The 143,484-nt window shown below is 50.8% G+C and overlaps 1 long non-coding RNA gene across 1 annotated transcript; it reads right to left on the reverse strand.

Moving 5' to 3' along the window:
* Window positions 1–20,353: 20,353 nt before the first annotated feature.
* LOC148107599 (uncharacterized) lies at window positions 20,354–79,102 on the reverse strand. Its single transcript, XR_015722052.1, has 3 exons — window positions 78,899–79,102; window positions 64,637–64,751; window positions 20,354–21,084 (listed from the first exon to the last, which is right to left on the reverse strand). It is a non-coding gene; the product is annotated as an uncharacterized LOC148107599 (long non-coding RNA).
* Between the last annotated feature and the right edge of the window lie 64,382 nt (window positions 79,103–143,484).

A 143,484-nucleotide genomic window follows, 5' to 3' on the forward strand; every position in this document is an offset into this window, starting at 1 on the left:
TCCGTGTGGCACGAGGCGTGGCAGCTCCACAGAGTGTTGGGGACCATGTGGGGTGAGGAGGGCACCCCACTGGCAGCAGCCAGGTGGAGCCGGCGGGGGGCGGGGGAGGGAACCAATCCCCGGGAGGAAGGTGGCTGCAGGACAGATGCACGGACAGATGATTGATAGATAGATAGATAGATAGATAGATAGATAGATAGATAGATATGAACATGCATATATTGATATAAACATGTAAACGTGTGTATAAATATGTACATCTTCTCTAGCTCTAACCACTGAGAGCACCTGGGAGCAGCGACGTCCCAAGAGCATCAAGCACACCTAGTACCCAGATCTTGGCTTCTAAATATCAGTGTCCATTTGGGGAACCAGCACTCCCCGGAGCGGTGGCTGATTCCAGAACCAGGGCAGAGAAAGTACAAGATAAGCGCAAAACATCTTGTGGTGCCAGAAAGCAAAGAAGGGCTCTAAGAATGACGGGGATGTGCCCCAAGGACACAGGTGCCACCCCGAAGGAGCCGCACGAGCAAATCTGGGACAATCTGAGCACCCAATTCTGTAATGTTGCCAACAGATCATAACCCAGAGAATCAAATAAGAAGCCGTGAGTCCGTACTCATGTAAGTAAATGAACAAATAAATGGAACAAGATAGTTACATGATGTCAAAGTACCTTCCACAAAATATTTATCAGTTCCAGAGGACAAAAGAATAACGTTGCAGTGGAGAAGTCTGGCGGATAGCACCCAAGTCAAGGGATCAAGGTGAACATCCTCAGGAATGAGACAAACTGAAATCACGCCCCAGCTGGTAGGAGCAACGAGAAGACTCATCAGCATCAGAGAACAGCGCTGTGGAATTCCCGCTAGCGACGCAGGACCCGAGTCCAATCATGAACTATGTCAGAAAACTCCAAGTGGAGGGACATCTTCCAGCAGCGTGGGCTCATAAAAGTCAAAGAAATACCAAGGAACTGTTCTGGACTGAAGGAGGCTAAAGGGTCTTGACAGCGAAGTGCACGAATGTTTCCGATCTGGACACTTTTGCTACAAAGAACATTATGGGGAAAACTGGCAAAACATGAACAGGGGCTATGGATTGGGTGGCAGTGATGTTTCCACGTTACTGTGCTGTCCTGTGGTTAGAGTACGTCCTCGAGAGTAAGTTGCTGCCGTGAGACCCCGTGTCCACCAAATTCTTTAGGGTGTATTTCCTACAAACAAGGACGTACTTTTTTTTTTTTTAATATTTTATTTATTTGAGAGAGACAGAGCGAGCACAAGCAGGGGGAAGGACCGAGGGAGAGGGAGAAGCAGGCTCCCAGCAGAAGCAGAGTCCCACATGGGACTCGATCCCAGGACCCTGAGATCATGACCTGAGCCGAAGGCAGCCGCGTAATCGACTGAGCCGCCCAGGTGCCCCAAGGATGTACTCTTGTAGGAAGTACGCCCTGAAGAATTTGGTAGACATGGAGTATCATTGTAGCAACTTATTCTTAATGGTTCAGGGCAAAAGTTACCGTATTGCACATGCAACTTTCATTTATGTATGATACTGTTTCAAAATTTAAAAAAAAATTAAAAAGACAATCAAACAAGTAATAAAAAATGGAAAAGGCCTTTCTCGGCTCTGTGGCTCTGGGAAAACTTTTTTAGGCAACTGTCTTTTTTGGTGCAAGGGCGCCCTCTTGTGGTGCTCATGGCACAATGCAGCACTCGGCAACGAGGTGGGGTCTGGGAGTTCCTTTCTCTTCCCAGTGGTTAGGGTCCCCGGAGGTCATCTCATCCAGCTCCCGGCCTCAGGACAGGGTTTCTCCTCACCCACACCATAAAGATCCCTGTGACATCTGCCTTCAGAGTTCCTGATGTGTCCCTTTCTGGCCCAGAAGCTAGGATGCTGGGAACTACCTTGAGGACTGGACCCCTTGGAGGTTCTCTGGACAGACAGGGGAGCCCTGAACCAGCCTGATGAGGGGAGGGGCCAGAGACAAGCGCTGTGGAAGACAGACCCCATCTGGAAAACCAGAGGCTGGCCTAACTGTCCCCCTGGCCTTGGGCACATCACCTCCCAACTCTCAACATTACTTCCTTTTTTCTACACGCATGCAGTTTAGAGACCATGAAACTTGCCCAGACTTCACAGAAGCTAACAAGATAAAATAATAGATCCTAGGTCTCAATAAATGGGTAACCACAAATCCAAGCCTGCCTGGGAAAGGCCTGATCTACACTCGCTTCCCAGCACAATTACTAATGACCCCTCTTTTTCTCTGATAGATCACTTGGTCACTACTAAGGATAAATAACCTCCCTAGTGGGTGATAAATAATATGGCCGCTTGCCACCTGGAGGCTTACATATTAATAGATTTTTGAAAGCCCTCAAGATTCTAAGCCTTCATGCTTTCTTCCCACCCCTTCCACTTTGGATGTGACACTTGGGAGGAGCAATGGATATGAACTCATTTTAGCATCGCCCTTAGCAAATCACAGAGAGCAAATCCCATTCTGAGTTGGGAGCTAAGCCCATCTTAGGTGGATGAGCACTTGGTGGCTGGCTGCAGGGAACTGGCTCCTTCTCCAGAAATCCAGGAGTCTTGGCAGGTAGGTGAGCCCCAGGGGCCTGAGCAGTGAGGTTACAGGTGATTTGTTGGGAAAATATTTAATATCATATTTTTGTGGAGGAAGACAATGAAAGATCTCTCTCCCTCTCCCTGGGAAGGGGAGCCCAAGCCTTTGGGTTCCAGGGTTGGGCAGAGGTGGGCAGTGACTTTTGTATGTTTCAGAGGCTGTCACCAGGTTTGGTCCATTCTGGGAGTGGATCTGGTGTTTCCCCAGGGACAGGGGGTGGTAGGGGAGAGCCTTGAGGGTGGGACAGTTGGTATGTGATACCTGGAAGGTGATGGGAGCCTCTCCATGCTCTGTTGGGGGTAGAGGTGATGGGGGTTTTAAGTTCCAAAGTAGTGTCCTATGCCTGCTCCCCTATATAGGGAGGGCCTTGAGGGGCTGGTAGTGGGGGTTGGGGACTGGACAGCGTCTTTGGTGGCTCTGGGCACAGCCAGAAGAGTGGAGCATCTCACAGCCAGCCCCATGCAGCAGGGGACACAGGAAAAAGACAGGGCCCCATGCAATCGTCTGCAGAGCAAGGGCCAGTGGCATTGTCAACAGCCACAGCCAGGCCTCGGGCCAGGCCCTGCCCTATGTTCCGGGATGCCATGTGATCAGACTTCCTGTAAGATCTGAGAAGGGAGTGGGGAAAAAATACGATGTGGCAGAAATACACAAAGTGGCCCTTATAACCACAGTACAGGGGGCATGTGGATTCAGGCCGAGCTTCATCTAGGAACGTCGAGAACTGTGACATGTCTTAGACCCAAGTATAGACGAGACCCCAGACCAGTCACAGAAACTGGGGGAGTTCCTCAAAGAGGGACCAGGGCTCATAGGAAGCTGTGCTGGGGTGCAGCACATACTTGGTGTTTAATTTTTCTTTACTGGTATTTTTTTTAAGTACATTTTTTTTAAGTACATTCATTGTGAAAAGAGCATATGTTCTGGAAAACAAGTAATATGAATGTTGATATAATACAAGGTAATTGTACCATGGACCCTTTAAGGGGAACCTTCCACGGCTAGGGGCTTATGACATGATCTCAAACTCTCATGACCACCCTACAGAGAGCTACTATTATCCAAATTTTCTGGATGGGGAATCTGAACCTCCATGGGGTGGGGCCAGGAAGGAGGCAGTGACACTGAGCTCTTTTAGGTGGTGGGCACTGGGGCTGGGATTTGTCTGCCTGTGTTCTGGCCCCTACGCCCCACAGCCTCTCTGGGAGGAGCTGTGTTTCCGCTATGCCACTCGTTCCCTGGGCATCTACGGGATTCAGGCCTGGTGTGGTAGGCAGGCCCCAGCCTGTGGGGAAATTGGAGAAGGGGGCCATGGAGAGAGGTCTGGGCGGTGGCTGCTCTATGGAGGTGTGCGGTGGTGGCCTCAGGACCGCTGATAGTTGGCAAGGCCTGCAGTCAGGAAGACAAGCTGGACATGGGACAGGAGGGGACTGAGGACAAGCTGGGCCCACTGGGCACCTCTGTGTGCTTGGCCTGACCCCAAACTCTGAACTCCATTTTGCAAATCTTGCCAACTTAAACTCCACAAGGAAGGGGATTCTGGGAAAGGCAGTTCTGAGCTTTACGGGGGAGCAGAGGTGCAAGTTGACACCCCAACCCAGCACAGCAATCCTAGGGCCTCACCTTGTCTCTAGGGGCACTGAAGTTGGAAAGGTAGCTGGCAGCTACGTGTCTTTGGCTGGCCCTCTCTCAGGGCCACCGCCTGCCCTTCATATGGTGAACACAGACACAGGGCAGCCTGGGGGTCCCTCGAGGGGGCCTGGAGCCAAAGTCGATGCCCTGGGGGTGGGGGATGACAGTGAGAAATGTGGCTCCCCACAGAGGCTTCTTGGGGGAGTGCTTGGATCCAACAGTCAGAAGGGAAAGGGGGCAGGGAGGCCAGGAACCAGTAGACTTGCTGTAAGACACTGGGCAAGCATGTCCCCCTCACTGCCCTGAACTGGTTTCCTGCATTCTCTCTCATCCACCTTCCACCTGGCGCGGAAGGGGCCCTCCATGCTACAGAGCCTCCGCCCTGGCGTGAGCGAGTGGGGCCTGGAGGGACAGAGCAGGGGGACCCCACTTAGAGCTGGCCCTGCCTTGGGGTGTCTGCTTTCTCAAAGCTGGGTCTGCTCCTGCAGCCTCTGCTTTCTCTTCCTGGGGAGAAGCCCAAGACCACTGCCCCTCTCTGATACCCATCCCTCCCGGCCTCCAAACACCCTCTGAACTTCCCATGGAATTAGCCAGTTGGAGGAAGGACCTTTGCCCTGTGGTCCGTGGTGAGAGGCCCTGAGTGGGGTGGAGAGTGCTAGGAGCAAGAGGGAAAGACCCAAGTGGCCACAAGCCTTTGGGTGCATTTCTTTCTAAGGGTAGGACGTGCATTTGTGCCCGGGCTAAGCAAGATGGTGCCTGCCACCAGCCCCAGGCTGTGGCAGGACCAGAGCAGCACGGACTGGGTGCACAGTGGCCACACAGCCCAGTTCCAAGGGGCAGCAGGTGGGGCTGCTCAGGCAGGGGAAAGACTCAGAGGGAGCCCAGGGCTATCTGGCGGGTCTGGGAGCATTCCAGAGAGTTGTTGGGGAAGCAGCTAGCCGCAGCTGGCATGCAATAAGTGTTCCATGCAAAGTGAAGATCCGGGCTCTGAGCGGGGAGCGTACCTGAGGACATGAAAGGCCTCGAAAGAGAAGCCGGGTAGACAAAAGATGGACAGTAGTGACCAGAGAATGTCGGGTTGTCACTTGCAGTTTTTCTCACCCCATCTTCCTCACATCCCTGGGAAGCAAGTCTTATCATGTCCTCATCCCCACTTTCAAGACCACCCACGGCAAATCCCTCCTCTTACAGAGGAGGAAACGGAGGCAAGGAAGGGAGGTGATCCCCGAAGGCCCCCCATGGCAGCACCAGGACTCCACCGCTCACTGAGCCTGGTGATGTGGGGGGTGGGGGTGCCCCGGGAAAGGCAGGGAGCTGCACTAGCTCTGCAGGCTTGGGCAGCAAGGCGAAAGAGTGGGCTGGAGCAGAGGGGCTGCCCTGGGGGTTCTCCAGAGGGGCCCAGTGGCCATCCCTGAGGAAGACGGGACATGCGCTGGGGGGCAAGGCGGGCAGTTGACAAAACAAAAATTCAAAGGCAATCCAGCCCGAGCTCCTGAGCTAAATGCTGGGTGTGTAGCCTTCCAGGGGTGGAGGAGGTAGGGCGGGCCCTCTAGGGACTGGTGGCAGGACTGGGGGGCAGGCCTGGGCTCAGACAACAACTCTGACATTGGGTGAGCGCTGTCTCTGGGCCAGACCTCTTCACAGGCCGCCTCTCGCCCACGTGGACATTATCGGCTCAGTGCTACGGTTCAGAACACACAGGCTCTGAGAAGTGAGTCCCTTCCCTGGGGTCACAGGAGGGAGTGGTGGAGCCATTACTCCAGCCACAGTCTTTTGCGTCCAATGCCATATTCTTTCTGAACGTGACCCGTGGTGAATGAGAATGGTGAAAGACTAGGAGCCAGGTACAGTGCCAGGAGCTTTACCTGGGTTATCTTCCGTCTGTACGACCCTCCCTTGATGGAGCAGGAATCTCAGGACCAGAGAGATTTCAATGTCATGCCCAAAGCCACACAGCATTCAACCCAAATCTTCTGAACTCCAAAGCCCTGCACTGTTTCCTCTATAGCTTGTTTCCCAAAGTGTGTTCCGTGGCATGCCCATGGGTGTCCTGGAAGGGAGTGGGGCAGCTGCTGGTGGACAAACATCTTGGGAAATATTGAGTTAAGCAGTTATCTTTACATTCAGATTTCTCGGGGCTTGAATAATCTCATCTATTTTGTGAATCTCTGATGGTGAAAACTGGCATGCCCCAACATAATTTGTCCACAGTCCCCGTTTGTCACAAAACACTGCACTAGTTAGGAATGCGTTGAGCTACAAGAGAACTATCTCTCCCCATTAGTGGCCGGGACCCAGTATGGAGACAGGCAGCCCGGGCCATGTGGAGGCTCGGACATGGCACTGGGGGCCCGGGCCCCTTTTATCTTCCGTCCTGCCACCCTTCACATGCAGCTGCCATCCCCACGGCTGCAAAATGGCGCAGCCCTTTCCGGCACCACAGCCGCACTCCAGGCAGGAAGAAGGAGAAAGGCAAAGAGCAAAGGTGGGTCTGAACCTTTATACCCTGGAAGCTCTCCCCAGGAGACTTCCGTTTACATCTCATGAGTCAGACGTGTGTCACATGACCACCCTGACTGCAAGGGAGCCAGGAAGAGTGAGTAACTTTGAGGGGCACATTTTCACCTGCATGGGTGACACCTCCAAGGTCTACGGCTAAGGAAAAGTGGGTGCCATAAAACCCCGCCTGGGACTGGCGTTCTGTGAAACTGCTTTGGAGAATGCTGCTTATCCTCACGCCACTTCCCCTTATTGTTCAGTGAAAAGTCAACTCATTCCCCAAGATCCTTCCCAGGCGGGGGTCCCACTCCCTCGGATTCCCCCACTCCCACTCCCCACCCGTTATCAGCACACGGCAGGTTGTGCTGGAGTGAGGAACAGGGATGTTGACCTCCACTACAGATGTGCTCCCTCGCAGCTGCTGGAGGCCCAGGACGTACCCGCCAGCGCCTCCATCTAGCCCCAGGCAAGCCGTGGCGCACGTGGCCAATAGCTGCACGAACGGCGTGCAGAGGCGGAAAGCGGCTCGGGGTGCCTGACTTGATGAGCTGAGGCAGGTACCAACTTGAGCAAACATAAACAGAAAAGCAGACTTCTTAATTAGGACCTGGGGGCTTTGGGGCCCACAGGGCTGGGATTCAGTCAGGGCTTAGCAAGGGATGGGGCGGAGTCTGGAAGGGCACGGGGATCCCAGGCAGGCTCTCTCCCCAGGGACTGCTCCATCTGCATGCTCTGCAACCTGGCCTTTTCTGCTCCTCTATCCAGGGGGCAAGAGGCAGACGCCACACTCAGCTCCCAGTCAGATCGGCCTTCCAATTCCCAAGCCGGGGAAAGACTCTGAGTGGCCCGGCATGCACGGGTTAGGCATCAGCCTGGTCCAATCAGCTGTGCCCCTCAGCGGCTGGGAGGGGGGCAAGTAGGGCTCATGTCACACAATGGGTGGGGGGACAGTTACAGCAGATACCCCAAGATGCTACTACTCAGTTTAGGGTGTTGGAATATATCGGGGGTCAACACATTCCCGTCTGACGGCTAAATCCAGCCTGCCAGCATTTCCATAAATAAGGTGTTATTGGAACACAGCTATGCTCATTCGCGTACCTATAGTCCATGGCTGCTTTTGTGCCACAACTACAGACTTGAGTGGTTGTGATGGAGACTGTGCGGCCTGCAGAGCCCCCTGTTTATTATCTGGCCCTTTAAAGATGTATTTACTTATCTGAGAAAGAGAGAGAGAGCAAGTGAGGGGGGCAGAGGGAGAGAGAGAGAGAGTTTTAAACAGACTCCATGCTGAGTGCAGAGCCCAATGTGGGGCTTGATCTCAAGACCCTGACATCACAACCTGAGCAGAAACCAAGGGCTGGATGCTCAACCGACTGCACCACCCCGGCGCCCCTTATCTGGCCCTTTAGAGACAAGTCTGCCAACCCCTATTGCAAGGAGGAAGTGTGTCGGTTAGGACCTTGTGGGCAACTTGAGGGCAAGAATGTGTCACTCAGGTCTGCGTCCCCAAAGGCTGGAGCACAGGTAGCTGGGTGAGGGAAGGAAAGAAGGAGGGAGGAAAGGAAGGAAGGCAGGAAGCAAGCAAAGAGGGAGAGAGAGCAGGAGGGAGAGAAGGAAGGAGGGAGGGAAGGGGGAGAGAAGAGGGAAGGAAGGAAGAAGAGAGGGCAGGGAAGAGAGAAGGAGGTAAGGGAGGAAGGAAGGAGGCAGGCAGGAGGGAGGCAGAGAGGGAAGGAGAGAGGGAGGGGGAAGAGAGGCAGGGCGGAAGGGCAAAGGCAAAAGCCGGTACCCTTGCTATTCTCAGACCACTTCTCTGGAGCTGGAGCAGAGCAGAGGGACGTTGGGAAGCGGGTTTCTTGCTCCTCCCGCGCTCAGCCCTGCATCTGCTCTTAATTGAGGCGTAGTGGTACAAGCCTGATTGGGAATAGCAGGTGCTGGGACGTGGTGAACATTAGGGAATAGTCACTTGGCGGGCTCCGGAGCTGCCAAAAACGAAAGTGTGCCGATGGGCCAGATGTTCGCTCATTACCATCCGCTCCTCCTCAGAAACGTTTAAAGGGAACATTTGTTTGTTGAGGAAACACAGCTGTTCCTAGGGAAATGGGTTTCCCTCCTTTGGGCAGAGAAGTGGGGGAGGGGACTGTTGGGGGAGGGACACAGGAGACGCCTTGGGTGGGTGGCAGTTAAGAGTCACCATCCGGTCAAGGGCAGGGGTCTTTGAGAACAGGACCTCAGAGACTGGAAAGACCTAGTAAACCCATAGTGACTTTCTCGACACTCGTGTGAAAGATCATTCGCTCCATTTCTCAGAGACAGAACCAGAGGTTGAGAGAGGCCATGTGACTCAGCCAAGGCCACAGAGCCAATCAGTGGCCAATCCCAGCCTCGAAACTGGCCTCTGTTTTCCAAGACCCCGGCTCTTGCACACTCCCATCTCTGGCCCTCTTCGGCTGTCTGAGACCCGTCTCTTAGCAGCTCAGTCTTACAAGCTTCATTTCCAGGCCTGTGTTTCTGTCCCTGCGTCTTGTTTTAAATTTCCTGTCTCTGCATCTCCCACTCCCTGTCCCTGGGCCTCTGTGATTTCCATCGGCTGTCACCTGTCTCCTTTTCTGCCTTCTCAGGGTGTCTCGTCAGCGTCTATGGGTGAGCGGCTCTGTGTTTTGTTCTTCCCATCCATCTCTTTCCCTGCTTCTCCCTCTCCATCTGTCTTTGTGCCCGAGCCACCTTGGTGATGTCTGTAATATCCCAGGGTCGGAGGCAGGGTCCACTGGATCTTGCCTCCTTTAGTTATCTCTCTGCCTCTTTGGCATCTCTTTCTGTATATTTAAGATAGTGTTTGTCAGGTTGTGTGTCATTACCATAGGGAGTTCATAATATCAGTTTACTAGATTGTGACTAGCAATGAAACAAACAACAAAAAAAAAAAATAGAAAATTTCAGGTGTGCCTGGGTGGCTCAGTCGGTTAATCGGTGGACTCTTGATTTCAGCTCATCATGATCTCAGGGTCACAAGATCGAGCCCACATTGGGCTCCACGCTGGGGGTGAAGCCTGCTTAAAATCCTCTCTTTCTCCCTCTGCCCCTCCCTCCTCTCTAAAAAAATTTTTTTTTAAAATTTCAGACTATCTTGTGAATTATTTCGGTTCTTTACATGACTGTACTGGGTTCAAATGTAAAATGCCTCACTATGAGATTTGATAAACAAAAAATCTTCAAAAACCACTGAAGGTGGTTTTAGACTACTCAGAAGCCCCACTGAGTAGGGGCTCCTGGGTGGCTCACTGGGTGAAGCATCTGACTTCAGCTCATGATCCCACGGTCCTGTTGAGTCTGGCTCCTTGCTCAGTGGGGAGTCTGCTTCTCCCTCTCCCTCTGCCCCTCCCCCTGTTTATGTTCTCGCTCTCAAATACATAAATAAAATCTTAAAAAAAAAACAAAAAACCACTGAGTGGAGATTCTTTGGCTGTAAGTGCAGAAATCTGACCCAAGAAGTTCAAGAAGTCTGCAGGCAGAGGAGCAAGAAGTCCTACAAGAAGTCCGGAGGCTGCCAGGCAATATGCTCAGGAGTCAGGCACTTTGCCCTCTCCTTTTGCTCTCGGCCATCGTCAGCGAGCAAGCTCACTGTCCTCACGGTCACAGGCGGCTACTGCCGATCCATCCCCCCGCTGACAGCTCCGGCGGAGGATGAGCGGCCTCTCCGGTCCCTTATATCCCTTTTCCGAAGCCAGGAACCTTTCCTTTCACGTCCCATTGGCCAGCACAGGGTCACATGCCCAACCCTTACCCAATCACTGGCAAAGGAGACAAGGCTCACTGTGATTGGCTTAGACTACTCAGGAGGCGGTGTCTTTCCTCAGCTTCTGACTGCGCCGCGGAGGGTGGTGGTCAGAGGCCCTGAGCCTTGTCCAACCAGAAAGAAGAGGGAGAAGTCTGCGCGCTGGACAGAATGCCCCCCACGTCTGCCGTAGTCTCTCACTGTCCCCTCCGCCTGGGTTTCCCTCCTAGTCCCTCTTTAGATCCATCCCGAGGGGAGCCCACGGGGCACAGTTTAGGGGTCTGTATTAGCTTCTTGTGGTTGCTATGACAAATTACCACCAACTCGGTGGCATAACACAGACATTTCTTCTCTCCCGGTTCTGGAGGCCAGAAGCCCAAAGTCAAGGCGCCAGCCACCGTAGGCCGTACTCCCTCTGAGAGCTCTAGGGGAGACTCCATCTTTGCTCTTCCCCCTTCCCGGGGCCCCAGGAATTTCTTGGCTCGTGGCTGCCACCTCCTATGTCTGTCTCCATCTGCACGTGCCCGTCCCCTCTTCTCCCTGTCTCTCCTCTGTGTGTCTTTTGTAAGGACACGTGTGACTGGGCTTCAGGCCCACCTGGATAACTAACACAGGATGACCTCACCTTGAGATCCTTAACCTGATTACAGCTGCAAAGACCCTTTTCCTCAGAGTAGGTCACTTCACAGGTGCCTGGACACGGACACGTCTTCTGGGGGTCACAGTTCAGCTCACTACAGAGACTCTGTCCACCCCAGGCCAGGCCAGGCCAGGCTTTTGGACGGCCAGGGCCTGGAGTCATAGCCTCTCTCCCACCTGCTACCGTGAGACCTTAACCTCTAAGCTGCAGTGTCCTCATCTGCTAAATACAGACCTGAATACTGGTGCTGAAAGACCAGACAAGTATCAGGAGCCAACGTGTTTTCCTATTGTTTCTTGTCCTGTGACAGAAAAAGCAGGTTGACGTCTCCCACCTGTTCTCTGGGAAACTAGGTCTTTGGAAACTGGGCTGAGGTAGTGGGGTCTGGCGAGGTGTTAGAAAAAGACCTCCAGATCTCCCATGAGAGTCATAGGACCTGGCCAGCCTCCCTCTCCCAGTCGCTCCCTTGAGTCAAAGCAGGAAGTCTCTAGAAAGCTCCTCAGAGAAGGCTGCACCTATTACCTAGGAGGGGCTAACCTGGCCACAACCACACCTATGGTGAGAGAGAATTACTGCCCCTCCGCTCTGCCTGGCACCTAACAGTTCCCCATGGGCCCCCACACATCAGACTCTGACAGCAATCCTCATGGTGCAGGTACAGTGACTGAAGTATATTCATTCATTCAACAAATATTTGATTGAGCACCTGTTATATGCCTGTCAGGCACTGTGCCAAGCCCTGGGGGCTCACCAGGGAACAAAATTCACATCCCTGCCCTTACGGAGCTGACATGTAGCAGAGAGGTTAAGTGACTCGCCGAAGGCCACACAGAGCTAAATGACCAGACCAGGCCCAGCTCTGGATCCCCATCCTGTTCGTCAGTGGATGGCTCACTGGTCTTCTAGGAAATCCCGTGGGAGTGTCGGGTTAAGGGCAACCAAGTTGGGAGGGTGTGTAATAAAGAATTTGGCTGGCCTGCGTCCCCTGTCCCTGGCGGGTCATTTCTAATCCCTTGGTATTTCCCACGGTATTTCTTCATTACTCATGATAGGCTCCCCAAGACTTTGCCTGATTGTTTATGCTAATGAGGTGATTCGTGGTGGGCTTCTCCATAGTTTATGCTAATGACTCAGATTAGGGGCTGGCCATATCAGAGACCAACCACATGAGGAGAGGGTTGGAGCTCTGAGTCATGTGATATTAGCCTGACCTGGAGGGGGCACTTGAGACTGAGTTGAATCATGTGACCAGTGATTCAATCAATCATGTCTGCATACGTCTGCATAATGAAGCCTCCAGAAAAACTCTGGACACCGAGCTTGGGTGACCCGCTCCAGCTGGCAACAATGCTGAGGGTAATACATCCCTGAGGGTAACAGCAGCTTTGCATTTGGGACCCTCGCAGACCTCGCCTTTGTGTCTCTCCTTTGGGCCAATTCAGATTTGTAAATTTTCGCTAAAATGAAACTGTAATCATCAAAAAGACAAATACTGTACAATTCCACTTATATGAGGTACCTAAGAATAGTCAAATTCATAGAGACAGAAACTAAAGGGTGGTTCCCAGGAGCTCGGCAAAGAGAACAGTGGGGAGTTGTTTCATGGATATATTGAGTTTAGGTTTGCAGCATGAGAAGATTTCTGGAGACTGGTTGCAGAACAATGTGAACATACATAACACTACTGAACTTAAAAATGGTTAAGATGGTAAATTTCATGTTAATGCATATTTTACCACCTTTTCTTAAAAAACCATAATCATAAATATAGTGCTTTCCTGAGTTCTGTGAGTCATCCAAACAAATGATCAACCTGAGGCTGGTCATGGGAACTCTGGGAAGTCCTGAATCTGTAGCTGGCTGGTCAGAGTGAGGGTGGCCCAAGGGACCCTTGAACTTGCAGCAGGTACCTGGAAAGCCTTGTCAAGGGGCATGCCCTTAACCTATGAAGTCTGGCCCAATTCCTCAAGGGGAAGCTGAAAGTGGGAGCTGGCTGGTGGGCCAAATGGCTTTTGGAATCCCACCCAGGCTTGAGTTTCTACGATTCCTCCATGAAGACCCCAGCCCTCAAAGCAACCACTTTCCTTTGTCTGTTCCACTTGCTCATGGCCTGGCTCTCTCCCTTTGGTTTCCTTTTCAGGTGTGTGTGTGTGTGTGTGTGTGTGTGTGTGTGTGTGTGTGTGTGTGCGCGCACATGCTCCTCTAGGCCTGGAACTACACTTTCTACTACTGCATTGCTTCTACCACCAAAGAATTTCTTTGAACAGCCTTTCATCCTTCCCAGGTGAAGGCTGGCCTCTTTGAGGGGCCCATGGTCAGCGCTCACTACTGTCGCTCCAGATTCAAAGTGTGCTTTCTTGAATTTGTCCTGGAATGTTCTCTGGAGGTAGCTCTAGCTGTAGACCACAGGCAGGAAGTAAGCTGTTCAGCTGGAAGACAGCACAATGACTAATGAAACCAAACACTGCCGCGGCTGCACCCTTACCCCGGGTCCCAAGGCCACCAGAAGGGATCAGACCCTCCTTCTCAAGGATGACCTCACTGCCCTGGGGATGTGGACTGTTAATTAGAACACCTTCAATCGGAAACGCTCATCCATTTATGGCAAAAACAGCGACAGGCTTTTAAGGACATGCCATAAGTTTTACAGTTATTGGATTTTTCAACTTGTTTACAAAAGCAATATTGTTAAATGGCCAACGGCCAGGCCCAGTTGTTTTTCCTCCTGTGCCTTCTGACAACAGGAAAGCATATTATCTCCCCCAGCCAGCTCCCAGGAGGTGTGTGGAGCTGCATTCCATTTTGCTATCTGTTTAATTATCCATTCAGCCAGGCTTACGCTGAAGCTTTTTCTCGTTTGTTCACAGCCAGATCTGTTCTGGAATGCAGCAAAGAGCTCCTTCCCCATTCCTCTACCCCCCGCAGCAGTTCCTGCAAGCAGTTTCACTCCAAGAAAATGCCAACCCCTTAAGAACGGGTCCTTTTGGAACAATGGATCCGAAGGATCCAATGCAGGACAGCCTTAGTGACCTTGACACTGGCTTAACCCCTCCGTCAGGGGCTCCCCCTTGTTCAGAGAAAGAAGATTACTTTAGAAGAGTGGTTTCCAAAATAGGCTGCTGGGCACCAAGACCCCCTGGGGGGATTTTAAAAATAAAGCTTGCCATGGCCTTGCCCTTTCAGACTCTGAGTTAGAGGGTCTGGGTCCTCGAATCCCGAGTTTTAAAAGCTCCCCAGGTGATCCTGATAACCTAGCAGCAGGGCCTTCTGGACTTGATGTTCTCTGCCTGCCTTTGACCCTGAGGTTCTGGATGTGCTCGCCCAGGGGAGGGGGGAGGGAGGGGACCAAGCCTTCTGCTTTGCATATCAGCACCAAGCAGGAACTCCACACCTGCTCACACCTGCTGCAAAGTCATCTTGGAGAAACATCCAGGTTGGACAGAGCTCCAGAATCATCGAGTAGGTATAAATAAATGGGGAAGTGCGTACGAGCTGCTGCAAGCGTTTTGTGAATGGTGTGATAGTGGAGCACCTGTGCTGGCCCAGCAGTGCGTCTGAAGGGCCTGGGAAAACGCTTGCCTCCCCAGCTTTCATTGCGAAAGTGCCTCCAGATGAAGGTAGACTTGACATCTGCCGCTGGCTTGGCTGAGGGACGTAGAGAGGAAGGCAGGGGGCAGAGAGCCCTAGGCAGGAAGTCCTCCTCCTGGCACCGCAGGTTGGCCCCCAGAGGAGGAGGCTGGGAGAAGGGCCAGGAGCTCCTGCATTCCAACTTCACGCCCCCCATGCCCTCTACAGCAGTCAGAGGGAGGACAGTCACAACCCACTGGGGCTTAACCTCTCCATGGCACCTAACAGTCAAATACACTCACACATCCCTTATCCCCCTCCCGCCTCACAGCATCTCTGTGTGGGAGGCAGGGCAAGCCCATTCAACAGCTGCAGGGATTGAGGAAACAAGACAGGAAGACAGGATGGAGTGATTTGAAAAAGGTTACAGGGCTGCCAAGTGGCAGAACTCCCCCTCGGGTCCAATCCCAAGTCCACAGCCCCACGGGCCGCCTTTATCATAATACACTTACTTACACATGGGCCTTCATCATTCCCAAAGCGCGTCCATAGACACAACTCGATGTGACTAACGGAGGTAAGTGGGAGAGGTGTGACATCCTCAACCCATAATCGAGGAGACTGAAGCTCCAAGAGGCTACTGCAGCCACAGAGCTGTACCCTTTGTAAGCCAGGAGCTATAAGAAGGAAGAGTGTCAAGTTGGGGGGGGGAGATTGCGTATCGGAAAGAATCTAATGTTTGAAATTGGACTGTCGCTCTTATAAGCTGTGACCCTGGGCAAGGTATTTAAACTTTAAGTTTTGTCCTATTAGAAAACAAGATTCAACAGAGTAAATTTTGAAGATCTCATTGTCTTTCTTCAGTGATTCATGAATCAAGCAGCATCCAACCTACCAGACAGAAAGGAGCTCCGAGGAGCTGTACAGAACAAAGGACTTTTACGGGCAGAAGGGAGGGCGAACAAGGAAGTTGTAGGAGCAAGAAGGGGCTTGGTTGTGGCAAGCTCACTTTCCTTTAGGAGACGGCAGGGGTTAGGGGCGCCTGGGTGGCACAGCGGTTAAGCGTCTGCCTTCGGCTCAGGGCGTGATCCCGGCGTTATGGGATCGAGCCCCACATCAGGCTCCTCCGCTATGAGCCTGCTTCTTCCTCTCCCACTCCCCCTGCTTGTGTTCCCTCTCTCGCTGGCTGTCTCTATCTCTGTCGAATAAATAAATAAAATCTTTAAAAAAAAAAAAAAGGAGACGGCAGGGGTCTCGCTATCAGGCAAATAAGTTACGTGTACTGATGAGGTAATTCCCGATTGGCTGATTGAAGATTCCATTTCTGGGAAAGACGAAACTTTAATTAAGTCTCGGTTTGGTAATGAGGGGCTTAGCATAAGTGACTCTGTTTTGGGCCTGTTGTCTTGTTTTTAACAATTCTATGTTAAAGAACAGTTTTCTAAATGTAAAATAACCACTTTATTACAAGTATAAGGATGCACAAATATCAAAAAGATTTTATTTAACTCACTAATTAATGAGGGAACCAGCAAGGTGTTAAAAACTGGTTCTAAGGAGAATCCAAAGAGCACGCATATAGACAATCTGAAATGGATTTACAAACAGTGCACAACTGGTCAATATCCTCAGGGCATCAGTCATTTGCATTCCAACAGACACAATTTATTTGCTCGGACAAGAATCATTTGCATTATTATCAGTTTTCTACAGCTTAGTTGCAAAATAGCTCAGACAATATAAAATGTACAGATTGCCCAAAAAGGCATGCTATTCAAGACATCCAGTAACCTTTTTTTTTTTTGCTCATGCCAGACACTTCCACAGTTTTTCCTAACTTGGAAAATGGGATGACCCAAAGGGCAGTTGCAAGCATTAAATGAGATGGCAAAAGTTTACTACCCGGTGTGAAATAGATGCCCCATAAAGTTCCTTCCTTTCCTTACCCAGGTAAGGCTCTTCCCTTCTAGAATGGCTTCCCAATCACCCCAAGCCCATGGGTTTTCACTCTCCTGAGTCTGGCACAGAGGACAGGAATGGGGTCTTGATGTCACCCAGACCCGGGGTCTGGTCCTAGCTCTGCCACATCCCCGGACGAGTCGTTTCTTCGTTCCTTAGGCCTCACTTTACCGCCAGTAAAAACGAGTAGCTGGACCAAGTGACTTCCAAATGGTCTTTAACCTCTAAATCTTGGCTTCACATTGGTTGTTATAGCACAACCAGAACTGTGGGTTTTCTGAGCGGATTCATGGCACGGTGAACAGATACGGACTTTGGAGTCAGCAGATGGATGTTTGACTCCCAGCTTAGCATCTCACTATCTGTGTGCTATGATTAAGTGGCTTAACATCTCTGATCCTACATGGCTTATCTGTAGATGAGGTCACAACAGAGGCCCAAAGGGTTAGGGACATGGCTAAGGACAGGGGAGAGAGACCTTGGTCCTCAAAGAGGGGCCAGCAACGGGCAGGGAGCAGTCACAGGAGATAGCGCTCACTCTGGCAGCTGGGCCAAGATGGGCTTCTAGAAGGAGGTGACCCTTGAATGAGCACGGCAAGATTTAGACTCAGGACAGTGCTTCACAGGCACAGGGGCTACTTAGACAAAGCCGTGGAGTATGGTAGGCAAGGCAAGAAATTGCTCATTGTTTAGTCTGACAAGGGCCGAGGGTACCTGGAGGGGAATTCTGAAGACAGGTTTGGAAAGCGATGTGTGATTTTGATTGCCAAGGGCTTTTAGTGATGGGCAAAGGAGTTTGGACTTCACCATTCAGATGGTAGGGTGCCAGGGGAGGGGGCTGTGGGATTCTTGTCTTCTGGCCAGCAGGTAATACCCTGGGAAGGTGCACCTGCCCGCTTTGTATCCTCTCTATCGTCTAGCATGGAAAGGGGCACCCAGTAACACACATGAATCCTTGGGGATCTTATGAACGTGCCAATTCTGATTTAATAGGTCCAGCACTAGGGCCACAATTCTGCGTTTCTAACCAGCTCCCAGATGATGCTAATACCTCCGGCTTGTGGGTCACACTTGGAATAACAGTTACATCACGCGTGCCCTCAAAGCCCGTGGGTAACTTCAGGATCAGCAAATGACAACACTGTTGGGAAGATGGGGCTTAGGCTAGCTACTGTTTTCTCCTCTTTCCTCCTAGTTAGTCTCCAGGCCCCAGATCCCCAAAGCCAGATTTCCTGTGCCCAGCTGCCTAGGACTCAGCCCCCAATGCAGTGCCCTACCTGGGCTGCCCCTTCCAGGCCCTAGAAAGGCTGAAGGTCTCACTTTTCATCACTCTCACTTAACTTATAAGTTTCATTCCCTGTAGGCTCTGGGAGGTGAGATGGATAGGACCGCTTTTCGCTAATCTACCCAGGGAAGTTCATGGAGCAGGTGGCCATTCAGCTAAGCCTGGAAGGATGCCAGTGGCAGGGATCATCCCGCAGAACTAGCCCAGACCAAGAAGTTCATGGCTGACAAAAACCTGCTGTCCATGCCTCCCAGAACACATTCTTGACTTCTGCCTGGGGCTCTGACTGCCTCAGACCAAAAGAGCTAATCCAAGGTTGGGCATCATGGAAGGCTTTAGGATGAGAGCACATGATGCAGGCCCCTCTCCCCAGTTCCCAGAGCACCCCATGCTCTTCCACTATCCCCCCCCCCACGGCCTGCCTCCCCTGCTGCACTTGGGAACTCCATGGAGAGAGGCAACTTGGCATTTCCAGCACCAGTACCTACTTCACGACGTTTGAGAAACGAACGAGCGGCTACACCCAGAGCCCACACCTACGTACAGAGCGGTGGTTCCCAATGTGGCAATTCTGCCCCCAGGGACATTTGGTGCAATGTCTGGAGACAATTTTGGTTGGCACATCTGCAGTGCTGGGTGGGGGGGTGGGGTAAGAGAGGATGGCTGGTGTCTGGAGTCCAAGGATGCTTGCTGTAAGCAGCCTCCAGTTCAGAGTACACACAAAGGATTCTCCAGCCCCAAATGCCGATAGTGTTAAGGTGGAGAAATCCTGGTGTGAAGGGGACAGTGAGTACCTAGGGAAATGATACCTCTGGGGGATGGTCACAGGGGCACTGATAGAGTCCGCTATAGAAACCGCGACCCAAAGGGGGTGAAGTGACTTTCCCTGGGTCATACCACAAGGTAGCAACAGCCCAAAAAGAGAAACCTGCCCCTGGAGCCATTCTGCTATCACACCTGTCACCCCTTTTCTTCACCCATGTTGCCACATCTCAAAGTCATCCCTGTCCTGCCTCCCTGACACGGTTTACTAAGAACACTTCAGTAGCGGAGGTGACGGTGTCTTGGAAGACACCAGATGCTTTAAATCTCTGAGACTCTGAGCCTTCATGGACAGAAAGACTCTGAGTCCTCTTCCCTAGACCTGCATTTATGGAAACATCCCCACTCAAGAAATTTAAGAAAAATGTAAATGGTAACAAGTAGAGGCAGGCAACAGTGAGCTAGTAATAAGACACCTTGGGATGTTCATTATGCTGGATTTCCGGACAGTTAAGTTGGCTAATGCATTTCCCTTTGGCTGGTGGATCAGTCTCGGTGACTGTTGGCAATGCAGCAGCCACCTTGTTGCACGTCACAGCTTAAATGCCTCGGTGACACCAGTGAAGTCCTCTCCAGGTAAGACCTTGATTCATGAATGGCAGAGTGGTGGAGAGAGATGACTCTGTGCCCACCATTCGGGCTGCTGGGGGCCTCACTCTCACTCCCCCGCACCCTTATATGCACGCAGCCCCCTCCCCAAACAAGCAGTTACAGACATGCAAGTGAAAGTAATTTACTCAATTATTTCCTGCTGTTAATTAATTAATTCCTGTAATTATTTCCTATAAGGCTTGGGCATGGGGAAAATCATAGTGTCCTCTCTGCATGGAGAGTTTCTTTTAAGGAGCTACAACCAGCCAGCATGGCCCAGGGAGGGAGTGGCAGAGCGGGGCAGGGGGTGGTTCGGGGCGCTGAGTGTCATGAAAACCCAGCCAGGGCTGCAATTCCATGGAATGAGCCTGCCTTTCGGTTTCCTTGTCTGTCACAGAGGGGCTAACAGCTGTCCTTCCATCCACCCTCTCTTTCTTCCTTTAACAAACACCCATTAACGGGCACCTGGGTGGTTCAGTTGGTTAAGCAGCCAACTCTTGATTTTTGCTCGGTCATGATCTCAGAGTCCTGGGATGGAGCCCTGTGTTGGGCTCCACACTCAGTGGGGAGTCTGCTTGAGGATTCTCTCTCCTCTCCCTCTACCCCTCCCCCCCCCCACTCTCTCTTGCTCTCTCAAATAAATAAATCTTAGAAAAAAAAAACAATACTCATTAAGTCCTGGCATGCACAGACTCTGGGCTAGGCACTGGAAATATAACTGGAAGAGAAAGAGAGAAAGAGGAGGGATGGGAGGGGCCAAGGATGGCGAGACGCGTGGAGAGGGTACAAGCTGGGTGAGCATAAGGTGGGAATATTATTCAGTTGGGACAAGCCCCAGCTGTGAATTCATGGCCTTCCCCACTGGCCCACAACACCCATGACCTGTCCCCACCCCCGTCCCCCAGCCCCCAGTCTCCCTCTCCCAGGCAGCAATCAAAGCCAACTCCCCCTTCCCCGAAGGTCCCTGCCTCCTGGGATGTCACCTTCTCCTGGATCTGAGGCATCCTTCACACCTCACACACCCCTCTTTTCCACTATTTACATAGTCCCTCCTTCTTCCTCATGGTTGTTGAGCTTTCTACCGTGTTCTTATTCTGCTGGTTAATTTTCACATGGGTTTGCCTTGGCTCAAAAGCTGACCCGTACCACCTCACCCCATCAGGAGGGCTATTATCAAAAAGCCAGAAAACAAATGGGAGGTGGAGAGGTTGGAACCCTCATGCACGCTGGCAGGACTGTAAAATGGCACGGCCACTGTGGAAAACAGTATGGCAGTTCTTCAAAAAATTAACCATAGGGGGCACCTGGGGGTCTCAGTCAGTCAAGCGTCCAACTCTTGCTTTCTGCTTAGGTCATGATCTCAGGGTCGTGGGATCGAGCCCCTCATCAGGCTCTGTGCTCAGCCGGGAGTCTGCTTGAGATTCTCTCTCTCCTCTCCCTCTGCCCCTTCCCCCCCCTAAAATAAGTAAATAAATAAAACCTTTACATAAAAAAAAATTAAACATAGAATTAACATTTGGGGGCGCCTGGGTGGCACAGCGGTTAAGCGTCTACCTTCGGCTCAGGGCGTGATCCCGGCGTTATGGGATCAAGTCCCACATCAGGCTCCTCCGCTATGAGCCTGCTTCTTCCTCTCCCACTCCTCCTGCTTGTGTTCCCTCTCTCGCTGGCTGTCTCCATCTCTGTCGAATAAATAAATAACATCTTTAAAAAAGAAAAAAAAAGGAATTGACATTTGATCCAACACCCCCAGCTCTGGTATGTACACAGAAGAAGTGAGAGCGGGGTCTCGAATAGATACGGGCACAGCCATGTTCCTAGCGGCACTCACAATAGCTTTAAGGTGAAAACAGCCCAATCATCCATCCATGGATGATGGCTAACAGAACAGGGTCTAGACACACAACGGAACATCGTTCAGCCTCAGAAAGGAATGAAATTCTGACCCATGCTACAACACGGATGGACCTTGAAGGCATCATGCTAAAGCCGAATCAGCTGGACACAAAAGGACAAATATTAAGATTCCACTTATATGAAGTACCTAGAATAATCAAATACATTGATTTGATTTGACACATATACAGAAAGCATAATGTTGGTTAGCAGGAGCTGGGAGAAGGGGAGAACCGGGAACCAGAGTTGAATAGGGACAGAGTTTCAGGTTGGGAAGATGAGAAAGTTCTGGAGGTGGATGGTGGTGATGGTTGCACAACGTGCCTATGCCACTGAATTATACACTTGGGTGGTTGAAATGATCTATTTTATGTGTATTTTACCACAATAAAAAAATATCACATATATTTCAATTTTAAAAAGAGAAAGAATGAAATCTAAGCTGTGAGCTCCTTGGGGCTGGGCCTGTATTGTTTTTACTTCTTTGGTTTCTGTTCAGTGATATTAACAAAAGCAATGGCTGTGTGAAGAGAAGAGGAAGGAGGGAGGGTGTGCATCCCCAGGTCAGTGGTCCACTAGGACCAGAGATGGGAGCTGCAGTTCTTTGTCCCCATGGCAGGCATCTCCTACAGGCCCTTCTTCTGGAAGCAGGCACTGTAATCACAAACCCCAGGCCTCCACATACCCCACAGAGCCTTCCCTGCTCCAGTCCTGCAGACCTGAAAGGCCCTGCCACTCGCCGCTCCCCCACGTTCCCTGTACTCAAATCACACTGGACACCCTCGTTCCCAGTGCATATTCTCACTACCTCTCTGCGCCTTTGCTCAGGCCATCTTTTGACTGGAAAGTCCAGCCTCATCCTCTGGGCTCAGTTCACACCCACCGGCTTCCCCTGAGCATCTCCAGAGCTCCTGCTCCCCACTCGGGGCCCCCACAGTGCCCTGCTGTAACTTCTGAGTCAGCGTCAAACACCCGGATCTGTAACTGTAATTGTGGGCATCTCCAGCTGGAGGGCCGCCTGGACGGTGGGGCACTCACCCCTGACTGGACCTTTCCCCTTCTTCCCACCTTGCTTGCAGAGCCCCCCTTTTGTTCAGCTGATCCCCTTCTGCCTGGTCCTGGGAGTGAGGGCAGCCTCGGCCCCAGGGTCTGAGCCTGTTTAGTGTACACTCATCACTGTACCCCAGTCCCCTCACCAGGGCTGTTGCTGAGGAACGATCATGTGATCTAATTCTGGCCAAAGAAATGGGAGGGAAAATGGGAGCGGGGGTGAAGCCCTGCTTCTCACTCAATAGGCCATTGCAGGCCAGTTTCCGGCTCTCCCAGCCCCCATCTTCTCATCTATGAAATGGGGATGTTAAGCACAATAAGAACAGTGTTCTCATGGGATCCTGGTGAAGGTGATGAGAGGCTAAGGGACAGTGCTGATGTCTGCCTGCCTCACACACATAAACACTGGGAGCTGTCCTGGCTGGTCAGCAGCTCCTATGCTGCTGCTCTGACGCATGGGCTTAGGACTGGCTCCCCCAACACCCAGTGCCACCCTGTGCCGCATCTGTACAGCCAGCCTCTGTGCCCCACCTCCCTGGGCTCAGGGCACTGGCTCGGTGACCTGCCTCGTGCCCAGGACTCCTCCCTGTGTCTCTGGGTCAGTCCCCCCTGACGCCTTCCTGTGAGTGTCCCGCAGCCTGGACTCCCCTTTCTTCTGCTCCTGCTTCCACATTCCACTCCCTTCCAGGCAGCGTGGACCATTCCCCCATCCCGTCCTGAGACAGGTCAGGGACGCTCATTTCCACGGTGTGGTCCTCTGGCACTGGATGGGTACTCCAGGGCTCTTGTAACAAATAACCACACGCGTGCTGGCTTACAACAGCAGCAATTTATTCTAGAGGCCAGAAGTCCGAAATCAAGGTATCAGCATGGCCATACCCCCTCTTCCTTGTCTCTTCCAGCTCTGTTCACCCTGGTCATTCCTCAGCATGGGACAGCCGGCATCCCTCCAATCCTCTGACTTGTCCTGGCCTTCTCCTCTCTGTGTCTCTGTGTGTCTTTTCTGTCTCCATGAGGACACTTTCATTCGATGTAGGGCCCGCCCTAGCCCAGTACGATCTCATTTCAATCCTTAACCTTCATCACATCTACAAAGACCCTATTTCCAATGAATCTGGGGGACATGCTCTTCAACCCACTGCAAGTGGCAAGCTCCAGACCCAGAGGGGAAAGCAGAAGACAGAGCAGTAGCTGTCCCCACCCAGACACAGGGGTTTCTTCTTTGGGGGCCAGCTGTCACACATGAGCCTACATTTCTGCCCCTGTAACCACTCAGGCCCTGGCGGTCAGGGGTCACTGCTAGAATCTGCCGATAGGTGACATCACACCCCCTCTTCCGTCTCACCTACAGGCTGCTGGTACGTTCTGCCTGTCACAGCACACACTGTAAATAAAGCCAGCTCCATCTGGGGACCGGCAGTACAGCAAAGGGAAAAAGGGAAAGAATTAAACAAAAAAGGCAAAATCTTCATCACCCACCAAACACTACACAGAAACCAGGGCATTCCTCCGGACCGTCGATAAATAATCCAGACCACAAAAATAATCTATTAGACAGCTTGTATAATGGTAGCATGTGAAAGACTGTGGAACTTTCTAAAATTAATTTTCTTCATTTTGGTTTATTAAAATTGCACTCATCCATCTCCCCTGTTAAATATTTTATGTTTTCATATTAGTGGCTGCAACTTCAGCTTGTGCCTGTTTCTGTCATTAACACTGTACAAACGTAATATCATTAGTAGTGTTTCCCTTAATTATGTGACTAGAGAAGAAAAACATCAAAGTTTCCGTGAAATTGGAATAGTATATCTAAATTGCCTCATGTTTATTTTAACATTAACAGTAAATGAAGCTAATGGGCTTTTATATTATTAAAAGCACTCATTTGTGTCCTGCCTGTTCTAATATATAACAAAGCTTTAAAAGATGTTAAATAATTAGTTATTTAATAGGGATGGGTGGAATAGATCAAATGGAAGGAAAAGTTGAGGGTAGCCAACGCACACGGTTGAGGGGTCTGTCCCTTTTCGGGCTTTCAAACGGGATTCCCCCTTCCCAGGATCCCCACCCCACTGTAAAGTGAGAGCTCTAATTTATAACTACCCTGGAGAGTTAGAGCAACAAAATCTATTGCCACAGCCCTGCAGAGGACACACACGTGTGGGGGGCAATAATGTGTGCAATTATTTCTGGGCAATCTCCATTCATAATTCAATACCTGCACAGGGCCCGTGTGAGGCTGGGGTTCGGAGGTCCTCTGCGGGAGGGAGGCCGCGGGGCTGCCGCTGGCCTGCCTTCTCCCTTACAGCCTCCTCACCTCGTAGCAGGATCTCCTTGGCTTCAGGGGCTGCTGATGCATGTAGGCATTCAGCTGCGTTAGGAGCCCAGCGAGACCTAGAGAAGGACTCTGGCCTATGGGTCTAAAAGAGGTGCCAGACTGTTGTCACTGTCCTGCTCAAAAACCTGCAATGGCCCCCTTGGCCTGCTCCACCAAGGCCAACGTCCTTCTTGGCACTCGAGGCCCTACCTCTCTGACACGAGCTCCCACCCTTCCCAACATCTGTACTCTGTTCCAGCAGCTGGCTTCCTCACTGGGCCCAGCACAGGCCCAGGTGTCCCATCTTCTCCCCTCTGCTCATGCTGTTGCCCGTACCTGAAGCCACCTTCCCCCTTTCTTTTGCCTCTTCGTATTCGAGTCATTCCTTACGGTTCAAATTCCAGATCCTCCATCAGGCCTCTCCTGGTCCCTCTGGCTCCTGATTCCTGGAGCAGGGGTTCTCAAACCTGAGCATGCTCAGAATCCTGGACAGGGCTTGTTACCACACAGGTCACTGGGCACCACCCCCTCGCAGGCCTGAGTCCCTAGTTGGTTCCAGAGGTCTCAATGTCTAACAAATTCCCAGAGGATGCTGACTGATGCTGCTGGTCTGGGGACCACGCTGTGGAAACTACTGGAGCATATACAGTCCCTCCAGACCATTAGGCACTATTCTTGCTCAAAAGGTTCTCTGATAGCAGCGTGTGGCCACTGTCTCCTCAAATAGACAGCAAGTCCCTTGAGGGCAGGGGCACTGGGCTACTTCTCTATATCCCTCAAAACACCACCAGCTCAAGGCTGGGCTCGTGGTGTGTGGGACAATGACTCCCGATGAACCGAAAGATTAGTTGCCATGGAGTTTCATTCAATCCTTAGGGAAATCTCCATCGTATAGGTGAGGAAGCTGAGGCTTTTAGAAATGAAGAAATGACGTAAGTTGCTGATGGTCACACAGACCTTAAGTGACAAATTGGAACCCAAGTTCACCTCCAAAGGTCTGGCCAGTACTTCTTAGTTGAGTGATTTCAGACATGGTGACTTGGAGGGCAAGGCACGTGTGTTAGGAGACCAGATGTTTCTGTCACTGCTGTGTAAGGAGCCTGGGCTTCCAAAACAATTATATCTAGTGGGGGAGGGATTGAGCTAATTTCTCCTCCATGGATTTAGTGATCCTCTAGTCCGGGGAAGATACACATGGTAAATAGCTGCGCTCCAGCCAATGGCTGCACTGTCACCTTGATGTTAGCTGCAGTCTCAGAATCCTTAAACGATTGGCGTTTCTAATGCAAGATGATATATATTTGCCATTTACAATGTAGTCCAACTTCTCTGCTACACGGTTGAGAAGACAGAGATTCCAGAGAGGAAATGCAGCGTGGCCAAGAGCAAATTAGAGATGTGTATTAGTTATCTCTTGTGCATAACAAATTAGCCCCAAACTCAGCAGCTCAAAACCACAAACATTTATTGGCTTATAGTTTCTGTGTGATGTGAGTTTGGGGGCAGCTGTTCTGGGTGGTTCTGGCTCAGGGTCTCTTGTGAGGTTGCAGTCAGGATGTTGGCAGGCACTGCCTGTCGTCTAAGTGTCTTGACCAGAGCTGGAGGGTCTGCTTACAAGGAAGCTCTTTCATTGAGCTGTTGGCTAAAGGTCAAAGTTCCTCATTCTAGGCTGATTGAGTGTCCTCACAACATGGCGTCCTCCAGAGCGAGCAGTCCAAGAGAAAACAATGAGGGATTTATAGGGCCTTTTATGGCCTGGTCTCTGAAATCACACGTCATCATTTCCACTCTATTCTGTTTGCAGGAAACAAGCCACTAAGTCCAGTCCACATTCAAGGACAGGAGAATTAGTTTCTATCTCCTGGAGGGAGGACTATCAGAGAATTTGTGGGCACCGCGTGCTGGAAGAGGGTCTAGAATTCAGTGTCCAATTTTTTCAGTTGTGAAATAAATTGTGCAAACATACATCAATTCTACATATACAGCATAAAGCATAATTATAAAATGAGCTCGTAAGCAGTCACCACCCAGCTTACTAGACCTAGAACTTCATCAGCATCCCAGAACTCCTGTGTGCCCCTTGTGATTTCAACTGCTTTCCTCCCAATATGTAACCACTCTTCTGACTTCTGTGATTTCTATTTTCTCACCTTTCTTTATAATTTTACTAACAATTGTGAGTCACTAAACAATGTAGTTGTTTTTCCTGTTTTTTTGAACTTCATGTCAATTGAATCATAATGATTCTTTGGTGTCTTGCTTCTTTCACTCATCATTATGTGTGAGTGTCACCCATGTTTTCACATGTAACTGTATTTTATTTATTTTTTGTTGTTGTATAGAAGACTTCTTACCTTTAATAGTTCTTTCTGCCTTAGAGACTATCCTGTTCGACATGAATATAGCTATACCTGCTTTTGTTTTGATATTTGCATGATATGTTTTCTTCCACCCATTTGGATTGATCCTTGCACTTTAGTTGTTTTCCTAGCGGTTTTAAATGCAGTCTGATAATCTTCAGTTTTTTAACCAGAACACTTGCTCTGCTTACATTTGATGTAATTTCTGACATATTGGATTTATTTCCGCTACATTATTTTGTGCTTTCTATTTGCTCCACCTTACTGTTTCTTTTACTTTCCTCTCTTGTATTTTTTGTATTAATGGAATGTTCTTTGGTTTTTGTTTTTTACCATTCGGAATTGCTCCTTCAATTAGTTCAAAAGGTATGTTTTCTGTTTTTATTCTTTTAATAGTTAACCTGGAAATTACAACAACCTGTATTCAAAAATTATCAATAGCTAACATTAATCAATACATCCTCCTGGACTATACAAAAATGTTAGAATACGTTAAATCCATTTGACCCCTGACTTATACGTTGGGGTTTTCATATTTTAATTCTATTTTTAAAAAAAATTCCAAATAACACTATTATTATAGCTTCTATACTCTTCATCTGTTTATACATTTTATTCCTCATTCCAGAATAACTTTCTTTCTCCCTTTAGTACAACCTTGCCATTCACTGCCTTTGATGAGGCTCTCCTAATGGCAAATATTTTTCTTCTTATTTTTTATCTGAAAAGACTTAATTTTATTTTATTCTTGAAAGACATTTTTACTGACTAAAGAATTCTAAGTTGATGGTTGTTTTTTATTGACAATGTGCTAAAATATTCTACTATCTTCTGGTTCCCACAGTTGCGGTTGAAAGTCAGATGCTAATCTACATTTTTCTTTTGAATAGATTGTAACCTGTTTTCCTCCTTCTCTGGCAGCTTTAAAAATCTTTTCTTTGTCCTTGGTGTTCCCCAGTTTCACTTGGAGGAATCTACATGTGCATTTTATTTATTTAAACTGCATTTATTTAACCTTTCATTAAGTGTCTCAAAATGATGGATTAGTATCTTTCTTTAGGTCTGGCCATTCTTAGCCGTTATTTCCTAAATTATTGCCTCTGCCCCATTCTCTTAAGCTTCTCCTTCTGGAACTCTGATTTGATGTAGATTAGATCTTATCATTTTACCTACTATATGTCTTAACTTCTCTTTCATAGTCCCCATCTCCTTTTTTCCTCTTTGCTGCATTCATCCAGTTCTCTGATTCTCTCTTCAGCTGTGTCTAATCTGCTATTATACAGATTCACTGACTGTTCAATTAAGTTTCTCATTTCTAAATGTAATATTGCCTTCTTTTTATAATCTGTTAAATCTCTCCCTTTTTAAAAAACATTTTCCTCTTCCCTGCAGATATGATCCTTGTCTTTTTACTCCTTTTAAATAGTAAGCACCACTGTTTTATATTCTGTATCTGATAAGCCCAGTATCTGAAATCTTGCAGATACGTTTCTGCTGTTTCTTCAGGTTCTCACTCCCAGTGCCTTGCTTCCTTGTGTACTTGGTTATTTTTTTTTTTTGTCTGAGTTGTTCATTTTCTTTGGAAAACTATTTTTGGTAATTCTTTGAAAACTGGGATGAAAAGATCTGTGTTTACTTCTGCCAGGTACCTTAAAGGTATTACCAGTCTAAGACTACTTTACATTCAGTGCATGGCTACAGTTATTCTGACTTTTCAGGTGCTGTGGATTTCTACAAATACACTTTTCACAAGTAGCTCTTCCCCACCCCCCCTCCCCCACCCTCCTCAGAACCAACTTTTCTCACAGTCCCTGGGTGTGGGAGGGATCAGGCAGTTTTTCTTCTAGTTCACACATACACTGAGGGTTTCCCTTTGGAGTTCCACCTTTATGAGGGAGGACATCCTATTAGATTCCTCATCATTGCTGAGCCCTGGGTTTTACATTCTCTCCCCCAAATCCTCGGCAATGTCAAAACTGGAGCTCAAGGTTGCTGCTTGGGCAAATGCTCACAAGGCACACGTAGCTGCAGCATTCTCAGAGCCCCTACTTTCAACTAGCTTTTGACCTTATGGCTTCTTACTAGCTTGTCAGCTCTTTAATGTCTTTAAGAAGATAGTTTTCACTTTATTCAGCATTTCTAGTTGTTTCTACCCTGAGAGCTAATCTAAAGGACCCAAACTGCCATATTGCTGGCAATAGAGTTTGCTCTACACTTTCTCCACAATCCTGGATTAGCATGTTCTCTTAATTGGAGAAACCAAAACAGAAAGTAGGATGGTCCAACCCAGTGGGTGGTGTGGGTCATGAGTGGTGGCTGTTGGGCAAAAAAGTCCTGCTGAGAATGGTGGGGGTTCCTAGCTCACTAAATGTGAGCTCTGACCATGCACTTGAGTAATTGGTCCATGTTCTCCAGGGAGGATGGTCCTGATTCTCCCAACCTCCCACTGTTTTGTCAAGGTCCTTGGAGGCTTTTAAGCAGGAGAATGACACAGTCAGATGTTACTCCAAGAAAAATGGCTGTGGCTGCTATGTGGAGTTGGAGACCGTGCAAATTTAGATGGAGTAGTCCAGAGGCTGTGGCAGTGGTTCGGGTGAGAGATGATGGCAGCTTGGACGATGCTCAGGGAAGGGGAAGAAGTGGAAGATTGATTGATATCAGGGGGTGCCATCAACAAGCATCATGATGTTGGCATGGTTGCTCCAATTTCTTGGACTTGATACAATACAGATTGTAGCTTTTAAGTGATACAGCTCTTCTTTCTTTCTCTCTTTCTTTCTTTCTTTCTTTCTTTCTTTCTTTCTTTCTTTCTTTCTTTCTTTCTTTGAAAGTGAGAGATTGAGTACCAGTGGGAGGGGCAGAGGGAGATGGAAAGAGAATCTCAAGCAGACTCCATGCTGAGTGTAGAGCCTGACGCAGGGCTCAATCTCACAACCCCGAGATCACAACCTGAGCTGAAACCAAGTCAGTCGCTCCATCAACTCTTCTTAAGTCTCAATTGACATGAATGGCCAGGAGGCAACTTGATTCCAATGAACCCATCCTGTGACCACATTAATTTAACTGAGGGATGCAACGCCCCTTCCTTAAATGGGCATGCCAGATTGACAACCACAACAACAGTGTGGGGCTGAGGCATCCAACCATTCCCAGGTGTGCACAGGGCCCTTCTTCGTTTTGATTCCCTTGCACCCATTCATCTTGCTTCCTGGTATAAACACCCATTCCCAGGTAAAGACGATTACAAAGAGGGAGCAAGAGGAGGGGGAAATAAAGGATAGAGTGAAAATAAAGGTAGGCTAAGAGAATTATAAAAAGTCAAAATTAGAATAAGAATCAGATGATACAAACTTTTAAAAACAAATATTAAAAGGAACACAAGAGTTGAAAATAGTGAATTTATGGATAATAATTTCAACTGGATTTTAAAAACTAAGATATTAGAGCCTGGGAAATACAAAGCTGTCTCAGTGAGGGGGATTCACTTGGAGCAACTGCAAGAGTGGCTCCAACTCAAACAGTAATAATAATAATAATAAATGAATTGTTTAAAAATGGGAGGGTTGGTAAAGGAAGTTCGAATAGGAATGTGGGATAAGAAAAAACAAGGTAGGTGGTAAGAACCTAAAATGAGAGGAAGAAAAAAGATGCTTTAAAGATAAAAATTAGATACACACACCCCTATGTTTATGGCAGCATTATATATAATAGCCAGGATGCGGAAGCAGCCCAAGTGTCCACTGACTGACGAATGGATAAAGACGATGTGGCATGCATATATATATATATATATATATATATATTACTCAGCCATAAAAAAGAACGAAATCTTGCCATTTGCTTCAACATGGATGGAACTAGAGAGGATTATGCTAAGTGAGATAAATCAGTCAGAGAAAGACAACTACCATATGATTTCACTCCTATGTGGCACTTAAGAAACAAAACAAACCAACACACAAAGAAAAAAGAAACCAAAAAAACAGCCTCAAATACAGAGAACAAACTGGTGGTTGCCAGAGGGTAGGTGGGTGGGGGAAGGGTGACATAGGTGAAGGGGATTAAGAGTACACTTACTATAAGGAGCACTGAGTGATGTATAGAATTGATGTATAGAATCACTATATTGTACACCTGAAACTAATATAACACTGTATGTTAATGATACTTTAATTTCTTTTAAGAAAAAGATAAAATTAGAAAATAAAAAGGAAAAATCCAATGAATGTGAGACCTAAGAGCTCCTGGGGCGAATGAGTGGGCCTGGTCCAGAAGGCTCCTACTCTTTCCACCTTTCAACCCTCCCAAGCTGCAGCAAAAAGAAGGAGTATGTGGTAGAAAGGTTGTTGTGAGAAGGGTGGGGGAGCCCCAGTCTGAGAGGTGAGAGAGCTGGGTCCTGGCTGGGTCTGACTTCATTCCTGCAGGGCCCACACCAGCCCCTTTCCAGCCAGACCTCAGTCTCCTCAGCTATCCAGAGCATAGAGCCAACTTGATATGCGTGGGGTTCCTTCTGCTCTGATGTTCTGGGTGGGGAAGGGGCACCAGCAGGAAGCAGAAGACAGGATCTTTGTTTTGTTAGGGGAAGCACTGAATCTAGAGTCTGAAGTCCTGGGTCTGATTCTCTAAGGCTCCAGAACACAGCAGAAAGCAGAAAACAAGGGGTGTTCAGCAGGCAGTGGGCAGGGGGTGAGGGGAGAGCTGCCCCTTCCCAAGTGCCCAGATCATGGCCATCCGTGTAGGTCACCCCACCGTGGGGAAGTCCATCTGCGTGCTGCAGCACGAGCAGTGTCCCAGAGCAGGGCTTCTTCAGCTTCTGTCTGTCTCCCTGGGCGCTCAGCTCCTTGAAGGCAGCCCCTTGTCTTATACAGGTCTTTATCCCACTCCCAGCACAGACCTTGCTAAGACACTGCTCAGTGTCTGTATGAGAGACAAAGATAAAAAAAAAAAAAAAGATAATTCTACCCCTTGCCAATGCTTACTAGGTGCCCTCATAATGAATGGGTCCATTTAATCCTCACGACAGCCTTATATGTAGTAGCATTATCCCATTTCACAGATGGGTAGACTAAGACTGAGAGCACTGAAATAACTTGCCCAAGGTCACCCAGCTAGGAAGGAGACAGCCTGGGGTTTAGACTCAGGTATGCTGGCTCCAAAGTGGTGAGATTCATCATTGTGCTATGAGGTAGTGGGAGGGAGCCGCCCTGGATCTCACAGCCCAAATGGTATAGGTATGATTTGGAGAGGAGGCTATCTTGAGCCCCACAGAAGGAGGCAGCCATAGTGTGGCCAGAGCTCAGATGAGGCGACCTTACTATATTGTTGGGGGTGGGGAGCCAGTTCTCCAAATTGCTGGCTTATCCCTCTGAGGTCTCTTCTTCATTGGTGCTAAAGCAAATGGAATCTTCTAAACAGAACAGAGTAGCCACTTCGGTATAAAACCCAAGGAAGAAACAGCCAAGGGGCTGGTGTCCCTGGCAAAGGGAGGCTTTGAGCCTGGAGGACTGGATAGCCTCCTAAGGGGCCCTGCCCCCTTCCAGTGCATTCTTCTCACCATCTTCCTCCCCAGGGTCTTCTAAGACACAGTCTCCCCACAGCTCCCACCCCTTCGCTGGCTCCAGGCACTCAGGATGCATCCAAACTTGCTTCTGTGCCCCCTCTCCCCCTCCAGCCTCTTGCTGGGTCTCCCAGCAGCCAAAGCGCTGTCTGGGTCCTTAGGACTCCCTCATTAGGTTGGTTAGGATCCCCCAGTTCAACCTCAAGTCTGGGGCCAGCGGAGTTGACAGGCAGACCTAGTTCCCTTTGTGTTTAAGGCAAACTTCTGGTGGAGGCTGCTGGTTCTGCCTGTAATTGTCTCCTCATTAACCCACAAGGTCACTGCAGCCTCCCTACAAGGATGTGGACCTGACCCCACCTCCACACAGGCTCCGACAGACTAACCAATTTCCACCGCTCCCCTGCACTTTCCTCTCTGCCTCCTCTGAACATCTCCACATCCTCCTTCTGGGCCCCCCCCCCAGGTGATGAGCTGCAGGGTGTCCCTGCTGTAATTCCTGAGAGGGCCCTCCCACCTCCTCTCCCTGCTGAAAGTATTTCTAGTCCTGTCAGCTGTAACCTTTGACCTGATGGAGGCCTGTGAGGCCAAGCTGGCCCTGGCCTTTGGGAGACACAAGGAGGGAGGACAGGTACCCGTGAGAAGCCCGAGAGAACTCTGGAACGGAGCCTGGTGAGCTAAGGAAGCCAAGTATAGGAACTGGTGCTCTGGCCACACCACTGATTCATTCATTCAACAGTTCCTGGGGGGCTGCTCCATGCCGGGCACTGGGCAGACACTGGGAAAGAACCAGGCAGATGTGGGACTTCCCCCAAAGGAGCATATGGTGTACTGACAGCTGGGACACTAAGCAATCGCAAGCGCATGGTCAGAACTCGGGCCAAGCCACTCCTCCTTCCTCAGTCTCTGTTCCTCGTTTCTAAAATGGGCACACCACTACCCCCCACCCTGGGCAGGCGGGCTGGTCAAAGGAGACAGAACACAGAAACTCTTCCCCAGGGTGGCAGGTGCGGGCGGCATTTTCAAAACTGAAGGTTGAGTCTTAAGAACGGGTTGCAAAGAATTTAGTGAGTCACGAACAATTTCTTTTACAAAAGAAATGCAATAAAAACATTATACGCATCATACGTAATCAGGGTATTATATTTGGGAAGCCGCTACCTTAGCCATAAGGGTGTGTATATACACGCCGGGTCACGTAGGAAAATGTGTTATTTTTCAAAGAAGTTTCAAGGCCACCGACCTCACGGTTCAGAGCGGGGCTTTGGGGTGGCAGGGGTCTAGTTCAAATCCCGGCTCCACCACTTAGGACACTGTGCGACGGGATCACCTGCCTTCTCCTCTGACCGTCATGGGAGACACGCGCACACAGTTGCTCAGAACAGCACCAGGACATGCCAGGGTCTCAGAAGATCAGGACCTGGTCTTTGCGTTACTGTTGTTTATACATCACAACCTCAAGGAAGGGCGAATTGCCTCTGATTTAAAACAAGTGAAAAAGGAGCTAGTATTTTTGTTGCTAGATATTTTCTCTGTCAATAACCTACATTTTTAGGCATTAGCGCACCATGCACCTCATGTTCTCACAGCAGCTCTGTGATGTCATTATTGCCATTTTACAGCTGAGAAACAGAAAGGGAGGTTCAGATTCTTTTTGTTTTGTTTTTTAAGGATTTTCTTTATTTGGGAGAGTGCATACCAGTGAGAGAGAGCACGAGAGGGAGAGGAGCAGAGGGAGAAGCAGACTCCCCACTGAGCAGGGAACCCGATGCGGGGCTCGATCCCAGGACCCTGGGATCCTGACCTGAGCTGAAGGCAGACGCTTCACCGACTGAGCCACCCCAGCGCCCTGGAAGGTTCAGATTTAGTGTGACTCTGGCAGGCGGTCCAAACAAACTCACACTCAGTGCCCAGCACCAGAGACACTGGCGGCCCTGGTTCCCCGCCTCCTCTCCAGCTTTGAGGCTCCTGGGCTGGCCGGCCCTGCTGGTCCTAGCTCTCTGCTGCCCGCTCTGCACGTGCCCTGGGCCTGACCGCTCTGCACTGTTTCCTCTTGCTATCCCGCTGGTTCTTATTTAAAACCCCTGCCACTCAGATTCCCCAGACAGAGGCCACCCTGAGTGGGGGCAGCAGCCGGGGGAGCGGGTCACAGGCGAGCTGGGAGCTGGGGGTAGCCTGGCCCTTGGGGGGGCCGGGGCCAGGCCTGGGGCTGGGGCCTCCTGGCCTCTGCTCCAGTCACCAGCAGCCAGGAGAACAGGGCTCAGCTTCTGCCATGGTCTTCGGGACCGAGAAAGTCCCGGAAAGGGAGGTCTTCCCCCCCACCCCCCGCCGGAGCCCCAACTTGGGAGTGACCCTTCCTTGCCCGGAAGTCCTGAGCCGGCGCAGAGGCCGGAGGGTGGGCCCAAGGTGCCCGTGTCGCCAAAGCGGGGCGTGCAGGCAGCGTCCCGGCGCCGCGTCAGCCGCCGGCTCCTACCACATCGATCACCCAGTCCTTAAGACATATTAAAATGGGTTTAAAAAGACATTTCGCATTTTCTCAACACCCACATTATTGCCACACATCGGCTTCTGTTTTAATTAAAATCGGTTCTGAAACCCTCCATGAAACTTCAGTGGGATTGTTAGAGGCGGCAATTTCCTTATCGGCAGCGCGTCCCCACAACATACTGTAATAGTTATTTTGCAACAAAGCTAAGTCTTATTAATTTAGCTCAATCAAATCAGCACCACGTTAATTTATGGGGCTGTAAAAATCTGGCAGTGCTTCTCCAGATCAAGGAACTTAGGGCGGGCAAGACACCAAGTGGGATGTTTGTTTTGTACAATGGTCCCTAACTGCATTTCCGTGATTTAAAAGCTTTCCGAGGCGTGCGATGATAATATTACATGCATATAGAATTGTGTTTGCTATGCCTCATTACTCCCCACAGAGACCCAAAATCATTTGGTATTCAACTCCTACCTAAAATATTTCCTTTTACATACAAATATTTTTTCTGCTTTAAATGGCTTCTCTATGTTAAATTTTTTTTCCCAGGGCGGTGGAGCAAGATCATGTCCTAAGTGGGGTTCTATTTTGGTCCAGTATTGATCTTTAGTGGTGGTGACTAAGTAGGCATTCGGCTCCCCCCCCTTCTTTTCCCCTGGCCAGTCCCTCCAGGGTGGTTTTGGTGGGGTTAATTTTGCCTTTTCTGCCCTTCTTTTTCCTCCTCCTGTCCAGATCCCTGCTTCCGGGTTTACTTTTACTAATGTCTTCTTTGGTGACTAGGAATGCTTCTCTCTCACTCGTGTCTTAACAACAGAGCTGCACAATGATAATGATTTATCAGGAGATGCAGCTCAGCAGCCAGCAGAGAATTTGAAAGGCAGGGTGCAGTGGGGAACTGCAGCAGATGTGAGGTGGACATCAGTACATGAAGCTCAGAGAGAGCAAGTAACCTGCCCCAGGTCACACAGCAAGTTAGGAAGTGCACTGGACCCTGGGATTCAACCTGGATCCTCTGAGCCCTAAGTTTCCATCAGATGAACGAGGACCATATGAATTAGAGGGAGGTCACTCGAGTGACAGAACTAGCCCAGGGCTTGGCACAGAGCGGGGGCTCTGGGTATCTCAGCAAGGCCGGGCCCGGGTTTTCAAGCACCTGACTCTGAATCGCAAAGACGGACTCTGTGCAGGTGCAAACAAGAACAGCTGACATCGCAAACACTTGCACCTGCTGTGCTGTTCGCAGCGTACAAGATGCTTCCATCGACTCCAAGAGGGCACATGCTTGCTCTGGGCATACAGACTGGCCACTGAAATATGATGTAAGCATTAACTAATGGGCTCAACACAGGCAGGCATGAACTGATTGAGAAGACCAAGAGGAGCAGAGAGTTTTGAGGGGTGCCCAAGGGTCAGACAATCAACGGCAGAGGGAGATTCCAACCCAGGGGTATGGCCAAGGTCAGTGCCCTTTCTAGCACCCTGGTTGTGTCTGGCACCCTGGCCAGTCTGCAGGGGCCCAGGGAGATGGTGGCTAAGGTTTGGGGAGGAAGTTCCTGCTGGTAGTATAAGCATCTGCTAATGTGACAGCATTTGGGAGGCCCAGAAGGCACCCTTTGCTCCCTTCCTGGCTATAGCGAAGCCTTCAAAAGAACAACCCTCTAGGTGAAGCCTTGCTTTTTCCCCGACACGTGTGTATTTGCTTTAATTATATAACCCACACTGTCCAGTTATGATCCTTCTGTGTCCCGTTAGTGAGAATGAGTTTCTAGTTAGTCTAGAACAGAAGGGCTCTCAGCGTCTGGCAGGGAGCTTTGCATCGGACGTGGAGGTTCTGATGTGTGACTGCCAGATGCCATCACATCTTTAGTGACAACGACGTGGGTGGGGCTCACTACCTCCAAGGCCATTAACATCCACACCATTGCCAGGCAAAGCCCTCGTTGGAAGTTTATCCTTCTTGTGTGGAAACCAAACCAGCATCTTCAGTAAAGCATTATGACTTCATTACGAATGGCCCGGCATCCTCTCTGACCTGCCAGTGCCAGGAGGTTCCAGAGCCACCCAGAGATGGAGGTGTCTCAGCGATGCTGGGTAGCAACTCAACGCCATATAAGCTAGCGGAGGCAGAGAGAGCTGTCTCTGGGGCTAGGAGGGTGGAGGGGCAGAGGTGAAGTTACCGGAGATGAGAAGGTGGATGTTCAGGCCTAGGCCAGATGTGGGACGCTGCCATGCATGGCCTTGAGGCCTGCAGTGAGGAACAGGGCCAGAAAAGTCACAGCCAAGAAGCTCGGTTCTAGACACATGCAAACCCTTTGGCTAAGTTCCAGGAAAAGACCACTGAAATGGGAAGGTGAGGTGTGAGCTAAGAGTCTGCTGGATCGAGTTTCTGAAGAGGTTTCACCCCTGGGCAGGGATGTCAGAACCGAAAGCTTCCCCATCGACTTCATTGGACAAGTACTTTGGGAAACGTGCCGTGTGCCCAGCACCAGGGCAGGCTCTGAAGAGCAAGGGAAGTAGAAAGCATTCCTGATGCCGGCCCTGTCCTCCCAAGCGTGCCCTCGGCCACAAGTGTGCAAGCTCCGGGCCCACGCACGGTCCCAGCTAGAGTCCGTCCTCATTTCCTGCTGTGTTGTTTTCTCCTTACTTTGGGAGCTGGGACCAGGAGGAAATGAAAATGTTGCAGAGCAGGCTTCTCTTTGGACCTCCAAGCTCAGGCCCTGCAAACAAATGCTAAGCCTGTGCAAGGCCAAACTGCATGGTTGAACCAGTCTGAGAGGTATCAGCTGCCACAGGACAGAGGCAGCAAGCAACTCAGTTGCTTTCAAAATGGCTTCTCTCAGACAAGGCCACAGCTAGATCACAGAGTGTCTTTGTGTGAATTTGAAGAAGGCGACCTCTTAGGGCAGACACCGCCCCACAAGACCTCAGACTGGCATATGGATCCTAGGATGGATCTCAGTTTTTACAGCTCCCGGAGTTGGGCATACTTGTGCAGTGAACAACTTGTACGACTGTAGTTGGCGGCTTTGCCCCAGACCCCAACTGCATGGTCAAAGGCACCAGGCCCTTTTCAGGCATTAAGTACAACAGGATGCGGGCCTAGGCTCCCCCTACATCTATGGATCGCCCCAGATCTAAACCAAAACTCTCCCCAAAAGAGGAAGGAAGCTGTGGTCTAACACCCACCCCCTCCTTCCCACACAATAACCAGCTCGCTCAGGCACCAGCATCACACCCGTGACCTCCTCCATCACTGTGTCCTTCCTTTCACGGAGGGACAGGTGGATGCGGCAGGGGGAGAGAGCCCCAAAACTGCTTCCCCCAGCCAGTGCCAGGCCTAGCCCCTCTCCTCGCGGTTCTTTAAGAAGGCTTTCTAAAGAAGAGGAACCTTCCGTGGTAGCAGATGGCGGATAAGTAGGAATGGTAAATAGTTTTAATTACTGCATAATGTAAGTGAGACAATAAAGGGGAGACAGTGGAAGCAAGCTGCTGCCGCCGAGGCCCTGAAACTGTTGTGGGGCCCAATTTGTCTGGCATGTGCTGTTCTCAGTCTTGGGAGGGCTTTAAAGAGAATGCCGAAAATATTAATTGCCCGCCTCACTGGCCCATCCATCTTCACAACCGAGTAACACGCTTTTTTAATTTCAGGGGAATCGTTTTCAAATGGGAATCATGCAAATGAGTATTTTAGCTATTCATTTGTTTTACTGCGAGCGCTTTGTGAGCAAATGGCCTACAGCTTGCAATGAATTAACAGACACGGGCACTGGAGACCGATTTTTAATACAAAGTCTTGACTCGGAGACGACCCCGACCAGCAGCACAGAAAATGTTGGCATAGCAACTTTGGGCATTTTCATGCAAATTGGCTTCTATATAGATGATACGAATGCAATGTTTTCCTTCAACTAATCATCATAAAATTAGTTTCACTATATTTAAATGCCTCCACTTAATGCATTATATCCATATGCATGAAATTGCCTCCGCTAATGCAGTACATAAAATGCCAGAGATACAATGAATAGCCAAATTGCGAGCAGTTATGTTATCTCCCATAAAAACGGCGCCCCTCCCCCCTTCCTTTTTTTGTGAGTGTGGGCGCCAAAGGCATCTATCACAAATTGCTATTAACACACAGACACACACACACCCGCACGCGCGCACACACACACACACACCCCAAAGTCCTCTTCAGTTAAGTAACGTGAAGGTTGTAACCCAATCGAACAACAGCCAGACAGAGCTGGACCGGGCCCAGTCGTGCGCCCTCGGCTGGCCGCCCTCCCTCACGCCGTGGGCAGCCCAAGGAGACGGCGGAGCGCAGAGCATGGCCCTGCCCTGGGGTTAGCTCCAGAGCCGGGGGGTTTCATGCGGCGCCCCTGTCACGGGCCCGAGAGGAAGACGCGTCTGAGCTAATCGGGGACCAAGAGGCCAACCGGAAATCAAAGGGGGAGCCACTGTGGGTGAGAAGCGGCCCCTGGGAAGGCTGGGCCTGGCAGCCTGGAGAGATGAGAACTCTGGCAGAACCCGGTCAAAGTCAGTAACTGAGGAAGGGCCGGAGAGGAAGGAAGGGACGCCCACGGCAGCCCGATGTTCTGGGTGCGGGGCTTGGAACTGCACGTCATCCAGGTCATGTCATCCTTACTACAGGGAAAGTCACCATGATCGTCGTTGGTCTGATGGACTCTGAAATGAACACGTCCAAAGTCACATGACCAGTAGGTAGTAAAGGGAGGATTTAAACCCAGGTCTCTCTCCCGTCAAAGCCCCACTTTCCTCTGTGCCAGGCTGCCCCCTGCAGGTGGCATCAAGTAATGGCGGGAATGGCTTCCATCACCCTTTTTGCTCCAAGAGGAGCTGTCCTCTCTCCAAGCAAGCTAGGGGGTGTGAGCGTGGATGGAGACAGTGGTGTGGGGGACTGGCCTTCAACGCTTAAGCCCGATTCTCCTTGAGTATCTGATGAGTCCCCGCAGGGTTAGAAGATTCATTTTTACGTGGACAGAGAACCGTGCTCCCCAACTTACTGTCAGGGCCTCTACCTCCTCCAATCCCACCAAGGGAGTCAGCATTCTTCTCGGCCCTGGCCTTGTAAGGGTTTGAAATTTGACTTCAATATGTGGATGCTACTCGCGTTCATGCTGGGGGTTATGAGCGAGAGAAGCAAGAGGTGAAACCTGAAAAATACAAGCCCTTCTTTTCCACCTGGAGATGGTGTTCCATCTCAGGAAGCCTCCAATTCTCGTTCCCCGGGGCATTTCATGTTTGGCTGAAGCAGGGGTGTGTTTCCTCATAGGAATGCATGAGGTCACTGTGGAAACGGTCCGGTGGTTTCCCAAAAAATTAAAAATAGAATCACCATATGATGTGGCACTTTCACTTCTGGGTGTATACCTAAAAGAAGTGGAAGCCAGGACTCGAACAGATGTTCGCAGAGCCACGTTCATGGCAGCAGGACTCACAACAGACACAGGGCAGAAGCAGCCCAAATGTCCATGGAGGGATGAATGGATCAGCAAAATGTGGTTATGTACACACAACAGAATATCATTCAGTCTTACAAAGGGAGGAGAGTCTGACACAGGCTACAACAGGGGAAACCTCGGAGACATTGTGCGAAATGAAATAAATCAGTCCCCAAAAAGACAAACCCTGTAGGGTGCCGCTTATAAGAGCTACCTAAAAGAGTCCAATTCATAGAGACAGAAATTACAATGGTGATGGAAGAAGGGAGGACGGAGTGTTAGTATTTAACAGCGATGGAGTTTGAGTTTGGGAAATGAGTTCTGTGGGTGGATGGACGGTGGAACAGTTGCATAGCCATGTGGATGTACTCAGGCTACTGAGCTGCACACTTCAAAATGGTTAAGGTAGTAAACCTTACGTTATGGGTATTTTGCCACAATTAATCATTTCTTTTAAAACAATGCATGAAGTAGGAAGACGTCTCTCCCAAGACCCCAAGCGTGCCCAGCATTCAGGAGCCAAACTCTGTGGGCAGCTTGAGGAGCAGGTGAGAACGGCTCCTCCTGATTGCTCAGGACGGCCCACGTCTCATGAAACATGTCTGTGCTCAATACAGGCCTGTTGAATTAAATTAAGTGGTAAAGTGAGGGAGACACAAAGAGTGACAGGATTAGCTGGGGTCGAAGCCATAGCTCAGGAATCCCTCCAGTCTCATTAAGTTGGTCCACTCCCATTTCCTTCTTGTCCTTCTCCCTTTTGTCTTCTGTCTTGCGTGGACAACCCCCTCCTGCCATTCCCAACACACAGATACTCCTTTTACATTTCCTTCCACTGGTCTATTTTGTTCTTGTGTTCCCTCTACAAGTGTTTTTCTCACCACCTGGAATTGTTTATGGGCGCTGTGACTTTACAAACACCAAATCGAATTGGCGTGCTTTTTTGCAAATTGAATGATTTATGCGATGCATTGCTATCCTTGACATCGGTCCTGTGGTTCCACCAGTAACCACCAGGTGGCACAAGTGGGAAAACCCAACCGTGTCGTTAATGGCAAATACCACCTCCGGTGGCTGTAGTGAGATTTGCAGGCATGATGTCTAGGTGGTGATTAACCAAACCAGGACTTGAAGCGGGGGCCCAACTCGATTAAAAAGCCAGCCCTTTCAGTGACAGCAAGTAGAAGGGCTCTGAGGAGGCCCCAAGGCTCCAGCTGCTTCTCATGTTCCCTCTCATACCTGAGCTCCCAGAAGAACCAGTACTGGGTGATGTCTTCGGTATCACCCGTCCCTAGTGTAGGACTGTATGCTTCAGCCCTTGCAGTCCTGGATGGACCATTCTCTCCCATGGCCTAGACCCTAAGGTCAGATGAAATGCTCCATCTCATCTGTTTCTACCAGCTTTTCCAGATTCAGGTTTTAAATTATTTTCTCCTGGAAAACCTCTTGTAGCTTTGTTTCTCGCACGCCTTCCCTAATGCCACTTCCTTTGCTGCTCTCTTCCATGCCTGCCCCTCCCCCTGTGGCCCGTGGCGGGAGCTGGATCTCCTACTTCAGGGGAAGCGTGTCATCCTTGACCTGTGAAGTTGTGGCCTCCCTTCGGAGAACTTTCTTTTGTGACTAATAGTATTCTCCTAGTTGATAAGCAGTTAGGAACCAAAGACATGATGACTACTAGGAATTAGTGGGGATTCGCCAAGAAAAGGCATATGTTCAGCTCACCTGGTCTCCTGCCAATGGGATGCTTTTAGACGTAATGCATTTTGATTTCTGCGAGGCATTTTGTAAGTCTCTGCCATTGGCCTTGTGAACAAAACGGAGAGATGGGGCAAGATGAGAGCTTAGATATGCAGATTCACAGCTGGTTAATCCACCCCACACAAAAGTGTGGAGTGTTTGATTGGAAGGAGGTCACTGGTGGAATGTCATAAGGCCTACCCTTATCTCTGTTCTAGTCTACATTTTACTGCCTTGAATGAAGACTCTCAAAGCAGACTTTCCTCATTTCCAGGCATTGCAGAAACACTTGAGTGACAAAATAGAGACTGGAAAAGTACTTAATAGGCTACGAAAAAAAAAAAAAAAAAAGACTGGATGCAGGAAGGTGAAGTTTAACAGACCCAAAAAAAAAAAAAAAATGTAGAGGCGCGTGGGTGGCTCAGTCGGCTAAATGTTCAGTTCTTGATTTTGGCTCAGGTCCTGATCTCAGGGTCCTGGGATCGAGCCTTGTGGCACGCTCTGCACTCAGCATGGAGTCTGCTTGAGGATTCTCTCTCCCTCTCCTTCTGTCCCTTCCCCTGTTCATGTGCTCTCTCTCTCAAATAAATAAATCTCTTTAAAAAATGTAGCTTCCCACTTGAGTTCAAACAATCAATTGGCTGAGCACAGGATGGGGGCTACCTGATAGCAGGTTCCTGTTCAAAATCCCTGGGGTTTCAGTAACCCATAAACTGACTCCTAAAGGTGGGGCGCAGCAGCTAAAAGAACTAGAGCGCGCTGAGCCGGCATTCACGCAGGTGTGCAGTATGGTGGTGGTGCTGCTAGAGCCACCGGGATGCTGGGATGAGGGACCAAGTTGGTCAGGATGATGGGTTGTTGGAGGTGAGGAACGCTTGAGCCACAGAAGGGAACACAGACGGATGTAGTCCCACTCGCCCACTCTTGGAGGGAAGGGACTACCTCCTACTGCGTACATTCCCAGCATCTACTGTAGCCCCTGGCAGAAGAGAAGGTGCTGGTCACATGTGTCAAAAGAATGAATATGTGAATGATTAGAGGGTTCAGGAGGCTTTCTTTGAAGGTTGAAAAGGTTTGCACAGGAAAGAGGGAACCAGGGCCCAACTGTGCTAGGGGCCCAGGGTCTCTTTAGTACCCTGAACCCCCTTTCCTGTGAGCCCACCCACAAACCTATACATGGCAGTCCATTCCTAGGATCCCAACCATAAGTGATTTGCATATCCTATAGTGGAAGGAGACATCCGCGCCTGAGTCCAAATTCTTCCCCTCACTTGTGTGAATCTGGACAAACGAACTTCTCTGCCCCTCGTTTCCTAACTGCCAAACAGAAGCAAAACACTGCCTCCTTCACAGGCTTGTTGTGAGGGTTAAAATAAATGGCAGATGTACAGAACCCAGCACCTAATAAGGGCTCCAAAAAAATTGTGTAGAACGAACGAATTTGCCCTGAACATGTCTCCTGCACCCACTGGTTTCCCACTGATAACAAATAACCCTCTGCCCACTAAGTTCTGTTCTCCAGGGGCAGAGCCTCCTCTCCTCGAGGAGACCTCCTAACATCACTCAGCCACGATTTTCCTTGTCTCTTCTGGTTCTGCACCCTGTTCCCCGATTTCCCTGGGGAACCACCTGTAGGAATGGGCACCTGCAGTGCTGGGAGCTGGACCGGGCAGTGGGGAGTTGGCAACAGAAGCCTCACTGGGGACTCTGGAGACCCAAACTCTGGCCCTGGCTGCTAGAGCACTGGGCACTTCCAGGCCTCAAGGAAGGTTCTCCAGACTGTCCCTCACATGTGGCGATTCTCTGTAATCTTCTGGCTCCATGGCATTCTCAGTAACTACAAGATAAAGACAGCTCTTTGGCAGAGAGGATACCGATGTGGCAGCCATTTTTACCTTCCAAAGAAGACTCAGGGGCTTGGAGACAATGACATGCTGCCCCCTCCCATCATATTTGTCTAAATATTTCCTTCACTGGTGAGGAGACCTGGTTCTTTAACTCCTTCAGGATGCGCTGATGGCCATGGCAGAAAGATGCCCTTTGAGGCTCCTTGAACCTCTTGCTTGTTTTCTCAGAAGTAGAAGTGCCCTAGTGCCCTAGCTGGGGGCGGGGGTCTCTAAACCCCTGGGGGACCTGGGAGGGAAGCTCCATTCCCTCTCTTGTCCTTATCTTCTCCATCTGTAAAATGAAAGGATGTGGGGGTAGAGGAGCTCTGAGGTCCCTACCAGCAACAACGGCACAATTATCTATTTTAGTGTGTCCATAGCCCCAATAATTGTGACTGGAATATCAAAACAAGATCTAGGGTTAGTAAACAAAGCTTATCAAATGGAACCCTCCCACAATTATTCTTCCAATCTCAGTCAAGAGACCCACATAATCTGGTTTCTCAATTTGCAATTTCCTTGAATTCCTGCTGTTGATTAGTTCGGGTAGCCAGTTAATGGAGTCTGGCACACCAAACCCATTCATTTTGTTTTCTTAGAGGCAGGCTCCCATCTTAGAAATCAGAACCAGGAGGTAATGGCTTTTGATGGATTGTCAACAGGAGAGTCGGGAGTTCTCACACAATGTCCTCACTGCCTGGGATCCCACAAGGACAATGACATTGAGAATGAGGATGAAGAAGGATGGGGTAGGGGTGCCCAGCCATCATGGGGCTTGAGTAGAACAGACGTCTGGTGAGACAAAGCAGGTAGCGACAGAGCCCATAGGCAAGCCAACTAAGATCTGGGGTGTCCAGTGGCGTCCATTACAGGAGAGCAGAGGGGTCAATAAGAGGCCCTCATAATTGGGCACTGAGGGGCCAGAACCAGAGAGGTAGCAGAAATCCTAATTCCAGGTACCAAGTTAACTTGCTGCCGTAGAGAGCTACCAGATGTCAGATGCAGGAGCAAAGGCTCAAGACCCAGCTGGCTCAGAGTACATGCACCCATTCAACGATATTTACTGAGGACCTACTATATGCCAACTACTGTTCTAGGCACCATGGATGCAGGCATGAAAGGAGACAGAAGAGCCTTGCCCGGGGCGCCTGGGTGGCACAGCGGTTAAGCGTCTGCCTTCAGCTCAGGGCGTGATCCCAGTGTTCTGGGATCGAGTCCCACATCGGGCTCCTCCGCTATGAGCCTGCTTCTTCCTCTCCCACTCCCCCTGCTTGTGTTCCCTCTCTCGCTGGCTGTCTCTCTGTCAAATAAATAAATAAAATCTTAAAAAAAAAAGAAGAGCCTTGCCCCCATGGAACTAATTCCCGTGGAGGATTTCAAGTAACAATCACATCACACAATGTCCTGTAGAGATCGACAAGAACCATTAAAAAGCAGCACAGAGAAAAGGAATGCAGAGTGGTGAGAGCTGCTGTTTAGATAGGGCGGTCAGGGAAGGCTTCACCGAGGAGGTGACAGGGAGCAAAGATTGAATGAAGCAAGGAGTGAGCCATGTGCATACCAAATCCCTTTCACCAAAAGCTGCCCTTGTCACCGGGTGACAGAGCAGCTAGGATAGCATTCAAGCTGTGAGTGCTATAGAAAACCCAGCTAATCACGGCCTGAGCAGACAGCATTAATTTAACTCACTGAATAAGGGATGGGGTAGGCAGCCCCAGGGCTGGAACAGAGGGTTCAAGGGCTCTTGGGGCCCAGGCTCCTCCTCTCTTTCTGCTCCATCATCCTCAGCATGTGGTTTTCGTCCTCAAGGTCATGAGGCAGCTGCTCACTTCCAGGCACAGAGTGCAAGTTCAAGACATGAGGGGGGAAGAGGAACAGGCAAAAAGACCTAAAAGGACATCAGCCGATTCTGTCCCCATTCGCCCCAGCCAACAACTTCTGCTGTGTCCTAATGGCCAGAACTGGGTCACATGGCCACCTCTGCACCAGTCACTGGGAGGGAGAAGGCGGTTGTAGGTGGGTCCCAGGCCCACCCATCAGCACCATCCACCCTGGGTCTCTTTCTTAGGCCCTCTCTTCATGGAGGGCAGCTCTGCGATGATACTTACCCTGAGTCACCTGAGAAGCCCATCTCTCCTCTGATGAGTAACAGCCCTGTAGGGAATCAGGAAAACCCAGCACCAGTTCTAGCCCGGCCACAAACTTGCTGTGTGACCTTGGGCCAGTTGCTTCTAGTCTCTGAGTTTTGCTGCAGTAACCATGAGACCGCTCTCTGCATTAATGGTCTAAAGTCCCAAGGGCCACTCTCATCTCTGCCACCATAAATTCTACCACATAGAGCCTCTGAAATCCAGCTGTGTCCTAGAGGGACACACAGAACATTTTTCCATTTTACCAAAAGAGACACAAGCTCTAAGAGGCAAACCCAGCCGACAGGGCCAGGACTACGGTGAGGTGACTGAGGCATTTGCCTACTGGCATACAAGGAGGTGCCAAAAAAATGGAGTCAGCAAGATACACAATATTTTAATGCAACATTTTTTAAATCGAAGTTAATCCCCAAAAAATCCATGTTGAACAAAATATCAACTTTTTAAATAAAGACAAGATCACTATTACTGATTTTTCCTTTTGCTTCAGACTCCAGTATGGCTCAGCATGGTGTGGCCTTATTACTGACCCTGGTTTATTTAACATGTTGACATTTCATTTATCATCAACTTTTTGCATTGATTTCGGCTGTCAGAAATCTGTTCTGTTAAACTATTATTTGATTACTGAGTACTTTGCCACCCCCTTAAATCTTGCACCCAATGCAAATCCCTCCCCGGCCTCTCACCCTGCCTTTGCCAGCTTTAGGGAGCCTGAAGGAAGCCTGTTGCTGGACGGGGGCCAGTCTGCCCGGCCAGGCATTCACCCTGTCTGGGGACTTCGGGGTCACACAGTGGGCATGTGCAATGTTTAGCACTTTGCCACGAGGTGTTTGGATTAAAGGCGCTGGTATTTCTTTAATAAGAAAAACAGGCTGTAGCCATTAAAAATTTAGTCCCACAAATAGCTCCTAGGAGCTCCTCTCTGAGGTGCTGTATTTATTTAATCATAGTAAATTTGGGCCAAATCCTCTCCCGGGGCTTCCAGCACCTGCTTCTATACCCTTGAGGAATGTGTCACTAGGACCATGCTATTCGCACAAAAATCCCTCTGCCTTTGGCTCCCCTGGCCCGCTAGCACACAGGGAGATAAAACACCTTAGCCTCATTACTCAGATGGCTAATTGCGAACTGATTTAATTAAAGTATACAGATATTTCCCCAAGTTAGTTACATTTCATATCACTCCATTAGGAGTAATTGGCTGGAATCAGAAGCTGCAGAAAGGGAGGCTGGCCAGGTGGGTGGGGAGCAGGGAGCCCCCTGGTCTGCGGAAGGCTTGCTGCTTATGGGGGTGGTCCGAAGGCGTGCCCGGAGGGACAGGGTCACTGAGACGCACCTCCATGCAGCAGCCTACTGGGGCCGTACCTGGGTCATTTTAAGAACAGGCAGCAGATTGCTCACTGCCTGGGCCAGGAACCTGGGTTTCAAGCTCATTCCATACTTAGGAGTTCTGTGACCTGAAACAGTCACCTCACTTAGTTGAGCCTCGGCTTCTTCCCTATAAAATGGGAATAATAGTAATGCTTGGTACCAGGTTAAACGGTACAGGCTCGGAAAGTCTTTAGCACGGTACCTGGACATAGTTCATGCTTAATAAATAACAGGATTATTATTTGGGGCCAGCAGTGTGGTTACGGAGTGAAGCAGTATAGACAGGAGAACAAGCACCTGTCTCGGAATCAGAAACCTTGGGGTATGGTCTCAGGTATGTCCCTCATTTCCTGTGCAATCTTGGGCAGGTTGCTTCTTTCCCTGGGCCTTAGTTTACTCTTCTGGCAAGTTAAGGAAAGGAGGTAGGGACTAGACCCTTTCTCCCCCTCTTCCTTATTAGCACGGCCCTGATTGGGGCAGCAATGATCAGCTACAACACCCATGTTTCCCAACCTCCCTTATAGATAGGGCCGGCCCCATGAATTCTGGTCAATGAAGTGAAAGCCAAAGTTGTCCCCTTCTTGGGTGGGGTTCCCAAGAAGTTTCCTTTAAAAGGGGCCAACTCAGATGGCCAGCACCCCTTCTACCCTCCCCTTTTCCTTCTTTCTCCCACCTAGAATGTGATCCTGATGGTTGGAGCTCAGGTAGCTATCTTGTGACCAAGAGGTAACCTTGAGGGTGGAAGCCCCTTGCAGAGCCACCTGGCCAAGCAGAAAGATAGAAGATGCCAGAGACTCTGATCATATCTTAGAGTTGCTGCCCCAGCCATGACCATCCTGGATTTCACAGTACCTAAGAGAAAAACAGACCTGATCTTTTATGTTTTGTTTTGGTTTTTTATTTATTTATTTGACAGAGAGAGAGACAGCCAGCGAGAGAGGGAACACAAGCAGGGGGAGTGGGAGAGGAAGAACCAGGCTCCCAGCAGAGGAGCCTGATGTGGGGCTCGATCCCAGAACGCTGGGATCACGCCCTGAGCCGAAGGCAGATGCTTAACGACTGCGCCACCCAGGTGCCCCGTGTTTCTGTTTTTTTGTTAAGCCTTAGCCTTTTTTGGGTCTTGATGACTTGCTGCCAAATGCTATCCCTAACTGATACAGGGTTTCTTGCTCTATCTGAATATTAAAGCTTGATTTCTGAGCTAATCAGAAGTGCCTGCCCATCCTCTTTCTGGGCCAGGAGGGATCCCTCAGCCCACAGCAATGTCACTTCACCCCAACCCCAACTCCAACCCCAATCTGCTCACCTACTGTAGGACCCTTACTACACAGCCAAGATCCCCACATTCCTAGCCTATACATCTCAAAATTTGAGGAGATAAGAAGTAGCCTCTTCTGACAGAGAGAACAGGTCCCTAATCTATAGATTTTCAAGTCCCTATAGAGCCAGTCCATTTGCTCACTGCCATGGCAGGAGTAGCCAGCCTGGGGACAGCTGACAGCTCTGGGGTACCGGAAACGGCAAGGATTCACTGCTGAAATAACTGGTTTTAAGCCCTGTTCTGTCCCTTCCTGATTGTGTGACTGCTGGAGACTGAATGTGTCCCCCACCCCAAATTCATATGTCGAAAACTAATGCCCCATGTGTGGGGATTAGGAGGGGGAGACTTTGGGAAGTGATTAGGTCATGCGAGTGGGGCCTTGGTGAATGGGATTAGTGCCCTCATGAAAGAGGCCCAAGAGAGCTCCCTTGCCGCCTATGCCCCATGAGGTTATAGTGAAAAGACGGCCGTCTATGAGGAAGCAGATCTCACTAGACACCGAATCTGCCAGCGCCTTCAGCTTGGACTTCTCAGCCTCCAAAACTGTAATAAGTGAATTTGCATTGTTTCTAAACCTAGGGTATTTTGTAATAGCTGTACCACAGCCTGAAAGGACTAAGACAGTGACCTTTGGAAAGTCTCTAAGTCTTTCTGGACCTTGGTTTTCTCCTCTATAAAATGGGCCTAATAATAACGCGCCATTCCGTAGGGGATGGGATGAAGAAGGGAAATGCGTGCGAGCGGCACTGTAAATCACACAGTAACAGTACGCTCATTGGGACTTACCATTGTCAGAGGCCATTTTTCGAGCCAACCCACAAGTCTTTCCTGAGCCGACCCCATAGGCATGGTGAGAGGAATCCCCAAAAACGTACAGGCTACTGTCCTCCATTTTACAGAAGAGAAAAATGGAAGTTCAGAGAGGTTAAGTAACTTGTGTAAGACCACAGAGCTAAAGAGCGGAGGTGCTGGGATTTAAGTCCAGCTGTCTGCGTCCAAACACTTCCACAGTCTCCCTACATAGAGGTGAGGAGCTGTGGCCAAATCCAGCCACACCCGATTTTAAAGATAAATTCTCCACCACAGACACACTCATTTGTGTATGTCTCGTCTCTGCCTGCACTCCAGTGGCAGAGTTGAAGAGTTGTGTGGCTCACAAAACTCAAAATATTTCCTACCTGGGCCTTTTCAGACAAAGTTCCCTGAAGGCTAATCCATAGGGTCCTGTTTGCCCATCGTCTGGCCACCAGTGAACACCTCTTCTGGGCCTGACGTTGCGGGTCCTGGTGATGGAGAGACATGTCCCAGGTGAGCCTGGTTACTCCCCAGGTCACCAGTGAGGCTGGCCCCACTTCGCAGATGAGACCTCCCCAGGTGCCTGGCAGATCTGTGAGAGAAATGGACCAAAATCCCAACTGGCACCTCGCTCTGTCCCACACCCACCTCCTGGGAGCTCCAGGAGCTCTGCAGGGTCCAGGAGAGGGCCCCAGGACCCACATCAGGACACAGCGAGGAGAAACAGATAGAGGATGTGGAGGGAATCCGTCTCCCTCTCTTGGTGTCTCTTTCCATCCCCTCTACCAATTCCCACTTGTCAGAAAGTCAGGGCAAGGAGGCGTGCCTGGGTGGCTCCATCTGTTAAGCCACTGCCTTTGGCTCAGGTCATGGTCCTGGGGTCCTGGGATTGAGTCCCACATCGGGCTCCTTGCTCAGTGGGGAGCCTGTTTCTCCCTCTGCCTGCTGCTCCCTCCACTCGTGTTCTCTCTCTCTCTCTCTCTCTCTCTCGTTTGGTCACTCTTCTCTCAAATAAGTAAAATGTTTAAAAAACAAAAAAGCAAGTCAGGGCAAATTGCACCCCCTCTCCGCCCTCCCTCCATCCACAGAAGTCACCTCCACTCAACAGACAGGCCGGGTGCTGGCCCTGTGCTCTGCACGGACACCGAATCCTCCAGCCTCTGCCCTTCCTCGGCCTCCCAACCTGCTGGCCCTTCCAGATGGGGTCAGAGTACCAGGCCGTCCACCTTGCTCACCACACAACCCCCCAGAGCCCTTCCTGGCCCTTCTGCCCCCCCACCCCTGACCTCACTGGTGTGTTTACTTAAGGCTGAATTCTATATCTGGAAGTTCATTAATTTTTTTGTGGGTGCCAAAATGCGGATCATTTGTGCTTATCCTCAACTAAATAAGTCAGGTCATAAGAGGTAATGCCATGGGTAGTGGAATGTAAACAAACACATTCTACCTCAATAAACATGCTAATTTCCAGCTATAATATTCACAAGTAAAAGATCCATCACGCCGACCCTATTTGGCAAAGGCAGCGGGCCTCATCCGTCAACGAGGGAGGCTCCCGCCAGTTCTCTGCGGGAGGGAAATAGTACAACTTAACTTGCTTGATGACGCCCTCGGGGGGAAACATGAGCCTCATAAATGAGTCTGGAAATGTGATAAAAGGATAATCTTGCATAAATGAGCCTATATCATCATTACCTGCACCGACCAAGGCCAGGCGCAGGCTTTGAGTGATGGAGTCACATTTCATATAAATTAAGGCCGAGGAGCTGAAGCACCAGACCAGCGGGAGCCCTCTGTCCTTGCTGTGTCCCACTGCCCACCCTCGCCCGAGGCTGCCACACGGGAGGCACAGAGGGCCAAGCAGGGCTTCCACTGCTGGCTGGGGCTGGGGTGTTAGGGTGGGAAGGGCAAGGACTACCCAGGCCCTCCCTGAACACGAGTCTACCCTTGACAAGTGGTGACATCAGAGCGGGCCTTGGAACTTCCCCCCACCTCACAGAAAAATTAAGGAATCTATTATTTTATTCGCTCAATTTAGTGGACACCTATTAAAGGCCAAGGCAATGAGATACACATGGAAAATCAAGATAAGGTGAAGCCCTCGCTTATAAGAATTCACCGTGGGCTCAGTGACGCCAAGCAAGTCCTCCCAGCCTGCTTGGTCAGCGGTCGAGTGTGGAGGGCGCTCAGAGGATGGAAGGACCCAGGGCCTGGGCAGGGCAGGGAAGGTCAGGGTCACGGTGCATGAAGGACGGCGGGACACTCTCGGTGAGTGCGGAGCCGGGGCCGCCCCCTCCTTGCTGCCCCTCCCCAGGGCCCTCGGGGACACTGGCTCTGGTTCACCCGAGCTGTGCAGCTTCTGCTGAGCTCCTCTGCTCCACCCGTGAGGCCTTTTAGCAAAAGACAGAAAGGCGGGAGACAAATCCATAGAACACATGCACCATCTTGGAAAAGATCCGGGAGAGATCTTGACACTCCTCCCTGAGCCTCCCTTGGCCTCTCCCCCTGCGACGTGGTCCTCTCCACACGTGGCTGAGGCACCCATCCCGCTGCTGGGAGTGTTGGCAGCCACAGCTCACAAGCACCCTCTTCCACAGAGAATTGTCTTTGGCCAAAGAGGAGCCACCTCACCTGGGAGGTTATCCCTGCCTGTCCCTCTGACGTCAGACAAGCTGACTCAGGGGTACAGAGCCCGGCCCCCATGACTGACAGCCTGGTCAGGGCTCAGGCTCTGAGGTGAGATCCCCCTCCGATCCATCAGGCTGAGACTGGACTCCTGCTCACCCCTGGACTCACCCCTGAGGAACAGCGTGTGTCCAACTCTCTGTCTCAGGCTCTGCTTCAGGTAGCCCAGCCCGGGGGCTCCATCTTCCCATCAGAGCGGCCTTGGACACAGCCCACCACAAGGCAGTGAAGGAGGGGCGCTACTCCGGTTATGTCGAACGTGCTGGGGAGCTCAGAGAGGGAGAAGCTAACTATGCCTCAGGAGGTCAGGGAGGGCACCTTGGAGAAGGGGCACCCAGCTTCTCTGGGCTTGGTCCTGCATTGTCTGGGTGGGTGAGGCGGGAAGGGGCTTCTAGGCAGAGGGAACTGCATGCCCTTTCATTTCCAAAGCATGTCCGTGGATCACTTCACAGCAAATAGGGGCAAGCCTGTCACAGCGAGAGGGCCTGCTTTAGAAGCCCCCAAAACCGCCCCCAGGGTGAAAGGTGGCCAGGCCCAGGGAACGCTTATTGCAGGAATGGGGGGATATGTACAACCGAGTGAGTAAAATCGTTCTGAATGTTCCTCCAGTGGACAGTAATTTCTCCATCCTGACATTTTCCCTGTGGTGCCTGCTCCCTCGCTAGACCGGAAAATCCTTTACAACATGGCCTGGGGCTGGGTACCAAGAGCGTCTCCATGAGGCCTAGCTCTGCTTTTTGCACAGAGTGGACGCTCAGGAAATATTTAGTCCATGGCCTTGAACTGTTGACCTGAGAGGAGAAGGGGATCATCAAGAGCAGAGGGTGTTTAGATGTATAAAGACCTTCATTCATTCATTCATTCATGCATGCATGCATGCATTCATTCACCAAACAACTTGGTGATGAGATAGTAAAATCAGTGAATCAGATAAGGAAGAGGGGAAATTACTGTGTCCCTACAGCGTGCAGAAATTGTACTAGGTGCTTTCATATGCTGCACTTAAATTTCACGATAACCTGGAATTATTATGGCCCATTTTACAGACGGTGAGCCAAGTGGGAGCAGATGTGTAATTGACATCTAGGTGTACCCAGGTCCAGCACCCGTGGTCTTTCCCTCCTCTCTCCCTCCCGTCATCCCCGTGGGAGGATATTCTAAAATCAAAGTTGCAGAGGTCTAGAACGGGTTAACCAGATCTTTTCTAAGGGAGAAGATCTGGAAGACCTCTGGGTATCTCTTTCAGCAGAGAATCATCCGACTCAGGCCACCCGGGTCCACGGAGCCCCGATGGACAGCAGGTCCCACCCACCCCACCTCCCAGGCCAAGGCCAGCTCTCCTGATGTGCATGCAAAGACCCAGAAAGTCATGCTTCCAGGGATAGTATGATTCAGAACCGGCTTTAGGGTTAATTCTTTTGAAGGGAAAAAAGAAAGGTATAAACACTGTTGAAAAACTGAGCTGACAAGCTTAGGGGAAACCCGAGCCACAGAAGTCTTAGTCAAAAGCGCTGGCTGAGAAATCGCTGGGCCCTGCCAAGCCCAGGGAAGGGAAGCTTGCACATTCCCGGGCTGCGTGTTTCAAATACTTTCCGAGGTTTCGCCAGTGGAGGGCCAGGAGAGAGCTATCTGTCATTACCAACTTGGGTCTGCAAAACAGCTTGGCTGGCAGGGAGCGGTGAAATCGCAGGAGGCAGGAGGCGGAAAACCTGACTCATGAGCTTCAGGGACAGGGGAATGTGCAGGAGGGAGGGGGTGAGAGGCAACGGACCGCAGACCTGAAGGGCAGGCGCGGATCCTTTGACTCATAATGCATTCTCACCGGCTAACCACCGTGACTGCCCCTTCCCGGTAGGGTGAGAGCCTCGTGCAGTTTCCCAAATGTTCTCCATCAGCGCAAACATTATGGAGGACCTACTAGGTGCCAGGCATCGTGCTGAATATCCAACACCACCCCCGTGGAAGTTAGCAGAGAGGGCACAATATGCCCGCTTTCCAAACGAGTAAACTGAGAGCCAAAAAGGCCAAGACATTGCCCCCATGCCACAGAGCAGATGGCTAAAAACATCAGTTCATCCTTGGTGTGCTGAGAGCCCACTCAGTGTGGGGCGCTGGGTCAAGGACGGGTGCAAAGATGGAGGTGGAGGCCTTTTCGGTGAAGGGCTCAAAGTCTTCTAGATATGAACTATTTGGTGTTTTTTTCAAGATACATTTATATCTGCTACTGAAGTTTTCTTATTAAACCATGTGTGGGAGGAGAGGCCACGACAATTTGGAGACCTGACAACATGGAGGGGCAGGGGGAGGGGAAAGTGATGGCAGAAAGAGCCCCGGGAGACGAGCCAAGAGTCCTGGCTTCTCGGTTCAGCCTGCTGCTAACATGCTATGTGACCGGTCCCTTTGCCTCTTGATTTCTGAAGAGGACACTATCCATGCCTGGCCAACCTCCCTTTTGGAAGTACTGTTCCCTACACACCTTTGGCTTCAGGCCAATGGCCTCTTATTGCCAGCTTCCGTCACTCAGCCTGAAGACCTTCTCCGGCAGCAGGAGGATGCTGCGTGCAAGGTGGGGCAGGCCAGAAACGGGGGAGCTCATGCCCCCGGGAACAGCCCTCAACAAAAGAGTGACAGGAGTTGGGGGGTGAAGACTGGTTTCCTGTCCCCTGGAACAGGACAACTCTGAAGGTGTGTGTTCGCAGCCTCGCAGGACTCCCCAGTGGCACGGAGCCCCAGCTGCCCCCCAGGGTACTCTGCTCATCAAACACCCTGTGTTCTATCCCTTCCTTCCACCTCGCACATCCCTACGGTGCTTCCTGAGACCACCTCCTAAATAAACGACTTGCACTCAAATCCTGTTTCTGGCTCTGCTCCTGGCAGGAGTGAAACTAAAACACATTCCGCAATTGTAAAGGAGGAATCAGGCCCAGAAGAGTTGTAGCCATCATCTGCAACAACCCCATTATGGTGTAGAAGGAGTGACTGAGGTCTCCAAGGAGGAGCTGCTGTCCCACTGGGTGTGACTTTTGCCACCTCTTCCCCAGATCTCAAGAAAGCAGCCTGCTGAGCCTCACTGGCCCCACCTCCAGCCAGGAGGAAGGCCTAAGAGGTGAGGCCCAGGGTCGGAGAGAGCACAGAGGTGTGGGCACCAATGCAGGGGTTCTCCCAGGCACATAAACCCCTGTTGACCCATACCCACAGCCTATGCTGCTCCTTGGGGTGCCCTGAGGGGAGGGACCCCATGGAGAGAACCAGAGAGGGGGTGGGCAGTAGCAGGGCCGGAGGGCCATGGCCCCCTCGCTGGGCTCCCCCTCCTGGCTGCCGCCCACCTTCCCAGCCCCTCTTCCCCTGCCTCCACTTTGTCCCATGCACCCAGATGAAATCACAGGAGACACCATCTGCTCTCCTGCCTTCAGCCTTCACGCATTCCCTTCAACTAGAATGTGCTTCCCTCCCTCCCCACCAGCAGACTCCTCCTCTTCAAAGCAGATCAGCCTTCTCCAATTCTATGCAGCCTTCTCGAACATCTGCCCTGTTCTGGCCATCAGGAGTCCCCTGCTCATTCCCTTCCATGGGGTCTGGGATGCCTTCCAGCACCACAACCGGGATGTGGTCTACGGGGAACCACTGTTGATGAGTCTGTGTTATGTCTTCCCAAAGGTCTCTGAGGGCGGGACTCAGGCTCATTTTCTTTTTATCCTCAGATCCTGGCTCTGACAGCTCTAAAAATGCTTGCCGAGTAAACAGGAGTAGGAAAAACACTCAAAGCTTGTTGAGACCCCAGAATCATTGTCATCCCCCCCCCCAACAGGGAGCCTGATGGAGAGACCAAAGGGCAGGAAGTTGGGACCACAGATTGGAGCCTCAGAGAGTCAATTATGCCACTACTGCATAGATCCAGAGGCTTCCATTCATAGCTAGAGATACACAGTGAAGTGGCCCTGTGACAAGTCCCTTCTTGGGACAATTCTGTATCAGTGCAGTGGTTTTCAAAGCTTTTCTAGCTGTGGAATTCAAACAAAATCCTCCCTAGAAGTTGCCCTGGGTGAAGTGGGGGGCATGTGTTATCCTTATCCTTGAGGCAAACCACTCCTGAAAGCGCCCTGGGGCTCCACCGAGCTAATTAGAAGCCACTGGCCACCTGGGGAGAGCTGGGCTCCACTCTGCTACTCCCAGGCTATGCGACCCTGAGCCAGTCACTGCACCAGGCCTCCATTTTCCAGGCCTCCATTTTTCTCATCCCCATGATGGAGAAGACAGTGTCTTCCTCACCGGGCTGCTGAAAGGCTCGAAGCTGATAACCAGGGCAGCTTTGCATGTTATGGTCACACATAAAATTTGTTGTCGGGGGCCCAGAAGGACATGGGAAATCTTATGTCATTTTGAAACAGGGGCTCTTGGCGGTACTCGGCCCTGGTCTGCAGAATAGACACATGGCTGTGAGACTCGTGGTTCCCTTTTTTCTTGGGGCTTCAGGCCCCCGCGTGCTCACGGGGTGCCTCTTTGCCCCAGACCTCATTACCCAGCCAGCTGGGGCCCTCACACATGCATTGTTTCTCGTCCCTGGATGTGGAGCTGGAACACGTGAGCATGGAAAACTCCTCCCCTCGCTGCTTCACCAGCCAAACCCCAGTCCCAGCCCGGGATGTGGACCCCTAAAGGGAAATGGAGGCAGAGTGTTCTGGCTCCAGGAATCAGCTAATGGAACCTTGTTAATTACTATGTAAATTACTTTAATAGCCTGGATCCCCCCCAGACAATTGTTTAGGGGCTTGAGACTCTAGACTGGGGAGACGGGGTCTCAGGTGAGGGGAAGGAGCAGCCTTTCTTTGGCCCAAAGAGCTCCCACGTATGGTTTCCCATGGGGTGGGAGTAGAGGCACAGATGGGGAACCGGAGGGGAGGATGACCTCATGTCTGACCATGGTCCATGAGGATCCTGAGAATGACACTGACATGCAGGAATCAAGTCCATCCTTGAAGATTGGCACTAAAAAGGCTCCCAGATGATCTCTGATCCACCCTCACACCCTCTCTGCACCCAGGGAGAACAGAAGCCCAGAGCAGGTGAATGACTTGTCCAAAGGCAAACCGCAAGGTGTGGCCAGCAGGGGTGAGAATGCCAGTCTCCCGTCTCCAGCCCAGGGCTTCTCAGACTGGAACCTGTGGATGAGCTGCACCTGGGGTCTTGCCTGACATATCATATAGTGAGACTTTCCCAATTTAAAGAGGGGGGGGGAAATAAAGTTAAGGGAGGCATTTTCTTGATTTTAAGTTCTAAATGTAGTTTGTTTGTTTGTTTGTTTTAAGATACACTATTCTACAGACATGATAGGTAGTTACACTTTCTTCCCTAAATGTGCTCTTGTACCATGGAATGAAGTATGACGAAATGTCACAGCATTCTATGAAGGGCACCATGACTTTAAGATTCTCTGACCTGAAGAGAACCCTCATTCCTGAAGCACTTCTTTTCATCTCGATTTCCCAGATAAGGGAAAAGACACCGAGAGATGCTAGGGACTAATGCTGGACGCGCGCTCTTTCCACCGTGCCGTTTGTTAGGAGTATGTGTAAACCAAATGGCGGGAGGGCTAGGAAGGGAAGCGGGAAAGAATGCGCACACTGCAACTATGGGCCCTATTTGACAGGCTCCCTGACCTCTCTCCTGGCTGCCTGCGGGCACATGGCTCCCTTTCGCAGCACGGGCTGAGTTTCAGACGGTAGGTCTGCTGGCTAGACGAAGGCTGGGCTGGAGTATTTTTATCATAACACGGTGGCTCTGTGGCCACTTGCTACCTGTGCGACCTGGGGCATGTGGCATCATCTCTCTGAGTTTCAATTTCTTCATCTGAAAAAGGAGAATAAAAAACTTGCCTCACAGGCTGGTTGTAAGCACAAAATGAGATGGTGTTACGTATCTGGTGTGGCACCTGGCACTCGCCTTCTCCCTCTTTGTCTCCATCTGTCTCTCCAAGATGTTGATGTAAATATTGTTAAATTAGGGTCAGGCCCGGGGCCTGGGGGTGTCACTAGGTAAATGCAGTAGGCCACCAAAGTTCCCCTGGCACCCGGTGGCTTCTTAGCGCCTCCAGTGCACTGTGTCCAACCCTCAGTGCCCAGCAAGGCCAAAAGCCCAAAGCCTCTCCCTCACGTGTCCTGCAGGCCCAGCTCTGCCCTATGCTTGGCACTGGCTGCCGGCTCCCCTCTGCCAATCTCCAATTCTCCTATCAGCACCCCCAACGCAAGAAGCCTTCCCACTGCCTCCAGAACCTGGTCTCCCTGGTTCTCAATGCCTCTGAGGACACAGGTGTTTCCTCTTTCCCTTCTCTCGATGGATGTCCCACTGCCACTGTAGCCTGGAGTTCTAGGTTCTGAGTATTTCCTGGAGTCTGCTAGAAGGAAAAGGTAGGACCATGAGCCTTGGTCCCTGCCCTCGGGAAGGGGGGGGATAATATTGTCCCCACCTCGTCCATGTGAGGGGAAATGCATGGGGGCTATGAAGCTCTTCCAGCAGCAGAGATTGTTAATGTTCGTGACGGGTGTAAAGGTACAAATATGGATGTTGGTGTATAGAATATGCCAGGCTCTCCTGGAGGTGTCTAATGACCCCCTGCTGGGGCTACCTTCTCCCCCTCCCTTCCTCATCTCAGAGGTCATTTCCTTGGAGAAACCCTTTTCCCTCCACTTCTCAGAGGGGACTGTCATGGCCTATTTGCCTGCCTGTCCCTGCACTGGGCTGAGTTCTAGGAAGGGAAGGGCCATGTTTCATTTATTTGGCTCTGAACTAGTTTAGGCTGTAAGAGAGTCCAACAAAAGCTATTTAATCAAAAAGGGGAATCTGCTGGAAGGCCATGGATGTGATTTAGGAGGGGCCCGAGGAGATGCAGCTGGCCTCAAGAAGGGCCAAAATCAGAAAGAGGTCACCCTCCACACTTCCCCCTACCCCTTTTTCCTTCTCCTCTCCATTAGGATTTTCTTAAGATTATTTATTTATTTGAGAGAGAGAGAGAGAAAAAAAAAACAAGCAGGGGGAGAGGCAGAGAGACAATCTCAAACAGACTCTCTGCTAAGCCCACCTGGGGCTCGATCTCACAACCCTGAGATCATGACTTGAGCCAAAATCAAGAGTCCGAGGCTTAACTGACTGAGCCACCCCGGCGCCCGTCCGTTAGGATTTTCTAATGAAAGTTATTTGCTCAGCCCCTAAGATGTTAGATATCCCATTACCCAAGTGAGAAACAGTCCACTGTGTACAATTTTAAAGTGGTCAAAAGCTGCTTGAATAAAATCCTAAGGCCCTCACCTTAAGCTCTACCCCACACAGAGGTTATGAACCGGTGGGAGTCAGAAGCTTAGGAGTTTGAGGATGAGGACTTTGGAGCTGGTCTATACGGTGTGTGTCCTTACCACCAAAACCAAGAAATGATAATGGCTGTTCACCTTAAATATCAAACTGCCAGTTAGTTTACCAGAAAACGACGGGTGTATACGGGAATATTAGAGAACTGCAATCTGAACAACCCCGCTGGAGCAAACCCAAAGGCACAGCTACAGAACAAAGCGGAGGAACACCCTTTTATAGAGGAAGGCACGCGGCTAGAAGGCTGTTGTAAACAGAAAGGCCATTGGAGTAGACTGGGAGTTGGAAGTATAGTGGCTTCTCATTGGCTGGGCAGAGACAGTCCTCATTGGCCGTGCTCTGGGGAGGCGGGGAAAGCCTGTCCGCCTCCTGCTGGGGTAGTAAAGTGATACCCACCTGCAGAGTCCCTGGCTTCCTGCTGGATTTTCAATTGGCAATGAGTGGTAGGGCTGTGAGCTCGGCTGCCCAACCTCCTGACTCCATTTTAGTGAGCTTCCCCTTAGGAATGTTCATGAAGCGACCACTGGTGGGGCGCTTAAGATGTGCCAGGCCCCCTGCTGAGCACTACACGTGGGTGATCGCGTTAAACCCTCCGAACAGACACCTGAGGGAGGTTATATTAAGTATCCCCCATTTTACAGATGAGAACACTGAGACATGGGAAGGTTAAGTTACTTGCCTAGGAAGTTTCCGAGTGCGGATTCAAACCGCTGCCCGACTCCCAAGCCGCGCGTTATACTGTGTCCTGTGCCAGTCCGTGGCTGTGGCACACGTCATTCCTGTGTGTGTTATGCACTGCTATGACAGTGTTGACGTAGGTGTGCACAAGTGCCTGGGTCCCCAGGGATGTTCCACGTGCATGCGTGTGTGCGGGCTGGTGCACTGCCCGCGCGGGAGACGGAAGAGGGAGGCGGCGTCACACTTCCGCACACTTCTGGGTCTGGCTCCTTCATCCCCCAGGCAGTGCTGGTGAAACTTCACCCAGCCGCTGCTCTTTGGTGACCATTTTTCTTAATGAAAAATTCAGTGAGCGGAGGAATGGCTGCTGAGCACTGGGGTGCCCGGCACGCTTGGCGGCTTTGGCAGATGGTGCCTCAGGGAGAGGGGCAGCGCCCACAGCTCTCACTGTTCCCGTGTCAGCGGGCTCTTGGGGTGAACCGCAGCCACGGCACAGGAAGCAGTAAGGGGCTCCAAAAGACCCCGGACACGGCAGCAGCTGCCTTCCTTTGGCCTTTGCCACCGGTCAGACAGGCTCACCCCAGTCTTGTTTCTACGCGCCTCCTCCATACTAACGCCAGAGCTGCCTTCTAAACGCCCACTCCGTCCTGATCACAGCCCTGCTCCACAAACCTTCATGGCTCCCTTCTACCCTAAACATAAAATCCCATGCCTGTGCCTCGCTTTCCTCCAGCGCCCAGGCGCAACCTGCCTTTACAGAAAATCCTTTGAGGTGGGCTCCAGGGCCGGCACTAGGTGAGGGGGGAGATGCCCTCACGCTGGGGGTCCCGCCTGCCCCACCTTCCCTGCATATGCTCGACCATCCTCAGCACAGCAGTGGGCATATCCACCAGCTCCTCAGAGCTGAACTAAAGTTGCTGCAGGAAATTCAACTCAGCTCCAGCAAAGGTTCTGAGCGCCAGCTCGGTGCTGTGCCCCTCCATCTCCCTCCGGTCACTCAGCCTCACAGCACTCCGTTTTGAAAGTACTTCACTGTCCCAGAGTCTGATGTGCTAAAGTCACAGAGCCAGCGAGTAGGAACAAGAGCAGTGACAACGACCATGGAGCGAGGACCTACTGTGTGGCAAGCCTCATAGTAGGGCCTCCATCTCTTACTTTGTTAAGTAAGTAACAACAGAGAGGCTTAGCCAACTGAACCACCCAGGCACCCCTGCTAATTCCCCTTTTTAATAAAAGAAAACCATCATGTGCACAACAGGTAGCAGGGGGGAGGATCTGCCTGGAATTTAGTAACAATTATCTTTATACCTGCCTTCAAATAGAATACTTGCCATAAATAATGGCTTCTTTAAAAAAGATTTTATTTATTTATTTGAGGGGGGGAGGGAGAGAGAGCACAAGCAGGGGTGAGAGGCAGAGGGAGAGGGAGAAGCAGACTCCCCACTGAGCAGAGAGCCCGACATGGGACTCGATCCCAGACCCTGGGATCACGACCTGAGCCGAAGGCAGATGCTTAACCAACTGAGCCACCCAGGCCCCCTTAAATAATGGCTCTTAATAGTTTTTAACTTTCAATAAAGTGATAGAAAGTTTCTTTTCAAATAGATTCAGTTAAGATGTGAATCAAGAAAAATGTTAAGTAAGTGTAAGAAAGGGGCGCCTGGGTGGCTCAGTCATTGGGTGTCTGCCTTCGGCTCAGGTCATGATCCCAGGGTCCTGGGATCGAGCCCCGCATCAGGCTCCCTGCTCAGCAGGAAGCCTGCTTCTCCCTCTCCCACTCCCCCTGCCTGTGTTCCCTCTCTTGCTGCCTCTCTCTCTGTCAAATAAATAAATAAAATCTTTAAAAAAAATAATAAGCGTAAGAAAAATCCCAAAGGTGGCCTTTAGTGGTCTCTGAATGAAGCAAAAACCAAGAAGGTAATATGTGAATGTCTGATGTTTCGGGGGCAACATTCTGTTTCTTGATCTCAATGCCGAATACACAAATGTGTATTAAAATTTTAATGGTGTTTAAACCACAGGGGCTTAAACCAACAACAAATTTATTATTTTACAGTTCTGCAGGTGAGAAGTCCAAAACAGGTCAGTAGGGCTGTGTTCTTCCGGAGGCCAGAAGAGAATCTGTTTCCCAGTCTTTTCCGGCTTCCAGAGGCTGCCTGCACTCCTGGGCTTGTGGCCTCGTCTCCTATCTCCAGAGTCAAAACCAAATCTCACTCTCCTGCCTCCTCCTTTCCTTTATAAGGATGCCTGGGATTACACTGGGCCCACCTGGATAACGCAGGTTACATTCCCCATCTCAAAATCCTTAATCACATCTGCAAAGTCCCCGTTGTCATGAAAGGTAACATATTCACAGATTTTGTGATTAGAATGTGGATACCTATTGGGGTCTTTATTCCGCCCACTTCGCGTGTTAGTGTGAGCGCATCAAAGTATGTGCAGGGAGAGTGCCGGCGTGTGAATGCGCATGCCCAGAAGCATGTGTGTGCGTGGGGGGGGGTGTATAGAATGCACAGAGCTGGGCACTTGGTAACTACGGCTTCTCCATGCTCACAGCACCCTAGCACAGCCAAGCATGCAGCTGTCATCGCCACTGTCCCCTCGAAGCCTCTCTTTGCAGCCCAGCTGCAGCCAGTGAGGTGGCCTCTTACCTCCCAGCTGGGACCAAGGGAGAGGTGAGGGCTGGGGATCACATGATGGGGATGGGCAGTGCTGGCATGCCCAAGGCCCCTGTGAAGACACAGATGGCCTGGGTGGGGAAGATGGCCCCGTCCACCCTCCACAATCACCCCGCTCGATTGCTCTTTAAGGAGCTCCTCCTCCCACAAACCTAGGGCAGGGTCATCGTCTGTATTCCCACCGAGTATTTGGTCACATTTCTGGGCACCATCGCTGCTCCCAGCCTGGTTTGGCCGGGCTTGGGGGTTTACAAACTGCAAATCCATCTGCCTTCATAACGGCACCATTTATTTTCAAAACCGAGGTGCCCCTTGGAAATAGTTTGTTAGTAATTACAAAACACAATAGCAGCAAGCTACCATTGATGTGCTGCCTACCTTCCTCGTCAGGGTGCTAAACCCTTCACACACATTATACCCTTAAGCCTCACGCAGACCCCACTTGGGAGGCGTTTTACCGGTCAGGAATTCAAAGCTCACAAAGGTCAAGTGGCTTGCCCAAGATGCTGAACCAAGTGAACACGGGAGCTAGGATCTGGGTGCCGGCCCTAAAGGTCACCCATCCTGCCTTGCTTCCGGGAAGGGCATGCCTGGGGACCCATTCCTTCGCTTAGGCTTGGCTCTCCTGGAAGTTCTCCACCAAAACTCCCCGTGCCCTGGGGAGGGGAGGAAAAGTAGCCCCAGTCTGGAGCTGTGAACTCTTGCTGACAGGCGTCAGCCCCTTCAAGTCATGGGCCCAGGGCCTTGGAGAGGCAACCAGCCTGAGGGATTGGTCTCCAGCCATCTTTCAAGGATATGAACTAAATCTCAGGCTAGAGATTTTTACACCTAATTTCCCTTCCTCAAAAACAAATCAACATATAAAATATAATTGCCCAAAGTGTCTAAAACACTACACAGTCCAGACGCTCCCACAAAAACCTCAACAAGGAGGGTTATGTCAAAAAGACACAGGAGCCAACTGAAAGAGCCCCAAATGGGCAGAGCTGGGACAATTTAAGCAACAAAATAAAAAAGTATCGGATGATAACCCGAAGTATAAAATACATATCCATGAGTCCACGTGGCTATACATCAACGATCAAATGAATAAATAAATGAGGGAGACAAGACAAATCTGTGGCGCAGAAGAATTTCAAATAATTTACGCAGCAGCTCCGTACTCGGGGAGGAAGAGCACAAGACTCCGAGCCTTAAGTGCGGGTTGTGCATAGTGACTTCCTCCCAAACAGCATGGTTGAGAAATGGAGAGAAGGGTAGCTTACTGCGGACACAGCCGACAGACAGCACCTCAGCCACGGGACCAAGGCCAACATCAAGAGTGTACGTTGGTAAGTATGATGAGAAGGGCACTTTACTCCTGGGCCCTTCCTCCCCAGAACTCATAACCCCGGTCTAAGCATGAGAAAAACAGCAGACAAAGTCCCGGAGAGAGGCGTACCTGACCAGCGTTCCTCAAAACCGTCAAGGTCATCAAAAACAGGAAGTCGGCAAAACTGTCACCGCCAAGAGCCTGAGGTGACTTGTAGATGTAGTGTGACAGCCTGGATGAGATCCTGGAAAAGAAAAACGTAGGTAAAAATGAAGGAAATGTGAATGAAGTAGGGACTTTAGTTAATACGAACGCACCAATATTGGTTCATTAATGATAACGAATGTACCATACCAGTGTATGATGTCAGTAAGAGGGGGAGCGGGGTGAGACGGTACACGGAGGCTCTCTGTACTATCTTTGCAATTTTTCAGTCAATATAAAGCTATTCTAATATTAAAAATTTATTTTTAAATAACATTAAATTGTTATTTAATATATACACTAAATCGTTAGCAATTATCTGAGCATTAAAAGTAACAAAAAGAATAATAATTTAGGTATATATTCATGTATTTTAATCAATTTCTTGGCCACATCTGTTTCTAGTATCGTGTCACTGGTGCTTTTTTTTTTTTTAAAGAATATGTGTTTTTTTTAAAAAAAATATGGTCTCTTCCCCCCCTCAAAGAATTGCTATAATCATCTTCAAAGTTATAATTTATGATTAATAAGATGGGAATTGTTGATACGCTTTGTAAACTCTTCTCCGTAGATCACAATATTTTTTTAATCTAAATTTTAGTTAACATACAGTGCAATACTGGTTTCTGGAGTAGAATTCAGTGATTCATTACTTACGTACAATACCCAGTGCTCATCACAAGTGCCCTCCTTAATGCCCATCAGCCATCTAGCCCAGCCCCCACCCACCTCCCCTCCAGCAACCCTCAGTTTGTTCTCTGTCATTAAGAGTCACTTATGGCTGTTTCTCTCTCTCCCTTTTTTCTTTCCCCCTTTCCATATGTTCATCTGTTTTCTTTCTTACATTCCACATATGAGTGAGATCATATGGTATTTGTCTTTTTCTGACTGACTTATGTCACTGACCATAATACACTCTAGCTCCATTCGCATTGTTGCAAATGGCAAGATTTCATTCTTTCTGGTGGCTGCATAATATTCCATTGAGATACAGATATATCACATATAGACACCACATCTTCTTTATCTATTCATCAGTCGATGGACATTTGGGCTCTTTCCATAGTTTGGCTATTGTTGAAATCACAATATTTTTAATAAGAATGTAGTTTCCCTGCAGGGATGCCTGGGAAGCTCTGAGAAATTCTATCACAAGGAAGATATTCTCACTTATAATTTCTTCAGACAGGAATGGTTAACTGTTTCATAGTTAGTGTCCTTTTAGCCTCCATTTAGAATATCTTTCTTTAACAAATATCAGGAGGAGATAAAACTCACCACATAACTCGACTTTGTGACTCTTTTTAATATTTTGCCAATTATAGATGCTGCAAAATGCCAGCCTTCCGTCTTCCCTTCAATTCAAGCACAAAATATAAATTGGCCCAGTTAAAAATAGGAGCTCCATCAAAACATTCTTCCCACAAGTCAAAGAAAAACTATGGAATTTCTACATTAAATCTTGGCCAGCATTTGAGCTCCCATCAGCTAATTTATTCAGCGACTCCCTCATTTTTCAGAGATAAATGTAAATGTTTTCCAGTGTGAAATCACAGAGATTTGTTCAAAGCTTTGTCTATAATACCTAAAATTTGATGCAAGTTTTAAAAGTTACAGGTTTTGGGGGCACACTTGTGGAACATTGTGATTAAAGAATTTTAGTTTCTTGGGGCGCCTGGGTGGCACAGCGGTTAAGCGTCTGCCTTCGGCTCAGGGCGTGATCCTGGCGTTATGGGATCGAGCCCCACATCAGGCTCCTCCGCTGTGAGCCTGCTTCTTCCTCTCCCACTCCCCCTGCTTGTGTTCCCTCTCTCGCTGGCTGTCTCTGTCTCTGTCCCTGTCGAATAAATAAATAAAATCTTAAAAAAAAAAAAAGAATTTCTTTTGAACAAAATTTAGAGGACTCATTTACAAAATCCCACTGTAAACACTTAAAATGATTTACAAAGTAATTCTCCAAAGGCTCAAACATTTAAAAAATCTGCCTTGATAGCAGACAGCAAAAACAAACACAGAAACAAAACACATCGTGCTATGCATGGCAGTGCCATGCCAAATCACGCTGGATGACGGAGGCAAAAGGAAAAATCAATAATCCTGACCCTGTCTACTCAACATGTTGATATTTTGTTCACATGGATTTTTGCATTAATTTTTGATTTTGTATTAAAATAATTTATGCCTTGACTACTATATTTTTGGTGCCCCCCCCTTAAACTTTGCCCAGAGGTGGATGCCTTCCTCCCCCTCCCCCTAGTCCTGGCCCTGCTGCCATTTGAAATATGTTTTATATTAAGTATCATCTTTGCCACAAAACTACGGCAGTGTAATTACTCTTTATGCGTGTGTGTACATTACAAATAAGCACAATTTCTATTTCAATTGATCTACCATTGCCGCTTGTTTTATCTCTATTTTCAAATATGTGCACCAGCACCAATTCCAAGTTCATTTCTGCTCCATGAATTTCCTAATTGGATGTGAATATTGTTTTTACCATGCTGCTGTGTTGTACTGAAATTACGTGCATGTGTGCAAGCACAAATAACCCCATCTCCAACGCTGACCTTTGTAAACACATGCGCAAGACTGTTCACAACAACGTGAGATGTTTGGCTCCACCAGAATGAACTCACAACAACTTACATTGATTCCATTATTGAAATAAGCTGAATTTCTACAGGAAGCACTCGATGACCTTGATTTAAAACTGCTGAAGGCCAGTAGGTTTGGTTGCAGGGAGCAGAGGCTCAAATTGAGAACTTTGTGATGGGAATGGTTCCACCAGGAAAGATTCTGGGCCCCTGGTGGCATCAAGGACCGGCTGTATCAGCATCGGGTGGCCTGCCTCCATATTTCTTTTATTCAAAGGAAGGAAATGAAACTAATTTGTTTAAATTGCTGTTTGGGGAACGTCCCAGAGCATCATTCCTAATGGAGCAGCATCCAAATCTCTCCTTCCCCATTGAATCCAGTGCAGGGTAAGTTTGAAAGAGCCACCAGGAAGCACATATACAGTTCAGAGTGATGACCCCTAGTTCTCTCGGCCAATGGCAAGAAAACGCAGCCCTTACGTACAAAACACGGTTGTAGAAATCATAAGGCAGGAGGGTTCACGTCCCAACCCTGCAGGAACTCCTGCTCTGATGGGGCAAGGAGGGAAGGGACATTTATTAAGCATCTATTATAGGCGAGAGGCATCAGCTGTTAGGACTTATTTAATACCTGTGAAGAGGTGCTTGTTCCTTTTCATCCATTCGGAAACAGCTTTCCTAATCCATTTAGAAACTAAGAGACTATGGGGCGCCTGGGTGGCACAGCGGTTAAGCGTCTGCCTTCGGCTCAGGGCATGATCCCGGCGTTATGGGATCGAGCCCCACATCAGGCTCCTCCGCTGTAAGCCTGCTTCTTCCTCTCCCACTCCCCCTGCTTGTGTTCCCTCTCTCGCTGGCTGTCTCTATCTCTGTCGAATAAATAAATAAAATCTTAAAAAAAAAAAAAAAAACTAAGAGACTAGATCTCCCTTCTGTGAAATTTAAGAATAGGCAAAACTAACCAATGGTGACAGAAGTCCAAAGAATCGTGACCTCTGGGGGCAGGGGTGGTACTGACTGGGAAGAGGACACAGGAGACCTCCTAGGGTGCTGGGAACGTTCTAGATCTTGGATAGGGTGGCAGTTAAATTTGTAAAATGTCACTGAGCTGGACATATAAGATTGGAACATCATCATATGTACATTAAACCTCACTAAAAACAAAAAGAGGTCAGTATATAAAATTACGAGGCCAGTCTTCACAGGCCATATGCATGCAATGAATGGCTGCTCACCCGTCATTCTCCCACAGCGCGAGCAGACGGGGAGCTTTGTCAAAGCTGGGTTCTCACTGTCTCGGGGCTCAATGAGTTAGAGATTCAAACTAGTTTATATTTCAGAAGTAAATAGTAAGTAGTAAAAAAAAAAAAAAGGAGAGAGAGAGAGAGAAAGCAGCAAGAGAAAGAAAATCTCTCTCATAGCTTTGGTGCTTCCTTTGGAAATGACAGTGCTACGAGGAAGAATTTTATTCTTGTTCTAGGAGGTCTGGACAGCACTAAGCTCGAGCCTCAAAAACACTGACAAGGGGATGAGAGGGTGGGGATCAGATCCCCGGGACTCTGCTCCCTTCTGGTTCACGGGTCTGCATGCTCCCCATACGTGTTTCTGGGCCAGGGCATGATTTTACCTACTCCAACTGACGTCACATTCAATTCCTGTCATAGACATTCCTAAACGGGTGGGGAGCAGAAGGCTCGGACAGGGACCCAGAGGAGAGGAAAAGAGGATATCATAAACTGTTTTTAGAGACTGCATATCTGTCTGAGGTGAATTAAACAGTAACACGGAGCCAGAGCTGTTGAACCTTCTCTTCCGTGCCAGGCATTCAGCACCTTGATTTCATCTTACCTCACGCAGTCCTGTAAGTTAGCATTATTATTCCACTTTTACAAGAGAGGAGATTAAGGCTCAGAGAAGTTCAGTGATGTACCCAGAGCCACACAGCAAAGACCTGACTTGCCCACATTCCTCCTTGCCTGCTCCCCCCACCACTGAGTCATTCTCCCCAACACAGTCAGAATGATCTTTTTCATCCTGCCTCCCTGTTTCAAATGTTTCAATGTGTTCCCAATGCTATTACAGACAGACCACAACCTCACCCTGGGATCCAGCCCCTATCTCTGCCCCATCACTTGGCCACTTGCTTCTGCCACCCAGCCCCCAAAGATTTTTGCTTCCTCTTACCACAGCACTCTCAGCCTGTGCTGTCCCCTCTGCCCAGAATGTCCTAACCCCCCCCTTCCCCTGGGAGGCCCCTCATCGTTCCAGGCTCAGCCCATGTGTCATCTTTCCAGGGATGCCTTCCCTGAACTCTCACAGTCCCGTGCTCTATCCACGCTCAGAGAATCCTGCGTACTTTCCTCACATTGCTTACCGTAATTTGTGACTATACATTTGTGTGACTATTAGTTAAATGTCTCCCTCCCTCACTAGAACGTAAGCTCCCGGATCTGCTTGGCTCACCTATAACCACAGAGCCTACCAGTGAGCCTTGCACCTTGAGGGGTTTCCAAAATTTGCTGAGTGGCTGACAAGATAGATGATGAATGGGGCAGAGAAAGTATTCCAACCCAAATCCATCTGACCATAGCACCCTGCTCTCTCTACTCCATTTCACCAAGTCTGCAGTCCTAGGATGTTCATTAGGACCAAGTACAACCAACATGGCTAACCCTATGAGACATCTCAAAGACTTCCGGCCACCTGTCCAGGGAAAGGAAATAACTTGCCAAGGTCACACAACAGAGTGGCCCTGGAAAGACTCAAACCTGGGCTTCCTTATTACTAAAAAAAAATAATAGGGGTGTTCAGATTCCTCAGGAACGATTTGTGAATGTGGTATTTTGAGGCCTTGAATGTTCAGAACTATTCTTTTGCCTTTCTATTTATGTTCATCTGGACCTAAAAAATCCATGGTTCATACTTTTTTTCCTTGAGTTTCTTGAAAACGTTCCATTGTTGTCCTTCTTCATATGTTTCTCTAAAGAAGTCTGATGCCAAACGGATTTCCTTTCCATCGTAAGGAATTGGTCTTTTCAAATTCAAGGCCCAGTGTCCCTAAAGTCTGATGTCTTGGAGCTGAATGTTTCAGGTCTATTTCCCCAGGTGCAGAGCGCGCCCTCTGAACACAGGGATTGAGATCTTATTTTATTTCCAGAGACTGCTATTGTCTAATCATTTTAATTTTTGTTCTGTTTACTTGTCTTTTTTTTTCTTTCTTTCTTCGGGGGCTCTAATGATATACAAGTTGACACTTCTCTGCCTGCCTTCTCCAGACAGCAGTTTCTCTTTGGCATTATTAAATCTCTTCATTTCATCTCGGCATTCTTAGCTGTTTTCATCCCTCTCCTATTATATTGTTCTGTCAAATCTATTCTCCCCTGGGTACCTTGCAATTTGTTTCATTTCTGAGATTATGTTCTTTTCTATTTCTTTCCTGAATTTAGTAAATACTCATTTTGCATCTACTGTTTCTGTTTTGTCCACTTCCCGTCTGAGCTTCCAAATTTATGATTTGAGGTGGGGGTTTTTTTCCCTCCTATCTGCAAATATTGGTTTAAGGAAGTTTAATTCAAGTCAGGGTGTTCTGTAATCGTTTTTGCTCTCCTTCACCATTGGTTTTGGAGAGAATTTTATCAGCTGAAAATATTTGGACTCTCATTTTCTGTTTTATCATAGGTTTGTATAGATGTTGGCTTCCATTTTCTATTTTAAATATCTGATGTCTTTCTCAAGCAGGACTTATAGGTAGTTCTATGTAGACAAGGGTAAAGCACTCTCAGTTTCAGGTCAAGAGTGTCCTCTTCTGGAGCGCCTGGGTGGCACAGCGGTTAAGCATCTGCCTTCGGCTCAGGGCGTGATCCCAGTGTTATGGGATCGAGCCCCACATCAGGCTCCTCCGCTGGGAGCCTGCTTCTTCCTCTCCCACTCCCCCTGCTTGTGTTCCCTCTCTCGCTGGCTGTCTCTATCTCTGTCAAATAAATAAATAAAATCTTAAAAAAAAAAAGAATTAAGAGTGTCCTCTTCTGTAAGTAAAATGAAGTGGTTTTAATAGGTTTCCTATGTTTCTATAGAACCCTTAATTTCTTCTGCCCCTCACTTCCTTATTTTCCTTCACCATCAACCATCCAGGAGATTCTTCTCCCTCCAAGTCATCTCTCTCCCACAAAACTGACTTCTCATAAGATTGCCACCTTTGGTCTCATACTCTCAAGCCCCTTTATTCAACTCCCCAATAGACAGCACTCTGGTCCTTCAGTATTTCCCCACTCAGGTGAGATTCATACTTTCCAGGGCTGATTCTGTCTAAGCTCTACCACCATTAGACCTTGCTGCAATCTCCTCTTTTCCCTGTGGTGTCCACCTAACTCTGCCCGAGCGAAGCCCCTGGAGCTGGCTCTGTTGGTTTCAAATGCTTTTTCTGCACTGATGGATACATGCTCCCGTGGTCTTTCTTCTTCAAACTGTTAGTAGAGTGGATTATATTGGCTTATCTTCAGTGCCTTGCATTCCTAGGACCATTTATTTTTTATGTATTGCTGGCTCCAATCTGTTTTTTGTCAAGGATTTTTGCATTTATGTTCATGAGGGATATTGATCTATAGTTTTCCCGTACCATGTGTCTGGTTTGGGCATCAGGATTGAGTTAGACTCATAAAATTAATTGGGAAGTGTTTGTTCTCCTCTATTCTCCGGAAGAGATTATATGTCAAAAGATTCATTTGATTTCTTCTTTAAACACTTGGTAGAATTTGCCCGTGAAATCTTTTGGGTCTGGAGTTCTCTTTTTCAGACGGTTTTTAACTATAAATTCAATTTCTTTAATAAATATAGGACTATTCAAGTTACTTTTTTCTTCTTGGATGAGTTTTTAGTGGTTTGTGGCTTTCGAGGATTTAATTCGTTTTATCTAAGTTGTCCATTTATTTTGTAAAGTTGTTCATATTATTATTCCCTTATTAGTCTTTTAATGTGTGTGAGGTCTGTTGCAATAATTCATTTCTCATTCCTGATACTGATAATATGTGTCTTCTCTTTTTTTTCTTAGTCAGTCTACCTAGAACTTTGTCAATTTTATTCATTTTTTCAAAGAATCAGCTTTTTATTTCATTTTCTCTATTTTATTTTCAATTTCATTTAATTTTGCTTTTGTCTTTATTATTTCTTCCTTCTGCTTGCTTTGGGTTTACATTTCTCTTCTTGTTCCAGTTTCTGAAAGTGAAAGCTTAGATTGTTGATTTGAAATCTTTCCTCTTTTCTAATATAACCATGTAATGCTATCAATTTCCCTGTAAGCATTGTTCAAGCTGCATTTCACAATTCTGGTATGTTTTCTTTTTATTCCGTTCAGAATATTTTCTAATTTCCGTAACACTTTCCTTTTGACCCGTGAGTTATTTAAAAGTGTGTTTTTTTAAGTTCAAAGTGTTTAGAGATTTTCCAGTTATCTCTCTGCTATAATTTTCTAGTTTGATTTCATTGTGATCAAATAACATACTTTGTATGATTTCAGTCATTTTTAAATTGTTAAGACTTGCTTTATGACTCAAAATGTGGTCTTCTTTAATGTAAGTTCTTTGCACACTTGGAAAGAATTTGTTTTCGACTGGGTTTTGATTGAATGTTCTATCGCTGTCAATTAGTTCTAGTTGGTTTATGGCTCAGCTCTTGTATATGCTTGCTATTTTCTATTTACCTTTTCTGTTAATTACAGAGCAAGGAATAGTGAAGTCTCTACCTGCAACTGTGGAGTTTTCCACTCTCCTTTCAGCTTAATCAGATTTTGCCTCATGTATTTTGAAGTCCTGTTACTAGGTGCATACACACTTAGGATTGTTATAGGATTGTTATACTTTCTTGATGAACTGGCCCTTTTATTGTGATGTCCTGGGTCCCTTTATCCCTAGTAATTTTCTTTGCTCTGAAGATTACTTTGTTCAATATTAATGTAGCCACTCCAGCTTTCTTTTGATTGGTGTTTACATGATGTATCTTAATTTTTTTAACTGCTTTATTGAGATATAATTCATGTATCATAAATTCACCTATTTAAAAAGAATACTGTTCAATGGTTTTTAGTATATATGTCTTAGTCTTTTAATCTATCTATATCATTATATCAGTATAATTGCAGGCAGCATATAGTTGTATCTTGGTTTTTTAAATCCATTTTGATGGGACGCCTGGGTGGCTTAGTCATTAAGCGTCTGCCTTCGGCTCAGGGCGTGATCCCAGCATTCTGGGATCGAGCCCCGCATCAGGCTCCTCCGCTGGGAGCCTGCTTCTTCCTCTCTCACTCCCCCTGCTTGTGTTCCCTCTCTCACTGGCTGTCTCTCTGTCAAATAAATAAAATCTTTAAAAAATAAATCCATTTTGATCATCTCTGTCTTTTAATTGGGATGTTTAATCCACTTAGATTTAATGTAATAATTGATATCTTTGAATTTAGGGCTGTCATTTTATTATTTATTTTCTGTTTGTTCTCTCTGGTTTTTGTTCCTCTGTCTCCTCTTTCCTTTTCTCTTTGGGTCATTTAAACATTTTTTAGTATTCCATTTTAATTTATTGAATTTTTTACTGTATCTCTTTGATAATTTTCTGGTGATTTCAACTTACATACTCAACTTTTCACTGTCTACTTTGGACAGATACTTTCTACCTTAAATGTCCATTTAAGTCCCTTTATCCGCCCTTCTTTATATTATAGCTGTCTTACACATTAGATCTACATTGAAAACGTCATCAGAAAAGTCATAATTTTTGCTTTCAACTGTCAATCATATTTTAGAAAACTCAGGAGAAGGTGAGCAGTCATTTACCCAGATATTTACCATTTCTGTTGTTTGTCCTTCATCCCTAATGCTCCAAGTTTCCCATGGTATCATCTCCCTTCCATCTGAAGAACTTCTTTGAGTATATATTTTAGAACAGGTGTGCTGACAACAAAGGCTCTTAGTTGTCTTACATCTGAGGATATCTTTATTTCACCTTTAATCCTAAAGGATAATTTCTCTGGGTATAGAACCCTGGGTTGGTGGATCTTTCCTTTCAGCACTTCCAAAATGTTATTTCATTTCCTTTTAGCCTTCATAGTTTCTGATGAGATATCAACAGTCATTCAAATATATGTTATCCTATAGATAAAGCACATTTTCTCTGACTACTTTCCAGATTTTCTTCTTCGTCTTTAGTTTAAAAACATCTGATTACATTTGTAACCAAACATTTGTACCTGGGAGGTGATGTTTTTGAGTTGATCCTGTTTGAGGTTTGCTGAGTTTCTTGAACCTATAAATGTGGGAAGTTGTCAGCCATTATTTCTTTATTACTATTTCCTGAACTGCACTCTCTCTCCACTCCTTTGAGGACTCTAAAGACATGAATATTTGACATTTTACTATTGTCCCACAGGGCCCCTGAGATTCTGTCCAATTTTTCAATTTTTTTCTCTCCATTGTTCAGATTGAATAATTTCTACTGATCTATCTTTAAGTTCACTATTTCCTCTGTCATCTCTATTCCATTATTGAGCCCATCCAGTTATTTTTAAATTTTGATTATTGTATTTTCCAGTTCTGTATTTTCCATTTGGTTCTTCTTCAAATCTTCTGTTTTTTATTGAGACTTTCTATTTTTTCATTCATTTCAAGAGTGTTCATACTCACTTCTTAAAGTAGAAGCTTTAAAGTTGTGTTCTGATCATTTCATTATCTATGCTTTCTTGGGGTTGATGGCCGTTGATTGCCTTTTTGCTGTGAGTTGGGATTTTTCTAGTTCTTCATATCCCAAGTCACTTTCAACTGTATCCTGGACATTCTGAATACCATGTTATACGACTCTGGGTCTTGTTTAAATACTAAGAAGAATGTTGATTAAAAAAGTATATATTAGCAGACAAATGATTGAAGCGAGGTTCAACCACAAGCTTCAACCTACTCTTTGTAGGCTCTGGTTCCAATATCAGTTCAATTTTCAAAGCCTTTCACAGTGCTATTCAAATGTGTCCTACATGTGCAACACCAGTCTGAAAACTGGGTGCTGGTCTGCCCCATAGTTCAGTTCTCAAAATCTTTCATATTCCGTCTAGCATCAGATCGACACATGCACAGTTTGGAAGTGACCCCAGAGGTTTACACACAAAGTTATGGAATTGCTCTCTGGTGCTCTCTCCTCTCCACAATCACCCCAAAACTTCCTGGCTCCCTGGGTCCTCTCATCCCAGTTCCCAGCCAGAAATCTGGGGCTTTAGTTTCTCAGCTTTGTTATGCCCTTCTTATGACCACATCTGTGTCTGGGACTAGACAGTGGGAGGACAAAGAGAGAAGACAGCAACAGGAATTTGCTCAAGCTCTCGTGTTCACATGTCTTCTAATAGAAGATTTTCTTTCCCTCAGGATTTTAGGTATCTACTTGCTGATGCTACCCTCACCACTGCCACTACTGCTACTGCAAGACTGATGGGACTGGCATAGGTGAGATCGAAAAAAGAAAAAAGAAACAGGGAAAACTTCCTTCTCCCTCTGATTCTTAGGAGTCCCTTTCCTAGTCTTCAGGCCAGAAAGAAAACTCTATTTGCTCTCTTGAAGCTCTTTCTGCATATATGTGGTACACGCTTCTAGATTTCAGGCTGCCTTTGAGTCCAGGCCAGCCAATACTGGAGGGAAAAAATGAGAAACTCAACGCAATTCGGTTGTACTTCAAATTCTTGTTTCTTTCTCTGATCTATTAACTACCATTTACTTTTCAATGGTCCACACATTCTGTCCAGGGATTATAAATGCATTCAGAGGAGACAAAGCAGATTGTGTTTACTCCATCTTTCCCAGAACCAATCTTTCATCTATTAGGCTTCCCTTCCAATTGCTTGTCATTTCTAGAAATTCTATGTGGTTCTTTTTCAGAATCATTTGATCAGTTTTGATACTCTCTCATTTTTTTGTCATACGTTCAATCATTTCTTTAATTATTTTAAACAAACCACACATAATTATTTTACATTCTATAACAGATAATTTCAATATCTTCAGTCAGTGTTGCTGTTGGTCTGATTCAGCAATGTTGTTTTCTGCTGACTCTCATTTCATGTAGCTTATTTTCTCTTCTGTTTAATGATTTTTTTTTTTTTTAGTATGACCTCCTGTTCCTTGGAAGTTTATGTGTGAGAATTCTTTGAAGCCTAGATTTAAAATGTGTTTCTCCAGGGAGCATTTGCAATCGCTTCATCAGGCATCTGGGGAATACTTTAAACTTCATTTTTTACTTAGGTTTTGTTTTGTTTTTTGAGCAGGGGAATGCAGGGGCAATAGGCAGGGTGAATTCTGGCACCAGACCCACCCGAAACTGGGCTTATCCTAGAGATTCTCAGGAAAGACCTTTCTTTCTTCTGCTCCAACTCCAGTGAAGACAGAGGCAGGCAAATCTCTGTGGACACTCTTTCTCCCTAGTTAACTAGTCCTCTGGGATCTTAGCTGTATATAGAGGTCTTCTCAACTATTTCCTAACTTGCTTATGCCCCAGGAATTATCTTCTATGCCATGAGCTATATAGCCTGCTAAACCCAGACTTTGGATCACTAGGAATAGGCAGATATCCTCTGGGCAAATGCTAGCTCCAAAATGTATTTACCTCTACGGACTCAAGATTTCTGGATGCTTCTGAACACTGACTGACATTTCCCTTATTTTTTGCCATCTAAGCAATGTTGTTAAAACTATATTTTTAGGGGCGCCTGGGTGGCACAACGGTTAAGCGTCTGCCTTCGGCTCAGGGCGTGATCCTGGCGTTATGGGATCGGGCCCCACGTCAGGCTCCTCCGCTATGAGCCTGCTTCTTCCTCTCCTGCTCCCCCTGCTTGTGTTCCCTCTCTCGCTGGCTGTCTCTATCTCTGTCGAATAAATAAATAAAATCTTTAAAAAAAAAAAACTATATTTTTAAAAAATGTATTCGGCATTTTAGATGTTTTGTCCCAGGGGATATTTCTCTACATATCTACCGGAAATGGCATCTTTGATTTCTGATAGGGGAATTCATCCAGACCGTAATGATTATGATAGCTAATGAACTTAGTTTTATTTCTCCCACCTAATTTCATATTTACTACTGATCATATTTTTCCTCCCTCTTTCTCCTTTCCCTTTGCTGGCTTGGTCAAATTTCTTTTTATTCCTTATGTCAAACCCCACAACCACCATCATGGTCACTTGTTTATTTAGAAATTCTACCCTCTTTTCAATTTTGCTGCCAGTTTTGTTCGTTCACTTCCCCCTATCCTTTTAGAAGATCTTTAGAATACTTTCATTCTCCAGGCTACAAAACATCCTTTCCCCTCCACGGATTTGCCAATAGTTTAGATCACCACTGTCCAAAAGAACTTTCTGCAATGATGGAAATGTGCTATATCTGCCCTGTCCAGTACAGTAGCCACTAGCCAGGCATGGCCATTGAATGCTGCAAAAATGGTGGGTGCAACTGAGGAACTGAATATTGAATTTTATTTAATCTTAATCAGTTTAAATGCAAGGAGACAAATGTGACTAGTGGCTACCATACCGGACAGTGCAAACTTCCCTGCTTCATTTCTGACTCTTGATAGGTCTTCCTTTACAGGATGGCCTTTCAAGAATCCCCATTTAAAACAAATTAATCATGTCCTCATTCATTTAGATTTAGCTAACTATCCATTCCTTCCTACTGTTTCCTGTATACTTTTTCATCCCCTTTTTTGTTCATCCCCTATTTTAAGATCTCTCTTCTAACCCAGATTCCATTTGGTTTGAGAATTTCAATACCTTGTCTCACCTGTGTGAACCTGTACATATTTCTTTTTTGAGCCCTCATTTTACTTGGACGGAGGACACCTAATCTTAGTGAAGGCTATACCTCAGCTCTTGGACGGGGGTGGGAATTACGTAGTACTGAGGTGAGGTAGGAGGAACACGAGGGAGATCCATTTCTTGGTCATCCGTCTTGCTGTTCTTCCCTAAGACATCTAGACATCAGACACTGGCGCCCACTGATGATGTACGGTCTCCTTCTGGGCTGCACCTCAGCCTCTCTGGGTCTTCCTGCCCTCTGTGCCTTGTCTGTGCCACACTCTTGGGCATATCAGAAACACATTCCTGAGTCCACCCCACTGCAGGCTACAGGAATCCCTCCTGGGCACCCAGAAACCTTCTGCTGCTCCTGGCAATTCTGGGAGGCTGCATCAGGCCCATCTCCCTGGGTGTACCCATTGGACAACTTCCATTTCCACTCCACCACCTGTTGTGGTACAAGGAGGTCCAGGCTCCTCCCACCTCTTTGGCTGCACCAGGGGTCCAAGGCCTCTCCCTCTTTGGATCCCCAGACCTAACTGGGGGATCCATCCTTTTTTCTCACTTCCCCTATGATTCCTCTCCCTCCCCAGCTCATGGAATCTTTCTTTAGTTGGGGGGGAGGAGGGGCAAATAGGGAATGAGTAGCAAAGAGTGGACCTAAATCCAGATAATCAGACATCTAAGACAGGCTCCTCCCAAGCCTGCAGTGAGTGTTCACACAGTAGAATGCATCCTGCCTGTGCAGAAATGCCTGGGAACCCTTCGGAGCAGAGACTTACCTGCTAGGTGAGGAATACTTGATAAAAGCTGAATGGATGAGGTTGAGGCCACCCAGGGAGGAGGTCTGCAGTGCATTCTCACTCTTCATGCATGGTTGAGTCCCCACTGTGGGCCAGACACCAATCACTGGTTAGCCCATTAGCCAGGGTGCTGTGAGAGGTGGGGCTGGGGAAGAGGTGAGGGATAAGGGATATTCCATGAGCATGCCCCCAGCATACTGCCTGTATGCCAGTAATGCTGTAATGCCAGATGTCATGCTCAGAGCTTTCCATGCATTCTCCTATTGAATCATCACAACACCTTTTAGAGAACAAAAGAGAAATTCTCCTTCCTTCCCATTTTATAGATAGGCAGATTGAGGCTTCGAGAGATTACATAACTCGCCCAAGGTCACACAGCAAGTAACTGGAGAAGCTGGATTCAAATCAGTTCAAAGGTTGAGCCCCCAACCTGCATACCACATAGCCTCTTCCGCACCGGTTCAGTGGGATGTCTTGACAAATGAGGGAAACACCCTAAAGAGGAAAGGAACTTGCTCGAGTTAGTGGAAGAGCCACATCTGAGCCCAAAAGTAGAGCCTGGGCTATTTACCTGCAGTGTCCCCAGCTACCAGGGGCTTCTAGGCTAATGGGAAGACAGATCCCTGTGTTCCCGCCCTGGGGTGGTGGCCACGGGGTAGGTGTAGTGTCCGTCGTGGCCAGCAGAGGTCAGCCTTTCAGGGTGGGCAAGAGCAGGGCATGCTCGCCCGGACACTCCTAGGGGCCAGGCAGTGTGCACGCCGCAGCGCTGGGAAAAACAAAAGTCCATCTCCTGGCCTTGCGGAGGTACCAGGTGTGTCACGCTGAGAGGACACGTCCCGCCAGGGTGCCACCTACACCTCCCACTTCCTCACCTGCCGCGCAAGCGCCCCTACTCCAAGGCAAGCACCTTCACTTCGGAGAGCAAGCGCCAAAGCCCCGCTTCGTGAGCAGCTGCAAGTGGTTCCACCCTCTGGCCATAGTTGATTGGACCGGAGCTAGACACGTGACACAGGCTGGGCCAATCAACTTCTCTCCTGGGCTGTGGGGAGGCGCACGTTTTCCCTCCCTGCAGCTGTGGACGCTGATGGCTCTCCCCTGGGGCCAGGCCGGTGGGATGGGGCTGGCCCGTGGGGGCGCGTGAGGACGCCCCTCTCAGCTCTCTGACCAGGGAGCATAGTTAACCAGTGGCTTCAGCAGCTGCGCTTCAGGCCTTGAAGAGCAGCAAGTCCACGTGCCTCATATTACATGTGGGGAAACTGAGACTCAGAGGGAGGTGACCAAGTCAAGGTGAAGGAGAGGGGAGGAAATGACCACCTCCATGGTTGGATGTGAACAGGAGTCAACAGAATTACGACTTAGAAAGAAGCGCGCAGGGGCGTGTGCGGACACACACGCACGCACGCCTCGGCCCGCCCACACGGCATTCACACCAGCTCTAGGCCAGAGAGGGTTTTCCTCCCCCTCGCCCACAACGCCCGTCTCTCCACCCCAGACACACAGCCCGGTCGTGTGCCTGCAGGGGCGGGGATCCCCACAAGTTGGTGACTGAGCTCGCAGGACTACAGAGGAGACCCCTTCCCAGGGAGAGCAGGACCCCGCCTTCAGGCCCCCTGGCCAGAGGACCCCCGCCCCCAACGTTGGCCTTGCCAAACTTTCTTCGAAGTGCTCTATGGTCAAAAACACTGCCCCTTCTGCCTGCCTTCCTCCTTCCCTGCCTCCTTCACCGGGGTCAGATCGGGATCGTGGTCTGCCGCCGTCTCAGCCTCCCCAGCACCCCGCGCTTCCCCTCGCAGATATGTCCTCTAATAAACCTCTTGCACGTCTAATCCTTCCCTGGCATCTGCTTCTCAGGGAACCTGGATTAATTCCAGTCCTTACCCTGCAGCCACACCTTGACTCCTGAAGTGATGGGACATCAGTGAGCCACACACCAACTGCGACAGTGGCCCAGCAGGTGCCTGCCTGTCCTCACCATGCCCAGGCCCCATTACCCCCCAACCCCCACACTCAAGGAATTCACCCCTCCTGGGATGCAGGCACCACCTCCTGCTTCAGCCCCTGAAGCTACTCCTCTCTCAGACAATCCCAATTCTGAGACTCTTTCCTCACATAGAGGTGAAGGTGTGGGACTGAAGCGACTGGAAGGCTAGCAGAAAGAGATAGTTATATATTTGTTTATGGCTGTGTTTTATTATCAAGCACTTACTATGTGCAAGTCACAGCGACAGCAGAGTATTCCAGAAACTGCACAGGATTTGGAGACACTTGGAAAGCAGGGTCTGAGTTTGAGCATTCCCACTCCAAGCTGTGTGACCTTGAGTGAGTTACTTAGCATCTCTGATTCCCTGCTTCCTCATCTATGAATGGGCTGTGTGAGAATTTCATGTTACAGCACACAACATATTGATAATCTCAGACTTCTACAAATAGCCAGAAGTATTAACTATTAGGGTTACAGTTACTACTTCTGTCTTTGAAGGAAAGAGCCAGACCAGTGGGGTCTAACTCTCAATTTGAGGCAGGCAGAAACCGCCTCCCATACACAGCTCAGCAGCTGGAGCCTATGTACTGGGTAGCCCTTTGCCTTCTGAAAGTTAGGACCCAACAAGAGTCTGAGCTAGGGCTCATGTCTTTCTCCTCTACCACCAGACCTCCTTCCACAAGAGTTGGAAAAAGCTAAGGGTACCAAGGTAGGTGGACTCCTCGTGGGAGTCAGGGCACTGCAGAGGACAGCCTGGATGCCAGTGGGGAGGGTTCAGTGTTTGAAAGGACTCAGTTACGAGCAGACATGGAGCCATTCCCAGGGAGGGACTAAAGAACTGGACATCTTTGACCTGAGTTACCTGGGGAAACTCTCTACATCCAAGGAGACAGGTGTAGACAGGTGTAGTTATCAGGATATTCAGGGGAAGGAGAGCTCAGATCCAAGTGGAAAAATCCAGGAAGTCTTCCTAGGGGAGGTAATATTTGGCAACTTTTGAAAGATGAGGTGGGGACCAAAGGAGCGGGTAGGACACTCTGGGGAAAAGGACCAGCATAAGGAGAGGCTAGGAGTTGGGAAAGGATGGAATAGTTCACCTGAAATGGGACAGGAAAGAAGGAAAAGAGTAAAAATGAGGCCATTGGGTGACAAAGCAGAGACCTTTAGGAAGATAGTAAATGCCCTGGTCAGGAGTTTGATATTTGCCCTCTCTAGCAGAGGGACAACAGGATGAGATTTTGAGCACAGGAGTAATGCTCATCTATTAGCAAGATGGGTGGCCCAGGGAATCCTGCAACCCTGGGTGTCCCAGGCCGGCCCCAGGAAGGTTTTGGCAGTCTTCACCTTTGTTTTAAATGGCCCTACCTCTCTGTCTGTGATTTTATCAGGGGCTGAGAGTCAGGGAAGCTCTGCATTCTATGTCTCCCAAGCCTGACACATCCTCTGTGTACCATTCCCAATACACAGACACACACACACACAGCCACAGACACAGACTCTCAGAGGGCCAGGCAAGGAGCAGAGCCTGTTCCCAGGTTGCATGGACAATGATGGCCACCAGAGGGCGCCTCTGACATCCCAGCAAAGAGCCTGAGACTGCGCTTAAGAACCAGCCCCAGGCTGAAGGGGCGTCACAGACCAACAAGGCCACCTGCCTCATTTTACATGTGGGGAAACCGAGGCTCAGAGAGCCAGGGGGGATGGGGGAGGGGCAGAACATGATCAAGGTGCCAGGAGGAGAGAGTAGCCATCTCAACAGTTGAATGTGAACAGATGGCTCTTAAACTGCAATTTGAAAGTCAAGAGAATGACGACTGAGAAAGCAGCTCCCCGCTGCCCCCACAGCACACACAGATCCACGCTACCTCTGCTCCGGAAGGGTCTTCCTCACCACCTGGCACAACGCCTGCCTTGCCACCATTAGATGCTCACTCTCACTCTTTTAGATCAAAATACCCGTGTCCTACCGATCTCTGTATAAACGCATACGGCGCTCTAAAGGTGATGCATAGACTCCTGGGGCCCTGAAGGGGGAGGTCTGCACTGGATACTGGGGTCCTGGCTACAGCCCCAGGGACTCACTGCAGCTAGGGGTAGGAAGGTCTACCTCCTTTTCTCGGGATGTCACCTTCCTCCTCCCCACTCCTGGACCACCCCTTCTCTACCTCTCCTGGTAATGAGATCCCATCCAGCCCTCAACCTTTTATATAACTCCCGCTGGCAACTTTCCCGTGTCTCTCCACCCTGTTCTCCACAGCTCTCGGGACCCGCCCCTGCCAGCCCTCTACCCAACCCATTCAGATGTCTCAGCCTCTAACAGCCCCTCAAGAGGGGGAGGGGACTATGAGCCCCTCATTGACACACCCAGTGCCTGGCTCAGAGCCTCCCCTGACCCCCCAACCCCAGTTGCTGCTGAATGTCCCCCACTGCTCTTTGAGGGGAACACCATGGTCCCAGAGAGTTGGCACTACAATCAGGAGACCTGTGTTTTCATCCCCGCTCCCCCACCAGCTGGTGTGGTTAAGTCCCTCCCCACCCATCTCTGAGGTCTTCCTACACTCCTTCTGCCCACGAGAGGAAAGGCCAAACACCTCTGGGATCCCTTCCCACTCATATGTTCTGAATCTGAGGTTTAACTTACAATGACCCTTCAGAGAAACGTCAGGTCCTCTTAGCAGAAAATGTCCAAGGCCTAGAGTGGGGACCTCCCACCATTGTGGGACTGCCATCTCCTAGTCCTTGGTCTATCTTCTCGAAACAGCAGGGGCAGGAGCTCGTCAGTATGTGGAAGAGAATTACACACGTGTTTGGACCATGCAGCCATGAGGCTACTGTTGCAGACAGTGCTCTCAAATTCAGCCCTCAGAAGGGGAGAAGTGTTCCTTTCCAAGAATGACTAATTTTTTGATGCTTAGAAAGCCTTTGAGATGCTACAGAATCCATTTTAATGGTGGACCTTGAATGGTAACAGGCAAGAGTCCTCAAATTTCACTTGTCGGCATCTGTGCCTCGGGCTGGCCTGACCTGGAAGGCCCTGAACCTTCATGCCGCTCAAGCCCCCCAACTCTTTCTGGACCTGCTCAGGCTCCTCCCTCTTGGCAGAAGCCCTGGGTGTCATGGTCACAGTCTTTTAAAAAATAAACACAGGGCAGGCTGCGGCTGAATTATGTGCTCTGGCTGGTAACTTGCAGGGGCCCCGGGACTTTCCAGCCTTTGTCTACAAGGGGCTGGGTTGAGGGGTGGGGGGTGAGGGTGGGGCCTCTGGAGACCTGCCAGTCCCCAGCCTGACGGTCTGCATTTGCGAGGCCTCCAGACGACAAGGAGGTGAACGGAGCTGAGCCTAGTCTTGCAGGACAGCTGAGCCTTGACTAGGCGGGAGCTCACGGGCCTGCCGGCTGCCCAAACCCCAAACTGTTTCTCCCTCAGCTCTTCTTCTCCTCTCCTCCTCCCTTCAAGCGACAGACGTTCTTAGGGAGGGTGGGATGGCCCACGGCCTGTGTGGAGTGCTGGTCAGGGAGTCAGGAGGTCCAAAGCTGGTTCCCATCCCTGTGGTCAGACAAGTTGCTTTCCTTTCCTGGGTCACAACTGCCCCATGGGTAAAGTAGGGACGAGCATGGCTGCCACGCCCAGCTGCTCAGAACTGCCACGTCTTTCAGGTTTCTGAGCCTTTGCGGACACTGCTCCCCACTGCCCGGACTCCCCTGCCCCCAGGCGCCCAGTAGCATATATCTGCCATCCTAACTTTTGCTCTCCCCAGTACACCTTGCACACTCTGTCCACCTCATGCTCACTGTGAGGGTGCGGGTGCAGCGACCTCTCTGAGGCCCCCACAAAAGTGCCCTGAGCCAGAGAGGTTCATTACAGAGTTCTTTGCAATAGAATGAGGTTAGAATTTAAATGTCCACAATTAGGATATAGTAATAACAATAATGACAATGTCTAACACCCGTGGAGTGCTTGCCATGCCTGGGACCACAATTAACCTTCACAAGGAATTTACAGAGTAGACACACGGTATCTCCACTTTACAGATAAGGACACGGAGGAAAAGGTTAGCTAGGATATGATACATTCACTGCATGGCATATTATATCATTTAAAATTATGATCATGTGCTGAAATTTAATGCCATGAGGTATGTTAGAATGTTAAAAGGGGTACATGTATCTGTAAGCATATACACATATGTAGATACATTTAAAACAGACCCAAAAAATGTAAATTAAAGAAGAAAGTTGAATGGAAATACACCAAAATGTTCACAGTGGCTTACTCTGGACCACGGGTTATATCTATTTTCTTCTTTGTACCTCCCTGTAATTCCACATTTTTGACAATAAGCAGACATTCTTTTAAATCATGAAATGAGGGGCTCCTGGCTGGCTCTGTTGGTGGAGCTTGCGACTCTTGGTCTCGGGGTCATGAGTTCTAGCCCCATGCTGGGTGTAGAGATTGCTTAAAATCTTAAATAAATAAATAAATCATGAGATGAAACAGACTTAATATATTGTCTGCGAGCGATTTAAAGAGTAGCAATTCTTTCTTTTTTTTTTTTTTTTTTTTAAGATTTTGTTTATTTATTTGAGAGAGAGACAGCCAGAGAAAGAGGGAACCCAAGCAGGGGGAGTGGGAGCAAAGAAGCAGGCTTCCCGCAGAGCAGGAAGGCCAATGCAATGCGGAGCTCGATCCCAGGACCCTGGGATCATGCCCTGAGCTGAAGGCAGAGGCTTAACGACTGAGCCACCCAGGCGCCCAAGAGTAGCAATTCTTAAAAAAAAAAAAAAAAAAAGAGTAGCATTCTGATTTTAATTAGATCGGAAGAGAAGGCAAGGGATAAAGAAACTTTGATCATGAAGGGACTTTTCCAAGCTCCCCTCTGACTTGGTTTCTTGGACCAAAGGTGGTTTTATGCTCATAAGATTCATTTATTCACTCATTCATTCATTCATTCATTCATTTCCTCTCCCTTTCTTCACTTCCTCATCCATCATTGCTAGGCATGTAGGGAGAGATACAGAGACAATCAGGCTCATTTCTGGCCCTCACTGAGTTCAGACTGGAAGGCGCTAAAGGCCTGAGCAGGGCAGGACAGGGGAAGAGTGGTCACCAGGCAGCAGGCCAGGGCTCCGGGGGCAGAAAGGACACCACGGGAAGGGGTTGGGGTAGAAAGCGTCCAGGATGGGAACAAGGTTCTAACTTGGGCTGTGCGTGGTGGTGGAGCTGCTCGGGGCCACCGTATTCACCACTCTATCTCCAGAGTCCAGGGCTTGAGAAGAATGAACCAGTGAACAAATAAGACAAATGAGCCACTGAAGGGATACCTGAACCTCTATCCCAGGCAAGGGATTAACGCCTCCATTTATAACAAACTTCGAAAAGTAGAAAGGAGAAACCAACAACCTCCCAGAAAAATGGGCTAAACATATTGCCAGACAAATCCCAGGAAAAGAAATGCAAATGGCCCTGAACCATAGGAAGTATGGTCAACACGCTCAAATGAAAGAAATGCAAATGGAAACTAGTCTGAGATACCACTTCCCACCTATCAGATTGGCAGAAATCCAGAAGTTTGGCAACGCACTCTGCTGGGGAGGGAGGGGAAACCACCACTGTCCTCCACGGCTGACGGCTGTGTGACGGGTGTGATCCCTTTGCAGGGGACTGAGGCAAAAGCTAGCAAAACTTCGTGCATTTGACCTGTGACTCAGGAATCCCATTGCTGTAAACCAATTCCGGCAGGCATCCCGAAAGATGGGAAGTACACCGCTTTGGACTGCCTTTCACTTTTGACTGACAGCACAAGACAGGAAACAAGGAAAATGTCCATCAGCAGGGGGCTGTGCTTATCAGCACAATGGAGGGGTCCGGCGTGAAGAAGAACGAGGAAGATCCGGACAGACACCTGCGGGGAAGATCGCCGGCGAGATTTACCGCGAAGGAAGCAAGGGGGGAGGAAAGCGTGACTGCGTGTTCATGTGTTAACATTCCTCTGAGAAAAGGAGGGAGGGATACGGGGATATATGTACATACACGTGTATTATGTGGAAGACACATGTAGATATCAATGTAAGACTAGAACATAATTTTTAAAAATTAATACTTAGGCAGAGAGGGGAGTGGGTGCAGGGACACTCAAGAAAGTTAGACCTCTCTGAATATTCTTTACTGTGTAGGATCGTCTTTGGAGCCAACAACAAATGTAAACATTTTCAATCAATTCATAAAAGCAGAGAGCAAAATGAAACCAATGAATCTATGCATGGATTTGGTGATAGACTCCCAAAGCCGAGAACTATTCCGCATGACTTCCAAGTGAAGTGACTTAAAGACACACACACTCCAGTCCCAATGTGTGGACCTTACTGCACCCCGATTCAAACAAAAAAGTTGTAAAACAAACAAACAAAAAACCAATTATGGCATTCATGAGGCAATCAGGGCAATGTGAACACTGACTACTGGTTAAATATTTGATGATATGAAGTATGATGATGGCACGTGTGTTAGGAGTGATAGGGTATTGTGGCTTAAAAAAAAAAGAATCCTTAGCTTTTAGAGGTAATATTGAATATTTGTGAAAGAAATGATAAGACATCTGGGATTCGCTTCGGATATAGTTTGGTCACTGTTGGGGAGAGGGGGGCTGAAGCAAGGTAAGGAGTGAGTGCAGGTGTGGGGCAGGGTCCAGAGCCGACTCCACCTACTCCCTGCCCCAGAGCTGCTCTGAGGGACCTCATCCCAGTGTGTGGGGGCTGTGGAGGGGACACAGTCCTTCCCTGGAGGACCCTCAGTCTAATCTCATTCCAAAGAGTTCCCCGGCCGCGGAAACCCACACTCATTCTTGGGGTTCTTGAGCGTGCCCACCTCCCCGGTTTTGTGGATCCTCTGTAACTTCCTCGTTTCTTAAAGACGAAGTCGCAGAAGACAACTGTGTTTCAACTCTTGCTAAACATGTGGATGAGGGAGAGACGAGGTGGGTCCAAACTTGCGAGCGGAAGGCCCAGATGTGGCAACTGAGGGAGGTTTGGGGTTAAAAGGGGGGAAAAAACTTTTCAAGGAAAACTTTCTCAATGACCCAGCAGGGTGAGTCAATGTCATTGACAGGCTGTAGGGGGCGCTAGAAGAACGTAAGCATCCGAGGCCCAAGCAACAGTGCAACGCAAGCCTTGGGGAAGATTCCGGAAGTTCTGAAACAGTCTCCCCAGGGGCACGTATGGCATTTCATCTGGAAAAGCCAAATGGTAGTCACACCTGCCTCTCGTGGTTATGAGAAAGATCAAGTGGGATCACCAGATGAAACAATACAAAAGAGTTATGGGCAAAAACGATGCCAAAGCCAGGACAACCACATGGCACTGGGTCGTGAGACACGTTTCTGTTCTAAGCCAGTTCTTGCAGTGTAGTAGAAGAAGCACCTGGACTCAGAAAACTCTGGTTTCAATTCTGTCCGCACTACTGTGGAGCTGTGTGGCCTTGGGTGGGTCACGGCCCCTCTCTGAGCATAGTTTTCACATCCGCGAAATGGGCATAGCACCTCGCTCGGCTGCTGAGGATTAAATGAGAGAAATTCAAGGTGTGTCTGGTGCCCACTGAGCACCAGGCCACGGGAGGTATGGGTGAGAGAAAGAGAACTGAACAGGAAGGTGAGCTGGCCTCCTGGTCCCATGCTGAGGAGGCTGCCGGGAGCTCCAGGCTTCAGGAGGCTCTGAGGCAGCAGTGTGACTGCAGTACGGACTATGTTGGCAGATGGGCCTCAGCCCTGGTGGCAGGGGTGGGAGGGATGTTCAAAAACCACAGAGGCCCCCGGGCACCAACGCTGCACGTTTGACCTTAGACTCAAGGCGTGGTTGTGCTGCCTACGAACTAGGGGACACTAGTCAAGCATTTTTACTTCTCTGTACCTCGCTTTCCTCAACCTGGGGGATGCTAGGTGAGCCTCACAGGGCTCCATGTGTGTGTGCAGGTGAGTCAGAAGTTAGCATGTCCCCAGCAGCTCTTCCCTGCGTCCAGCTTTGCCCCCCGGGCTCCTCCCATCCCAGGGATTTTGGGGGTGCAGAATCTGAGAGTAGGGAAAAGGTAGAAACCCTGCATACTGAATTGGTTCCTTTCTCCAGGCCAGGGAGGGAAAGGGACCTAACCAAAGTCTCCTGGTAAATTGGAAGCAGAGCCAGGCTGCTTCCTGGAGGGGGTGGCATTCTGGAAAGCAAAGAGCCTCCCTGCACGTACTAGGGTTTCAGTGTCTGAATCTGTGTCCTAATACCTCATCCTGTGACTTCTGGGGTGTTTCCCTTACCTTCAGCCAGAGCACCTGCATTTCCTGGGTTCCCAGGGAGTGGTGCCTTTGACGACCCAGGGAGCCTTCATGCCAGATACCAGACAGTCTTTTCCGGGCACAGGGACCAGAAAGAGGGGAGGCTTCAGGCTGCTGTAAGGTCTGGAGAGAAGGCAGGGGCTTCCAGTGGAAAGTCAATGCCAGGGTCCCAAGACCCCAGCCTGAGGAGCGTCATGCTAGGAGAGAGTGCAGACAGGAGGGTGGGAGAGAAGAAGCCTCAGAAGACTCAACCTAGGGGAGGAAAACTAGAAAGCTTTAGGAGAAAGTATTCTAAATTCGGGAAACCAACTGCATAGCAATGAGCGCCTAGTGGGGTCAGGGGCCCCCTCTCTCCATGTGTGTGTGGTGCTTGAAGTCTTTGGGCAAATTCCTGGTGGCTGCTGCTTCAAAATGTCTTTCACTGACACTGACATACTTATGGGTGAAATAATGTGGTATCTGGGATCCGGTTCGAAATAATCCATTTGCCAGGAGGGGTGAAACAAAACTGGCCATGGGCTAATAACGATGGCAAAAGAGGGTGATGGAGACACAGGAATCTTTACTTTTGTACACATTTGGTGTTTTCCATAACAAAAAGTTTCTATGTCCAGAATCAGCCCTTTCTCTCCAACTTGATGCTCACCGCCCTGGTCCCCTGGCCGGCTTCGGGGTGATACCCTCACAGGTCAGCCTGCTTTAGCCCTGCCCCTCCATCCTATTCTCAACACGGCCGCCAGAGGGAGCCTGCTACACCGTGCAAGTCCCCAGGCTCAAACCCTCCAGTGTGGCCCCATCTCACTCTGAGTACCCCAAATCGGCACTCCATCTCACCAGTGTAACCTCTCAGGCTCCTCTCCAGCCATGCCGACCTCTCCTCAGCCTCCCACAGTCTTCTCCATGACCCTCAGGGCCCTATGTGCTGGGGGTGTTGGGGGAGGTCTGATCTGACCAGACCTCATCCACCCCTCGCTAAGCTCAAACATTATAATATTGCGTGGGACATAATTGTACTTAAAACAATGTATGTGTTGTCTATCTGAAGTTGAAGCCTAACTGGACCTCCTGTTTGATATCTGGCAACACCATCCCTAAGTCTATGAGCTCCTACAAAAGACCCATGTCATCCCCTTAACATCCCCAATGTCCAAGTACCCCCACCTAGCAGACAGTCACAGAAAAGCACTCTCCGGGCTGATGCAGCCCCTGCATCCCCTGAAAGTGGATTTCAGGTCCACTTGCTTCAGTGGTAAGGTGTCCTTTTGTAGTGCACAACCTGCCCAACCATTCATGGTAGCCTCACCAGAGGCCAGAGAAGCAGGTGCTTCCAGAATGACAGAGGCTGAACCCGCCCCCCCAGCTTTTCCTCTCCCCAGCAGTGGGCAGGGACTAGGAGGGAGTGACCACGCCAGGGCCTAGACTGGCAGCCCCCTCTGAGTGCTTTTGGCTTTGGGCCCATCTGGGATGGGCTGAATCCTTGCAGTAGCCTGTGGGGGTGGGTAGAGGGGCCCCATGCCAGGCGCCAGCTGCCCCCATGGCCTGAGGGTGCCCACTTGAACCATTCCAAGTAAACATTTGACCAGCCCAGCCCCGGCCATCATCCCACGCCAACACTTGGCCCTTGTTCCTGGACAGGCCCCTCTGTGTCCCGTCCTTTGTGGCTGACATTTCAGCTGGGCCCTGGAGGGGCTGGGGTGACCCCGTGCCCCATCCTCATTCCGCAGACAGGCCCTAGGGAGGTGGTCCCTCTGAGGCAGGCACTCAGCGGGGGAGTCCCAGCAGACGAGCCGTCGCCAGGCTGGGCCGGCCACCCCCTTGAACACCCCACGTGGGCTGCTGAGCTGTGGAGCCCACAGGTCTGACTGCAGAGCCATGGGGCCGCCAGCTGACTCGGCTGCTTTGTTCCAGGCCTGGAGTGGTCTGAGCGCAGCTGAGGACTGTGGCTCCTTCTTTGCTGAGAAGCCGCAGATAACGCAGGCGACAGGGCCTGATAAAGCGTCTGTCAGAGGCTCCCTCCCAGACGGGCCCTGCTGTTCCCGCCGCCCCAAGGGCCCCTGTAGCCCAAGCCTGTCTCCGGAGGTCAGCCCCTCTCTGGGGTCTCAGCCTTCCCTGCCAGAGGCTGAGGAACAGGCTGGCAGACCCCTCCCCACTCCTATCTCCAGTCTGACTCTCCAAAGTTCCTAAGGCCTCTGGGCCTGAGAGCAGAATAAACTAATCCTCTGATTTATTCCCATGAAGAGAATGTCAAGGAATGTGACTCTCTCAATGGAATTCCAGACCATGGCTCCTGGGGATTTAGGGGGGATGGGAGCTGGGGGATCTGGAATCTCTTCCTAGAGCCCCTCAAATGACATCCTGAGTCACCTCTTCCATGTCACAACAGCCTACTCTGTGATAGGTTCGATGATGGGGATAGGCGGCACAGGAACAAAGACATGGTCCATGATCACAGGAGCTTCCAGAAAGAGGGGACAGGAAGATCGACCCCACCCTGACCTGACCTGGGCCTGCACCCCAGGCCTACAAGGGAGCCTGGCCTGGAGGAGGTGTATAATGGGGTACCTAGCCAGCGTTAGGGGTGTTGGGGGTCCGAGGCGAGACTCAGTGCCAAAGGGCTGGAGAGCTGAGACCCACGGCACCCCTGAGCAAGGAGTCCCCAGCCCGATGGAGGCCCCACCCTGGGGAAGATCCACGCTGGCTGCTAGGGGAGTTGGAAGACATCCTTTCCAAGGCCCAGAGAACAGGATTTTGGAAGCCAGGCCTCACAGGTCCTGAGGGCAGTTCAGGTGAGCAAGTGTGGGCTGCGGGTACTGCCAGGGAAGATGTCCCCCCACCCCTCTGACAACAGCAGCCTTGCTCCGTGGAACTGCGTGGGGACACCGGGCTCCCGGTTGAACCACAGGGAGAGTGTGGGATGCAGGGTTGGGGCTGCCTGCCATGTGATGACCAACCTCAATAAGGCCCTTATGCTCGGTAGACAGTGGGAGCCCCCCCCCCCACCGGCCTCTACCTCTCCCCTGCTGTGTGACCCAGGGCAAGCCGCTGGCCCTCTCTGAGGGCCTCCTGAGGACAGAAGCCCCAAGAGAGAGTCCCAGTCTAGGGCCAGTGTGCCTAGAGGGAGAAGGACAGGGCTGCCTCCTTTCCCCAAGGAGGAGGAATGTCTCTCCTGCTCTGCTGGGAGTCCTGTGGAGAGTGGAGACCCAGGAGCTGCCTTTCCCTGAGTTGTGGGGACCCCACGCAATTTCCCAGGCAGGCCTCTGGCTCATAAAAGAAGGGTCTGAGTTCTCAGGTGTGGGGCGTCAAGAGAGGCCCTCAGCCAGCTCCCTCTGAACCTCTGTAAGTGACAGGCTCAGCCTCAGTGCTCCTTCCTGACACCCGCCCCCACCCCCCGGATGGACCCCTCCTTCCCTGGCACCCTCACCTGCCATCCGCCTCCCTGCCCTCAAGCAACACTGCTCTGGGGGGTGCCAGGCACCAGGGCCCAGAGGTGAACACGGCAGGTGCGGCTCCTGCCCTCAAGGAGCCTACCCTCCTGTGGCCAAAGGCAGACCGTAGCCAATCACGCCAATGCATAGGGAACCAGGAGTCAGTGGCAAGGCTCTGAGAGAGTGGGGGATGTCAGGCCAGCCAGGGGAGGTCCTTCCGAGGGGTGACTTTGATACTGACGGCAGGTGAGAAGGGAGGGCCGATCAGTTCCAGTACTGGTCCTGGGCTGGGACACACTCACTTCTGGAACCTCTCCCTCAGGCCTCCCCACCTCACACCCAGGACCCCAAAAGGACTCAAACCAAGATCACGCAGGCTGAAAACAGGGACAGTCTGTGGTATTTCTACACAAAGCAAAAGAAGGAGTGGCACACAGGCAAGGCGGGCGGGTCCTGGATTGTGGCTCTGAGATGGGAGGGGCCGAGGTGATGGGGTTCACAGCACCTGGCAGAGAAGCCCACTCTCCATGCCAAGTTGATAATAAAAGTACTCCCCCGTTAATACTATAGATATGCTTCCTTCCTCTTCGGAGCAGGAGGCAACACAGACATCCTGGCTTTTGTTCAGGAGGGACCCTGTCCGCAGGAGCATGAGGGGGGAGCTCGGCTGGTGGCACAGGAGGCCCAGCCTCCCATCCTTCCCTCTGCTTTCCTGGCTCTGCTGATTTCCTGTGTGACCTTGGGGAAGTCACTGCCCTCTCTGGGCTTGGCACCGTAACTTGGGGGCAGGGTGGACGTCGTATAGTTGTCCCCAGCCAGTTGATCCTGGGGACAGGTGGATGGGGGTGAATGAGGGCTATAGGGGGCTGGGGCTTGCCTTCCATTGCAGGGTGAACCCAGACTCCTGGGGCCCCTCGCTGGGGACTCTGCCCCATCTCAGAGGGAGGGAGTTGCTCTCAACGCTATCTCATAGGCTGCCGGCCCGGAAAGCAGAGCACTTCCCACGCTGGGCCTCTACCACACGCTAAACGTGGGGACCTGACCTGCAGCTAGTTGCCACATTCGATAATGATAAGGACTATAAAGATTATAAAGACTATCATCATGAAGAAAAGCACCGGAGAAAAATAAACCAAAAGACAAAAAGTGAAAAGAAATACAATCCCATTCCATCTCTCAGTTGCACCCCACAGCATCACCTAACCCCCCCGGAAGCCTGGTCCACGGCAGGACAGATGAGGCAGGGGCCTAGGGGTCAGAGGGCATTCCTTGACCCTCGGAGAGCACAGGGGAAGTAGGGAATGTTCGCCGGTGCCTGTCCTGAGACAGACACGTCTACCCTCTCGCTCTCATTAACTCTTTACCAGCTCTCTGGGCGGTACACGGGTTTTTTCCTTTTTACCTTCTTATCGAAATATACATACAGCACCATGCACACCGACCTCACCTTGTTCACGGAACTTGAGTTCAAGGAACTTTTACATACACGTAAGCCTGTGTGACACCAACCAGATCATGACAGAAGACACTTCCAACATTCCAGATGTTTCCCTCAAGCCCCCTCGCAGTCAGCAGCCCCCACGGGGAAACGCCGCCCCCGCCTCTCCCACCACAGATGAGCTCTAGCCGTGGGTGAACTTATGAATGGGATGCCATGTACCTACCGTTCGTGCCTGGTTCCTTTCACGCAGCGAAATGCCGGGTTCGCTCATCGGTAGTTTGTGTTATTGGGTGATATTCCATTGCACGATGATACTGTACTTTATCCAGCCACTCTTCTGCTGAGGGACCTTGGGGTTGATCCCCTTTGGGGCTACTGTGACCACCCCTACGAACCCCTAGTGCCTTTTGGACCTATGCGCATTTATTTCCCTTGGTTATGGACCTAGGAATGTGCCTGCTGGGTCGGAGGGTGGGCGTACACTCGCTTTCACAGCTATTTAGACAGTAGGTATGTGTAGGCCCATTTTACAGATATGGAGAGAGAGCTTCAGAGAGTTTAAGCAGCTTATTCAAGCTCACGGAATTACTAAGTAGTGAGGCCTGGTCTGGAATCCAGAGAGATTTTCCTGACTCCACATTCTTTTTAGGAGAGGTCAGCTTTCTTTTTAATCCAGCTTTCTAGGTAAAGCAGGTGCGAGGGTGGAGGGAGCCAAATAAAAGGGGAAGGCAAGGGGTGACTGATGGCCTGCCCTGCCATTGGCTCCTCGGGATGTCCAGACCGCCTGGGAAGGCACAGCTCCACCCCGAGCAGACACAGAGGACGTGGCAGGGGGACTCTGGAGCCACAGAGGCACACACAGTCCATCCCGTCTGCTCTCCAGTCTCACTTCCTCCCTCTCCCTCCCCATCACTTCAGCCACATCGACTTCCTAGCTCGTCCCTGAAAATGCCAAGCACGGCCTGCTTCACGGCCCTTCCACCTCAGCTCCACTGTCAGAACCTCCCACTCCAGACATCCCCATGCACGTCCCCCACTTGGCTGTGGTCTCTCCCATCACCCACCGTAAGAGAGCGCTGTCATCCCATGCTGTCCCCTTGCCTTTTAAACTCTATCTTCACTCTATCTGACCTAATATCCTGTGTATCTTCGGTTTTTTTTTCCTGTCCTCCATCATAGAATGTGAACTCCAGAGAGCCAGGCCTCACTACCTTGTTTTCTGCTCCGCCTTCAACAGGCAGAGCAGGCCTGGAACCTGAGAGGCTCTCTGGAAATACTTGCTGAATGAATGAATGAGTGAATGAATGAATAAGTGAATGAATGAATGAAAGAGCTAGTGAATGAATGAATGAGTGAGCAAGTGAATGGGTGAGTGAATGAGTGAATGATTGAATAAATGAGCGAATGAATGAATAAATGAATGAATGCGTGAACAGCAACCCCTTGGAGCAGCTACTGGCAAAAACCGCAGGCCGAGAGGATATCGTGTTTGCAGTCCCAGAGGCTGATGTTCAAGTTCGGAGATAAGTCTCTCGACAGGGCATCAGTCTAGAGCCCTTGAGTGGGGTGAGGCAGTACCCAGTCTGATCACGGTGGCCTCCAGGCCCTGCCACAGCTCAGCCATCACAGTCGGTTCTCACAGCAGCCAGACAGACAAGGGCGACAACATACATCTGGGCAGCTTCTGGGCTGGCCTTGCAGGATAAGCGGAACTTTTGATTCTTGGGTGAGGAGGAGGAGCCAATGGCCACAGATCTCCCCAAATGTCTTTTTCCTTGTGGGGGCTCAGAGGTCTTTAAATTAGGTGGGGTTGGGAATGACAGGAGGAATCCAGAAAGGTCCTAGCCCCCCCATCCCTATCTACCCTTGCTTAGAATATATTCTTCATTCCCTACTGCTACTCACCGGCCTGGGAAGCCTTTGCCAATTCACACGATGGCTCTGGGCCTCAGTTTCTTCCTTCTACAAAATGGGTAGAAGTTGCCCATGAAGTATAGTGAAGAAGCAGCCCTGGATCAGAGGTCTGCTGCCATGAATTCTCACGTTCCAGGACTGCTGTGTGTCTCTGGCAAAGTCCTGCCCTCTCTGGGCTTCAGATTCCCCGTGTGTCGAATGAGGTAGTGTGGCAGAACTAAATCCAGGGACTGAAATCCCGGCTCAGGTGTAAGCGAAGTGACTGACCTCCTGTCCTTTCCCAAGGAAGAGCAAGTTTATCCAGGGAGGCAGGGAGACAGAGCCGAGGGAAGAGGAGGAGGACAGGAACTATGAACTCGCAGGGTCACAGCTTTGCCCTGACCTGCGCTTGCTGGATATTTCCTCTCTGAACCTCACTGAGTGCCTGGCTTGAGGCATGGACAGTCCAGGCAGGTGGATGGGGAGCTGTGCTCTACTGCTTCTCTTTGTACAAACAGGGCTCTGAGTTCCAGAAGGTTACCAACATCAGACTGCTAGCTGAGAACCATCTCCCAGGGTTTGTCCAAGCCGCTCACTGCTCTACGACTTGTCTCCCCGCGACACCAAGACGGGGCCAAGATAAGTCCACTTTTCACTCCAAGTCACAAAGAGACCCAATTTTCAGATGAAGAAACCAAGGTCTTCCCAAGGGTCCCACAGACCATTCACTTGGCCATGCATCCTAGGCTTACAACATGTCAGCCTCGCACAGCTTTTCAAGGAACACACCATTATTGCAAGAACGACCACTCAGAAAGATCAAGTGACTCGTGCAGGGTCACACAGCCAGTGAGTAACAGGGCGGGAATTGAAACTCGGATCTGTCTAACTCAAGAGCGGCTCTTCATGCTTCCTTCCTGTGGACTGGTGGAGGAAAGGAGCAAAGATGTGCTTCAGGGTCCCAGGAGCTTGAGAAGCTGTTTCTGCCAGCAGAGGGTGGGGAGGGGCAGCCAGGGCCGCGGCTTTGGAACAAAAAGGCTTCCCCTAGAAAGTGGCCTTGCTGGCTGCCACACTTCACTCAGGTCTCAGGTCAGAGGGCATTTTACCATGAAGACTTTCTTTCTGGGACCACTGCATCTAAAATGGACCACCCCCCACAGTGCCTTTTCCTTTTATACCATAACACCAATCGCTATCTGAAGCACTATCTTATCCGATGCTTCTATTTATTCGTTTATTGTTTGTCTCCCCTGAGATAAATACGTCTGTCTCATTATCACTATAACCCCAAGGCCTAACACAGCGCTGGCACATAGTAGGTGTGCAAGCAATATTCGCGGAGGGAAGGCATGCGCGATGGAGTGCCTTCTTCCCCAATAAGTGAAAGAAAATGGGGCATCTATTATCTGCTGGGCACGGAGGAGAGGGCCAGCCCATGCACCTCTCGTTTCTTCCATAGCTGTTGTTAAACCATTTCATGGATGGAGGAACTGGGGCTCCCTCCAGCATCAAAGACCCACGGAGGGTGAGGGGCAGATTAAGCAGTCCATCAGGATTAGGGCCTTCGACCCCTTGGCGGTCTGGCTCCAAGCCCAGTGCTCCTTCTAAGAGTGGGGGCAGGGCCCAGAAAAGAGAAGGGATGCCAAAGGCCCCCACAGCCCTGGCAGCGGGTTGTTGCCATGCAGCCACCAGGCTCTGGCCTCACGCCTCGCAAGCCACACCCAGGGCCGAGCGGCTCCGAATTCCTCCCGCCCCGCCCCCGCCCCCGCCTGGCGCCGCCCCCCCACCCCCACCCCTGCACCCTCTACCTCCCTCCTCCCTCGCCCCCTCCTGAGTGTGGCCCGGGATCCTGCCCCAGCGGGGCCACCCCGTGGTCAGGACAGGAGAACCGGCCACGGGCCGCTCGTGGACCCCCCCACCCCACCCCCGAGGTTCCCCCGGCCCGCCCGCCGCGAGCCCCCAGACTCGGGGCGCCCGCAGGCCCCGCGGGTCAGCGGGAACCGGCAATTTCCCGGCCGCCCGCCCCGCCGCCCGCTCTGTACTTAGCCTGATGACGGGTTCCCGCGGCCCTAATGGCGGGGCGGGTGGCGGGTTCAGGGCGGGCGAAGCCGGCCCAGCCGGTCCCGTGCTCGGCTCTCAGGCGGCCGCCGGGCCTGTGTCATCCACCAGGAATTTCTGTTTTCCCCTCCGCGGGGCTGGAAGAAAAAACAATAATTAGGTCACTGGGCAGGCGGCAGAGAGGGTGTGGGACAGGCCAGTGGCGCCCTGTTGGGCAGGGAAAGGGTCTGGGAGGCCGATGGGGAACGGGTGGCCCCCACGGTGGCCCCTGTCCCCTTCCTGCCCTCCCCAGGATGGCAGATGATGGAAGCAAAGGCATTCCTGACCTTTGCCAGCGTTCACTCACGGGTCCGCTCATTGCAGGCATTTACTGGGCACCTTGGTGCCTCTAACTCTGTGCTGGGCGCTCAGGTCTGAGCGCTGAAGAAGAGAGAAGGAAGGACTTGGTAGAAAAGTCCAACCAGAAGCCTGCAGTGATACACAGTGGGAAGCCTGCTGCATAGGGCTGAGGAGTTTTAGGGGACTACGCTGGCCAGACAAGTGGGGTGGGCGTGGGGGGGTGCTGCTGGTAGTTAGGAAATATTTCCTCCAGGAAGTGGCCCTGCACAGAGCCCCGATAGAGGTATAAGGATTGGCCAGGCCAAGTGGAAAGGGAGGCAGGAACGGTATTGAGGGTGGAAGGAACAGAATATGCAAAGGCTTGGAGGTAGGACTGTGCACGTTATGGGACTGAATGTACAGTAGAGAAGCATCTCGTGAACGTTTCATTCCAAATGTGACTTCACTGATTAAAGACACGTATTTTGGGTCCAGTGAGGCCCCTAGACACAAAGCAGCTACTTTAGGGCTCAACTGAAGATATAGCCACGTGTTTCTACACTGGAGAAAAATTAGTTTCAACTTCCTGAGAGGTGCTTGGTCTAGGTACCCTTTGGGCAGGTTAAAAGATTTTCAAGGGTCATTTGGATTGAGTACATGGCTTACCTTTCACTCTGACCTTAGGACAGAGTGGGGAAGCTCCCTGGGGAAAATGGGGGGCTAGAGCAACCCTCTCTGGCTGCATTGTCTCAAGTATGAGTGATGAGACTGGGGAGGTGGGCAGAACTGGTGCATAGAGGGTTCTTATGAGTCACGGTAGAGAATTTAGACTTTATCTTAAGGGAAATGGGGAACAATAGTGTAAAGCAGGGTGGGAGGGGACAGGATCAGATTTCTGAAAACTAATAGCTGATAATCACCACCATTGATTTAACCCCCATTATGTGCCAGCATAGGGCTAAGTGTTTTACACATGGCATCTCACCAAGCTTGAGGATGATCTGGTGAGACTGTTTCTGAGTCTCATTTTATAGAAGAGGCAGCCAGGGAGGCCGTTTGCCCCGGGCCGCCTGCCGATGAAAGGCAGAACGAGAACTGAAACTTGCTAGACGGTGTTCTGGGAGCTCTGGCGAGAAAGAGGGGGCCTCATCCCCATCCTCAAGGAGCTCGTTGTCTGCTGGGGAACATGGGAGCGTGATGTATTGGTCAGAGCCATGTCCGAGTGGAGTTTACTTCTCCCTCCTATGATGACCCGGAAGTAGATTGTCCAGGACCGGGACAATGATCCTACTTCCGGAGGTTGTCCAGGTACCCAGGCCCCTCCGACCTCGTTGTCTGCCATCTTGATGTGTCCAAGTTGGCTCCCGGCACTACACCCACACCCTGGGCTGGGGGACGGTGAGGGAAGGAGCATGCCCTTTCTCCTGAGGGACCCCACTTCTCTATCTTCATCTCAACCGGCACCTGCAGCTGTATGTGTATCCAAATCCGTATCTCCATAAAAACCTATGTCTGTGTCCCTAGAGCCACCAGTTATTCCACTATCCAAAGCATCAGCTCTGCCGATGGAAGCTTTAGTGCCAAAAAAGACAAAACACAACGGATGAAACCACCCCTAGTGGCCAAGCGTAGAAACAGAAAACATTACAATGAAAGATAATCATTTCATTTTCTATTGACATCCTATTGGTAGTTTAAAAAAAAAAAACAACTCTTGCACATAATACTCGATTTACCTAAACAAAGTAAAATACTTTTCGTATGGTGATAATAAAAGGAAGTTTTTTTTTTCCAAAATGTTTCCTTATACATTGGGGTGTGTCATTTCTATCTGTGGGTTTTACGGGTCAGCAAATATGGAAGCTCGCTTGGCAAATCATTGCAAAGATGAACAAGACAGGGCACTGCCCTTTGTGGTTCTTTCGGCCACACCCCAGTCCCTTGGAGGAGATGGGGCCTAGACAGGCACTCGGGGACTCTGCAAATGGCCCTTGGTCCAAGCTTTGGAGACCATCAGGAGAGCAATTTGGGAGACAGTCTAGAACACTGGTTCTCAAAGTGTGGCCCTCCACCAGTGACGTCAGCACCACGTGGAACTTGTCAGAAATGCAGAATCTCTAGCCCACCCAGGCCTACAGAATCAGAAACTCTCAGGGAGGGTCCAGCTATTGGTAGTTTCACAAGCCCTCCAGAAGATTCTGAAACAAGCTGAAGTTTGAGAAGTATTAGCCTAGGGCCCTGTATACTGAACTGAGAGTCGGAAAACCTTGGGTCTAATCCTGGACCTGGCAGGTGAGGCTCTGTGACTCTAGGCAAGTGAAATCCCCTCCCTGGGCCTCTGAGTCTTCAGGTGTAAGTTGGGGAGGTTGGCCCTGGGGGCTTGAGGTGAGCCAGATGGTTCCTAAGGTGCTCCCTGGCTCCGACAGTCCATGATCTCCCAGCCTGACTGTGGGGCCTGGGCCTTGAAGCAAGGAATGGAGCTTCCTTTTTAGGGAGAAGGGCTCAGTCCAGAGCATTCTGGTGACAGGAAGTGAAAGTGGAGTCATAACAGTCCCCCTTGAGTGTCCCAGCCTGTGGTGAGGCCCCAAGGGCACCATGCAGTCCTGCCCAAACCCGGGCTCTCTGTAGGCTGAGAAGCAGAATGCGGGTTCTCAGTGCATTTCTGGATCTGGTAAGTGTTCTAATATGTTATACTGTCCATCTTCGTGCCTGGGCCTAAGCCCCCCAAATCTGGCAGTCCTAGGTCCCAACTAGAGGTGGAGAGAGTAGGCACCAAATTTGTCGTGGCCCACCACATGGGAGAGAGCCTTTGCCCACCTTGGCTTCTCCACGTGGGATGTATGAGAACAGTCAGACCGTGTCCCCCTGGGATCTGAGGATGAACTCCCTGTCTTGATCCCAAGATCATTCAGGCTTCTGTAGGGTCTGGACCCAGGCTCAAGGTCTCAGGTCCCAAACTTAGATGGCAAAGGTGCTCTCCCAAAGGATGTTTACCCCCAAGTCCTAAGGAAACCAGGCTGAGAATCACTAAAGTCTGTCTTTTGATCCCATTCCATGGGATTCTGTCTGAGCAGGACTTGGTAGTGAAGGGGGAGAAAGGCAGCCAGGGGTGCCTGGGTGGCTCAGAGGCTCAAAGTGTCTGCCTTTGTCTCAGATCATGATCTCTGGGTCCTGGGATCGAGCCCCACATTAGGCTTCCTGCTCAGCAGGGAGTCTGCTTCTCTCTCTCTCTCTCTCTCTCTCCCTCTGCCCCTCCCCATCACTCATTCTCTCTCTCTCTCTCAAGTAAATAAATAAAAATCTTAAAAAAAAAAAAAAAAAAAAAAACACCTGAACCCCAGTTCAGGACCTTGAGTTCCAATTGTGGCTTTGCAACTAATATTCTGCATGACTTTAGACAAGTCTGCCTCCCCTCTGGGACTCAGTTTTTTTATTTGGCCAATAGAGTCATAATATCTACCTGAGTTTAGAGCTCAAGGAGAAGGAGATAGATAAACACCTTGTCAAGTCCATGGTAGGAGGCCCCTATTTTCCAAGGGGGTCATGGCTGGAGAAGCCGGACTTGGGACGGTATTCTGGCTTCACAGTTCTCCAGCCATGTGACCTTGGGCAAGTCACAGAACATCCTGGGTCTTACTTTCCATGTCTATGAAGTGGGCTGGCCCCCCAGGGGTGGCAGGGGAAAGAATGACAGGAAAGTGGCCAGCCGCACTGCAAACACTAGATCGATGTGCGCCGTATTCACTCTCCAATGCTGCGTAACAAATTGCCCCAAATGTCGGCCACTTAAAACCACACGTATTTATTGTCTTACGGTGTCCACGGGTCAGGAGTCTGCATGGCCTAGCTGGCCCTTTGCCTCATGGTCTCTCATAGGCCACAATCAAGCTGGCGCCCGGGCCTGCAGTCACCTAAGCTCAACCAGCAATGGATCTCCTCCCAAGCTCACTCACGTGCTCGTTGGCAGGATTTGGTGCCTCCTGGGTTGCTGGACTGCAGACCCGGCTTCCTCACTGATCTTGCCAGCCTCTCGGGCTGCTGGCCAGAGGCCCCACTCAGGTCCTTGCTGTATGGGCCTCTCTCCTAGGCAGCTAACAACATGGCAGCTGGCTTCATTCAAAGAGAGCAAAAGGGTGCCGTGATCTTTTGGTAACCTAATATCAGAAGTGACATTCCATCACTTTCGCTCTATTCCGTTTGCTGGAGGCAGTCACGAAGCTTAGCCCACACCGCCAGAGAGGGGATTACACAAGGGTATGAATACCAGGAGGCAGGGCCACTGGGGGTCATCTCCAAGGCGCCCCACCACTCTGAGCAATGTCCGCAGAGGGAGGGAGCTCCAAATGGTGGGCGATCCTGGGAGAGGTCAGAGAGCGGTGCTGCGTGCTGGAAGGATTCCTAAGACAGGGTCCCCAGTGTCTGCACACCCTGATTTTTATCTTCCCTGCAGGGCCTGTCTGATGGGGAGGGGGTGGTATTTGTAACTGGCAGGAGCTGCATTCCAGGGCTGGGTACTTAACATTCCAGAGGAGCACTGGGCTAATTATTGCCTTGCCTGGCCCAGGCCTGGACCACCCGGCTCCCCCCCAGCTCCCGTGGCTTGGCCAGAAGACTCTAGTAGCTTTGTTCTTGGGTCATCTCGAGAGACCCAGAGATGGGCTGGACTTAAACAGGGTCACGTGGCAATGAGTCAGTGGCAACATCAGGCCTGGAGCCCGAGGCCTTTTCCCCTGTGGCCTGGGGACTAGGGGCAAAGGCAGCAGGAGCCTCGGGGCTGCCTTCGGAGGGGAAGGTGGACTAAAGCAGGTCTCAGGCAAAGGGCTACTTCTCTGAGCCTCCATTTCCTCACCTGTAAAAAGGGGACTTTTCCCAAGATCCCATAACATGTGACAACGACTGTCTCCTTGACCAAACTTCACACAGGCTCCCCTGAACCTCCTTTTCGACTAGGCCTCATCCTGGGGCCTTGTCTTTGGCCTGCCCAGCCCAGTGTCAGCAAGAATCCCCGTACCCTGGATATCTGAACACCCTTTCCCGCTTTCAGCGAGACAACTGTTAAGTCGGTTTAGTAAGAACGCCCATACCCTTGATGTCGGCTCTCAGTGATGTTCCATCCACCGCCCCCTTATTCTACTTGTTGCCCATATGTTCCCGGCTGTCTTTGCTGTGTCCAGGGTGGAGCCCAATCTCTCTCCCTACGGTCATAATCTTACTAGCTATCCCAATGTTCCTGAATAAAGTTTTCCTTACCTACTGTTTTAATCCTTTCAGCCAGTGTCAAAAATAAATTTTAACACATGCATTTTGTTATTCTAGTCCTTTCCCCAGGCACAGGGGCTCCAGGAGGCACTGCTCCCTGGGTGGAGAAAGGGGAGGGTAGGCTGGAGGCAGGCGGTCCTTTGTCCCAACACCAGGAATAAGCAAAGGGCTTGGGCAGCAGGAGGCCTTGGGCCTGAGACAGGCCAGCGGAGCCAGGATTCTCTAGGTGACCTTCCCACCTTCTATTCCAATAGTTGGGCCCGCTCAGCTCTGAGGACTTTATGGCAAACACCGAGGGCCGAGGCAGCAAGACGGCACGAGGGAGGCCTCTGACAGGGGTCAAGGGAACACAGGGGCAGAGGCAGGAATTGAGGGGGAGCTCGAAAGCCAAATGGGACTTAGCACGTGGGAGTGGAGGCGAGGACGCAAGTCTGGCAGAGGCGTGGAACTGGGTGGCATGAGCAGCTGCAGGCCCAGAGGATGGGACATCACAGGAGCGGGAGATGCCCACGGCGCTGAGGATTCTGGGAGGCTTCTGCACCGCTCCACTGCCAGGGGCTCAGGGCACAGGCTGGCAGCCCGGGCTTCTCCTCCACTAGGGGGATGCTCACCTGCTTCTCCCCTCTTCCCTCAGCACCCCATTCCTGGGGTTCCCTCCACCTCCCCCAAAGAGTGGGAGCTCTATTATAAATCATAAAATTTGTTCATAGGCTCACATACACACGGCACAAATGTGAAATGTCGTACTCCCTCCCTGTCTCCCCAGCCCCCCATTCTCCTCCTTGGACTAGCCTTGCTAGTCCCTTATATACGCTTTTTTTTTCTTACACAAACAGTAGCTTCCTGCGTTCACGGTAGCACACCTTGCTGCTTTCACTTGTTATTATATCTCGGGTTGTTCCGTACCGATCTAAGCCATTCTCCCGCCCCTGCATGGTCCTCTATTGTATCAATGTATCAACATGCATGTGGTCTCCAAAATGGTAGCAGAGTTGTACCGGCCCCCAAACCTCTGTCAACAAACATGTGCAGAGTGTCTACGAGGGCTCAGGCACTCAGTACATCCCAGGGATACCTGGGAGGGGCCATCCCCGTCCGTGCAGATTGCAGCTCCCGGGCTCACGGAGGCAACAGGACGACCAGGGCATTGCAGACTAGAGTACCGGCAAAGGGGTCATTCCAAGAAAGGATGCTTCTTCATTGCTCTGGGAGAAAGGGAGGTCTCTGAACACTTTAATGGGCTTTCTTTGAAGGGTAATTTGGATTTAGGTGTTAGGACAGGGAAGGATGGCATTCTAGGCCAAGGGAACTGTGGGAGCAAAGTGGAAGAGAGGGGACAGCCTATGGCATGTCCGTGTGATGAACGAGGACCCAGGGCCTGTGGAGGACGGTGGGGTGAGGCTGTTTGGAGCGGGAGTCTGGGAAAGCCATGAATTTCAGGAGAAGGCCATGGTCTGATTCCTGCTATTCTCCCAGACCCTTCCCTGCGGCCACCTCCTCTGGAAAAGGGGCCTCAGGGGAGAGATTGGAAAGAAAAGGGGCCTTTAGGGAGGAGGCAGGGTACAGACAGCTCTAGGCCGGGTGGAGCAGTAGCTTGCGATTGAGATCTGCCCTGTGCGTTTGCTTTAATTAATTTAACTTATTTTAATTTTTGCTACATTTACTTTATCTCTGAACCATTGGAGAATCAGTTGCCGACATCAAGGTATTTTCCCCTATTTCAGCAACAACTTCTTAAGAAGGACATCTTCCTACACAACCCTACACTGTGATGACACTCAGGACATTTAACATTTTCATACTCTCGGCTAACATACTGTTCCTATGCAAATGTGCCCTATTGTCTCAGTAATGTCCTTTATAGCTTCCTTGTTCTACCCAGGATCCGATCAATGATAGATCGATCAACGACCACCCTTCCCACCCTTGGCACCTCCTATAATCTGGAATTGTTTTCCAGACTTTTTCTTTCTTTAGTCCTTTCATGCCATTGGCCTTTTTGAAAAGTCCAGGCCAGGTGCTTTGCAGAGCGTCACTCTATTTGGTTTGTCTGACGTTTCCTCATGACTAGATCCAGGTTCAATGTTTTCAGCAGGAACCTTGGTGCCATATGCTTCTCAAGCGAATTTGCCCATGACGAGTTCTATTAAATCTGATCCCTGGGTGGGGCCAGACAGGATTTCCCACCGCAGTGCACGCGGCATGTCAAGGTCACCTTTGCTGCCTTTTGCAAATAAATAACCTGAAGCTCAGAGGGGTCCAGTGACCTCCCCCCTGCACACACATGTGCACACACACACAGCTAGAATGAAGGAGGGCTAGGATGCTAACCCCAGTCTGACTCTTTTTTCTTTTTAAAGATTTATTTTTTTGAGAGAAAGGGTGCGCAAATGGGGGGGAGGAGCAGAGGGAGAGAGTCATCAGGCAGACTCCGCACCGAGCGTGGAGCCTGGTGCGAGGCTTGATCTCATAACCCTGAGATCATGACCTGAGTGGAAACCAAGAATCAGACACTTAACCAACCGAGCCCCCCAGGCGCCCCACCATTCTGACTCCTAAACGCTGCCCCATGCTGTCCCTGCACAATACATAATCATCATAGAAAAATTAGAAAATACAGAAAAGCTGAAGGAAAAAGAAAAGAAGAAACCCACTAGGATTCCATGACCTGGAGGTCACTTTTGCTAACTTTTCCGTCTATCTCTTTCTAGATGTTCGCCCATGTGAACACACACATAAAAATGTATATTTATTTTTACAAAAATGGCGTCCCCTTGTTGTCCAAGCTGCTGTTTTTACTTAATACAGCACAGCCTCAGAGAGGAAGGCACGGGGCCATGTTTGTCATCTGTTCTCCCCGTCCCTGCGGCCTCAAGACTGCCCCCGTGGTGTCAGAAATTCGACATGCTCTTGAAGGCCCCAAGGAGAGGATTGGGGTAAGTGGGCTTGTCTCGAGGTGGTTCCCAGGCCCCTTGGCCACAGGGACCCTAAGAGGTTGCAGGTGGAAGGTCAGGAACACAAATGCCAAGACTGCCACCTCTCTGTTACCACGGCCGGCAGCCCCACACACAGGGCAGCCTGGGTATCTTTCCTCATATGGGTGTCCCTTCAGTCACCAAAGGTCACAACTCAACCTTCTTTATGCTTTTAGCACCCCTGGATGTCATGGGGCAAAACCAAGCCAAGCAGTTGCCTGGTGAAGTGGGCGGGACCCCACACCAGGCAGGTAGAGACCCAAGCTCTGGTCTTGGCTCTGCCAATGATCACGGAGGAGTCTGGGACAAGTCAAATTTCTCTGCTTTCCTCATTCGTTCACTCCACAGTCTGCTCCGCACACCTGGCCAGGCCCAGGCTGGCTGCTGGGGACTCAAGGTGTTACCGTGATGAAAATCCAGGGTAGGTGTGCTGAACTAGAGACCGGGAAGGGTCTGGGTGTGGGGGCCTGAGCCACGTAGAACTGAAGGACTACAAGAATAAGTATACCAAGTTATGAATGTAGACTTGGTTATGGAGACTTGGAAGGAACTGCCACAAGTACGGAGCCCTGAGGTTGAAATTTCTTTAGCTCCAGGTAAATTTGCCTCCAGCATGAGGGCCTCCGGAGAGTGGTGGACCTTCCCCAGAGGACTCTGGGCACCAGCTGCTCCCCACCACTGCCCCACTCACAGTCACGCTCCCTGGGCCTCTAGCTGGGATAACATGGGCTAATCATCATGGTGGACCCTGGAGCCTTGTCTGCTCTGGACTTGAACGAGAATGCCTTTAGTATATATACCCCCCTCTATTTGCTCTAGGGTTTGGGAAATACTCTGACCATCTTTCGGATTCCTTCTTACCACTTCATCAGAAAGGGCTGCCAATCAGCGTGCAATCCTCTTCTGTCTATTGAGAGAATTACATGGTTTCCCTCAACTGTCTGTGTAATGAACACTGTTGTGGAGTTCCCAATATCGACCATCCTTGCACTCCTGAAATAAACTCCTCTTGGATTATGAAGCGTTCTTTTCATTTATTGTCGTGCTAGATTTCTTGTGCTAATATTTTACTTAGAATTCTTATATCTGTATTCACGATGAAACGAGTTCGGAGTTTTCTTTGAGCTGCCCAGTCTCTAGACTGTTAGGCAACTAGTAACAAGAATGACTCAGACTTCCATTCATTTGGAAGAATGTCCGTAATCTATTTCGTGGAAAAACAAATTATATATGCCATATAGTAGGACTCCTTTTCTTTTGCAAACTGTACATTCATAGAATTCAAATGAGTGAACTTTAAAAGATTTTCAAAGGGCAGGGACGGCTGGTCCCTGTCTCTAGGGAGCCTACCGTCTGCACACAGCTAGGCCTATACCTGAGTCTTTCCAGAACCTCCGGGAGCTGCCAAGCCCCCTGCTATTTCTCCTGGAACCCATATCTTCCCATGATCCAGCCCGTGTTGGGTCTTCTCTCTATCTGACCCTCTAAAGTCAACCGCCCACCCCTGGGGAGGAGGGGGCCAAGCCTATCCCAGGTGTCAGCTTTGCCCTTCACGGCTGTTCAGCAGGAGAACCCAAACAAGCGCTCTGGGTTCCTAAGTCGGGGCCATGGCAAAGTGAGTGTGAGGGAGAACAGAGGAAAGGTCACGGCCACCTGGGCCCTGAAAGTCTCCCAGAGGGGCTGCCTTAGGCTTGGGATCTGGGGGAGGACCCTTTCTGCCCCAGGCTGTCCAGGCCCATAACTCACAGGCAGGCCTGAGAGCTGTGGCAGGAGATGGTATCAGCCTCCTCTACCAGCCAGCCTGGTCTAGGGGCTCGGCTGGGCTCCGCCTGGGCTCCCCCAGGAGGTCACCTCCAGCTCAGTACTGAAAACTTAAAGCCCGACCAGCGGGCTCTTTCCCCAGATGTACCAACTTATTTTCTACTGTACAGAGTCCAGTAAGCCCAGAGAATCACGGGCTGTGCGGGAGGCCCAGCAGAACTCCCGGGCCATGACCTCCAAACGCAACCCCTAATAGCAGCTGGGTTAAGTGCACAGGGGGTGTCTACTTGGCTCTAGGGTCAGCCAGCCCGGACTCAAGTTCCTGTCAGCTATGTGACTCTAGGCAAGTCGCCTAGCCTCTCTGGGCCTCAGTGTTCTCATCTGTCACTGGAAACAAGACCTGCCTCACAGTCCTCGTAAGGAGCTAATGAAATCATGCCGGTGAAGCTGCTGGCTCAGGGAGCGGCCGTCATATAAACAGAGATCTCTCGGTGCTCCTCCTTGGATCAGGCGGGATTATTTTCGATGCGACAGAAACTCAGCTACACTAGCTAGAGTCAGAGAACGAAAATGTTGGGGGAGGGGCAGGAGGGGCCTGAAAGGAGCCGGCGGTGTCTCCCGGAATCCCCGCGCAGGACCCAGTGGGTCAGGGTGCTGTCAGGCCTGAGAGCCCTGGGGGTGCCCAGCCGGGCCCCCTCCCTCTCCTACCTTGCCGCCGTCTGCCGGCTGTCCCCACTCCTCCGCTCAGTAGTGGAAAGCAGGGCTGTCCACAGCTCCCGGCCGGACATGGCCTCTAGATGTGAAGCCAGCCGGCCCTCGTTGAAGTCTTTTGGTTCTGATTCCAAATTCTCTGCGGAAGACGCTGATTGGCTCAGCGTGGGTCAGGGGCTCCCCACCTGGGGAGAATCAGGCGGCAAATCCCACGCGAAACGTGCGGTTCATGAGGGCGTGGAGGAGTTCCAGCAAAGGGCCATACTAGGCCAACGAACAAACACCAAGCCAGGTGTCTCTTGTATGTTCCAGAGTCTACCCACCCAGTCAGACCCTGGACCCCCAGCCCGCCTTCCGTCTCAGAAGCAAAGCAGATGGCCATTTCTGCCAGGCTGGCTGGTGTTAGCGGTTCGTGAAACACACACCCGCCCTCCCCACTGACCCACGCAGAGCACATGTCGCCATGGCGAATCCAGGTCACAAAGCCTCGGCCTGCCGTTCTGCTTTGTGGTAGAGTGTCTGAAAACACGGCCTTTGAATCAGGTGGGCACGCGCTTCCCAGCTTGGCAGGGGCTGCACGCCCGGAGCCCGCCTCCCCTGAGCCCCTTTGCACCCTGGTTGCCTGCCCGGTCCCCGTGGGCGTGTGAGTGAGGAGTCCTACCTGAGTAGTCCCCCAGCACTTGGGCCGCCCAGCTCTCCAGGCCACCTCCGCCCACGTCCCAGGTGCACGGAATCTTCGCCTGGCCGGAGTCTGCATCCGGAGCTCTGACCAAGGGGATGGGAACGGCTGGGAGGTGAGGAAGGGGTGCGCAGGTGGCCAGGGGCGGATGCCCGGGAAGCCAAGGCCACAGCGCAGGCCTGAGATGGCGCCCTGTGGAAGGCCCTTCGTTCAAAATCTCCACTGACACGCGTGTGTGCACGGCACCAGAGCCCTTGCCAAGGCCTTTCCCAGCCACCATCCAGAACCGTCATTTTGCCCTTGAGAAGTGGATCGCCACTTGGCAGATGGGAAAACTGAGGCTTCAAGGGACCCAGCATGTCCAAGGCAGAACTAGACCTTGTGCCACACGAGTGTCCTGCTCTTCCGCCTCGGAGCCCCGAGCCCGGGCTGCCCCTCCTCCCGCCCGTGCCAAGACGCCATGCTCTGTGGCTCCCTCTCTTCTCCCAGAGCACTGGCTCCATGGTCCCAGCCTGGCACGACCAGCATATGTGTGATGTCATCTGTAGGGACCAGGGCTCTCATCCATCATGTGGCCCGTCAGGCCTCAGACCCCCAGAACGAGCAGGACGGCTGTCCTCGAGGGCCACCTGTCCTCGAGGGCCACCCAAGTGTCCTGACAGCCACCTCCCGGCCTTTGTTTACAGCCCCCCCCAGCCCGGGGGCCCTCTCTGCGGCCCCTCCACTCAGCAGCGCCATCTCCTCAGCGAGCACGCACTCCTCAAGGGCATCTGTTTCTCCCAGGAGGCGCTGGGAGGGAGCCTCTGGAGCCAAAGGGGGGCCGGGAAGGGGTGTGCTTGCCCGGCAGGAGGTTGGTGGGAATTCAGGTTTACAGAACCGGCCATGATGAACCAGTGAGGGCCTCCGCAGAGAAGGAGCGAGGATCTTTGAAGGCCTGGTGAGGACAGAACCAGCCACGTGCTCCACGTACGCAGGCCTCTGGACGTGCCATTCCTTCTCGTGGGAGCCTAGCTCTCCAATGTCGGGTCCCCACATCCCCCTCAGTAACGGAAGACCCGCTTCTTAGCCAGCTGGGCACAAGGCCGCCCAGGATAAAGAACGTGTTCTCAATCTCCCTTGCAGTTAGATCGGCCATGGGATGAAGCTTTGACAATAGCTTGGAAGTGCACTCTTTAGGGAGTTCCCTAAAGAGCCAGGTTGCTGGAGCTCTCGCAGCCACCTCGCACCAGGAGGAGAGCATGGGGTGGAAGCTCTGCATGTTGGAACAAGATAGAAGGAGCCTGGGTGCCCGCTGCTCGGTGTAGCCTAGGAGCCCTGGGCCTTCCACCACCAGCTTTCTATTCGGGTCACACATAAGCTTCTATCTTGTTTAAGCTCCTGTTATGTTTGTGTTTTGGTGCTGGTGCTGGTGCTTTTACTCAGAGCCAAGCATAAACCGAACTGATAAAGCCAGCAAAGTCCTTGTCAGCCTCCAGAACCCGGCTCAATGATCAGCTGCCTTAGGAAGCCTTCTCAATCCCTGGGTCGGATCAACCGCTCCCAGACCTGATCCTTCTCCCATTTTTATCTTGTCCCTCTGTATTACAATGTGCCTGTTCAGGAGTCAGCTCTGCTTCTAGTTGGTGAGGCTGTGAGCTCCTTCAGGTCAAGAACACTGAAATATCCGGCTCAGAATCCCTGGAACCTACTACCTACTATTCCTAGCAGTAGCAGCAATGGGAGTCGTGGTGGTCGTAGCTGTAATAGTCGTAGGAAAACAATAGATAATATTCGTCGAGGGTTTACGATGAGTCAGACACTATTTTAAGAGTTGGTATATATTACCTCATTTAATCCTCGTAGGAACTCGATGAGATAGGTATGAGCAATAACCATATTTTACAGATGCGGAAACTGAGGCACAGAGAGGTTGAGTAACTTGCCCAAGGTCACACAGCTAGAAATGGGCAGAGCTGGGACTTAAATCCCAGGAGTCTGACTGACCCCAGAGTCTGAGCTCATAGTCTGTCATTCTGGTCATAGGAGCTCCATTAGCTCGTCATAGGAGCTTCTTCAAAATGGGGTGTGAGGAAACCACACAACTCCCCTCACCTTCCCCAGGAAGAATAAAGCAGGAGAAAAGCCCTTGCCAGTTGACTGGGAACCATGGGAACAGAGCTCAGGGCTCCGGAGAAGGTGAAAAGTCCCAGAGACTCCCAGGAACCAGGCAGCTGCCTGGCCACCCATCTCGGTCACCTCTGCCGCGTAACAAAACACCCCACTGCTCAGTGCTTGAAATGACAGCGCTCTAGTCCCCGTCCCGGTTCCGCGGGTGGGCTACGTGGAGGCCCGGCTCCCGGTGGGATTGGTGTGGTTACCTTCAGCTGGGAGCTCGGCTGGCCCCAAACATCCAAGAGTCCTCCCTCACTCCCCTACACTGGGGTTTCTCTGCTCTCCTTCCACATGGTTCCTTGTCCCTGTCCTGTCTGCCCGAGTTTCTCTTTCCATGGTGGCCGACTTCCAAAAGAGAGAGAGAAAGCAAAAGGCCCCAGGCCATTTAAGCCTACGCCTGGAATGGGCACAGAGTCATTTCCACCGTATTCTCTGTGTCAAGGAAAGCCGCGAGGCCAGTCGCAAGTCCAGGGGAGGGGACCCAGGCCCTCCGCTTTCTGGGAGGAGTATCGTACAGGTTCAGGCAAGGAGAAGCTGTTGGCAGCCGCCTTCGGGAGAGCGCACTCTCTCTCGCACGTTGCCTGCCACGCACCAGCCTCCCCGGGTGACTGGCCGCTCCTGGGGCTCGCCTTGCAGTGGCACGCCTCAGGCTGGTGGCTGCGTCGTCTGCTAGGACACCTTCTTACCCCCTTCGAGATTCAGCTCTGCGTTATTGTTCGATGCCTCATTCCCAAACCTCTCAGCTCGGAACTCATCGTTCCTCCCCTGCCTTGGCTAGACTTCCAGCCTTGCCCTCGTGCCCTGCAATTGACAGTCGTGTTGGCTTCAGGTAAGCACCAGTCCCTGTCATCGATGGCCAAAACAAGGCTGCATAGCCAACAAGCCGAGTCCCCGTGGCAAACCATTCGTTTAGCTCCCTAGTTTGTGGGGTCTGGCCGATCTCAGCTGGGGTCTTTCACAGGTGGGTCTGCTAGCTGACCTACCATGGCCTGGGCTGGGACGACACGGGTAACTTGTCTCCAGGACCCAGCAAGCTGGTCAGCCTGTTCTCGTGACAGTGGCGGAGGAGACGGGCAGAAGGGGAAATGTGCACGCACTTTGTGAAGCCCCTGCTTGCACCGAGTCGGCCAACAGCCCATCGGCCACAGCAAATCCCAGGGCAGAGTCCAGAGCCAAGGACTGCAGAACCGTCTCCCCCAGAGCAGAGCATTGCAGAGTCACTGAGCAAAGCATGTGGACACAGGGAGGGGTAAAAAATGGCGAGGCCATAAATATAATCAATCTTCCAACTCTAACTGGCTGATTTATCTTCACTGGGCTAAAAATTCTGTCCCAAATTGGTTGGAGTTCGGATGGAGGAGATAAGCCAGGAAACTCAGCCATTCTAGCTCTGTGACCTTGAGAAAAACATTTGACTTCCACTAAAGTCTCAGCCGTGGAACAGGGACGAGGGAAGTCCCCCCACCCCCACCTCCTATGATACAGAATTAGGGTAAACAATTGAGATCTTGGGTCCAGCTGGTTTCCTCATCTGTAAAATGGAGATGACTATAGCCCACAGGGACACAGCAAGGACCCAGTGAGTCAGCATCGAGGACTTAGGTCACTGCCGGACACCCAGCAAGTACTGACCTTCGGGAGGAAGGTGGCCCTTGCTAGAGACCCCCCAATGCCCCGTCCCTTCCCTTCCTGGCACCTGTTAAATGAGAATCTGTACTGATGTGTGCGACTCATTGTCAAAAGTCTTTCTCCCCCACGTAAAGCAAGAGCTCCGTGAGGGCAGCCCCATGCCCAGCGTGGTTTCCCTAGCGTCAGACACAAAGAGGGCGCTCATGGAGTATTCGTGGAATGAGTGGCTGCGTGAACACATGGACAAATGAGAGGGAGAATGAAGGGGGGCGTGGATGGAGACCCACTGGAGGGTTTGGCGAGACTAGAAAAGGTTTCGTTATGCCTGACCATTTCAAGGTCCCTTACCAAGAACAATCTCTTTCCTTCCACAAATCTTAAATGTATAGGGAGCCTGCCCCAGCCACTCCTAGACCCCACATGTGGGGATATACCCTTCTCCAGGAGCTGATCGTTGGGGGCAACAACCCGCTCTGCATTGCCATCCCTTGACGCCCTGAGCCCGAGGTCTCTCCCCACAACAGTAGGAGCGATCTCATGAGCAAACCACTGATCACTCTCCCTACCCCTCACAACACCCCCAACCCAGGGAGCTAACGCAGCTGCTATCCCCATTTTACAGAGGAGGAAACTGAGGTTGCTAAGTGACCAAGCACATTGGTCAGTTCTACACCCCACAGAAATAGCCCAGGAACCGTCCCAGAGCACCCAGGTGAGTGGGCACTGAGCAGAAGCTTGAGGGTCTGCTGCCCTGCCTGAGCCTTCACCCCTGGAGAGAAAGACCCTCAGGCGGGAAGGGCTGACACAGATGGTCTCTGCCCCGGTTCCTGCCCTGAAGAGTCACGATAGGGCCGAGTGTAGGCAGTTTCAAAGTGTCTACCCCAGGCATCACTCAAGCCCAGAGACGCTCCGCTCGCGAAACCAGCTGACAGGCTGCCTCAGCTCGGACCCCAGCCACCCCCGGAGGTGTCTCAGTTACTTCTGCCGACCACAGTGCTGATGGGCCATTGTGATGGTCTTGGATTATTTAGAAACAGGAAAGGAGGATTTAATCCATGTCATTTGGGGGTAACACCAACTTGCCTCCACCGAGGCTCTCCTTCCCCCCAAGTGAGGCTCATTATTTCTTTTCTTTTTTTTAGATGTATTTATATATTTGAGAGAGAGCATGAATTGGGGGGAGGGGCAGAAGAAGAGGGAGAGAGAGTCCCGAGCAGACTCTGTGCTGAGCACGGAGCCCAACGCGGGGCTTGATCTCACAACCCTGACAGCATGACCTGAGCCGAAACCAAGAGTTGGTCAATCAACCGACTGCACCACCCAGGCGCCCCTGAGGCTCGTTATTTCCATGGGGCAAAGGGGAGTCTGAGGCTGGAGATCATAAGTTATCGGCCCAAAGTTACCCATCGAGGCAGTGATAGAAGCTGGGGTATCTTAACAGGCAGGGCGTTTGGAATCCTTTCCCACTCATTTATGCAAACTCAGTTGCTTGTCTGCCCCAGGGAGGAAGAGGGAGAGGCAGTCATTCCCTTTTGATGGAATTTTCCTTCTTTCACGATGAGTGTGGCACACATAAAAGCTTTCAATACACGCGCTCGCGTGGCGGGGTGGCGGGAGGGAGAATACTGCTCGGTGCATCTCCAGCTCTCACAGGGGACCCGAGTTCCTCTCTGGAGGCCCCTGGCCCTTGCCACCATCCCCGGGGATTAGGGACCCAGCACCTCTGAGGTCAGGCCTCCATTCTGGCTAAGCATGCTGGGTTCGCCCTCCCTGGGGCTCCCGGACCCTATCCTCAGCAGGGAGGCAAAACTGTTCCCCACAGAGCGAGCGGCCTCCTTTTCTGAGGCCAGTCGCCTCTCTCCTCCCAGGGAGATCAGATGTGCTCGCATAATGGGGCTGTGGTTTCCACTCCGGGCTCCGAAGCCAAACTCCATGAAGTCTCAAATATCCCCCAGGCCTCCGAGGAGGAAGGCCGCTGAGCGTGTCCGGGGAGAGGGCTGCATCTGGTCCGCGTTAACCAGTAGCTGAACTGCCTCGAACCCTGTCGAGGAGTAGGGCCCGAAAGTGGGGAGACCACGGGGGAGGACCCGGCGGGACAGAGCGCAGCTCCCCGCTAGCCTCCCCCGGGCCATCGCGGCCCTTCCCCCAGGACCGCGAACCTCAGAAGGCCCTTGGTGACATGTAGGCCAGACGTCCCACTTCTTAGGGTAGAAGCTGAGGGCTGAGGCGGCTCAGGCCGCTTGGTGGCTTCTGCGACGAGTCGAAAGTTCTGTCCACTGCTTCACGCCAGACGCTCAAACTGTGGCAGGTCCAGGGCAGGGCCTTCTCCCAGAAGGGGGACCCCGAGCCTCCTCGTCTGTCCCTCCCACCGCCTCGAATCGGCACGGACAGGCAGGCGGCTGTTGGCGGCCAGCCCGGGAGGAAGCAGAAGCTGGCATTAGGGGTTCACGTGACTTCAACAGGAGGTGGGAGAAACACCGACGCCCTAGGAAGAAGTGATTCACGGAAGGCATGAGAACAAGGGTTTCTCCAAACACGTGCTTCTCGGTCTGCACACCCCAGGCCCATCTTCACAGACCAGTCGGGCCCACACTGCCTGAGCTCCTGGACCGTCCTGGTCCTCCCTCCCGTCGGGCCCCTGTGTGCCCCGGCAGGTTCTCACGGTGGCCTCATTTCAAAGAGGAGGGACCTGGGGGCTCCCTCTCTGAGCATGGGATGCTGGGTTGGGGGGAGTCCGGCTACTCCCTCCAATTGCTTCTCTCCACTTCTGAGCCTGAGCCGGGGCACGTGGGGTCCCCCTCCTGGGATGTGCTGGCTCTGCTCCCCGGTGCTCCCAGACCTTTGTCTTTTGCTCCGCCCGGGGTCCAACTGGGCAAGGGGCAGAGAGCACAATGGTCGTGACCCGATTTTGTTTCTGTGCTTGTTCTTTGGCCCCGAAGAAGCCTTCAGAACAAAGTTTTATATAAATAAGAAAGAGAAGGGGTGTGTTTTTGAAGCTGAGTTTTCTCCCACCTCCCGCATCCACACCCCACCAACCTAATGATTTGACCTTTTTAAAGTACAATAAGTTTAAATAGGTCCGGAAGAAATGTAAACAAGCCTCGCTCTTTATCTGCACTGTTTGGCAAAAAAGAAAGAAAGAACGTGAGAGGAAGGAAGGAAGGAAGGAAGGAAGGAAGGAAGGAAGGAAGGAAGGAAGAACAAGCCTGGCTGGCTCAGTCAGAGGAGCGTGGTGAGACTCTGGATCTCGGAGTTCTAAGTTCAAGACCCACATCAGGTGTAGCGATACTTAAAGATTTTTTAAAAATCTTAAAAAGGGAAAAAGAGAGAGAGAAAGGAAGAAAAGGAGGAAAGAAGAAAAAAGGAGGAAGGGAAGGAAGGAGGGAAAGGAAGGGGGTGAATAAAAATGAAAACGTCTCCAAGCTCAGGAAAGCACAGATTAGAAGTAAGAGCATCTACAAAGCTGTGATCACAAAGACAGCATGGTACTGGCACAAAAACAGACACATAGACCAATGGAACAGAAGAGAGAACCCAGAAATGGACCCTCGGCTCTTTGGGCAACTAATCTTTGATAAATCAGGAAAAAACATCCAGTGGAAAAAAGACAGTCTCTTCAATAAATGGTGCTGGGAAAATTGGACAGCTACATGCAAAAGAATGAAACTTGACCACTCTCTCACACCATACACAAAGATAAACTCCAAATGGATGAGAGACCTCGATGTGAGACAGGAATCCATCAAAATCCTAGAGGAGAACATAGGCAGCAACCTCTACGACATCGGCCAAAGCAACCTTTTTCATGACACATCTCCAAAGGCAAGAGAAACAAAAGATAAAATGAACTTGTGGGACTTCATCAAGATAAAAAGCTTCTGCACAGCCAAGGAAACAGTCAAAAAAACTAAGAGGCAGCCCACGGAATGGGAGAAGATATTTGCAAATAACACTATAGATAAAAGACTGGTATCCAAGATCTACAAATAACTTCTCAAACTCAATACACGAGAAACAATAAACAAATCATAAAATGGGCAGAAGATATGAACAGAGACTTTTCCAATGAAGACATACAAATGGCTAACAGACACATGAAAAATGTTCAAAATCATTAGCCATCAGGGAAATTCAAATCAAAACCACATTGAGATACCACCTTACGCCAGTTAGAATGGCAAAAATAGACAAGGCAAGAAACAACAATTGTTGGAGAGGATGTGGAGAAAGGGGATCCCTTCTACATTGTTGGTGGGAATGCAAGTTGGTACAGCCACTTTGGAAAACAGTGTGGAGGTCCCTTAAAAAGTTAAAAATAGAGCTACCCTATTATCCAGCAATTGCACTACTGGGTATTTACCCCAAAGATACAGGCGTAGTGAAGAGAAGGGCCATATGCACCCCAATGTTCACAGCAGCACTGTCCACAATAGCTAAATTGTGGAAGGAGCCGAGGTGCCCTTCAACAGACGACTGGATTAAGAAGTTGTGGTCCATATACACAATGGAATATTACTCAGCCATCAGAAAGAACGATTACCGAACACTTGCAGCAACATGGACGGGACTGGAGGAGATTATGCTAAGTGAAATAAGTCAAGCAGAGAAGGACAATTATCATATGGTTTCACTCATTTATGGAACATAAGAAATAGCAGGAAGATCTGTAGGAGAAGGAAGGGAAGAATGAAGGGGGGGGTAAACAGAAGGGGGAGTGAACCACGAGAGACTATGGACTCTGGGAAACAAACTGAGGGTTTCAGAGGGGAGGGGGGTGGGGGGATGGGTTAGCCAGTGATGGGTATTAAGGAGGGCACGTATTGCATGGAGCGCTGGGTGTTATATGCAAACAATGAATCATGGAACATTACATCAAAAACTAAGGATGTACTGTATGGTGACTAACATAATAAAAATTATTATAAAAAATAAAATAAAATAAATAAAAATAAATAAATAAAAATTTAAAAAAAAGAAGTAAGGGCATCAGGAAACCCTGACATTGCACAGTTCAGACTGCATCCTGGGAGTAGAGTTACGTGGGCTCCCTGCTGCGCCAAAGGGTCTTTAAGAAAGTGACAGCCTGGGGCGCCTGGGTGGCACAGCGGTTAAGCGTCTGCCTTCGGCTCAGGGCGTGATCCCGGCGTTCTGGGATCGAGCCCCACATCAGGCTCCTCCGCTATGAGCCTGCTTCTTCCTCTCCCACTCCCCCTGCTTGTGTTTCCCTCTCTCGCTGGCTGTCTCTATCTCTGTCCAATAAATAAATAAAAATCTTTAAAAAAAAAAAAAAAGAAAGAAAGAAAGTGACAGCCTCAGGGCACACAGCCCAGTCTAGCACTAATTCTCTAAACCTTGGGCTGTATATGTTCTGTTTTCCCCCATTATGCTTCTGAACCAAAATTAGAAATATCAACAAAATTGGAAAAGTGAAGTGCCGGTTTTCCTACCATCCTCTTGCAAATGCCCGCGCACACACACACACACAATCATTCGTAGACACACAATTTGGTACATTGCTTTTTTAACTTTACGAAAGACCAACAGACCTGCATTGAAATCCCAGCTCTGGACAAGTCACTTCAGCCCTCTGCAGCGCGGTTTTCTCAACTGTAAAAGCAGGCGACGGGTGCTAGGATGGAGAGCACAGGAGAGGGGGCGTGGGGAGCGTCTGGCCCCAGTGCGTGAGCGGCTCTATGATGGTTGCTGTTACTGTGGCTGCTGAGCTGGGAGGCCCCCCGCCCCAGGCACTCCCGTGAGAGCCAGGGCACCCAGAGGGCCCCCGCACCCGTATTCATTCCACAGCCATGTAGAGGGGTGCTGTAGGCCAGGCCCTGTGCTGGGTGACAGGGCACAGAAATGAATGCGACAGGACTTGTCCTCAGTCCAGAGCTCAGTCCAGGAGAGGGGGCAGATATATACACCGGCAGATGAGGACAGGGGTGATGACAGTGACAGCCACACAGACAGGTGCTGTGGGATCTGCGCAGAAGGTGACAGAGCAGCCAGCTCTCAAGAGAAGAGGGCACATGTGTAGCACTGACACCTGGCAGGGCACTTCAGGCAGAGAAAACAGCATGTGCAAAGGCCCGGAGGCCCCAGAGAACACGGCCCAGCCTAGGATTAGCAAGTCGCCAACTCTGGCTAGACAGTGGGTATTGATGAGAAACACGGTGCAGGGGTCTGAGCCTTGCATGACATGGGGAGAGGTTTGGGGTTCATGCTTACACCAACAAGACCACTTTCAGTGGCCAGGAGCAGAAAACCCTGACGCTACCAGTTTAGTGAAAAGGAGATTTAAGAGCTCATATGTCAAGGAGGTGAGATGAATGACATCTGGGTTTAGTTAATTCAAGCAGCTCAGCCACATCTCCCAGGACCCCATTAATTGCTGCCTCTGCTCTGCATCTTCCGTAGGGTCACACTGTTCTGAGACGTGTCCCCTCATGCACCTAAGGTGGCTGCCTTGGTTCCAACATCACATGCAAACCCCACAATGTTCAGAGGTGCTCCGTGGCGCTCCCCTACCAAACCCCATCTCTCTCAAACAATCAAGGAACTCCTTCCAGAATTCCTCTAGCTTCCTTCCACTTATAGGAGGGCCAGGAGGCATCCCTCCTGCCCTTGAACCAATCTGCCCTTGAACCAATCTCCATGGTGGGCTGAGACCAGAGCCGCCCCTGGGAACCTCCGGGTGTGGGCTTAGGAAGACAGAGGAACAGCATTGCTGCTCTGCCATCAAGGGAGACGGATATTCAGGAGTGGGTGCGGAAGAGGCATCCACAGTGTCTGGTAAAATCCCGAAAGCGCTGGAGCCTCCATTTCCTCAATGATAAGATGGGAATAACGGTTTCTGCCTCACAGGATTGCTTTTGAGAATAAAATCGCGTATCTCCTGGAGAGCCCTTGCAGGAGTTCCGAACACATATTAATCTGTCATCAATACCAGTCATCACTCAATTATCCTTCTGCCTAATCCAAGCTCTCATTCTCTAAGTTCAGCTAGGTCCCGGATAGAAACACAGGGAGCAGTATGACAACGGCCGGGAGCGGGGGGAAGTCCCTTCTTCCCTCTCTGGGCCTCAGGTTGCTCATTTCCACAATGAGGTGATTGGGCCAAGTAACCTCTGTACCCTGACCTTTTAGCCATGACCCTTTGTGGGGTCCACAAGCCACACCAGACTGCTCACTCATTCTGGAACCTACCATGCTCAGCTTGCTCAGGCTGTGCTCTCGGTTTAGAAAGGACACCTCAAATGCCCCATGTCGGAAACCCTTCCCACTCTGCACCTCTGAATTCAGCTGAGCCCGACTCGCACTGCACTGGGGGCACCTGCTCCCCAAGTTTGGAAGTGTGACTCATCTCCTGGTGGGAGCCCTGGAGGGAAGCTGGTGTTTGAGGTCTGAGGCTCCCAGTGACCAGCAGGGGGTGGTGCACAGCAAGGGCTCTGTAAGGTGTTCCTTCCCTCTTACTAACACCATGAGTGAGCAGGAAATATTCGTTGAGGCCCTACCTTGATCTGAGAAAGGCTTCAATCACCTTCCATGGAATGTCTTATTTCATGCATGTAACATCTGACCCACGAGGTAGTTACTATTATCATCCCCACACTACAGATGAAGGACCTGGGGCTCAGAAAGGTTAAGTGATTGGCCCAAGGTCACACAGCAAGTGAGCAACGGAGCCAGAATTGCACCCCGGGCCTGTCGGGCTTCAGAGGCCCTGTTCCTTAAACAATGACTTGGTCTATAAGGAAATGGAACCAAATGTCCATCCCCTAGACGTTACCCAGATGTTGTTCTTTTCAATTTGTTAGGATGGGTTATATGGTCCAGTCTGTGGTCTATCTTGGTGAATGTTCCATGCGCACTTGAGAAGAATGTCCATTCTGCCATTATGGGATGATGTTTTCTATAAGTTAAATCCAGTTGATTGATGGTGCTGTTTATTTTATTTTTTTTAAGATTTTACTTATTTGACAGAGATAGAGACAGCCAGCGAGAGAGGGAACACAAGCAGGGGGAGTGGGAGAGGAAGAAGCAGGCTCCCAGCAGAGGAGCCCGATGGGGGGCTCGATCCCAGGACTCTGGGGTCACGCCCTGAGCCAAAGGCAGATGCTTAATAACAGAGCCACCCGGGCGCCCCTGTTGGTGCTGTTTAGTTCAACTATGTCCTTGCTGACGTTCTTCCCACTGGATCTGTCTGTTACCGACAGTGGGGTATGAATCCCCAAGTATACTGGTGGTTTGTCTATTTCTCCTTGCAGTTCTTTCAGTGTTTAGCCTCATGGACTTTGATGTTCTCTTATTAGGTACGTGCACATTAAGGATTATTTTATCTCCTTGAAGAATTCATCCCTTTGTCACGATGCAATGCCCATTTATCCCTGATCGATTTCCTTGTTTTGAAGTCTGCTTAGTCTGAAATTACCGTAGCTGCTCTAGCTTCCTCTGATCAGTGTTAGCATGGTGTATCTTTCTCCACTGCTTTTCTTTTCATGTATCTGTGTCTCTCTTTTTAAAGTGGGCTTCATCCAACTCTTGGTTTCAGCTCAGATCGTGATCTCAAGCTCATGAGACCGAGACCCACATCGGGCTCTGCACTCAGCGTGGAGTCTGCTTGTGCCTCTCTCTTCCTCTCCCACTGCCCCTCGCCCATCCTTGTTTGCTTGCTCTCTCTCTCTCAAATAAATACATCTTTAAAAAATAAGTAAGTAAATAAACAAATAAATAAATAATAAGGTGGGCTTCTTAAAGACAACAGCTAGTTGAGTCTTGTTTGGTTTATTTTTCCCCCTCTGGTAGTGTCTGTTTTTTAATTGGTATATTTACACCATTCATATTTAAGTCGATACTAATAGGGTTGGATTAATATCAACCATATTTGTAACTGTTCTTTTGTTTGTTACACTTGTTTCTTTTCTTAATCTTCCCCTCTATTTCTGCCTTCTCTGGTTTTATGTGGTTTCATTTCCTCCCCCCTCTTATGATAGCAATTAAATTCCTTTAAAAATTTTTTTAGTTGCTGCGCTAGTGTTTGCAACATACCTTTACAATGAATCTAAGCTCACTTCCAATAGCGCAGCGCGGCTTCACGGTATCTAACAGCGATACGCTCCCAGCCCACCCCCACCCTCGTGACATTGCTGGTATTCATGTCAGTATCCAAAGGCTATAATCACCCAATACTTCTTTTTTTGCTACTATTTTTGCTATTTTTACTACAAACATTTATCCATTAGATCAATTAAGAATAAGAAAAATAAGGGGCACCTGGGTGGCTCAGTAGGGTAAGCATCTGACTCTTGGTGTTTGGCTCAGGTCATGATCTCAGGGTCATGAGAGGTAGCCCTGTGCTGGGCTCTGCACTCAGCAGGGAGTCTGCTTAAGACTCTCTTCTGCCTCTGCCTCCCCCTCTGCCCCTCCTTCCGCTCACACACACTCTCTCTCTAAAATAAATAAATAAATAAAATCTTAAAAAAAAAAAGTAAGAAAAATAAAAGATTTTATTTGATCTTCATTATCTCTTCTCTGATACTCTTCTTTCTCCCCGTAGATCCAGGTTTCTGATCTACGTATTTTCCTTCTCTCCAAAGAACTTCTTTTAACATTGCTTGGAAGGCAGGCCTACTGGTGACAGATTCCCTTAGTTTCGATGACGGAGTGTTCCCATCATGTGCAGGTTACACCTGTTATAACTGTCCCACTGTTCTTGGACATTCTGTTTCTTTTCTCCCCCCTCCCCCATTCTTTTTTCTCTTTGCGTTTCAGTTTGGGAAGTTTCTACTGACATATCTTCATGCTCACGGATTCTTTCCTTGGCCAATCCACTCTGCTCATGGGCCCATCAAAGACATCTTCATTTTTGTTAGTGTTTCCGATTTTCACATTCCCTGTTGATTCTTAAAGTTTCCGTCTCTCTGCTTACGTTACCCATGTGTTCTTGCATGTTGTTTCCTTTTTCCACTGGAATATTAATCATGGTTATTTTAAACCTCCTATCTGTTTAATTCCAAAAATCTTTGTGTTATCTGAGTCTGATTCCGTTACTTCCTTCATCTCTTCAGAGTGTTTTTCCTTGACTTGCAGTTTACACGGCTTACAATTTTTTGTGGAAACCTAGATGTGATATATCAGGTTATAGAAACCAAGGCAATTAGGCTTTTAGTATGAGGCTTTATGTTAATTTGGCTAGGAGCTGAACTACGTTTGAGATTTGCTGTAGCCGGGGTGCCAGGGCTTCGGCGTCCTAGAATTTCCTCACTCGTTTGCTTCCTGCCCTGTTGCCTTTGGGTTTCCCTAAGAACTTCTTCTGAAAGAGAATCTGCATCTTGCAGTTCTTTCCCTTGTAATCCACCGTTAGTACACTGGAGTCCTGCTGCGTTGGTGGTAAATGTTGGGGAGGAGAAGCATTCTGTACTTTTTCATCATTAAATCTCAGCTTTTTTTGTTGGCCTGTGTCCCTGGGCTGTGACCTTCAGAAGCATATTTAGCCCTTTTTTTTCCCTCCTTAAATGACATGGGAAGGCTAGAAAGGGCTGGGATTGTCTAATTGTCCTTCCCCCGATCAGACAAGGCTCTGGGAAAGCAGTTTCTTCTGAAGGGTAGGTCTTTGTTATGGAAAAAGTTCTGGGCATATTTCAAAGTGTTTATTTCTTCTGCCCAAAACAGAAGGGGTTTTTCTCTGATCTTCACCATGTGAACTGGGTAGGACTCCTGGGGGTAAAGCCCATGAAAGTATGGGCGTGCCTAGGAATGGGCCAAGTTTGTAACTTTCAACCCGGTCCGTACTCAGCTTCCAGCAGGTCATCAAAATTACCATTGAAGAGCAACAACACAATAATAATACCACCTTAAGAAAGAGAATGGGAGGAAACTTTTGGAAATGATGGGGCTGTTTATGGCCCAGATGGTGCTGACGGTGTCATGGGTGCATACTTACGTGCAAACGCATCGCGTTGCATACGCTAAATACTACAGCTTTCTGTGTGTCAATCATAATGTGTCAACTGTACCTCGAAAGCGTGTTTTTAAAATTATCACTGCGGAGAGGGAGGATAGAAAGTTACCACTTAAGTGTTCCGAAGAGCTACTGGCTCTGGTGGGTCTGCTTCAGAGAAGTTGATCGTGGTTGATTCTCCGTGTTCACCCATCTCGCCAGGTTTCCGAGGGGCAGTTGGCCCATTGACCCTCATTCCCTGATGTGTCTAAAAGCCGTTGACTTGGGGCTTATTCAGCTTGCTCTTGTGTGAGGATGGGAGTGACAATTTCCAAGCTCTTCATGCATCAGAGCAGAAACCAAAAGTACCCCCCACCCCGCCACACCCCCACCACTTGCTGGCATTTTTAACACATGCGCCAAATGCCTGCCATCCAGTCATGGGACAGAGGGACAGGCAAACTGTGCTGTAGAGTAAATCCAGGAGCAGCTCAACCCACTACAGGTCCATTCAGCACACTTGCCCTGCTCCTGCAAGACGAAGCTAACACCCTGGGGAAACTGAGGCCCTAGGGAAAGAGCTGCGAACCATGTCTGCAGGCCCCGTCCGCCTTCCCACTCCTCTGCCAGTTCTAGTCTTCTGGATCCCCTTACCTCTTTGAGGGACCAGACGGGGCTGCAGGGGAGGTAAAAGCGTGGGGTCATGTGAAGTGGGGGTAAGACCGAGGTCAGGCTGGCCGGTCCGATCCCCCAAGAGCTGGCCCCACACCTCCCTGACTGACCTTGGGCTGCTCACCACACTTCTAGGGCCTCCGTCCTTTGTAAGCTCAGAAAGGAAGAGTACTTTCCAACTGTGGGGAGGAGGGAAATGCCTGGCACTGAGCCTGGCGCATCACAGGTATCCTACGAACACATTTCCTTCTGTCCCCGCGGGAGCCCCTGTCACCCCCAGAATCCAAGCCAGTCGCCTTGGCGCTGAGCATTCCTCTGTCGGCAACCCCTTTCTTCCAGCCCCCCCACCCCCAGCCCAAGGGCCACGCAGACGAGGGAACAAAGGAAGGCTGAAAGCAAAGAGCTTGGGTTAATGGAGTTACGTGCCAAGTACCGCTCGAAGTCCTTTCTGGGTATCCGCTGATTTAATCTACGCGCACACCAAATGTATCATCTAGGAAATAGCGTCATTCTTATTTTACAGAAAAGGAAAGTTGAAGCCCCCCGAAGTCCACAGCAAGGATCACCATCGGAAAATGGCAGAGCCTGGGTTTGAACCCAGGAAGAGAGGGTAGAGGAAGTGAAGATCCCTGACCTTGGGAGGGGGACACTTGGCAGGGGCAGGGGCCCTCCCACTATCCTGGTTTGAGTTTTAAGGACTGACGTCTCCCCACCCCCCTCCCCGTGCCCTTGAGCTCCAGAATTTGCCGAGGGGCTGTTGGTCCTGACTGACAGAGTAGCAGGAGCCCCCAGGGGAGCTGGGCTCAGCCTGGTGGGCATCCCAGATCCTATCCTCCTGTCCCCCTCTGTGGCAGTTAGGGGCTTGGGGACATGCCTCGGCGCCCCACCCAGTGCTTCTCAAGCTTGAATATGCACAGGAACCCCCAGGGATCTGGTTAAAATGCAGATTCGGATTTAGTAGGTTTGGGGTGGGGCTCAAGACTCTGAACTGGCTCCTGGGCCGTGTTGCTGCTGCTGGTCGAGGGACCACTCTTGAAGAACAAGATTTCGCGAGGCCTCACCTCTGTGCAGCCCAGCTTCCTCCTGGCCCTTCCTCTTTCCCTCACTCCACCTGCCTGCTCCGTCTGTGTTCCCCAGTTCTGGGTAAGAGTTCTCCCCATCGCCACCCCTGGGGTGCCAGGGCAGCCTCTGGGGGGCTCTTAGGAAAAGCTGCCCAGCTACGTAGGGAAAGGTCAGCCGCATAAAGCAGTTACCCAGCCCAGGCCAGGTCTGTGCGTTGAGCCCAGCACCTTCCATCACCGCTAGATCCCAGAACACTGGCTGCAAAGCAGCACTTAGGTCGCCTGTCAGACGGAGACATGATCACAGAAACTGCCCGCACAGGGTACTTGTGGGAAGTAAATGTGCAAAGCAGTTAGCCCGGATCCGGCACCCAGTAAGCATTACCTCTTCATTTTTGAATGAATAACCAGCCGATGTGGGCTCGAAGGGGACTTACAGATCCCCAAGAGCGGCAGTCCGCAAACCTGCCGAGCTTCAGAACGGCCTGCAGGCTTTGGTAAAACTCAGGTCTCTGGACCCCACCCCCAGAGTTTCTGACTTAGTAGGGCTGGCGTGAGGCCTGAGAATCTGCATTGCTGACCAGTTCCCAGGTGATGCGGATGCTGCTGGTCCAGGACCCATGCTGAGATCGTGTCTGATCTGGGGGAGCTCCAGCCCCCGCCCTGTGAGGAGGAGCCCGGAAGCCAGAGCTGGCAGGGCCAGATCGGGTCACACGGGGAGGCAGGAGACTTCCCACCGGCCTGGGCTCCAGGCATACCAGCGAGGGGCTCTTCTGAGACCCGAGGCCCCTCCACAGGCCTCTCCTCCAAGCCTGCCCCCTCTGGTCTGGCCCAGTGCCCCGGCCCTCAGAAGGCCCCTCCACCCAGCTTTGTTTGCATTCCTGGAGTCTGCGTCAGCCTGGGCAGTGGGCATGTCTATGCGGGCAGCCTGGTGCAGTCCTGGTGGCTGGCCCTGTGCTCCAGGCCTCCTGGGCTGGGTCCGTGGTGGCCACGCAGGGCTCACTGAGCAGGCCTGGTGACTCACGCTTCCTCCTGGATTCCGGGAAATGCTTTCCCACTGCTACTGCTGCTGCCTTTTTCTTGTTAAATGAGAACTTCTCTGCAGGCTTCCATGGTAACCTCGGGATGGGGAAGCAGTGGGGAAAGATGGACAAATCCATTCCCCAGAAGGGCCCCAAGAATTCCCATCTCTCTCTCCCCCATCGTCTCACACACACACACACTCCCACCCTCTTGCCAGCCCCGGCCTGAGCCCCCAACCCACCACGGAGCTTTGGTCCAGCCGGGCCAGCCCCAGAAATGCTTGCTTTTATTAAAAAGGACTGGCCTCACAAAGGCACGACTGTAGGAAAGGTTGTAATTTGCCCAAATAAAACTTAATTTGACCCATGAAATAGCTGTGGTTTATTGTGTAATAGACGTGCTATGGGTTTCAATTTAATAGAAGCCGATATAATAGGGGGCCAGCTGGGGCCTCCGGAGTCCGGCCTCTTTCCCACCACGCACAGTAGGGCCGCACAGCCCGCCCTGACGGCGGGACCCTCCACCGGGAGAGGATGGAGAAGGGCTGCCCACAGTCTCCTGGCCCAGACCAGGGAGGTCCGTGGGAGAAAGAACCCAGGGACAGACAAGGAAGAGTGTTTGAAGGGGCGGGGGGAAAGGAAAGAAATGAAAACCACCCTTTTTCCAAAGCAAGGCTGCGAGCGAGCTTGTGAGTCTGAGGAGGGGGCTGGGGAGCTGAGTCACTTTCCTGTCCCCTGCTGGAGCGGGAGGGCCCCTGCCAGGGGCTGTGGGAGAAAGGAAAATGGTATGTCACCTGGAATGTGCTTGGGGGCTGTCCCTCTGAGAAAGCCTTCAGGGACAGTCCCTGGAGCAGTGGCCCAGGGACTGCCTTGGCCCCCAGAGTCTTTGCATGCAGCTGCCTATCCCCAGGCTCAGCATGATGGCGGCACAGGCTGGGGGAGTGAGGCCGGGTTGGGGGCTCACTTGGGTCTGGGGAGGCTCCCAGAGACCCTCCGGTCAGCACCCCCTGACCCCAGCCTGCCCTGGTAGTCCGGACCGAGGACAAGGTCAAGAGCCTAGGAAGCAGATCAGTGGGCTCTCATTCTATGAATCCTTACGACCTACTGGTGTGGGTCAGGGACAGGGACAGCTAGGGTGGGCTGCCAGTCTGGTCTTCTAGCCCACCGGGGGCACTGACCCACTGATTGAGGCCGGTAGGGAAGGGAAAGTGGGCAGGAGAGGTGGGACCTCACCTGGGCCAGCGTCTCCCGGAGCCCGGTGTCTCTCCACACCTGTCATGTGCATGATCTCATTTAACCCTCATGATACTTTTCCATAGTATTAGTGGCTGGGGTGGTGGCTTGTCCAAAGTCATAGTTACTCTGGACCTTCTGAGGCCTCCCGTGGGTGGAGACGGTGTCCCAGGAGCAGCCCCGCCCATTCTCCAGTCTTTTCTGGCTCTGGGGGCTCTGATCCTGGGTCCAGGCTGCTCCTGACTCATTCTCCCCATAAAGCTTCCGTACAAAGACCTTTATTTGGCCCCATGTGATCTTGGACACACCTCTGAGCCCCAGTGTTCTCCTTTGTAAAGGGACAATAATGACACGTACCCCACAGAGGCCGTTCTGGGGATTAAACGAGATACCATATAGAAGCATCTGAGCCGGGGCTTGGCGTTCAGTTGATACTCCTAGAGTCCACCTGTTTCCAGCAACTCACCCCGAGAGCAACACATGCCAGGTATGCTCTGGACGTCAGTTTGGGAGACGGAACCGTCTGGATTTGAACTCGAACTCTGCCGTTCACCTGCCAGGTATCCAGCCAGGTCATTTCACCTGAGGCTCAGTTTCCCCACCTATGAAGCGGGCAGAACACTACCTACTCCACAAGGACGGCGGAGTAATTTAATGAGATAATTCGTGGCATATAATAGATACTCAATAAATGATCGTTGCTTTATTATTTCTTATCATCGTTATTCCTCTCTTCTAAATGCTCTTCCGTGGCCTGACCGCCAGGGTGCATGACCGACATGTCTGGCGTAGCACTGCCCCGTCATCTTGCCTGTGCTGTCCCTCCAGGCCCCCAAGGAGTGCTGAGCCTGTCTGTGAATCAGGGTTTCCGTGCTGAGGCTCAGAGAATCCTCTGCATCCCAAGAACCCCCAAAACAAATCACACATGAATCCAGTGACTGGACGAGTGGAAACCAGTTACCTGGAAGCATCTGTAGGACGTGGTCTTCTGTTCTTAGAACATGTCACGTCTTCGCCAAACCTGCTGTTGGGCAGACACGGGTGGGTCTGCGGGGCATCTGGAATGGTAGGAGCCTCATTAGTCAGGGTGGGGTCCTCTCTGAAAGCCGAATGAGGCTGAGATGCACCCCATCACCTCCCGAGGACTGGGGGCATCCTCCTCTCTTCCCCCCGCCCCCACCCTGCCCACTCCCACTGCTGCCTACTGGGCCATAGGGAGGGCAGGGAGCCCAGTTAGAAAGTCGAGCTGTGGGGCGCCTGGGTGGCACAGCGGTTAAGCGTCTGCCTTCGGCTCAGGGCGTGATCCCGGCGTTATGGGATCGAGCCCCACATCAGGCTCTTCCGCTATGAGTCTGCTTCTTCCTCTCCCACTCTCCCTGCTTGTGTTCCCTATCTCGCTGGCTGTCTCTATCTCTGTCGAATAAATATATAAATAATCTTAAAAAAAAAAAAAAAAGAAAGTCGAGCTGTGGCCCTGTCATCTAGAGCCACGACGTGGGGCTTACGCAAGATGGGAGCCCTCCAGCACCATGGCTTTGCTCGAGGTCCAGCAGACGTGTGTGTGCGTGTGTGTGTGTGTGTGTACACGCATCGACACCTAACCGCAACGTGCACGCGTACATCCGGTGCTTCGTAAGGGCGGGGGCGGAATCCAGCGCTTGCGGAACATCTATGTATGTGAGTAAATGGGGTACCGTATTCTCCCTATGTTGGTTTATCACCTGCTTTTTTCCCATTCGGCCTTACAACATGATAACTCCTCCAAATAATTAAAAATAATTCTAAAACATGATATTTTTCATTAAAAAACACATACTTACGGTAAATAGTTCCAAGAAATACAAAGTGCACGGAAAACCAACCTAGTTGCACCTTGAACTCCCCTCCTGTCCTCCCAGGTGCAATTGCCAGGAGTGGTTAAACATGAGCTTGTTCGTTTGTTTTCTAAGATTTATTTTTTTATTTGTGTGAGAGAAAGAGAGCTGGGGAGGGGAGAGAAAGAATCCACAAGACTCCCCGCTGCCACGGGGCTCGATCCCACGACCCTGAAGATCGTGACCTGAGCCGAAACCAAGAGTCGGACGCTCAACTGACTGAGCCCCCCAGGTGCCTTGGTTAATCATGAGTTTTAAAGGCTGTGTGATGTTTTGTCACATAGATGGGCCATCATTTCTGTAATTCCTTGTTATTGGATATTTAGACCATTATAGAGTTTTGCTGTTATTAAAAAAAAAAAAAAAAAAAAGAGTATTTCTCAGGAAAGATCCCCAGAGGCAGAATTGCTAGAACAAAGGGCATAAACATCTTTAAGGCTTTTGAGCTGTATTGAGAAACCGATTTCCTGAACGCCGCCCCGTTTCGAGTGCCCTCGGTACAGAAGAACATTCATCCTGCTCGTCTCACTTTATCTCAGCCCCATGGAGCACTATTTTTTTACCCGTATATGGTTTGGGTAAAGCAGTAAGTGAAAAATACCATCTCACTATTACAAATGAATCCTTTGTTTTCTAACCAGGTTACACCTGTTCTTAGTTACTTACTTTGAAACATAAACATAAACTTAGTCACTTACAGTTTTCCTTCTGTTAACTTTCTTTCCAGGTCCACCGCCTACGTTCTTTCTATCGAGGATTTTTTTTTTTTAAAGATTTTATTTATTTATTTGACAGAGATAGATACAGCCAGCGAGAGAGGGAACACAAGCAGGGGGAGTGGGAGAGGAAGAAGCAGGCTCATAGCGGAAGAGCCTGATGTGGGGCTCGATCCCATAACGCCGGGATCACGCCCTGAGCCGAAGGCAGACGCTTAACCGCTGTGCCACCCAGGCGCCCCTATTGAGGATTTTTTTTTTTTTAATCTATTGAGGTTTTTAGATTTTTCTTTCTTTTTGATTTGCAAGTGCTCTTTACATATTTGTTTTTATTTGAATTCATCTATGGTATGTTTGGACGTACAGAAGTTCCTAATTTTAAGTAAGCAAATACATACATCTTTTCCATGATAATTTCTTCCATTACCGCTGTTGCTTAGAGCAGCCCTTAGCAGCCAGAGATCAAAATCATCAACATTTTATTCTAGTTATTTCATGGTTTCATTGTTTTCACATTTTGCAGTCTCATCACGCATCTGCAACTTGTTCTGCTCTATAGCGAGAGGTGAAGATGCAGCTTTCTCTCGCGTCTCCGCCCCCTGCCCTCTCCTGCGTGTCCCTAGCACTGCTCATCCTTCCTTAGCACAAGGGGACCTTGGGAAGTGCAGCAGCCCCAGGCATTCCGCTGTCACCACCTGAAGACACGCGCGCGTGCACCATACCCTCAACTCGCATTCACTGTGCCCCAGGGCCCTCTGCCCAGAATCTGCCCAGAAACCGACCCGACACACTCACCACCCTCAAGCAGCTCCCAAGCCAGCCGAGCAGCAGACAGTCAGATAAAAGGCTCGAATGGGAGGGAGGTCTGGGTGCCGTGTGAGACTCTGCTGTCAGGGTCGGCCTGGGCCAGGTGAGGGGGAGCCGTCAGGAGACGGGTCCCACGGGAAAGGACAGGTGAGCTGAAGCATTGAGGAGTGAAGATATCAAGGGACACAAAGGCAGCCAACAACCAGCGAACCCAAAGGGGCCTGCGTGGCGGGGCCCGGGAGGGGGGAGAGGGAGGAGACCATCCTCTCTATATGCCATTTTGTGCCACATGCACGTGCCTCCTGATAAATACAGGAAATGTGACTAGGGATTACGACTTTTAATGAATAGAAGGGAGTTTGACAATCAAGGCAACGGAGTGGGTGAAGGGCATCTAGGAAGAGGGAACAGCACGGGCAGAGGCTTGGAGTCACATATCAGTCCGGCCCATTTAGGGAACATTCTTATTTAGGGAACAGGTTCCGCCTAGAAGGGATGGGGGGCTGCAGACCAAGGAGGGCCTTTAATGTCCCAGAAGGAGCTTGGACTTCAGTGGGCAGCCAACAGATAGCTTTATGCAGGGGAAGGACTTGGCCAGGGCTGCATTCTAAGAAGATCCCTCTGGCTGAGGCGTAGAGGGGAACAAAGGGAGCTCCTGGAGGCCTGTGGGGGGACCCATTATGAGACAGTTGTAGCGACGTCACAGAAGGGTTATCACGTACACAGAGCCATGGTACTCTGGGAAGGCTCCTCTCAGCCCCTCCTTGAAGAGAAGTCCGGCCTGTGGGCACCTGGCTGCCAGTCACTTTGGAATCCCACCCACAGGGGAGGATTCTGGGACCCCTGTGCCCAGACCCCAATCTCACAGAGCTTGGCTTCTCGGGGGTGAAAGCCAAGTGTATAAAAAACCAAGGAGCCCAAAGGCAACCAGACTCTGAATCGAGAACAATCTCAGTCCAAACCCTGGCTCAGTCCCTTACCTCCCATGAGACTTTAGGCAAATGACTGAGCTCCTCTGAGCCTCATTTGTCCATATCTGTAAAATGGGACAGACAGATATATAAAGAGGTTAGTGAGTGTTCGGTGTGAGTATTCCATTAGATCATGTACGTAAGCTTCCCACACGTGGAAGGGGCTCAGGCTATGTGGGTAAAATCCCACTGCTCTAAAGGGGATGAGGGTTTTAGAGGGAGAGTCTAGAAAAGGCACTGGTTACCCCAGAGGACTGTCCAGGATTTCAGACACAAGAAGTCAGGTGGCATCACAGCTGACAACAGTTCATAAGGGAATCCCAGCCCAGACCCTGTGTCTGATTGACCCTTTCTGCTTCCTATCCATCCCAGGTCCTCCGCCAAGCCCTTCATCCTCTCCTGGGCCATGTCTCAGACCACATCAATGTGCACATCTGTACCTCTAGTTTTCCAAAGCACTTTCTGCTCCTGAGTTCATTTGTTCTTTGCAACCTGTCTGGAGTCTTAGACCCATTTCACAGATGAAGAAACCGAGGCCAGCCTCCCCATATGGGGAGGCGGTATTAGGGAGCCCACTGGCTACTCCATGCTCCCCCAGCTTGCTAAGCCTCCCAACCACAGCGTCCAGAGCCAGAGCCCAGGCTGAGAAGCATGAAATTCTATGGACCAGTGTCCGCGAGTCACAGGAAAAATCCCAGCACCTCCGAGGAGGGAAAACTAGCAAGGTGCAATCCGGAAAGCACAGAAACAAGAGGCAGGAAGACCTGGTTACAACCTGCACCACCACTTGGCTGTGTGACCTTAGGCAACAGCTTGACTTCTCTGGGCTTTCGCTTCTCACCGGTAAGGCCAGCATCAACCCACAGATGCCGAAGCATTGTGGTGAGCGTGAAACAGGAACACGGAGAGTGTATCCGTTACATATTGCTGTGTAACAAATCACCTTGGTTTTAGAGAGACTTCCTCCCAGGACTAGTCAGCCCCGTGTGTCCTGTCAACACTAGGTGTCAGGTGCCATCCATCAGCCCCACCAGATGCCGGCATGGTGGGGGGAGGGCTGGGGCAAAGGTCTGGGGGGGCTATCTTTTGCTGTTTCTCCCAACACCGTGGCTGGGGAGGAAGGTTCAGGAAACCAGAGTTGGAGCTGCCTGGTGGGGTGGCTAACCCCGCAGTCAGGAGATGGAAGGCACGGGCACTGAGTGTGGGAGGGCCGCGCAGGGCCCCGTCTGCTGGGAGGGAGGGAGTTCTATTCTAGTGGCTCCACCTCTCCTTTTTTGTTGTTTTTTAAAGATTTATTTATTTGAGAGAGAGAGAGAAAGAGAGAGAGCTGGAGCGAGCGCAAGGAGGGGCAGAGGGAGAGAGAGAAACTTTAGCAGACTCCTCACCGAGCAGGGAGCCGGACATGGAGCCTGAGCTCACGACCCTGACATCATGACCTGAACCAAAACCAAGAGTCAGACACTTAACTGAGCCACTCAGGAGCCCCTACAGTCCACCTCTTTTCCAAACACACCTATTTGCACCCAGACGTTTCTCTCAGAAGGCCCAGGTGCAAGAGTGACAGGGCATTTTTATAAAACTGAACCAGAATTCAGCTTGAGTCCTCCTGAGGCCAGACTCCCAAGCATGAAGTTCACCAGCGAGCCTGGCTATGCGGGAACGTAAGAAGCAGCCTGTCTGGGAATGGGTAGGCGGAATGGCACGTTCTCAGACTAGGTCTCTAAACCCCACACCCTTCTCCTCCTGGTCATTCCCCAGGAGCTGGCCCAGCAGATGAGCCTTTTGTGGGGACAGTCACAACCGATGACCAAACTGCCTTTGTCAGGAGTTTGCACCACGAGGAGGTGTGGGAAATTGAGTGGGGAACTCGCCAAGGCCACCCCTGTGAACGGGAGGGAGTGGGAAAGGTCACCGAACACCGCGACTGTCAGCCCTTTGTGGAGTGGCCTTCTGGGGTAAAAGGCACACCGCCGCTGTCACCCTGTAAATGTCCCAGAGAGCGAAAACCTGGTGTGATTGGTTTCAAGGGCCACAATGTTGTGGCTGGACTCGGCAGGCTGATCGGACAGGAACGCTCCCACCCTTACCTGGACAAGTGTCAACAGCACGGAGGCACCCGCCCATAGTCACAAGACAGGGTCAAAGTTCCGGGGCGCAGGGACCACGCCCACCACGCGACCGCCGGGTTGGCTTTGGCCAGAGCTCCCAGCGCGGCGTGCGGTGGGAAGCTCAGAGTCCCTTACTCGCGCGGGTCTCCGAGGGTCGGGGTCCGACCACATCTGGCAGGATGACAGGTCCGGGCAGCCACGGTCAGGGCGGTCTCATCAGACAACACACCCTTACCACGGGCATCGGCAGGATTGACCCCCACAGTCCCACCAGCAGCTTCCACCTCTGCCCGCAGTTTGTGACCCGGTGGAGCGGTGTCTTCGATCCACCAGCCTGTAGTTTCCCAGGTGGTAGAGGAAGCAGCCCCTCATTGGCTCTGCCCAGCGGCCAGGAAAAGGACACGGAGCTTCAGCGAGGGGAGTGTTGGCTGGAGCTGCGAGAACAGCCTAGACTTCCGCCCACGGAGCAGAGTGACGGTGCCCATTTTCAGCTCTGCCGAGCTGGCACCAAGGTCGAACAGCCACAGCAGTCCGTGGACACCATCGGGACAAACCCGACCTCAGAGCCTTGGGTTTCCTCTGGGAGTCTCTCTGTCTGGGGCTAATTTCCCCAAGAAGGTCAACGTTCCTTCATGGTGGCAGGACCCACTGATAGACCTTTCTTGTCTCTGAGCGGATCCGAAGTTGGCACTGCGGACGGCGAGCGGGGCCGGGCCGTCCTTCGTCCTTAGCCAGCGTGATGCGCCCACCCTCTCGTCTCCAAGTGAACCAGCCAAGGTTCTAAGAACCCCTTTGGTTTCTGCCCACAGCAGTCATGAGTTTCCCTCCCGTCCCCCGGTGTGAGGGCCCCCCGAAGCTGCTGTGGGAGAGGCAGCACCGCCCCTGCCGCCGGGGAAGTCCTAGGAGGAGCCGTTCGCACGGGAGGAGGTGAGACTGGCCTTAGACTGGTGAGCGTCCCGCCCCCCGGAGGAGAGGCAGCAGGGCACGGTTTGGGCCACTCTGCGCCTCTTCCCGGTGCTCAGCCTGCCCCCACCCCCCCAGCTCCTCTTCATCCAAAGGCAGTAAAACAGAGGGTCGTCGACTGTCCACTTGGCCATACGATTTGGTCAACATATTTGCTACTGATTTTCATGGACTTCCCCCAAAATCCCACTCATTGTCTTGGGACGCCCTCCTCTTTCCTCTTCCAGCGCCCCATCCTCATCACTGTCAAGACCTGTGAGGATCTGAGATTGTACCCTATTTGCAACATAACGGTTTGCTTGCCCCCTTTCCCGGATGCTGGCAGAAGACCCCAGATTCCTGAGTCAGAGACAACAGGTCTCTACTGGTCATAGCACAGCTAGTAGCATGAGCACCTCGCTTGCCTTGGTTTCCTTGTGCGAAGACAGAAGGTGACATCGGCGCACTCGGTGGGGTGCTTTTGAGGGGAGGAAGCCTGAGCTTCGGGAACCCAAAACTTTGATGACAGTGGGCAGTCAACACGCCCGCCCTTTCGCACAAAGGGCAACCTTCTATGGCTGTTGGCTGCCATGCCTCCTCGAAGAGATAATCTAGAACAAAGGTGGTCAGTGCCTTTGCTTGCAAGATTTCCAGAGAGACCCATGGAGAATTGTCTCCCAACGCTACATGCTTTCTCATTTGGTCCCTACGTGGTAGAGGATATCCTCGCCATGTCACGTGTGAGAAGGCCGAAGCCCAGAAGGAGCACGTGGCATGCCCAAGTTCACGGAGACTGGGAAACGGCGGAGGCAGGATTCAAACCTTCGTCCGCAGGCTTTCACTCCTCTCCAAAGCTGGCCCTCTATCCCCAGCGGCAGCCGCTCTGGCCTAAGGCTTGACGGAGAAAGTGGAAAAATCTCTGTTTAAAGATGGTCTTCAGAGGCTCTGTGGACTTTGGATTCCAAGTATCCCCTCCCTCCCCAACCCTGGCAAATTCAAGAGCAGACTTACTTCAAAGAACTGTGGCTTCTTCTGGTCCCTTGGGAGCCCACCCCCAAGGCCTAGAAACTGTCCCAGAAGATGTGTGATGACACTGCCGGCTTGGGCTGGAGCCAGGCCGGCCAGAGCCCTCCCCTCGCGGAGCACCCCTGGGACTCTCCCGGCTCAGACTCAGACAGAATGGGGTCCCAAATATGTGAACTGACAATTCCTCAATTTAAAAACCCTCCAGCTGCTGCTTTTGCCCTGCAAACCATGGCGGGGACACCCTTTCGCATGGCTAGGGCATGGCAGAGATCCTGACCATGGTCCCAGATGAAGCCGAGTGGCCCCAGGGGTCAGACCTCAGCCCCCTGGAGCCCCAAAGCGAGGAGAGCCCAGGAGCCAGCCAAGGCCTGTAACCGAGGCAGAGCTGGCGCCACTTGGCTTTCTGGGGATCTGATGTGGTTTTTGACGTTCATTGACATTATATTTGGGGCAGCACAAAGCAGAAGATTCTTCGAGAGTCAGAATAGCCGCTGTCAGGGCCAGGAATGGAAGCATCCCCACTGCATGGGTAGAGGACAGGAAACAAGGAGTGGGTGGGATCCCCATGTCCAAGGGTCTGCTTCTTATACACATACTTGGAGAACACCAAAATGGGGCACCTCGGGGCTCAATCGGTTAGGCATGATCTCAGGGTCCTGAGATTGAGCCCCGCTCCGGGCTCTGTGCTCAGAGGGGAGTCTGCTCGTCCCTCTCCCTCCCCCCTTGCCCTCCCCCAACTCCTGCATGCTCTCTCTCGCTCTCTCTCTCAAATAAATAAAAAAATAAATAAAATCTTAAAAAAAAACACCAAATACTGCCCATCTTAGACAAGTATTTAAAAAGATTTTATTTCTGTATGTATTTATTTGAGAGACAGAAAGCGGGAGCGCACGCAGGGAGGGGCAGAGGGAGGGACTCTCCAGCGGACTCCACGCTGACAACGGAGCCCGTCACGAGGGGCTCGATTCCACAGCCCCGAGATCCCGGCCTGAGCCAAAAGCAAGAGTTGGACAGTTAACCGGCTGAGCCGCCCAGGTGCCCCTCATCTTGGACAATGAAGGAATGCGGCCAACACTGAATGACCTTTTCTCTCGTCTACAAAAGATCACGCATGGAGACGTTTTTGTTCCAACACTAAGGAAGGCGCGTGGAGGGCTGCGTGCACACGGGCAGTGCTGTTCCTGTGCGTGTTTTCCTAGCATTCCTAAAGCTACATTTTGTTCATTGCTTGAGGGTGAGGAATAGAAAGAGAAACTATTAAAAATAAACATTTCCAATTTGCTGGTTCAAACAAAACTGACCAAAAAAGAAAAAAAAAGCTGGCGGCAAACATAATATTTAAAAAATTCAACAAATGCTCAATGTTACTACCAGCTTTTGCTCTATTCTAATTGCTTCACACATATAAACACATTTAATTCAATCTTCCTAACCACTCTGCGAGGTGCGTAGGATTTTTACGTCCATTCTAACAAATGACAAAACTGAGGCTTAGAGACTCGAGGTGACTTGCCCAAGGTCACTTACCTGGAGGCACAGCTGGGCCTGGAGCCCGGGGAGTTGCCTTCAAAGCCTGCCTTCTTAGCAGCTGTGGAAAGTCAAATTGAGGTCTGCCATCCCCAGGGCAGGGGGTGGGAACACCAGCTCCGGAACCAGAGAGATCAAGGTGGGAATCCTAGCTCTGATACTCACTAGCTGTGTGACCTTGGGCAACTTACTTAACTTCTCTGAGCCTCATCTATAAATCAGAGAGAAGGACTAGATGAGATGATACAAAGTACATAGTTCATAGCACGTCCCTCAGTAAATGATAATATGATTATTACTATTGCCAAACCAAGTAAGTATTCTGTTACCAGCGAATGTCCCAGAACCTCTCAGGAGGTCCAATCTGGAAGTCGGCCCCAGCTGCCCCTCTTGGGGCGTCAGATTCTGCAGTGCACAGCAGGGGCTCTCTGGAGGCACCATGGAGCCATCTAGTTTAGGCCTTTTGTTTTCGAGGGGAAACTGAGGCCCAAGGAGACAGGGGGTCCCTCACAGCATCACTCAGCCTGGTCTCCTCCAGTCCAGGGAGGTCACATTAAAAGCCATCTATGTCTTCTGCTTGGCCCATAAGCTCCCAGTCGCGCGTTCGGTAACTCTAGGCATTTTCTCTCCACTCCACTAGCTTCACCATGAGCTGCTCTGCAAACAGTCGGCAAGGCTGTGAGGCTGTTCTAGCCTATAGCCCAGGGGATGTCAGCCCGGACTGGACAGTCCCTTCCCCAGCACCTGCAGCCACCCCCCCCCCACGCCCCTGACCAGGCCAAGGTGACACACAGCTTCCCCTGGGTCATCCGGCTGCCGGAAGTCAGCCAAAGCCTCAAAACCCCAGGGTGGAGAATTGTAAAGCTTCATCTTCATTTACCTTTTACACAGAAACCCAGCGACGAGAATGCCCTTAGTGCCACGATCTGTACTCTTAACAAATGATTGAAACGGCAAATTTTATGTTCTGCTCACGTTACCACAGCAACACACACACACAAAAGAGCACGGGGAAGATGAAAACATTCTAGAAGTGGATGGTGGTGATAGCTGTGTAACAATGCAAATGTACTTCGTGCCACTGAACTGTATACTTAAAAATGGTTTAAATAGCCAATTTTATGCCAGATCTGTTTTACCACAAATAAAAACAAAACCAAAAATGACCCGCTCTTCTTCCCTTCTTACCTCAACAGCTTTGCTCAGGCCAATGTTGGCTTCACAGCAACCTTCGCGGCCTCACTGAGAGACCAGCTCTGGAAGGAGCTCCAAGTCGTGGGCTTGGCCCGCATTGACCACTGTCTTGCTGTGTGACCCCGGTTGGCACACTGCCCCTTTCTGGACCTCAGTTCCGTGACGGTGATGGAACTAGAGGCACTCTGAGGGCCTTTCCGGCTTGGATGTTCTTTGAGTCTATATTCTAAGCCATCGAAGGAATAACCCCCAAACCAGGAATTCTTACTACCACACTGCTGAGAGGGTAGAATAAGGCTGTAGGACGTGAGCCCCCAGAACCTAGAGCCTGAGGATAAGTGAGGGTTCTCAGGGGTCTGCACGGAGAAGCCCGCTGGAGTTGTCATGGAGACACAGGAGAATAAACACACACGCCTCTAGCTGCCCGCTGGGTCCTTGAGCATTTATCAGACATGCCCACATCCGTTACCTCTGTGACTCTTCTATTCCACGAACATCTAGGGAGTCCGTCCTCTGTGCCCGGCGTGGGGCTGACCCAGGGCTGTGGCGGCAAATGGGACACGAGATCTCCGTCTGCAGGCGGTTGGCCGGGTAGAGATGGGCCGGGGCCGCATTCCCGTGGGGGGGCCGGATTTGGGGGCACAGCATCACTCTGGTTGGAGCGTAGGTTGGAAGAGGCAGGAGAGGGACAGGAGGCCCAGTGAAGGGCCGCAGCAGCTGTCTGGGGGAACCCCTGGTGCGGTCGCCAACAGATGTCCCAGTGGGTCACAGATGGCCTCTCCCACTGAGGAAGCAGAGGCTCAGTTAGGTCGGGACTGCCCGAGGCCAACAGCAAGTTAAGGGACCTGGATTTGAGTTAATACTCGCTCACCCCCAGCCAAAGCTCCCCCTGCCAACCCCGCTACCTTCCAGGCCCCAGGTGATCCTAGTGAGTGTAATTTGTACGTGTACGTGACGTGCTGAGAGCTTCGTACGTGCCTGTTCGGAGCGCCTGACATGCCTTCATTCACTTGTCCTCCCAACAATCCTAGGAGGTGAGTGCTCTCATTAGGATTCATATGGGGAAACTGAGGCACAGAACGGTGAAATAACTTGCCTCAAATCATATAACTGCTAAGCAGCAGAGTCAGGATTGGGACCAGCGGCTGCAGCTGCGAAGCCCCCTGAACTGTGGGGGAGGAGTGGGTATGGGCGCTTCCAGGACGGGGGGTAGGAGGGCATGCGGGGAGTTCTCGGAGGGGAACAGAGGCGTGCGCCTGCCCTCCAGAGCACTGATGGAATCTGCCCGAACACACGGGAAGCAGCCCGACCAGGTGTCCTGAGACCTGAGGTTTAGGCTCGGCTCTGCCCTGACCTTGCTGGGTGACCTCAGGCTACTCACACTCCTCTCTGGGCCTTGGGTTTTTTCACCTGAAGCCTGAACCAAGATCTCCAGGCCTGCCCCCCTCTTTCCTAGTTCTATTTCTCTCACTCCTAGATCAACCCCTCTACCCCCACCCCCCCAGGCACTAAGGCAGGGGAGGGACTAGGGATGGGGGTGGGCTGTGGAAGGGAGCGAGGGGGCAGTGGAGGGACTGTCCCTTCTCTTAAAAGTCTAGTGAGAGCAGGAAATCCCTCCCTCCCCCTTCCAGGCCTGAACTTGGGGAGGCACTGAGCCCCACCCACTTCCCAGGGCCTGCAGGGACCAGGCTCCCATCGCCCTCTGCAGAGACCAGGCCTTGTTTAGAAAGTGTCTCCTTTGGAGCCTGAGTCACTGGATCCCTGGGCGGTCTGGGGGAAACCGCAGCGTTACTGCGAGTACCTTACCGTGACTGGGAGAAGGGGCAGGCGGGGCAAGTCCTGCCGCCCCTCTGTGACCTCGGCCACTCAGCCTCTTGTGTCTGGGACTTGGTTTCCCCACCCATAGACTGAGGGGCTGGAAGTGGAGTCTCAGACCCGCCACCTCTCCCTGACACTCGTGGCCTCCCAAGGACCTCAGGGAGGCCCTCAGCCTGGGGAGGGGGCAGGCCTGGGGGCAGAAGAGCTGTGAGGTCGGCAGCCCCGGGGCCCCGGAACTCAGCGCTCTACGCCCCGTGCTGGGGGACTGTCCACCCAGGAGGAGCCCCCAGCTGGCCTCTGACACGGAGGGCTTGTTCCTTCCCCCAGGGAGCTCGGGCAAATGACAGCGTTCGTGTAAGCCTCAGTGTCCCCATCGGAAAGGGAGCATGACTCAGACGGTGCCCGCAGAGCCGCTCCTGGAGCCCCGGGGCACGGACAGTTCGCAGCGTGTAGAAAGGGCTCACAAACAGGGCCTGTTACTAGTTATCGCCTCAAAAAGAAAAAAACCCAGGGACTCCTCGCCCACCCTCCCGTGGAACAGCTCAGCTCTGCTCAGTGCTCCAGAGGAGGACCAAGGCCTGGACAGTACGGGACAGCAGAGCGGGGGTTGGGCCCCTGGAGGCTCAGGCCTGGGTGGCAGCAGGGAGTGAAAGGGTCTGGCCTGGCAGGGGAGCCAGGAGAAAGTTTTCCTTGAAGGACAGCATGGCCCGTGGGGCTTCATTCTAGAATCGATGTCATCTGGCTGAGGGGGCACCCTGAAAATCTGGAACATGGCAAAAGGACGTTACTATCTGGTCTGCACAGAGTTGACCCTGTGATGGGAAGCGGGCAATCCGGGTCCTACCCACGATTACAGGATGGAGGTAAGCACGTCCCTGCTCTGGGCCTCAGTTTCCTCATCTATGAAATGGGTGGGAGTGTCAATCCCTGTCCCTCTTGCTCCCTGATAAAGGGGGAGTGTGATCATTACTTCCACACCCAGACATCATGGGGTGACCGGCTGCTTCCTCTGAGAGCAGAGTCCCTCTTGAGAGACTGGCATCAGTCAGCGCTGGGGAGCCTGGTGGGTGCAGGGCTCGGCCCACTCACTTCCGCCTGCAGCCGAGCCCTCCAGCTAGGAAGCCCCTACAAAGAGCTTTCTAAAGGCCCGCACGGATCACCTCCCTGGCCCACTCAGAAACCAGCCCCCCCCCCCCATGACTGTCACCCCAGCTCCTGATCCTGACATCTGAGAGCCCCAGCCTCCCTTTCCAGTCCCGGCCCTGTATGCCTAACAGCTGATACACACTGATGATGGACCAGGAACTATGCGAGGTCTTTATTTCTCCGGATTCGAACCTACTTCTCAGGCAGGAGTTTTATCCCCATCTTACACCACCTTACGTAGAGAAGCCTCCAGAATCACTCTAGTGGCAGATGCCAGATTTGAACGCAGGCAACCTGGCTCCAGACCTTCAGACCAGACTACCTTCTCCTGCCTCTGGGGGTTCCACACAATGGATGCCTCCTGGTCTCTTCCAGTCCCACGGTGTCACCCCTTTGCTCCCGTCCCCTCTGCCACCCTTAGCCTGTCACTTGCCCGGGAGGACCAGAGCCCTAACACTCCCACAGAACTGTCTCCTTGTTCCATCTTGCACTCTGCTAACTGCCTGAGCCCCAAGTACCCCCCACACTGACCCCACACCAAGAATACCCCAGGAAGGCCGGCATCCCCGGTGGGCACCTTCAGGACGGGGCCCCAGCCTGGAGCGCCCTGGCGTGTCCAGGGCTTGGCAATGTCAGAGGCACCAGTATGCCTTGGTGTGGGGCCAGGGTGAGCAGGGGTGGGGAAAAGAGTCCATCGGTAAATAACTTCGGGAAACAAAGTAAAATGGTGTATTTCTCAGAGGATGTGGTGGCCGCGATCCCCACCTCCTGACATTCACATTCTCGTCTAGTCCCTCCCTCATCGTCAGCAAGAACGGTTCGAGGGCTCGGCGGAATGCGGCGAAGAGAGGCACGTCACTTTCGAGCTAAGGTGGTAAAGGGTGGCAGCGTCACTCTTGGTCTCTCTCATGTGGATCCCT

The sequence above is a fragment of the Ursus americanus genome, chromosome 28 (genome assembly GCF_024610735.1).
Source record: "Ursus americanus isolate L20-20 chromosome 28, mUrsAme1.1.p, whole genome shotgun sequence".
Lineage (NCBI taxonomy): Eukaryota > Metazoa > Chordata > Mammalia > Carnivora > Ursidae > Ursus > Ursus americanus.